The sequence below is a fragment of the Zea mays genome, chromosome 9 (genome assembly GCF_902167145.1).
Source record: "Zea mays cultivar B73 chromosome 9, Zm-B73-REFERENCE-NAM-5.0, whole genome shotgun sequence".
Lineage (NCBI taxonomy): Eukaryota > Viridiplantae > Streptophyta > Magnoliopsida > Poales > Poaceae > Zea > Zea mays.
The window spans coordinates 154,391,397-154,534,917 of record NC_050104.1 but is presented as its reverse complement, the minus strand read 5'-3'; the positions used below and the strand labels follow the sequence as shown (position 1 = coordinate 154,534,917).

The window sequence follows — 143,521 nt, the reverse complement described above, 5'->3', positions numbered from 1 at the left end:
AGCGCCTTAGAGAGCTTACACACGTGGTCGGGGTACCGTTCATCCTCGAAGCCAGGTGGTTGCTCCACGTACACCTCCTCCTTTATTGGCCCATTGAGGAAAGCGCTCTTCACATCGATTTGATACAACCTGAAAGAATGGTGAGCGGCATATGCTAGCAAGATACGAATGGACTCTAGCCTAGCCACAGGAGCAAAAGTCTCCTCGAAATACAAACCTGCGACTTGGGCATAACCTTTTGCCACAAGTCGAGCCTTGTTCCTCGTCACCACCCCGTGCTCGTCTTGTTTGTTGCGGAACACCCACTTGGTTCCCACAACATTTTGCTTCGGACGAGGCACCAGTGTCCAAACTTCATTTCTCTTGAAGTTGTTGAGCTCCTCCTGCATGGCCAACACCCAGTCCGGATCTAGCAAGGCCCCCTCTACCCTGAAAGGCTCAGTAGAAGAGACAAAGGAGTAATGCTCACAAAAATTAACTAATCGAGATCGAGTAGTTACTCCCTTGCTAATGTCACCCAGAATTTGGTCGACGGGATGATCCCTTTGGATCATCGCTCGAACTTGGGTTGAAGGTGCCGGTTCCACTTCTTCCTCCATCACATTATCATCTTGTGCTCCCCCTTGATCACACGTCTCCTGTTGATGAACCTGTTCATCGTCTTGAGTTGGGGGATGCACCATAGTTGAGGAAGAAGGGTGATCTCGTTCATCTTGTTCCTGTGGCCGTACTTCTCCAATCGCCATGGTTCGTATAGCGGCCGTCGGAACATCTTCTTCATCTACATCATCACAATCAAAAACTTGCTCTCTTGGAGAGCCATTAGTCTCATCAAATACAACGTCGCTAGAGACTTCAACCAAACCCGATGATTTGTTGAAGACTCTATACGCCTTTGTATTTGAGTCATAACCTAACAAAAACCCTTCTACTGCTTTGGGAGCAAACTTAGAATTTCTACCCTTCTTCACTAGAATGTAGCACTTGCTCCCAAATCCACGAAAGTAGGATACATTGGGTTTGTTACCGGTTAGTAGCTCATACGACGTCTTCTTGAGGAGGCGATGAAGGTAGACCCTGTTGATGGCATGGCAAGCCGTATTCACGGCTTCCGTCCAAAAGCACTCGGGGGTCTTGAATTCTCCTAGCATCGTCCTCGCCATGTCGATGAGCGTCCTGTTCTTTCTCTCTACCACACCATTTTGCTGTGGTGTGTAGGGAGCGGAGAACTCGTGCTTGATCCCTTCCTCCTCAAGGAACTCCTCCACTTGAAGATTCTTGAACTCGGACCCGTTGTCGCTCCTTATTTTCTTCACCTTGAGCTCAAACTCATTTTGAGCTCTCCTGAGGAAGCGCTTGAGGGTCCCTTGGGTTTCAGACTTATCCTGCAAAAAGAACACCCAAGTGAAGCGGGAAAAGTCATCAACAATAACTAGACCATACTTACTTCCTCCTATGCTCAGATAGGCGACGGGTCTGAAGAGGTCCATATGTAGCAGCTCCAGAGGTCTTGAAGTGGTCATCACATTCTTGCTGTGATGTGCTCCTCCCACTTGTTTACCTGCTTGACAAGCTGCACAAGGTCTATCCTTTTCGAATTGCACGTTAGTCAAACCTATCACGTGTTCTCCCTTTAGAAGCTTGTGAAGGTTCTTCATCCCCACATGTGCTAAGCGGCGATGCCACAGCCAGCCCATGCTAGTTTTAGCTATTAAGCATGCATCTAGACCAACCTCTTCTTTTGCAAAATCAACTAAATAAAGTTTGCCGTCTAATACACCCTTAAAAGCTAGTGAACCATCACTCCTTCTAAAGACAGACACATCTACATTTGTAAATAGACAGTTATACCCCATGTTGCATAATTGACTAACAGATAGCAAATTATATCCAAGAGACTCTACTAAAAACACATTAGAGATAGAGTGCTCATTAGGAATTGCAATTTTACCTAACCCTTTTACCTTGCCTTGATTCCCATCACCGAATATGATTGAATCTTGGGAATCCTTATTCTTGACGTAGGAGGTGAACATCTTCTTCTCCCCCGTCATATGGTTTGTGCATCCGCTATCAATAATCCAGCTTGAACCCCCGGATGCATAAACCTGCAAGGCAAATTTAGGCTTGGGACTTAGGTACCCAACTCATGTTGGGTCCTACAAGGTTAGTGCAAATATCCTTAGGGACCCAAATGCAAGTTTTGTCACCCTTGCATTTTGCCCCTAACTTCCTAGCAACTATCTTTCTATCCTTTCTATAAATTGCAAAGGAAGCATTCAAAGCATGATATATTGTAGAAGGCTCATTAACTTTCCTAGGAATATTAACAACATTTCTCCTAGGCATATAATGAACAACATTTCTCCTACCAACATTTTTATCATGCACATAGAAAGAACTAGAAGCAAACATGTCATGAGAATCAAAATCATCATAAGCATTGTAACTCCTATAAGCATTTCTAGTTTGTCTCTTATCCTGGTACATAAACACATGATTCTTTTGCACACTACTAGCCATAGGGGCCTTCCCTTTCTCCTTGGCGGGAATGGGAGCCTTATGGCTTGTTAAGTTCTTGGTTTCTCTTTTGAAACCAAGTCCATCCTTAATTGAGGGGTGTCTACCAACCGTGTAGGCATCCCTAGCAAATTTTAGTTTCTTAAAATCACTTTTGCTAGTCTCAAGTTGGGCATTAAGACTAGCTAATTCCTCAGTTAATTTAGAAATTGAATCTAAATGATCACTACAAGCATCAACATCGAAATCTTTACACCTAGTGCAAATCTCAACATGTTCTACACAAGAGTTGGATTTATTTGCTACTTCTAATTCAGCATTTAAATCATTGTTGACACCTTTCAAAGTAGAAATAGTTTCATGACAAGTAGATAGTTCAAAAGAAAGCATTTCATTTCTTTTAACTTCTAAAGCATAGGATTTTTGTGCCTCTACAACCTTATCATGTTCTTCATATAAAAGGTCCTCTTGTTTTTCTAATAGCCTATTCTTATCATTCAAGGCATCAATGAGTTCATTTATCTTATCTATCTTAGATCTATCTAAGCCCTTGAATAAGCATGAATAGTCTATGTCATCATCATCACTAGACTCATTATCACTAGAGGAAGCATAAGTGGAGTCTCGAGTACTCACCTTCTTCTCTCTTGCCATGAGACAAGTATGATGCTCATTGGGGAAGAGAGATGACTTGTTGAAGGCGGTGGCGGCGAGTCCTTCATTGTCGGAGTCGGAGGAGGAGCAATCCGAATCCCACTCCTTTCCGATATGTGCTTCGCCCTTGGCCTTCTTGTAATGCTTCTTCTTCTCCCTTTTGTCCCCTTTTTCCTGGTCACTTTCATTATTGGGACAGTTAGTAATGAAATGACCAATCTTACCACATTTGAAGCACGAGCGCTTCTCCTTTGTCTTGGTCTTGCTTGGCTGTCCCTTGCGACCTTTAAGCGCCGTCTTGAAGCGCTTAATGATGAGGGCCATCTCCTCATTATTTAGCCCGGCCGCCTCAACTTGCGCCACCTTGCTTGGTAGCGCCTCCTTGCTCCTTGTTGCCTTGAGAGCAATGGGTTGAGGCTCATGAATAGGACCGTTCAACGCGTCGTCCACGTATCTTGCCTCCTTAATCATCATTCGCCCGCTTACGAACTTTCCAAGAACTTCTTCGGGCGACATTTTGGTGTACCTGGGATTCTCACGAATATTATTCACCAAATGAGGATCAAGAACGGTAAAGGACCTTAGCATCAGGCGGACGACGTCGTGGTCCGTCCATCGCGTGCTTCCATAGCTCCTTATCTTGTTGACAAGGGTTTTGAGCCGGTTGTATGTTTGGGTTGGCTCCTCCCCCCTTATCATAGCGAATCTTCCAAGTTCGCCCTCCACCAACTCCATCTTGGTGAGCATGGTGACGTCGTTGCCCTCGTGAGAGATCTTGAGGGTGTCCCATATCTGCTTGGCATTGTCCAAGCCGCTCACCTTATTGTATTCTTCCCTGCACAAAGATGCTAAAAGAACAGTAGTAGCTTGTGCATTTCTATGGATTTGTTCATTTATAAGCATAGGACTATCTGAGCTATCAAATTTCATTCCATTCTCTACAATCTCCCATATGCTTGGATGAAGAGAGAATAAGTGACTACGCATTTTGTGACTCCAAAATCCGTAGTCCTCCCCATCGAAGTGTGGAGGTTTGCCAAGAGGAATGGAAAGCAAATGCGAATTCGAATTATGTGGAATACGAGAATAATCAAATGAAAAGTTCGAATTGACCGTCTTCCTGTAGTCGTTGTCGTCGTCCTTTAGGGAAGAGGAAGATTCGTCGCTGTCGTAGTAGACAATCTCCTTGATGCGCCTTGTCTTCTTCTTCTTCCCATCTTTTCGTCTATGACCCGAGCCCGAGTCGTTGGACTTGTCATCCTTTGGCTCGTTGACGAAGGACTCCTTCTCCTTATCGTTGATCACGATTCCCTTCCCCTTAGGATCCATCTCTTCGGGCGGTTAGTCCCTTTCTTGAAGAGAACGCCTCTGATACCAATTGAGAGCACCTAGAGGGGGGGGTGAATAGGTGATCCTGTAAAACTTTAACTTATAGCCACAAAAACTTGTTAAGTGTTAGCACAATTATTGCCAAGTGGCTAGAGAGGAGTCTCAACAAAACACAATACCACAAGAGATCAAACACAGAGATGACACAGTGGTTTATCCCGTGGTTCGGCCAAGACCAACGCTTGCCTACTCCACGTTGTGGCGTCCCAACGAACGAGGGTTGCAATCAACCCCTCTCAAGCGGTCCAAAGACCCACTTGAATACCACGGTGTTTTGCTTGCTTTTTCTCAATCCCGTTTGCGAGGAATCTCCACAACTTGGAGCCTCTCGCCCTTACAATTGAAGTTCACAAAGAAACACAGAGCAAGGGTGGAAATGAGCAACGCACACAAGACTTCAAAATATCAGAGCAACAACACGCACACAAGCAGCAACAAGAGCTCGCAACACAACTCAAAGAGTTCACAACTCCACAAGAGCTCTATATGCTATCACAATGAAATGAATGCGTGAGATCGATGTCTTGGTGCTTAGAAATGTTGTAGGAATGCTTGGTGTGTTCCTCCATGCGCCTAGGGGTCCCTTTTATAGCCCCAAGGCAGCTAGGAGCCGTTGAGAGCAAATCTGGAAGGCCATCCTTGCCTTCTGTCGTCGGGCGCACCGGACAGTCCGGTGCACACCGGACACTGTCCGGTGCCCGATTTCTTTCCTTAACCGGCGCAGCCGACCGTTGCCGACCGTTGCAGATCTGGCGCACCGGACAGTCCGGTGCACACCGGACAGTCCGGTGCCTTCTTCCGACCGTTGGCCAGACCACGTGTCGCGCGCAGATTCCGCGGCCGACCGTTGGCTCGGCCGACCGTTGGCTCACCGGACAGTCCGGTGCACACCGGACAGTCCGGTGAATTTTAGCCGTACGCCATCGGCAATTTCCCGAGAGCGGCCTCTTCGCCCGAGGCAGCCTGGCGCACCGGACACTGTCCGGTGCACCACCGGACAGTCCGGTGCCCCAGACCGAAACAGCTTGTTGGCTGTACACAGCCAACATTCTCCTTTTCTTCTTCTCTCTGTTTCTAACACTTAGACAAATATATTAGTACACAAAACCAATGTAATAAGGCTTAGAAACATACCTTTACTTGTGATTTGCACTTTGTTCATCCATGGGCATAGATTCACATTTAAGCACTTGTGTTGCCACTTAATCACCAAAATACTTAGAAATGGCCCAAAGGCACATTTCCCTTTCACCTCGCCCCGGCGAGCCCTCGCCCCTCCCCGCGCCCGCGCGCGCGCCGGCGAGTCGCCCGGCCGCGCCGCGCCCCGGCGGCCCTCCCCGCGCTCGCCCGGCTCGCCCAGCCCCGCCCCCGTCGCTCGGCCTCGGCCGGCCCTCGCCGTCCCCGGCCCCGGCTCGGCCGCCCCGCCCGCTCGGCCCGGCTCCCCGGCCGCCCCGGCGACCCGCACCGCCCCGTGCCCGGCCGCCCCCCGGCGAGCCGCGCTCGGCCCTGCCCCCGGCCGCCCTCTGGCGAGCCGTCCCGCCCCGCCTCGTGCTCGGCCGCCCCCGTGCCCCGGTTCGGCCGCCCCGTGCCCCGGCTCGGCCGCCCGTCCTCGCGCTCGGCCTCGTCTGGCCGTGTCCTCGCTCGCTCGCGCTCGCTTGTCCCGGCATGCTTGCCCGCCCACCCCGCCGTGCCTTGCTCGCGTCGTGTCGGCCCCTGCGTGGCCTTGAGCTTGGCCCAGCGTGCCTATGGCGCGCGGCTTTGAGCTCGGCTAGCACACGGCCCCGACGTGCGCACGGTTAGTTCGTGGCGTGTGCGTGCGACCTCGCGCGCGTAGTGCGCGTGCCTTGGCACGACCCATCGCGCCCCGTCTACCCCCCGTGTCCTATGCGCGCTAATCCCACGTTTATATTAATAAGATAGGAGTCTCAATTTGGAAATTGGTTACGTTAGTTAATTTGTATAGCCAATCGTCTATTTTATCCAATGTTAATCTACTAAAAGTGATCGCGTTTACATTAGTGCATGTAGCTAATCCTTTTGTTAGGACCAACTGGAACTAGAGCGCGTGACGTCTAGTCATTCGTTTGCCCGTAGTGCCCCTCGAGCATAAGCCTTAACCCCTGCGAGACCTTCCCTCGTTTCTTTCTAACCAAGGTAAATTCATCATCGTATGTGGTATTCTATGCATATTTGCTTTACTTGTTCTCTTGTATGGTGTACTGTTGGTTTCCTAATTTTAATGGATGGATGTATGTATGTTTACACCCGCTTAGAGAACGATCCGGTTGAAGAGCCCGAGGAACCCGCATGAGAAGCCCCTAAGCAGCAGTCGGTTGGTGGAGGCAAGTGTCCCTTGACCTATCTATGTCCTATTCATTCTTTAATTCACCTCCCGCTTTACATATTTATGCCTAAGGATTGACTAGCTTTGGTTATCCATGTCCTTGTTTACCTATTTGGGTTGGATTATTACTGTTTAGCTTTATGCTATTGCTTAAACTCTAATCAATGAACATGATGAGATTATCTATGATACGCTGTTTTCCCTTCTCTTATGATGATGTTATACTTGTGGTCATCAAGGGGGCTCGAGCGGTTTCTCGAGTGCCTCTCTGTAAGGACCTGTTCTATGGATGACCGCCCGGGAAAACAGTGCAACCATGAGGGTGGAATGGGATGCCCTTAGCTGAATAATTAGAGGATCCGGGGTGTAGTTCACTTAGCCGTCGTGCCGTCAATGGGGCTCGGTGTATGCGGCTCGCTCTGCCAAGTTTGGGTTCGCCCCTTGGGGAGGAGTGCGGTGCATTTAGGAAACCTAACGGGTGGCTACAGTCCCGGGGAATCTCTGTAAAGGCTACGTAGTGATGCCCTGCTGGGTCACCTTGGTAGTGATCAATGGAGAGTCATGATCTCCGGGCAGAATGGGAATCACGACTTGTGGGTAAAGTGCACAACCTCTGCAGAGTGTTTGAAAACTGATATATCAGCCGTGCTCGCGGTTATGAGCGGCCAAGGGAGCTCCAGTGATTAGTGGTACTTGATCAGAGATACTTTGGTACAGGTGGTTATGAGATCGATGATTCTGGTTATGACTATGGTGCTGGTAAGTGGTATTCTTTCCGTTTGGAAAGGGTACATCGGGTTAATAACTTGGGTTAATGCTAAAACTTGGCTTTCTACTAGTAAGTAATAATCTGACCAACTAAAAGCAACTGCTTGACTTATCCCCACATAAAGCTAGTCCACTACAGCCAAACAGGATACTTGCTGAGTATGTTGATGTGTACTCACCCTTGCTCTACACACCAAACCCCCCCCCATCCCCAGGTTGTCAGCATTGCAACCACTGCTCAGGAGAAGATGAAGCTGTGGAAGGAGACTTCCAGGAGTTCCAAGATTACGACGAGTTCTAGGTGTGGGTTAGCGGCAACCCCCAGTCGGCTGCCTGTGAAGGCCGCGGTTATCTACGTTTCTTTTCCGCACTTTGATTTATTGTAAGGACTATATGGACGTCTCAGACGTATGATGTAATCGACTATTTCCCCTATTAATACTATTTTGAGCACTGTGTGATGATGTCCATGTTATGTAACTGCTGTGTACGTGAATAACTGATCCTGGCACGTACATGGTTCGCATTCGGTTTGCCTTCTAAAATCGGGTGTGACAAATCTGCATGGCGGATAATCCTGTTGAGCATAGCCGCACTAAACACATAGCCATTCGGTATCACTTTTTGAGGGTGATAGTCGCCTAGAGGGGGGTGAATAGGGCGAAACAGAAATTCTCAAAAAATAATCACAACTACAAGCCGGGTTAGCGTTAGAAATATAAACGAGTCCGCGAGAGAGGGTGCAAAACAAATCGAAATCAAATAAAGAGTGTGACATACGGATTTGTTTTACCGAGGTTCGGTTCTCGCAAACCTACTCCCCGTTGAGGTGGTCACAAAGACCGGGTCTCTTTCAACCCTTTCCCTCTCTCAAACGGTCCCTCGGACCGAGTGAGCTTTTCTTCTCAATCACTTGGAACACAAAGTTCCCACAAGGACCACCACAAGATTGGTGTCTCTTGCCTCAATTACAAGTGAGTTTTATCGCAAGAAAGAATGAGAAAGAAAGCACGATTGCAAAAGCCAAGCGACAAGAGCGGCAAATAACACACGGATCTTTCTCTCTCTCAAGTCACTAATCACTAATGACCACTTGTCTCAACTTTGGAACTTGGAGAGATTGGAGGCTTTGAATGTGTCTTGGAATGGATTGCTAGCTCTTGTATTGAATGTTGAAGGTTGGAATGCTTGGGTGAAGTGAATGGAGGTGGTTGGGGTTGTATTTATAGCCACCAACCACTTCCTAGCCGTTGCTCCATTCTGCTGACCGCGGACGGTCCGCCCGCCTGGTCCGGACGGTCCGCGCCTGTAGATCAACGGCTGAAAACGCAACGGTCAGCAGTAACGGCTATATCAACGGCTATATTGCATTTAATGCGTCGTCAGATGTCAGATAAAGCCAGTCGCGGACGGTCCGGTCGTGCACCCCGGACGGTCCGCGAGGCCGCTATAATTCATTTTCCGAACCCGTCACCTTCGGGATTTTCGGTTTCTTACCTACCGGACGGTCCGCGCCTGAGGCCGGACGGTCCGCGCGAGGGCTCACACGGTCCTAGCTTTTCCTCCGGACAGTCCGTAGTGGAGACTTGTATTTTTGCATTGGTTTTGTCCGAAGGGTATCCTGGTGTCGCGGACGGTCCGCCGCAGGGGTCCGGACGGTCCGCGCTTGGCCTGTTTTTCCAAAAAGCTTCTTCTGTCCGGAATAATCTACGGTATTCCGGACAGTCGATTTAGTATAGTTATAGATGAACCTTTGGCACCTGTAGAACATATAATCTAGAGCAAACTAGTTAGTCCAGTTATTTGTGTTGGGCAATTCAACCACCAAAATCAATTAGGAAATAGGTGTAAGCCTAATTCCCTTTCAATCTCCCCCTTTTTGGTGATTGATGCCAACACAAACCAAAGCAAGTAGAAGTGCATAATTGAACTAGTTTACATAATGTCAGTGCAAAGGTTGCTTGGAATTGAGTCAATATAAATACCCATAAAGTGTGCATGGATTGTTTCTTTAATTTTAATATTTTGGACCACGCTTGCTCCTCATGTTTTGTTTTTGCAAACTCTTTTGTAAATCCTTTTCAAAGTTCTTTTGCAAATAGTCAAAGGTAAATGAATATGATTTTGCAAAGCATTTTTAAGATTTGAAATTTTCTCCCCCTGTTTCAAATGCTTTTCCTTTGACTAAACAAAAATCCCCCTAAATGAGATCCTCCTCTTAGTGTTTCAAGAGGGTTTTAATATATCATTTTTGAAATATTACTTTCTCCCCCTTTTGAACACAATAAGATACCAATTTGAAAATCTCCAATTTTAAAATTAGGTGGTGGTGTGGTCCTTTTGCTTTGGGCTCATACTTTCTCCCCCTTTGGCATGAATCGCCAAAAACGGAATCATTAGAGCCCTTTAAATACTCTCTCCCCCTTTGGTCATAAATAAATGAGTGAAGATTATACCAAAGATGGAGTCCTTTTGCTTGGTGCTCATGCTTTCTCTCCCCAAAAATGGAGAGTTGCTTGGAGTGACGGCGAAGGATGAGTTACGGAGTGGAAGCCTTTGTCTTTGCCGAAGACTCCAATTCCCTTTTAATACACCTATGACTTGGTTTGAAATAGACTTGAAAACACATTAGTCATAGCATATGAAGGAGACATGATCAAAGGTATATAGATGAGCTATGTGTGCAAATCAACAAAAAAAGTTCCTAGAATCAAGAATATTTAGCTCATGCCTAAGTTTGTTAAAAGTTTGTTCATCAAGAGGCTTGGTAAAGATATCGGCTAATTGATCTTTAGTATTAATGTATGAAATCTCGATATCTCCCTTTTGTTGGTGATCCCTAAGAAAATGATACCGAATGACTATGTGTTTAGTGCGACTATGCTCGACGGGATTATCCGCCACTCTCATTATCACATAGCAAAGGGACTTTGGTTAATTTGTAACTGTAGTCCCGCAGGGTTTGCCTCATCCAAAGCAATTGCGCGCAACAATGGCCTGCGGCAATGTACTCGGCTTCGGCGGTAGAAAGAGCGACCGAATTTTGCTTCTTTGAAGCCCAAGACACCAAGGACCTTCCCAAGAACTGGCAAGTCCCTGATGTGCTCTTTCTATTAATCTTACACCCCGCCCAATCGGCATCCGAATAACCAATCAAATCAAATGTGGATCCCCGAGGGTACCAAAGCCCAAACTTAGGAGTATAAACCAAATATCTCAAGATTCGTTTTACGGCCGTAAGGTGAGCTTCCTTAGGGTCGGCTTGGAATCTTGCACACATGCATACGGAAAGCATAATATCTGGTCGAGATGCACATAAGTAAAGTAAAGAACCTATCATCGACCGGTATACCTTTTGATCTACGGACTTACCTCCCGTGTCGAGGTCGAGATGCCCATTTGTTCCCATGGTGTCTTGATGGGCTTGGCATCCTTCATCCCAAACTTGTTTAGAATATCTTGAGTATACTTCGTTTGGCTTAGGAAGGTGCCCTCTTGGAGTTGCTTTACTTGAAATCCTAGGAAATATTTTAACTCCCCCATCATAGACATCTCGAATTTTTGTGTCATGATCCTACTAAATTCTTCACATGTAGACTCGTTAGTAGACCCAAATATGATATCATCAACATAAATTTGGCATACAAACAAGTCATTTTCAAGAGTTTTAGTGAATAAAGTAGGATCGGCCTTTCCGACTTTGAATCCATTAGTGATAAGGAAATCTCTAAGGCATTCATACCATGCTCTTGGGGCTTGCTTGAGCCCATAAAGCGCCTTAGAAAGTTTATACACATGGTTAGGATACTCACTATCTTCAAAGCCGGGAGGTTGCTCAACATAGATCTCTTCCTTGATTGGTCCATTGAGGAAGGCACTTTTCACGTCCATTTGATAAAGCTTAAAGCCATGGTAAGTAGCATAGGCCAATAATATGCGAATTGATTCAAGCCTAGCTATGGGTGCATAAGTTTCACCGAAATCCAAACCTTCGACTTGGGAGTATCCCTTGGCCACAAGTCGAGCTTTGTTCCTTGTCACCACACCATGCTCATCTTGCTTGTTGCGGAAGACCCATTTGGTTCCTACAACATTTTGATTAGGACGTGGAACCAAATGCCATACCTCATTCCGAGTGAAGTTGTTGAGCTCCTCTTGCATCGCCACCACCCAATCCGAATCTTGAAGTGCTTCCTCTATCCTGTGTGGCTCAATAGAGGAAACAAAAGAGTAATGCTCACAAAAATGTGCAACACGAGATCTAGTGCTTACTCCCTTATGAATGTCGCCGAGGATGGTGTCGACGGGGTGATCTCGTTGGATTCCTTGGTGGACTCTTGGGTGTGGTGGCCTTTGCTCTTCATCCTCCTTGTCTTGATCATTTGCATCTCCCCCTTGATCATTGTCGTCATCTTGAGGTGGCTCATTTGCTTGATCTTCTACTTCATCAACTTGAGCTTCATCCTCATTTTGAGTTGGTGGAGATGCTTGCGTGGAGGAGGATGGTTGATCTTGTGCATTTGGAGGCTCTTTGGATTCCTTAGGACACACATCCCCAATGGACATGTTCCTTAGCGCGATGCACGGAGCCTCTTCAATACCTATCTCATCAAGATCAACTTGCTCTACTTGAGAGCCGTTAGTCTCATCAAACACAACGTCACAAGAAACTTCAACTTGTCCAGTGGACTTGTTAAAGACTCTATATGCCCTTGTGTTTGAATCATATCATAGTAAAAAGCCTTCTGCAGTCTTAGGAGCAAATTTAGATTTTCTACCTCTTTTAACAAGAATAAAGCATTTGCTACCAAAGACTCTAAAATATGAAATGTTGGGCTTTTTACTGGTTAGGAGTTCATAGGATGTCTTCTTGAGGATTCGGTGTAGATACAACCGGTTGATGGCGTAGCAAGCGGTGTTGACTGCCTCGGCCCAAAACCGATCCGAAGTCTTGTACTCATCAAGCATGGTTCTTGCCATGTCCAATAGAGTTATATTCTTCCTCTCTACTACACCATTTTGTTGTGGCATGTAGGGAGAGGAGAACTCATGCTTGATGCCCTCCTCCTCAAGGAGGCCTTCAATTTGAGAGTTCTTGAACTCCGTCCCATTGTCGCTTCTAATTTTCTTGATCCTTAAATTGAATTCGTTTTGAGCTCGTCTTAAGAATCCCTTTAAGGTTTCTTGGGTTTGAGATTTTTCCTGCAAAAAGAATACCCAAGTGAAGCGAGAATAATCATCCACTATTACAAGACAATACTTACTCCCGCCGATGCTTATGTAAGCAATCGGGCCGAATAGATCCATGTGGAGTAGCTCAAGCGGCCTGTCGGTCGTCATGATGTTCTTGTGTGGATGAGGGGCACCAACTTGCTTTCCTGCTTGGCACGCGCTACAAACCCTGTCTTTCTCAAAATGAACATTGGTTAATCCTAAAATGTGCTCTCCCTTTAGAAGCTTGTGAAGATTCTTCATCCCAACATGGGCTAGTCGGCGGTGCCAGAGCCAACCCATGTTAGTCTTAGCAATTAAGCAAGTGTCGAGTTCAGCTCTATCAAAATCTACTAAGTATAGCTGACCCTCCAATACTCCCTTAAATGCTATTGAATCATCACTTCTTCTAAAGACAGTGACACCTATATCAGTGAAAAGACAGTTGTAGCCCATTTTGCATAACTGAGATACGGAAAGCAAATTGTAATCTAATGTATCAACAAGAAAAACATTGGAAATGGAATGGTCAGGTGATATAGCTATTTTACCCAAACCTTTGACCAAACCTTGATTTCCATCCCCGAATGTGATAGCTCGTTGGGGATCTTGGTTTTTCTCGTAGGAGGAGAACATCTTCTTCTCCCCTGTCATGTGGTTTGTGCACCCGCTATCGATGATCCAACTTGAGCCCTCGGATGCATAAACCTACAAAACAAGTTTAGTTCTTGACTTTAGGTACCCAAACGGTTTTGGGTCCTTTGGCATTAGAAACAAGAACTTTGGGAACCCAAACACAAGTTTTCGAGCTCTTGTGTTTGTCCCCAACATACTTGACAACGATCTTGCCGGATTTGTTAGTCAAAACATATGATGCATCAAAAGTTTTAAAAGAAATGTCATGCTCATTTGATGCACTAGGAGTTTTCTTCTTAGGCAACTTAGCACGAGTTGGTTGCCTAGAACTAGATGTCTCACTCTTATACATAAAAGCATGATTGGGGCCAGAGTGAGACTTCCTAGAATGAATTCTCCTAATTTTGTCCTCGAGATAACCAGCAGGATATAAAATGTAACCCTCGTTATCCTGAGGCATGGGAGCCTTGCCCTTAACAAAGTTGGACAGTTTCTTAGGAGGGGCATTAAGTTTGACATTGTCTCCCTTTTGGAAGCCAATGCCATCCTTGATGCCAGGGCGTCTCCCATTATAAAGCATGCTACGAGCAAATTTAAATTTTTCATTCTCTAAGTTATGCTCGGCAATTTTAGCATCTAATTTTGCTATGTGATCATTTTGTTGTTTAATTAAAGACATGTGATCATGAATAGCATTAATATCAACATCTCTACATCTAGTACAAATAGAAGTGTGCTCAATAGTAGATGTAGAGGGTTTGCAAGATTTTAATTCTACAACCTTAGCATGTAGCATATCATTTTTAGTTCTAAGGTCGGAAATAGTAGCATTGCAAACATCAAAATCTTTAGCCTTAGCAAGCAATTTTGCATTTTCATTTCTAAGGCTAGCAAGAGAAATGTTCAATTCATCAATCCTAGCAAGTAAATCATCATTATTATTTCTAGAATTGGTAATTGAAACATTACAAACATGAGAATCAACCTTAGCTAATAAATTAGCATTTTCATTTCTAAGGTTGTCTATTGTCTCATGGCAAGTGCTTAGCTCACTAGATAATTTTTTACATTTCTCAATTTCTAGAGCATAAGCATTTTTAACCTTAACATGTTTCTTATTTTCTTTAATTAGGAAGTCCTCTTGGGAATCCAAAAGGTCATCCTTTTCATGGATAGCACTAATTAATTCATTTAATTTTTTTTTTGTTCCATGTTAAGGTTGGCAAAAAGGGTACGCAAATTATCTTCCTCATCACTAGCATTATCATCACTAGAGGACTTATATCTAGTGGAGGATTTAGATTTAACCTTCTTCTTTTTGCCGTCCTTTGCCATGAGGCACTTGTGGCCGACGTTGGGGAAGAGGAGTCCCTTGGTGACGGCGATGTTGGCGGCGTCCTCGTCGGAGGAGGAGTCGGTGGAGCTCTCGTCGGAGTCCCATTCGCGGCACACGTGGGCATCGCTGCCCCTCTTCTTGTGGTACCTCTTCTTTTCTCTCCTCTTGCCCTTCTTGTCGTTATCCCTGTCACTGTCACTTAATAATGGACATTTAGCAATAAAGTGACCGGGCTTACCACACTTGTAGCAAACCTTCTTGGAACGGGATTTGTAATCCTTCCCCTTCCGTTGCTTGAGGATTTGGCGAAAACTTTTGATGATTAAAGCCATCTCCTCGTTGTCGAGCTTTGAAGCGTCGATTGGTTGTCTACTTGGTGTAGACTCCTCTTTCTTCTCCTCCGTCGCCTTGAAGGCCACCGGTTGTGCTTCGGACGTGGAGGGATCATCAAGCTCGCTGATCTTCTTTGAGCCCTTGATCATACATTCAAAGCTCACAAAATTCCCGATAACTTCCTCGGGGGTCATTAGTGTATATCTAGGATTACCACGAATTAATTGAACTTGAGTGGGGTTAAGGAAGATGAGTGATCTAAGGATAACCTTAACCACCTCGTGGTCATCCCATTTCTTGCTCCCGAGGTTGCGCACTTGGTTCACCAAGGTTTTGAGCCGGTTGTACATATCTTGTGGCTCCTCCCCTTGGTGAAGACGAAAGCGACCGAGCTCCCCCTCGATCGTTTCCCGCTTGGTGATCTTGGTGAGTTCATCACCTTCGTGTGCGGTCTTGAGTAGATCCCAAATCTCCTTTGCATTCTTCAACCCTTGCACCTTGTTATATTCCTCTCTACTTAGAGAGGCGAGGAGTATGGTTGTGGCTTGGGAGTTGAAGTGCTCGATTTGGGCTACTTCATCCTCATCATAGTTTTCATCCCCTACGGATGGTACCTGTGCACCAAACTCAACAACATCCCATATACTTTTATGGAGTGAGGTTAGATGAAATCGCATTAAATCACTCCACCTAGCATAGTCTTCACCATCAAAAGTTGGTGGTTTGCCTAATGGAACGGAAAGTAATGGAGTATGTCTAGATGTACGAGGATAGTGTAAGGGGATCTTACTAAACTTCTTGCGCTCTTGGCGCTTAGAAGTTATGGACGGCGCATCGGAGCCAGAGGTGGATGTTGATGAAGAATCGGTCTCGTAGTAGACCACTTTCCTCATCCTCTTTTTCTTGTCCCCACTCCATTGCGTCTTGTGGGAGGAAGACTTCTCCTTCTTCTCTTTGTGTGAAGAAGATTTCTTCTCCTTCCCTTTGGAGGAGTCCTTCTTCTTCTCCTTCCCTTTGGAGGAGTCTTTCTTCTCCTTCCTCTTGGTGCGGGACTCTTCCGATGAAGTGCTCTCGTGGCTTGTAGTGGGCTTTTCGCCGGTCTCCATCTCCTTCTTGGCGTGATCTCCCGACATCACTTCGAGCGGTTAGGCTCTTAATGAAGCACCGGGCTCTGATACCAATTGATAGTCGCCTAGAGGGGGGGGGGTGAATAGGGCGAAACTGAAATTCTCAAAAAATAATCACAACTACAAGCCGGGTTAGCGTTAGAAATATAAACGAGTCCGCGAGAGAGGGTGCAAAACAAATCGCAATCAAATAAAGAGTGTTACACACAGATTTGTTTTACCGAGGTTCGGTTCTCGCAAACCTACTCCCCGTTGAGGTGGTCACAAAGACCGGGTCTCTTTCAACCCTTTCCCTCTCTCAAACGGTCCCTCGGACCAAGTGAGCTTTTCTTCTCAATCACTTGGAACACAAAGTTCCCACAAGGACCACCACAAGATTGGTGTCTCTTGCCTCAATTACAAGTGAGTTTTATCGCAAGAAAGAATGAGAAAGAAAGCACGATTGCAAAAGCCAAGCGACAAGAGCGGCAAATAACACACGGATCTTTCTCTCTCTCTCAAGTCACTAATCACTAATGATCACTTGTCTCAACTTTGGAACTTGGAGAGATTGGAGGCTTTGAATGTGTCTTGGAATGAATTGCTAGCTCTTGTATTGAATGTTGAAGGTTGGAATGCTTGGGTGAAGTGAATGGAGGTGGTTGGGGTTGTATTTATAGCCACCAACCACTTCCTAGCCGTTGCTCCATTCTGCTGACCGCGGACGGTCCGCCCGCCTGGTCCGGACGGTCCGCGCCTGTAGATCAACGGCTGAAAACGCAACGGTCAGCAGCAACGGCTATATCAACGGCTATATTGCATTTAATGCGTCGTCAGATGTCAGATAAAGCCAGTCGCGGACGGTCCGGTCGTGCACCCCGGCGGTCCGCGAGGCCGCTATAATTCATTTTCCGAACCCGTCACCTTCGGGTTTTTCGGTTTCTTACCTACCGGACGGTCCGCGCCTGAGGGCGGACGGTCTGCGCGAGGGCTCGGACGGTCCTTGCTTTTCCTCCGGACAGTCCGTAGTGGAGACTTGTATTTTTGCATTGGTTCTGTCCGAAGGGTATCCTGGTGTCGCGGACGGTCCGCCGCAGGGGTCCGGACGGTCCGCGCTTGGCCTGTTTTTCCAAAAAGCTTCTTCTGTCCGGAATAATCTACGGTATTTCGGACAGTCGATTTAGTATAGTTATAGATGAACCTTTGGCACCTGTAGAACATATAATCTAGAGCAAACTAGTTAGTCCAGTTATTTGTGTTGGGCAATTCAACCACCAAAATCAATTAGGAAATAGGTGTAAGCCTAATTCCCTTTCAGAGGGATCACCAACAAAAGGGGGATATCAAGATTTCTTATATTAACACCAAAAAACAATTAGCCGATATCTTTACCAAGCCACTAGATGAGCAAACATTTACCAAACTTAGGCATGAGCTAAATATTCTTGATTCTAGAAATTTTGATTGATATTTTGCACACATAGCTTCTTTATATATCTTTGATCATATCTCTTTCATGTGCTATGACTAATGTCGTTTTCAAAAGCATTTCATGATAAGTCATAGATTGAAAGGGAATTGGAGTCTTCGGCGAAGACAAAGGCTTCCACTCCACTCCATCGAATTATTCATCCTTCGCCGTCGCTCCGCAACGCTCTCCAATTTGGTATAATCTTCACTCATATTTTATTTACCATAGGGGAAGAAAGTAGTTAAAAGGGCTTACATTTCACTCACAAGTATCCGTTTTTGGCGATTCATGCCAAAGGGGGAGAAAGTATTAGCCCAAAGCAAAAGGACCGCACCACCACAAATTTCAAAAATGTAGTTTTCAAATTTAGGTTAAGAAAAGATTTCTTCAATTGTGTATCTTATTTTTGATATAATTTAAAATTGGTATACCCTCTTGAAAATTAATATCTAAAACCCTCTTGAACACTAAGAGGAGGATTTCATTAAGGGGGAGTTTTGTCTAGTCAACGGAAAAGCATTTGAAATAGGGGGAGAAAATTTCAAATATTGAAAATGCTTCTCAAAATCTTATTCATATACCTTTGACTATTTGCAAAAGATTTTTGAAAAAGAATTTCCAAAACATTGCAAAACAAAACAAGTGGTGCAAGCGTGGTCCAAAATATTAAATTAGAAGAAAGCCATCCATGCATATCTAGTAGAAATAATTATTGGTTCCATTTCAAGCAACCTTTGCACTTATATTATGCAAACTAGTTCAATTCTGCACTTTTATATTTGCTTTAGTTTGTGTTGGCATCTATCACCAAAAAGGGGGAGATTGAAAGGGTGAAAGGGAAATGTGCCCTTGGGCCATTTCTAAGTATTTTGGTGATTGAGTGCCAACACAAAGTGCTTAAATGTGAATTTATGCCCATGGATGAACAAAGTGCAAATCACAAGTGAAGGTATGTTTCTAAGCCTTAGTACATTGGTTTTGTGTACTAATATACTTGTCTAAGTGTTAGAAACAGGAGAAAACGAGTCAGAGAAGAGTTGGCTGTGTACAGCCAAAAGGCTGTTTCGGTCTGGGGCACCGGACTGTCCGGTGGTGCACCGGACAGTGTCCGGTGCGCCAGGCTGACTCGGCGCGAAGTGGCCGCTCTCGGGAATTCGCCGACGGCGTACGGCTAAAATTCACCGGACTGTCCGGTGTGCACCGGACTGTCCGGTGAGCCAACGGTCGGCCGAGCCAACGGTCGGCCGCGGAATCTGCGCGCGACACGTGGCCTGGCCAACGGTCGGAAGGGGGCACCGGACTGTCCGGTGTGCACCGGACATGTCCGGTGCGCCTACGGCTCCCAGATCTGCAACGGTCGGCTGCGTCGTTTAAGAAAGGAAATCGGGCACCGGACAGTGTCCGGTGTGCACCGGACTGTCCGGTGCACCCGACGACAGAAGGCAAGGATGGCCTTCCAGATTTGTTCTCAACGGCTCCTAGCTGCCTTGGGGCTATAAAAGGGACCCCTAGGCGCATGGAGGTGAACACCAAGCATTCCTACAACATTCCTAAGCACCAAGACATCGATCTCGCGCATTCGTTTCATTGTGACAGCATATAGAGCTCTTGTGGAGTTGTGAACTCTTTGAGTTGTGTTGCGAGCTTTTGTTGCTACTTGTGTGCGTGTTGTTGCTCTGATCTTTTGAAGTCTTGTGTGCGTTGCTCATTCCCCCCTTGCTCTGTGTTTCTTTGTGAACTTCAATTGTAAGGGCGAGAGGCTCCAAGTTGTGGAGATTCCTCGCGAACGGGATTGAGAAAAAAGCAAGCAAAACACCGTGGTATTCAAGTGGGTCTTTGGACCGCTTGAGAGGGGTTGATTGCAACCCTCGTCCGTTGGGACGCCACAACGTGGAGTAGGCAAGCGTTGGTCTTGGCCGAACCACGGGATAATCCACTGTGTCATCTCTGTGATTGATCTCTTGTGGTATTGCGTTGTTGAGACTCCTTTATAGTCACTTGGCAATTATTGTGCTAACACTTAACAAGTTTTTGTGGATATAAGTTTAAGTTTCACAGGATCACCTATTCACCCCCCCCTAGGTGCTCTCAATTGGTATCAGAGTCGTTCTCTTCAAGAAAGGGACTAACCGCCCGAAGAGATGGATCCTAAGGGGAAGGGAATCGTGATCAACGATAAGGAGAAGGAGTCCTTCGTCAACGAGCCCAAAGATGACAAGCCTACCGACTCCGGCTCGGGACATAGACGAAAGGAAGGGAAGAAGAAGACAAGGCGCATCAAGGAGATCGTCTACTACGACGACAGCGACGAATCTTCCTCTTCCCAAAAGGACAACGACGACAACGACTATGACAAACAAAAGACGGTTAACTCAAACTTTTCTTTTGATTATTCGCGCATTCCGCATAGCTCAAATGCTCATTTGCTCCCCATTCCACTTGGTAAGCCTCCTCACTTTGATGGAGAGGACTACGGATTTTGGAGTCACAAAATGCGTACTCACCTATTTTCTCTCCATCCAAGAATTTGGGAGATTGTGGAAAGTGGAATGAAATTTGATAGCTCGGATAGCCCTTCGTTTATTAATGAACAGATCCATAAAAATGCACAAGCTACTACTGTGTTGCTAGCCTCTTTGTGCAGGGACGAGTATCACAAGGTGAGCGGCTTGGACAATGCCAAGCAGATTTGGGACACCCTCAAGATCTCTCATGAGGGGAATGATGTCACCTTACTCACCAAGATGGAGTTGGTGGAGGGCGAGCTCGGACGATTCGCGATGATAAGGGGCGAGGAGCCGACACAAACATACAACCGGCTCAAGATCCTTATCAACAAAATAAGGAGCTACGGAAGCACGCGATGGACGGATCACGACGTCGTCCGCCTAATGCTAAGGTCATTTACCGTTCTTGATCCTCACTTGGTGAACAATATTCGTGAAAATCCTAGGTACATCAAGATGTCGCCCGAAGAAATTCTTGGAAAATTTGTAAGCGGACGAATGATGATCAAGGAAGCGAGGTACGTGGACGACGCGTTGAATGGCCCAATCCATGAGCCTCAACCCATTGCTCTCAAGGCAACAAGGAGCAAGGAGGCGCTACCCAGCAAGGTGGCGCAAATTGAGGCGGCCGGTCTTAATGATGAAGAGATGGCCCTCATCATCAAAAGATTCAAGACGACACTAAAGGGTCGCAAGGGACGGCCAAGCAAGACTAAGACCAAGGGAAAGCGATCATGCTTCAAATGCGGTAAGCTTGGTCATTTTATTGCTAACTGTCCCGACAATGATAGTGACCAGGAACACGGGAGCAAGAGGGAAAAGAAGAAGCATTACAAGAAGGCCAAGGGCGAGGCACATATCGGAAAGGAGTGGGATTCGGATTGCTCCTCCTCCGACTCCGACAATGAAGGACTCGCCGCCACCGCCTTCAACAAGTCATCCCTCTTCCCCAACGAGCGTCACACTTGCCTCATGGCAAGGGAGAAGAAAGTAAGCACTCATGATACTAGTACTTATGCTTCTTCAAGTGAGGATGAGTCTAGTCTTGATGATGAGATAGATTACTCATGCTTATTCAAGGGATTAGATAGATCTAAAATTAATAAGATTAATGAGTTGATTGATGCTTTGAATGACAAGAATAGATTACTAGAAAAACAAGAGGATCTTTTATATGAGGAGCATGATAAATTTGTTAGTGCACAAAATTCTCTTGCTCTAGAAATTAAAAGGAATGAAATGCTCTCTAGTGAATTATCTACTTGTCATGAATCCATCTCTAAATTAAAAAGTGTTAATGATGATTTGAATGCTAAGTTAGAAATAGCTAGTAAATCAACATCTTGTGTAGAAATTGTTGAAACTTGCAATAGGTGTAAGGATTTTGACATTGATGCTTGTAGTGAACACCTAGTTTCAATTTCCAAACTTAATGATGAATTGGCTAGTCTTAATGCTCAACTTAAGACTAGCAAGAGTAATTTTGATAAGCTAAAATTTGCAAGGGATGCCTACACAATTGGTAGACACCCCTCAATTAAGGATGGACTTGGCTACAAGAAGGAAGCCAAGAACTTGACAAGCCATAAGGCTCCCATCTCCGCCAAGGAGAAAGGGAAGGCCCCTATGGCTAGTAGTGTGCAAAAGAACCATGCCTTTATGTACCATGATAGGAGATGTAACGCATATGATGCTTTTGATTCTCATGACATGTTTGCTTCTAGTTCTTCTTATGTGCATGATAGAAATGTTGGTAGGAGAAATGTTGTTCATAATATGCCTAGGAGAAATGTTGTTAATGATCCTAGGAAAGTAATGAATGAACCCTCTACAATTTATCATGCTTTAAATGCTTCCTTTGCTATTTGTAGAAAGGATAGGAAAATAGTTGCTAGGAAGTTAGGGGCAAAATGCAAGGGAGACAAAACTTGCATTTGGGTCCCTAAGGATATTTGCACTAACCTTGTAGGACCCAACATGAGTTGGGTACCTAAGACCCAAGCCTAAATTTGCCTTGCAGGTTTATGCATCCGGGGGTTCAAGCTGGATTATCGACAGCGGATGCACAAACCATATGACGGGGGAAAAGAAGATGTTCACCTCCTACATCAAGAATAAGGATTCCCAAGACTCAATTATATTCGGTGATGGGAATCAAGGCAAGGTAAAAGGGTTAGGTAAAATTGCAATTTCTAATGAGCACTCTATCTCCAATGTGTTTTTAGTAGAGTCTCTTGGATATAATTTGCTATCTGTTAGTCAATTATGCAACATGGGGTATAACTGTCTATTTACAAATGTAGATGTGTCTGTCTTTATAAGAAGTGATGGTTCACTAGCTTTTAAGGGCGTACTAGACGGCAAACTTTATTTAGTTGATTTTGCAAAAGAAGAGGCCGGTCTAGATGCATGCTTAATAGCTAAGACTAGCATGGGCTGGCTGTGGCATCGCCGCTTAGCACATGTGGGGATGAAGAACCTTCACAAGCTTCTAAAGGGAGAGCACGTGATAGGTTTGACTAACGTTCAATTCGAAAAAGATAGACCTTGTGCAGCTTGTCAAGCAGGTAAACAAGTGGGAGGAGCGCATCACAGCAAGAATGTGATGACCACTTCAAGACCCCTGGAGCTGCTGCATATGGATCTTTTCGGACCCGTCGCCTATCTGAGTATAGGAGGAAGTAAGTACGGTCTAGTTATTGTTGATGACTTTTCCCGCTTCACTTGGGTGTTCTTTTTGCAGGATAAGTCTGAAACCCAAGGGACCCTCAAGCGCTTCCTCAGGAGAGCTCAAAATGAGTTTGAGCTCAAGGTGAAGAAGATAAGGAGCGACAATGGGTCCGAGTTCAAGAACCTTCAAGTGGAGGAGTTCCTTGAGGAGGAAGGGATCAAGCACGAGTTCTCCGCTCCCTACACACCACAGCAAAATGGTGTGGTAGAGAGGAAGAACAGGACGCTAATCGATATTGCAAGGACGATGCTTGGAGAATTCAAGACCCCCGAGCGTTTTTGGTCGGAAACCGTGAACACGGCTTGCCATGCCATCAACAGGGTCTACCTTCACCGCCTCCTCAAGAAGACTTCGTATGAGCTGCTAACCGGTAACAAACCCAATGTATCTTACTTTCGTGTATTTGGGAGCAAATGCTACATTCTAGTGAAGAAAGGTAGAAATTCTAAGTTTGCCCCCAAAGCAGTAGAAGGGTTTTTATTAGGTTATGACTCAAATACAAAGGTGTATAGAGTCTTCAACAAATCATCGTGTTTGGTTGAAGTTTCTAGCGACGTTGTATTTGATGAGACTAATGGCTCTCCAAGAGAGCAAGTTGTTGATTGTGATGATGTAGATGAAGAAGATGTTCCAACGGCCGCGATACGAACCATGGCGATTGGAGACGTTCGGCCACGGGAACAAGATGAACGAGATCAACCTTCTTCCTCAACTATGGTGCATCCCCCAACTCAAGACGATGAACAGGTTCATCAACAGGAGGCGTGTGATCAAGGGGGAGCACAAGATGATCATGTGATGGAGGAAGAAGCGGAACCGGCACCTCCAACCCAAGTTCGAGCGATGATTCAAAGGGATCATCCCATCGACCAAATTCTGGGTGACATTAGCAAGGGAGTAACTACTCGGTCTCGATTAGTTAATTTTTGTGAAAATTACTCTTTTGTCTGTTCTATTGAGCCTTTCAGGGTAGAAGAGGCCTTGCTAGATCCGGACTGGGTGTTGGCCATGCAAGAGGAGCTCAACAACTTCAAGAGAAATGAAGTTTGGACGCTGGTGCCTCGTCCCAAGCAGAATGTTGTGGGAACCAAGTGGGTGTTCCGCAACAAACAAGACGAGCACGGAGTGGTGACAAGGAACAAGGCTCGACTTGTGGCAAAAGGTTATGCCCAAGTCGCAGGTTTGGACTTTGAGGAGACTTTTGCTCCTGTGGCTAGGCTAGAGTCAATTTGTATCTTGCTAGCATATGTCGCTCACCATTCTTTCAGGTTGTACCAAATGGATGTGAAGAGCGCTTTCCTCAACGGGCCAATCAAGGAGGAGGTGTACGTGGAGCAACCCCCTGGCTTCGAGGATGAACGGTACCCCGACCATGTGTGTAAGCTCTCTAAGGCGCTCTATGGACTTAAGCAAGCCCCAAGAGCATGGTATGAATGCCTCAGAGACTTTCTCATTGTTAATGCTTTCAAGGTTGGGAAAGCCGATCCAACTCTTTTTACAAAGACATGTGATGGTGATTTGTTTGTGTGCCAAATTTATGTCGATGACATAATATTTGGTTCTACTAACCAAAAGTCTTGTGAAGAGTTTAGCAGGGTGATGACGCAGAAATTCGAGATGTCGATGATGGGCGAGTTGAACTACTTCCTTGGGTTCCAAGTGAAGCAACTCAAGGACGGCACCTTCATCTCCCAAACGAAGTACACGCAAGATCTGCTGAAGCGGTTTGGGATGAAGGACGCCAAGCCCGCAAAGACTCCGATGGGAACCGACGGACACACCGACCTCAACAAAGGAGGTAAGTCCGTTGATCAAAAAGCATACCGGTCCATGATAGGTTCTTTGTTTTATTTATGTGCTAGTAGACCGGATATTATGCTTAGCGTATGCATGTGTGCTAGATTTCAATCTGATCCTAAGGAGTGTCACTTAGTGGCGGTGAAGCGAATTCTTAGATATTTGGTTGCTACGCCTTGCTTCGGGCTCTGGTATCCAAAGGGGTCTACCTTTGACTTGATTGGATATTCAGACTCCGACTATGCTGGATGTAAGGTCGATAGAAAGAGTACATCGGGGACGTGCCAATTCTTAGGAAGGTCCCTTGTGTCATGGAACTCTAAGAAACAAACCTCTGTTGCCCTATCCACCGCTGAGGCCGAGTATGTTGCAGCAGGACAGTGTTGCGCGCAACTACTTTGGATGAGGCAAACCCTCAGGGACTTTGGCTACAATCTGAGCAAAGTCCCACTCCTATGTGATAATGAGAGTGCTATCCGCATGGCGGAAAATCCTGTTGAGCACAGCCGCACAAAGCACATAGACATCCGGCATCACTTTTTGAGAGACCACCAGCAAAAGGGGGATATCGAAGTGTTTCATGTTAGCACCGAGAACCAGCTAGCCGATATCTTTACCAAGCCTCTAGATGAGAAGACCTTTTGCAGGCTGCGTAGTGAGCTAAATGTCTTAGATTCGCGGAACTTGGATTGAATTGTAGCACACATGTGTTTATGCCTTTGATCATGTTCATTCTGCATTTTGTTGCTTATTGTGGTGCTCAAGTTGTACAAACACTCCCTGGACCTCACAAGTCCGTTGCAAAGTGATGCACATGTTTAGGGGGAGATGTGTTACAACTTGACCCTTTGAGACTAACTATATGCTTGAGTTTGCTTGATTTAGTCTCAAAGGAGAATTGAAAGGGAAAAGGTGGACTTGGACCATGAAAGACTTCCACTGCACTCCGATGAGAGGGTAACTTATTCCAAGTCCATCTCATGAACTCTTATTGCCTTTGTATTCTTATTGAAGATTTTGGTGAGGCAATGGGGTTAAAGGGCCAAAGTTGATCCCGTTTTGGTGCTTGATGCCAAAGGGGGAGAAAATAAAGGCCAAAGCAATAAATGGATCAGCTACCACTTGAGAAATTTTGAAAATAGTGAAATAGAGCTTTTGGTTTGTCAAAACTCTAGCATTGTCTCTTTTGTCAAAAGTTGGCTTCTTGTGGGGAGAAGTAGTGATTATGGGAAAAAGGAGGAGTTTTTGAAATCTTTGATCAATCTCTTTTGGAATGACTCTCTTTATGCTTCAACATGTGTGTTTGACTTAGAGATAGAGATTTGAGTTTAATTTGCAAAAACAAACCAAGTGGTGGCAAAGGATGATCCATATATGCCAAATCGAATCAAAATGAATTTAAGTTCTATTTGAAGTGATTTTGCACTTGTTCTAGTTGCTTTATGTTGTGTTGGCATAAATCACCAAAAAGGGGGAGATTGAAAGGGAAATGTGCCCTTGGGCCATTTCTAAGTATTTTGGTGATTGAGTGCCAACACAAAGTGCTTAAATGTGAATTTATGCCCATGGATGAACAAAGTGCAAATCACAAGTGAAGGTATGTTTCTAAGCCTTAGTACATTGGTTTTGTGTACTAATATACTTGTCTAAGTGTTAGAAACAGGAGAAAACGAGTCAGAGAAGAGTTGGCTGTGTACAGCCAAAAGGCTGTTTCGGTCTGGGGCACCGGACTGTCCGGTGGTGCACCGGACAGTGTCCGGTGCGCCAGGCTGACTCGGCGCGAAGTGGCCGCTCTCGGGAATTCGCCGACGGCGTACGGCTAAAATTCACCGGACTGTCCGGTGTGCACCGGACTGTCCGGTGAGCCAACGGTCGGCCGAGCCAACGGTCGGCCGCGGAATCTGCGCGCGACACGTGGCCTGGCCAACGGTCGGAAGGGGGCACCGGACTGTCCGGTGTGCACCGGACATGTCCGGTGCGCCTACGGCTCCCAGATCTGCAACGGTCGGCTGCGTCGTTTAAGAAAGGAAATCGGGCACCGGACAGTGTCCGGTGTGCACCGGACTGTCCGGTGCACCCGACGACAGAAGGCAAGGATGGCCTTCCAGATTTGTTCTCAACGGCTCCTAGCTGCCTTGGGGCTATAAAAGGGACCCCTAGGCGCATGGAGGTGAACACCAAGCATTCCTACAACATTCCTAAGCACCAAGACATCGATCTCGCGCATTCGTTTCATTGTGACAGCATATAGAGCTCTTGTGGAGTTGTGAACTCATTGAGTTGTGTTGCGAGCTTTTGTTGCTACTTGTGTGCGTGTTGTTGCTCTGATCTTTTGAAGTCTTGTGTGCGTTGCTCATTCCCCCCTTGCTCTGTGTTTCTTTGTGAACTTCAATTGTAAGGGCGAGAGGCTCCAAGTTGTGGAGATTCCTCACGAACGGGATTGAGAAAAAAGCAAGCAAAACACCGTGGTATTCAAGTGGGTCTTTGGACCGCTTGAGAGGGGTTGATTGCAACCCTCGTCCGTTGGGACGCCACAACGTGGAGTAGGCAAGCGTTGGTCTTGGCCGAACCACGGGATAATCCACTGTGTCATCTCTGTGATTGATCTCTTGTGGTATTGCGTTGTTGAGACTCCTTTATAGTCACTTGGCAATTATTGTGCTAACACTTAACAAGTTTTTGTGGCTATAAGTTTAAGTTTCACAGGATCACCTATTCACCCCCCCCTCTAGGTGCTCTCAAAGGGAAATATGCTTACACCTTTTCCTAATTGATTTTGGTGGTTGAATTGCCCAACACAAATAATTGGACTAACTAGTTTGCTCTATATTATAAGTTTTACAGGTGCCAAACGTTCACAACAAACCAATAAAAAACCAAAAAAGGGTTCAAATAAAGAGAGCAAAAGACTACCGAAGTGTGCCCTGGTCTGGCGCACCGGACTGTCCGGTGCACCAGGGAATCCGACTCCAAACTTGCCACCTTCGGGATTTCTGGGAGCCACTCCGCTATAATTCACCGGACTGTCCGGTGTAGCATCGGACTGTCCGGTGTGCCAGCGGAGTAACGGCTACACAGCGCCAACGATCGTCTGCAATGGGCAGTTAATGTGCTACAATGCGCGCAGAAGTCAGAGCAGAGCCAGAAGGCGCACCGGACAGTGAACAGTGACTGTCCGGTGCACCACCGGAGTATCCAGTGGCCCAGCTGTCAGAAGCTCCAACGGTCAGAACCCAACGGCCGGGGTGACGTGGTTGGCGCACCGGACAGTGTCTGGTGCGCCATGTGACAGCAGCCTCCACCAACGGCTCCTTTGGTGGTTGGGGTTATAAATACCCCTAACCACCCACCATTCATTGCATCCAAGTTTTTAGCCTTCAAACCTCATACAAGAGTTATAGCATTCAATACAAGACACAAACAAAGAGATCAAATCCTCTCCCAAGTCCGGAATCACTCCAAACAAATTAGTGACTAGGGAGAGACATTTGTGTTCATTTGAGTTCTTGCGCTTGGATTGCTTTTCTTCTTCCTCTAATTCTTGTGCTCAATTCACTTGTAATCAAAACAAGAGACGTCGAGTTGTGGTGGTCCTTGTAGCAGACTTAGTGTCCCATTTGATTGAAGAGAAAGGCTCACTCGGTCTAAGTGACCGTTTGAGAGAGGGAAAGGGTTGAAAGAGACCCGGTTTTTGTGACCACCTCAACGGGGAGTAGGTTTGCAAGAACCGAACCTCGGTAAAACAAATCACTGTTTCATCCGCTCTTATTCGCTTGTGATTTGTTTTCGCCCTCTCTTTCGGACTCGTTTATATTTCTAACGCTAACCCCGGCTTGTAGTGTGTGCTTAAGTTTATAAATTTCAGATTTGCCTATTCACCCCCCTCTAGGCGACTTTCAGTAGGACATAGCTAAATGAGTATAGTTTGGTCAATATAATTATTTTGTCCAACGTCCAAAATGGCCTCACTTATTGACTAAATGATAGTGGAAAACAAATTATATGGGTATGAGTATTGTTTACACCAATGGTCTGATAGTGGCAACTATGTGAAACTATACACTAGCAAACATGTACGTGAACTGCATACACATACACATATATACCTTTTGATTTGTGTTTGCAATATTTGTACCTAAAGAAGAAAATCTCCTTGTGTGCTCTCTTCGCGGGTTTAAAATTAGCAGCTGAATACTAAGCATGTGAGTATGTGACATTGGTTGTACAATCAGTACAGACATAGGTCACCAGGCCAAATGCAATTTGTAAATCTAACCAAGGGGGCATATTTTTAGTGCTAGAGTGGACAAGGACATCCTTGACCAACCATTTTTATTGGTTCTATGGCTCAAATGCTAGATGTTTTTAACAGAAAGAAGCTAAGTGCCTAACTCCTCTTTGTGTCTGTCTGAATCAATAATTCATGACCAGATACCTGAAAAGAGATTGGCCTCAAACACTTTTTTCTCATCATTGTAAGGAAGAAATTGGTACCTTCACATAACTTGTCAGCAGATTATTTTATAAAAAATGTACAGTTAATTTAGTTCCCTAACTCCTCTTTGGGTCTGTCTGAATCATGAACTATATTTTTGTTGTATATAGAAAACTCGGTACATGCTGAGCACATTATTTGGATTCTTTTATATGTGTTATTGTTGTAAATGAGTATCCCATGATGCTAGAGGTCATGTCGTGACTTGCTTGTCTTATGCAAAGTTTTTTTAGATTATGTGTCCATCATCTGAGTAGAATAAAATAGGTGAATCTACTAGGATAGTTTCACTATGTTCTCCATGCTTCCATTTAGGGTGTGTTTGGTTGAGTAGTGCAGAAGAATAGAGTGACTCCATTCCTATTATTTGGATGTTTGGTTTCCAACAAAATAAGAGCGGAGCAACTTCTTAAGTCTCAATATAGAGATTTATCATAAATAGTTGTAATGCTCCACTCCACAAAAACGACTGGATGCAAGCGCTCTCCTAGACGCGAGCGCTCTCCTCCCTCTCCCCCCTCTATACTCATATGAATTTCCAACCAAACAAATAACAGTGGCTCAACTCTATTCTACTCTTCAACCAAATAAAATATAGAGCGACTGTGTTCTCGTAACCAAACGTAGAATAGAACGACTCTATTCTCAAAAACTAGAATGGAGCTCCTCTATTCTAGTTGACTATCTAACCAAATACACCTTTAGAAAATATAAATTACCTGATGATTATAACTCACTAGGATTATGACAATTTCAAAGAAGAAGAGCTGATCAATCTTGAAAGAATCTTCTAATAGAGTTCTCTATTCATGAGTGATTCTCAATTTTTTATATGGACTCGAGTAGTCAAAAAAACCTCATTATATTGGCTGGCAAAATTGTAACCTGGATTAGTCTTTTTAACTTAACTTTTTAGGTCTTTTTGGCTAAGATAAAGGTTGTGTGCCGTCGCATTTACCTAGTTATTATTCCGTTACGCTGCAGATGGGCCGAATCAGATGGCCCAACCATGCCTCGAAGCACACATATGGGCCACACCGCATCGTGTGCGTCCATCCACTTTTGAGTGCCTGCTGACCGCATGATCGAACCTGGAAACCCTCGAGTCGTATATAGGTAGTCCGCTGCCCCAAAGTGCTTTCTCCCGCAGAGCCGCCGACAACGCTCTCTACCGTCCGAGACCCCAAGCACCAGCGCGGCGGCGGGGGCGGCGGCGACCATGGCTGTCGGAAAGAACAAGAGGATCTCCAAGGGAAAGAAGGGTGGCAAGAAAAAGACGTTAGTTTGCTTGCCTGTTATATCCCAGTTCTTCAGATCTTGCTTGTGTCGATTGCTTTTTTTCTTTATCCGTTGCTGATGCGGTTCTGTGGTTGCGTTACATCATTTATGCAGCGTCGACCCTTTCTCTAAGAAGGATTGGTATGACATCAAGGCACCGTCGGTGTTCAGTGTGCGCAACATCGGGAAGACTCTCGTATCCAGGACACAGGGTACCAGGGTATGTTTTTCTTTAATTCTCGATGTTTTTTCGTACTGCCCCTACGTTCTGTGTTGAGAGATATATGCATGTCCATGTAGACCGCGCTAGCAAGGTTATTAAAACGATGAAACGCTCATGTGTGAGTTTTAACTTTTAAACGGTTTAAACAAAGTTTAAACGTAGTTTTAAACAACACAGGGAAATTTCAATATATCATAATTTCAGGCAAGTATATCAAGCCAAATACCAAACAACCAACAAAAGTTCACATAATAATATTATGCAAAATGACATGTCCACAACCACATTACCACAATAACACAAGTTCAACTAATAGCAAGTCGACAACTGCAAACAAAGTGGAATGAGATGTCTAATAGTCCACAATCACAAACACAGCACAAAAGCAACTAAAGTAGAATGCCATGTCCACAACCACAAGCACACAAGAGTTACTCCAAATCATCTAAACCAACATCATCCTTGTCTTGCTCATCACCACGGCCACCACTGTTGTTTGTTTCTTCGTCATCATCCATGTCAAGGTCGTCAAGCACAAAATTGTCATCGTCTTCATTCTCATCACCCTCATCAACACCATCTTCATCATCCTCAAGAATTGACACTTGAGTACCATGAGCTCTCCTAGGAAAGTAGCGGCCTTGAAGTTGTGTAGATGCACCAATGGCATGATCAACATGCTCCCATGTGAAAAGAGGGTCATCTCCAACAGCAGCAAGCGAGGAACAACGGGGCAGCGGGAGTGCGGGACAGCGAGCAACAGCAAGCGGACAGTGGGACAGTCCGGCGGGCGGACAGCGGGAGTGCGGGACAGGCCGCAGAGGCGGGGCTGGCGGTGGGCGGACAGGCGTAGCTGAGCGGCTGAGCACGGGGGAGGGAGGAGGCTGCACGGGGGAGGGAGAAGGCGGTGGCCTGGAGCGCGGCCGGGGGAGGGAGGAGGCTGCACGGGGGAGAAGGCGGCGGCGCCAACCCTATACCTGGGCGGCTGGGCGGGAATTCCTAATTGGGCTGGGCCAAATTCTAGCAGCAGGCAAATTAAACACTCAAAACTCGGCGTTTCACTCTATAACGCGTTTAAACGTCAAAACGCGACGTTTAAACGGCGTTAAACGACGTTTTACAAAGAATCGTAAAACGTTTTACCGTTTCACTTTCTACCAGCGTTTTATAGTTTAAACGACTTTTAAACGTCGATTTAACGTCGTTTTAATAAGCATGTGCGCTAGTCATGCGGTATATTACAAACACTCGTTCGCCCGTTTGTTTGTGGGGACCAGTATTCAGATTTCATTGCAAGAATTCGTAGGAGAGGTAATTAAGATTGTTCGGGTTTGCTTGAATGATAGTTTGTCAGTATTTGAGATCGCACCCTTGCGTGCTTATTCTAAGCTGTTCGTGAAGAGGTATCATTCAGTGCAATTCAACTAGAACGGCATAGTTAATCTGCTGCTTTACTGATAATTAAGAATTAGCCCCTGATTGTAATTCTTCTATATGCCAGCTTCTCAAACCCATAGTCAAAATAGAATTTTGTAATAGCTCACCTTATTAGTTTCTGGTGTCCCACTCCCATATGTTACCATCTGTAATGTGTTGATGTTTGCTGGCACCTATAATTTTTGCATTTTCTGTTGGAATGATTATTATTATTTTGTGCTTTTGCTTTCATATGGACAATAACGAATTGCTATTTATTTGAGCATCCCAATGGCAACTTGTCCTTGTTCATTTCAAGTTTCTAAATCTTTTTTGTGCACTATATCTTGATAAGTAATCAATGGTCTATCACTGAAGGCCACATGATCTTTTAATGGCATTGATATGATTAGTCTTATTAGGTGCCACTCTGTTTACAATGTTATTCAGAACTTAGATGCATTGCTTGCTGTCCTAATTTGCTGATTGCCATACTTTCTCTGGTTTTAGATTGCTTCTGAGGGTCTGAAGCACAGAGTCTTTGAGGTTTGCCTAGCTGATCTTCAGGGCGACGAGGATCAAGCTTACAGGAAAATCAGGCTCCGTGCTGAAGATGTGCAGGGCAGGAATGTGCTCACAAACTTTTGGGTAATGATCGGCATTATGTTGCTCACAGCTGTTGCCCTTTGTTGTTTTGTTTATCACTAACTTGTTTTCTATTACTAGGGCATGAATTTTACCACTGATAAACTCAGATCCCTAGTGAAGAAGTGGCAGACATTAATCGAAGCCCATGTTGATGTCAAGACAACCGACAACTACATGTTGCGTTTGTTCTGCATCGGCTTCACCAAGAGGCGCCCAAACCAAGTCAAGAGAACCTGCTATGCTCAGGCATCCCAGATCCGTCAGGTAACATTTATTTTCTTTCTACATATGGAGCAGTCATAAACTGTAGCAATTTCTCAAAACGTCAAACAGTCATCTGCTATGTTTGCCTGTTATCTTTATGCTTGCCATGTACTGTGTGCAGATCCGCCGTAAGATGGTTGAGATTATGATCAACCAGGCTTCTACATGTGACCTGAAAGAACTTGTTTCGAAGTTCATTCCAGAAGTTATTGGTAAGGAGATTGAGAAGTCTACCTCCAGCATCTTCCCACTTCAAAACGTCTTCATCCGCAAGGTGAAGATACTCAAGGCCCCCAAGTTCGATCTTGGGAAACTCATGGAGGTAATTGCTACATGCATGCAAATAGATTTTCCAGACTATCTCCCTGTTACTTTTTATCCTAAAACTTGTTGCTTCTCAGGTTCATGGCGACTACAAAGAGGATGTTGGTGTGAAGCTTGAGAGGCCTGTCGAGGGAGATGAGGCTGGGCAGGAGGTTGCTGCTGCCGAGTAGTTTGTTTGCTACTTCTGTATCTAGGCGAGTCTGGACATGAGGTTGCTTATGACGTGAACTTATAGAGTTGTCTTGGCTACGTGTTTTCATCTGGCCCTAAGATTTTGTCTTGAAACAAGTTTAAAATTAAGATTACTCGTGGCGATCTTCTGTGTTCGAGTACTGATGTACTAAGTTCCTTTGCATCCTCATTTTTGTTTGGTCATCGATAATTTACTTTCTCATTCATATGAGATGCTGTTCTCTGCTTATTTATTGTTAGCTGACACTGGCGATCCAGAATTGTTGACTTTAACACTAACAGTTAAACTAGAGTTTAAAAATTAACTAGGCGGCAATATTTTAGTTTAAAAATGAACTGTAGGCGGCAATATTCCAGATTGGAGGTAGTATGTATAAACAGAGGTAGTTGTATAGGATGGTAACGGATATTTCTACGTCGTGTTTTAGTTCTCAAAATCCGTCTCTGCGACGAAAAAAATTCTCTACGGGGATTTCTTCCACGGATGCTTGTGGGGATATTTCTATCTTATCCCTGTGGGGATAAATCCGTTTCGGATCCTCTATCCCCGCTTAAATTATAGTAGATCGTACTTCATTTGTTATTAATATAAAACATTGTCATTTATACATATTTTATATATTTTAGATGTAAAAATTATTATGTGTACATTAAAATGAACATATTTGTATAACCTGTGACCTATTGATAAGATAATTATTTATTTTTATCATTAAATAACATGAAAACATCGTCATATATAAGTTTAACAGGTCTTCATGGAGAACAAGGATGGAGAATGTTTCCCGATCCCTGTCCCCGTTGACCCGTCGGGAGAGAATTTTTCCTCGTTTTGCTGTTGTCCTCATTGTTACAAAAATTGAACAAAAAAATACAACTAAGGGTAAAAATGAGAAAGGTGGCCAAACTAATGGTATGAGTTTAAAATAGAGAAATTTTTCCATGAGGAATCGAGTGTCCATTGTCATATCTAAGTATGTAATAAGGATCTAGATGATAGATATTGGGGGCCTTGCTTTTCCGAAGATCTAAAAAATACGACTAATCATTTGTTTTTTAGCATAATATTGATTATTACAGGAGATTCTATTCATGATGGAAGTTCTTTCCTTCGTCGAAGGTCTTCAAGACAAAGGTATAACCCCAGAACGACAACAATGAGCGACAAAGCTATGATCAAAGAGTAATAGCTTCGGTTTAAAGCGATGATAAAGATCAAGCATAATGTTGAGCCGAAAAGGGAAAGACTAGTTAATCCCTATCAATTTAGGCTACGTTTATGAGCAAGTATTAAGATCATAAATGTATTGTCGGGGACCATAATTAGGGGTACCCTCAAGGCTCCTAATTCTCAGCTGGTAACCCCCATCAGCATAAAGCTGCAAAGGTCTGATGGGCGCGATTAAGTCAGGGATCAGTCCATTCGAGGGACTCGATCACGTCTCGCCCGAGCCTAGCCTCGGACAAGGGTAGCCGACCCCGGAGGATTTCCGTCTCGCCCGAGGCCCCCCTCCAGCGGCGAACATATTTCCGGCTCGCCCGAGGCCCTGCCGTCGCCAAGAAGCAACCCTGACTAAATCGCCGCACCGACCGACCAAATCGCAGGAGCATTTAATGCAAAGGTGACCTGACACCTTTATCCTGACGCGCGCGCCCCAGCCGGCAGAGCCGAAGTGACCGCCGTCACTTCGCCGCTCCACTGACCAACCTGACAGAAGGACAGCGCCGCCTGCGCCACTCCGACTGCGGTGCCACTTGACAGAGTGAGACTGACAGGCAGTCAGGCCCTCCCGAAGGCACCATAGGAAGCTCCGCCCGACCCAGGGCTCGGACTCGGGCTAAGTCCCGGAAGACGGCGAACTCCGCTCCGCCCGACCCAGGGCTCGGACTCGGGCTCAGCCCCGGAAGACGGCGAACTCCGCTCCGCCCGACCCAGGGCTCGGACTCGGGCTCAGCCCCGAAAGACGGCAAACTTCGCTCCGCCCGACCCAGGGCTCGGACTTGGGCTCAGCCCCAGAAGACGACGAACTCCGCTCCGCCCGACCCAGGGCTCGGACTTGGGCTCAGCCCTAGAAGACGACGAACACCGCCTCGCCCGACCCAGGGGCTCGGACTCGACCTCGGCCACGGAAGACAGACTCAACCTCGACTTCGGAGGAGCTTCCACATCGCCCAACCTAGGGCGCAGACCAGCCACGTTGACAGGAGGCGCCATCATCACCCTACCCCGAGCTGACTCGGGCCGCAGGGAACAAGACCGGCGTCCCATCTGGCTCGCTCCGCCAGATAGGCAATGATGGTGCCCCGCATACTCTGTGACGACGGCGGCTCTCAGTCCCTTTACGGAAGCAGGAGGACGTCAGCAAGGACTCAACCGCTCCGACAGCTGTCCCTCCGCCAGGCTCCGTCGCTCCTCCGACGGCCACGACATCACACCAGCTGGGTGCCAAAATCTCTCCGGCTGCCACAACGACATGTACTTAGGGCGCTAGCTCTCCTCCGCTAGACACGTAGCACTCTGCTACACCCCCTATTGTACACCTGGATCCTCTCCTTACGCCTATAAAAGGAAGGACCAGGGCCCTCTTAGAGAGGGTTGGCCGCGCGGGGATGAGGACGAGATAGGCGCTCGCTTGAAGCCGCTCGCTCCCTCTCCCGCGTGGACGCTTGTAACCCCCTACTGCAAGCGCACCCAACCTGGGCGCGGGACGAACACGAAGGCCGCGGGATTCCCACCTCTCTCACGCCGGTCTCCGGCCGCCTCGCTCTCCCCCCTTCGCGCTCGCCCTCGCGCTCGACCCATCTGGGCTGGGGCACGCGACGACATTCACTCGTCGGCCCAGGGACCCCCCGGTCTCGAAACGCCGACAGTTGGCGCGCCAGGTAGGGGCCTGCTGCGTGTTGACGAACAACTTCCCGTCAAGCTCCAGATGGGCAGTCTCCAGCAACCTCTCCAATCCGGGACGGTGCTCCGTTTCGGGAGTCTTGAGTTCATGTCCCTCGACGGCAGCTACGACATGATACTCCTTCCACCGCCGCGCAACAACGACAATGGCGGCCGACAGCCCGCCCGCCGGCGGCGGAATCGACGACGTCTTCCCCGTGTGGTGGAAGAACAACCTTCGATCTCATCCCACCCTCTTCCCCGCCGACGGAGGGGAAGGCAGGGCAACCAAGGCCAAGCAGGAGGCAGCGCCTCGTCGGCTGTCGAGCGAGTCGACAGCGCCGGCACCCCAACGGGGGGCGCACCGAGTATCGACTTCGCGCTTGAGACGAAGACGAGCGCCGTCTCCCCGCGACACGCCAATCCCGAGCAAGCGGACGACGCCAGCGCGCTCGCGAAAGGCTTGCTGGACGTCACCCTCATACCTGAGACGACGGTGCAGTCAGTCCCCGACGTGACTTTATCACCGCTCATCGACCAAGAGGTACCGACCGATTCCCATCCCGCGTCATTTGGATTCAGCCTCAACCCGCCTAGCGACCCCGCTTTGGCGGGCGCTCTCATAGAGGCGAGTCCAAACCCTCTGGGGTTTCGCATGCGGCCGCCTTGGGACCGGCTGACGGACGTCTCGACCTACGGGCCCTCTGGGTCCGAGGAAGACGACGAGCTCAGCATCTGCTGGGATTTCTCTGGACTTGGCAACCCCAGTGCCATGCGGGACTTCATGACCGCATGTGACTACTGCCTCTCCGACTGTTCCGACGGTAGCCGCAGCCTCGGCGACGAGGACTGCGGCCCAAGCCGCGAATGTTTCCACGTCGATCTAGGGGGTCCCTCCGAAGGCAATCATCTCGGCATGCCGAAGGACGGTGATCTCCCTAGGCCGGTGCCCCGCGTTGACATCCCACGGGAGCTAGCTGTGGTCCCCGTTCAGGCGGGGGGCCATGACCCACAGCTCGAGCAAATCTGCGGGGTGTAGGCCAGGCTCGACGAGGGAGCAGGAGCGCTTGAGCCGATCCGCCGGGACGTCGGGCAGGCATGGGCGGGCCAACCCCCGGCCGGAGAAATACGTCATCTGCCCCAGGGCTTCCAGCACCGCGTCGCCGACGACGTCAGGGTCAGGCCACCACCCGCATCTAGTGGGGTCGGCCAGAACCTGGCTGCAGCAGCGATGCTTCTCCGCGCGATGCCGGAGCCATCAACCACCGAGGGCCGGCGAATCTAGGGGGAGCTCAAGAATCTCCTGGAAGGCGCTGCGGTCCGACGGGCTGAGAGCTCTGCCTCCCGAAGGCAGGGGTACCCCTCGGAACCTCATGTCGCGACTTCCCGATTCATGCGGGAAGCCTCGGTCTACACCGGGCGCACGCGCAACACCGCGCCTGCGGCCCCGGGCCGCCTCGGCAACGAGCACCATCACCGCGACCGTCGGGCCCACCTCGACGAGAGGCTGCGCTGAGGCTACCACCCCAGGCGTGGGGGACGCTACGACAGCGGGGAGGATCGGAGTCCCTCGCCCGAACCACCCGGTCCGCAGGCCTTCAGCCGGGCCATCCGACGGGCACCGTTCCCGACCCGGTTCCGACCCCCGACTACTATCGCAAAGTACTCGGGGGAGACGAGACCGGAACTATGGCTCACGGACTACCGTCTGGCCTGCCAACTGGGTGGAACGGACGATGACAACCTCATCATCCGCAACCTCCCCCTGTTCCTCTCCGACACCGCTCGCGCCTGGTTGGAGCACCTGCCTCCGGGGCAGATCTCCAACTGGGACGACCTAGTCCAAGCTTTCAGCGGCAATTTCCAGGGCACGTACATGCGCCCCGGGAATTCCTGGGACCTCCGAAGCTGCCGGCAGCAGCCGGGAGAGTCTCTCCGGGACTACATCCGGCGATTCTCGAAGCAGCGCACCGAGCTGCCCAACATCACCGACTCGGATGTCATCGGCGCGTTCCTCGCCGGCACCACCTGCCGCGACCTGGTGAGCAAGCTAGGTCGCAAGACCCCCACCAGGGCGAGCGAGCTGATGGACATCGCCACCAAGTTCGCCTCCGGCCAGGAGGCGGTCGAGGCTATCTTCCGAAAGGACAAGCAGCCCCAGGGCCGCCCATCGGAAGATGCTCCCGAGGCGTCGACTCAGCGCGGCGCCAAGAAGAAAGGCAAGAAGAAGTCGCAAGCGAAACGCGGCGCCGCCGACGCGGACCTTGTCGCCGCCGCCGAGTACAAGAACCCTCGGAAACCCCCCGGAGGTGCCAACCTCTTCGACAAGATGCTCAAGGAGCCGTGCCCCTATTACCAGGGGCCCGTCAAGCACACCCTTGAGGAGTGCGTCATGCTTCGGCGCCACTTCCACAGGGCCGGGCCACCCGCGGAGGGTGGCAGGGCCCGCGACGACGACAAGAAGGAAGATCACCAAGCAGGAGAGTTCCCCGAGGTCCGTGATTGCTTCATGATCTACGGTGGGCAAGCGGCGAATGCCTCGGCTCGGCACCGCAAGCAAGAGCGCCGGGAGGTCTGCTCAGTGAAGGTGGCGGCGCCAGTCTACCTAGACTGGTCCAACAAGCCCATCACCTTCGACCAAGCCGACCACCCCGACCACGTGCCGAGCCCGGGGAAATACCCGCTCGTCGTCGACCCCGTCATCGGCGACGTCAGGCTCACCAAGGTCCTCATGGACGGAGGCAGCGGCCTCAACATCATCTATGCCGAGACCCTCGGGCTCCTGCGTGTCGATCTGTCCTCCGTCCGAGCAGGCGCTACGCCCTTCCATGGGATCATTCCCGGGAAGCGCGTCCAGCCCCTCGGACAACTTGACCTTCCCGTCTGCTTCGGAACACCCTCCAACTTCCAAAGGGAGACCCTGACGTTCGAGGTGGTCGGGTTCCGAGGAACCTACCACGCGGTACTGGGAAGACCATGCTACGCGAAGTTCATGGCCGTCCCCAACTACACCTACCTGAAGCTCAAGATGTCGGGCCCCAACGGGGTCATCACCGTCGACCCCACGTACAAACACGCGTTCGAATGCGACGTGGAGTGCGTGGAGTACGCCGAGGCCCTCGCCGAGTCCGAGGCCCTCGTCGCCGACCGGGAAAGCCTCTCTAAGGAGGTGCCAGACGTGAAGCGTCATGCCGGCAACTTCGAGCCAGTGGAGACGGTTAAGGCCGTCCCCCTCGACCCCAGCGGCGACGCCTCCAAGCAGATCTGGATCGGCTCCGGGCTCGATCCCAAATAGGAAGCAATGCTCGTCGACTTTCTCCGCGCGAACGCCGACGTCTTCGCGTGGAGTCCCTCGGACATGCCCGGCATACCGAGGGATGTCGCCGAGCACTCGCTGGACATTCGAGTCGGAGCCCGACCCGTCAAGCAGCCTCTGCGCCGATTCGACGAGGAGAAGTGCAGAGCCATAGGCGAGGAGATCCACAAGCTAATGGCAGCAGGGTTCATCAAAGAGGTATTCCATCCCGAATGGCTTGCCAACCCTGTGCTTGTGAGAAAGAAAGGGGGAAATGGCAGATGTGTGTAGACTACACTGGTCTCAACAAAGCATGTCCGAAGGTTCCCTACCCTCTGCCTCGCATTGATCAAATCGTGGATTCCACTGCTGGGTGCGAAACCCTGTCTTTCCTCGATGCCTACTCAGGGTATCATCAAATCAGGATGAAAGAGTCCGACCAGCTCGCGACTTCTTTCATCACACCCTTCGGCATGTACTGCTATGTCACCATGCCGTTCGGCTTGAGGAATGCGGGCGCGACGTACCAGCGGTGCATGAACCATGTGTTCGGCGAACACATTGGCCGCACGGTCGAGGCCTACGTCGATGACATCGTAGTCAAGACGAGGAAAGCTTCCGACCTCCTTTCTGACCTTGAAGTGACATTCCGATGTCTCAAGGCGAAAGACGTCAAGCTCAATCCCGAGAAGTGTGTCTTCGGGGTGCCCCGAGGCATGCTCTTGGGGTTCATCGTCTTCGAGCGGGGCATCGAAGCCAACCCGGAGAAGATTGCAGCCATCACCAGCATGGGGCCCATCAAGGACTTGAAAGGCGTACAGAGGGTCATGGGATGTCTCGCGGCTCTGAGCCGCTTCATCTCACGCCTCGGCAAAAGAGGTCTACCTCTGTACCGCCTCTTAAGGAAGGCCGAGTGCTTCACTTGGACCCCTGAGACCGAGGAAGCTCTCGGGAACCTGAAGGCGCTCCTCACAAAGGCGCCTATCTTGGTGCCTCCAGCTGCCGGAGAAGCCCTCTTGGTCTACGTCGCCGCGACCACTCAGGTGGTTAGCGCCGCGATTGTGGTCGAGAGGCAAGAAGAGGGGCATGCATTGCCCGTTCAGAGGCCAGTTTACTTCGTCAGCGAGGTACTGTCCGAAACCAAGATCCGCTACCCACAAGTTCAGAAGCTGCTGTATGCAGTGATCCTGACACGGCGGAAGTTGCGACACTACTTCGAGTCTCATCCGGTAACTGTGGTGTCATCCTTCCCCCTGGGAGAGATCATCCAGTGCCGAGAGGCCTCGGGTAGGATTGCAAAGTGGGCGGTGGAAATCATGGGCGAGACAATCTCGTTCGCCCCTCGGAGGGGCATCAAGTCCCAGGTCTTGGCGGACTTCGTGGCCGAATGGGTCGACACCCAGCTACCGACGGCTCCGATCCAACCGGAGCTCTGGACCATGTTTTTCGACGGGTCGTTGATAAAGACGGGAGCCAGCGCAGGCCTACTCTTCATCTCGCCCCTCGGGAAACACATACGCTATGTTCTATGCCTCCATTTCCCGGCGTCCAACAATGTGGTTGAGTATGAGGCTCTGGTCAACGGGTTGCGGATCGCCATCGAGCTAGGGGTCCGGCGCCTCGACGCCCGCGGTGACTCGCAGCTCGTCATCGACCAAGTCATGAAGAACTCCCACTGCCGCGACCCGAAGATGGAGGTCTACTGCGATGAGGTTCGGCGCTTGGAAGACAAGTTCTACGGGCTCGAGCTCAACCACATCGCTCGGCGCTTGAGAGCACCTAGAGGGGGGGTGAATAGGTGATCCTGTGAAACTTAAACTTATAGCCACAAAAACTTGTTAAGTGTTAGCACAATAATCGCCAAGTGGCTAGAGAGGAGTCTCAACAAAACATAATACCACAAGAGATCAAACACAGAGATGACACAGTGGTTTATCCCGTGGTTCGGCCAAGACCAACGCTTGCCTACTCCACGTTGTGGCGTCCCAACGGACGAGGGTTGCAATCAACCCCTCTCAAGCGGTCCAAAGACCAACTTGAATACCACGGTGTTTTGCTTTGCCTTTCAATATCCCGTTTGCGAGGAATCTCCACAACTTGGAGCCTCTCGCCCTTACACTTGAGATTCACAAAGAAATACGGAGTAAGGGAGGAACTAGCAACGCACACAAGACTCAAAATCAGAGCAACAGCACGCACACAAGTCGCAACAAGAGCTCGCAACACAACTCAATGAGTTCACAACTCAACAAGAGCTCTAGATGCTATCACAATGAACCAAATGCGCGAAATCGATGTCTTGGTGCTTAGGAATGTTGTAGGAATGCTTGTTGTTCTCCTCCATGCGCCTAGGGGTCCCTTTTATAGCCCCAAGGCAGCTAGGAGCCGTTGAGAGCAAATCTGGAAGTCTGATCTTGCCTTCTGTCGACTGGTGCACCGGACAGTCCGGTGCACACCGGACACTGTCCGGTGCCTGATTTCTTTCCTTAAACGGCGCAGCCGACCGTTGGCCGTCAGAGAGCCGTTGGCGCACCAGACATGTCCGGTGCACACCGGACATGTCCGGTGCACACCGGACAGTCCGGTGCCCCCTTCTAGTCTGTTGGCTCGGCCACGTGTCCCCCACAGATCGCGTGGCCGACCGTTGGCCCGGCCGACCGTTGGCTCACCGGACAGTTCGGTGCACACCGGACAGTCCGGTGAATTATAGTCGTACGTCGTCGGTAAATTCCCGAGAGTGGCCAGTTCGCCCGAGTCAGTTTTGCGCACCGAACACTGTCCGGTGCACCACCGGACAGTCCGGTGCTCCAGACCGAACACCCTTTTGGCTGTACACAGCCAACTTTTCTCTGACTCGATTTCTCCTGTTTCAAGCACTTAGACACAATACATTAGTCTTCAAAACAATGTACTAAGGCTTAGAAACATACCTTTACTCTTGATTTGCACTTTGTCCATCCATGGGTATAGATTCACATTTAAGCACTTGTGTTGGCACTCAATCACCAAAATACTTAGAAATGGCCCAAGGGCACATTTCCCTTTCAATCTCCCCCTTTTTGGTGATTTATGCCAACACAACATAAAGCAACTAGAACAAGTGCAATATCACTTCAAATAAAACTTAAATTTATTTTGATTCAATTTTGGCATATATGGATCATCCTTTGCCACCACTTGGTTTGTTTTTGCAAATCAAAACTCAAATTTCTATCTCTAAGTCAAACACACATGTTAAGTCATAAAGAGAGTCATTTCAGGAGTATTTGATTTAGGATTCCAAAAACTCCCCCTTTTTCCCATAATCAACATTTCTCCCCACAAGAAGCCAACTTTTGACAAGAGAGACAATAAAAGAGTTTTGACAAAACAAAAAACTCTATTCTACTATTTTCAAAATCTCTCAAGTGGTAGCTGATCCATTTATTACTTTGGCCTTTATTTTCTCCCCCTTTGGCATCAAGCACCAAAACGGGATCAATCTTGGCCCTTTAACCCCATTGCCTCACCAAAATCTTCAATTAAGAGCAAATAGGCAATAAGAGTTAAAAGATGAACTTGGAAAAGTTACTCTTTTCATCGGAGTGCAGTGGAAGTCTTGCATGATCCAAGTCCACCTTTTCCCTTTTAATTCTCCTTCGAGACTAAAACAAGCAAACTCAAGCATATGGTTAGTCTCAAAGGGTCAAGTTGTAACACATCTCCCCCTAAAACTGTGCATCACTTTGCAACAGACTTGTGAGGTCCAGGGAGTGTTTGTACAACTTGAGCACCATACTAAACAACAAAATGCAAAAAAGGAACATGATCAAAAGCATAAATACATGTATGCTACAATTCAATCCAAGTTCCACGAATCTAAGACATTTAGCTCACTACGTAGCCAGCAAAAGGTCTTCTCATCTAGAGGCTTGGTAAAGATATCGGCTAGCTGGTTCTCGGTGCTAACATGAAACACTTCGATATCTCCCTTTTGCTGGTGGTCTCTCAAAAAGTGATGCCGGATGTCAATGTGCTTTGTGCGGCTGTGTTCAACAGGATTTTCCGCCATGCGGATAGCACTCTCATTGTCACATAGGAGTGGGACTTTGCTCAGATTGTAGCCAAAGTCCCGAAGGGTTTGCCTCATCCAAAGTAGTTGCGCGCAACACTGCCCTGCGGCAACATACTCGGCCTCAGCGGTGGATAGGGCAACTGAGGTTTGTTTCTTAGAGTTCCACGACACCAGGGACCTTCCTAAGAATTGGCACGTCCCTGATGTACTCTTCCTATCGACCTTACATCCAGCATAGTCGGAATCTGAGTATCCAACCAAGTCAAAGGTAGACCCCTTTGGATACCAGAGCCCGAAGCAAGGCGTAGCAACCAAATATCTAAGAATTCGCTTCACCGCCACTAAGTGACACTCCTTAGGATCGGATTGAAATCTAGCACACATGCATACGCTAAGCATAATATACGGTCTACTAGCACATAAATAAAGTAAAGACCCTATCATTGACCGGTATGCTTTTTGATCAACGGACTTACCTCCTTTGTTGAGGTCGGTGTGTCCGTCGGTCCCCATCGGAGTCTTTGCGGGCTTGGCGTCCTTCATCCCAAACCGCTTCAGCAAGTCTTGCGTGTACTTTGTTTGGGAGATGAAGGTGCCGTCCTTGAGTTGCTTCACTTGAAACCCAAGGAAGTAGTTCAACTCGCCCATCATCGACATCTCGAATTTCTGCATCATAACCCTGCTAAACTCTTCACAAGACTTTTGGTTAGTAGAACCAAATATTATGTCATCGACATAAATTTGGCACACAAAAAGATCACTGCCGCAAGTCTTAGTAAAAAGAGTTGGATCGGCTTTCCCAACCTTGAAAGCATTAGCAATTAAGAAGTCTCTAAGGCATTCATACCATGCTCTTGGTGCTTGCTTAAGTCCATAGAGCGCCTTAGAGAGCTTACACACGTGGTCGGGGTACCGTTCATCCTCGAAGCCAGGGGGTTGCTCCACGTACACCTCCTCCTTGATTGGCCCATTGAGGAAAGCACTCTTCACATCCATTTGGTACAACCTGAAAGAATGGTGAGCGGCATATGCTAGCAAGATACGAATTGATTCTATCCTAGCCACAGGAGCAAACGTCTCCTCAAAGTCCAATCCTGCGACTTGGGCATAACCTTTTGCCACAAGTCGAGCCTTGTTCCTCGTCACCACCCCATGCTCGTCCTGTTTGTTGCGGAACACCCACTTGGTTCCCACAACATTTTGCTTGGGATGAGGCACCAGTGTCCAAACTTCATTGCGCTTGAAGTTGTCGAGTTCCTCCTGCATGGCCAATATCCAATCCGGATCTAGCAAGGCCTCCTCTACCCTGAAAGGCTCAATAGAAGAGACAAAGGAGTAATGCTCACAAAAATTAACTAATCGAGATCGAGTAGTTACTCCCTTGCTAATGTCACCCAAAATTTGGTCGACGGGATGATCCCTTTGAATCACCGCTCGAACTTGGGTTGGAGGTGCCGGTTGCGCTTCTTCCTCCATCACGTGATCATCTTGTGCTCCCCCTTGATCACACGCCTCCTTTTGATGAACCTGTTCATCGTCTTGAGTTGGGGGATGCACCGTTGTTGAGGAAGAAGGTTGATCTCGTTCATCTTGTTCCTGTGGCCGCACTTCTCCAATCGCCATGGTTCGTATAGCGGCCATCGGAACATCTTCTTCATCTACATCATCACAATCAACAACTTGCTCTCTTGGAGAGCCATTAGTCTCATCAAATACAACGTCGCTAGAGACTTCAACCAAACCCGATGATTTGTTGAAGACTCTATACGCCTTTGTATTTGAGTCATAACCTAACAAAAACCCTTCTACAGCTTTGGGAGCAAATTTAGAATTTCTACCCTTCTTCACTAGAATGTAGCACCTGCTCCCAAATACACGAAAGTAAGATACATTGGGTTTGTTACCGGTTAGTAGCTCATACGAAGTCTTCTTGAGGAGGCGATGAAGGTAGACCCTGTTGATGGCGTGGCAAGCCGTGTTCACGGCTTCCGACCAAAAACGCTCGGGGGTCTTGAATTCTCCAAGCATCGTCCTCGCCATATCGATTAGCGTCCTGTTCTTCCTCTCTACCACACCATTTTGCTGTGGTGTGTAGGGAGCGGAGAACTCGTGCTTGATCCCTTCCTCCTCAAGGAACTCCTCCACTTGAAGGTTCTTGAACTCGGACCCGTTGTCGCTCCTTATCTTCTTCACCTTGAGCCCAAACTCATTTTGAGCTCTCCTGAGGAAGCGCTTGAGGGTCCCTTGGGTTTCAGACTTATCCTGCAAAAGGAACACCCAAGTGAAGCGGGAAAAATCATCAACAATAACTAAACCATACTTACTTCCTCCTATGCTTAGATAGGCGACGGGTCCGAAGAGGTCCATATGTAGCAGCTCCAGGGGTCTTGATGTGGTCATCACATTCTTGCTGCGATGCGCTCCTCCCACCTATTTACCTGCCTGACAAGCTGCACAAGGTCTATCTTTTTCGAATTGTACGTTAGTCAAACCTATCACGTGTTCTCCCTTTAGAAGCTTGTGAAGATTTTTCATCCCCACATGTGCTAAGTGGCGATGCCACAGCCAGCCCATGCTAGTCTTAGCAATTAAGCATGCATCTAGACCGGCCTCTTCTTTTGCAAAATCAACTAAGTAAAGCTTGCCGTCTAATACACCCTTAAAGACTAGTGAACCATCACTTCTTCTAAAGACAGACACATCTACATTTGTAAAAAGACAATTATATCCCATATTGCATAGTTGACTAACAGATAGCAAATTGTAACCAAGAGACTCAACTAAAAACACATTGGAGATAGAGTGCTCATTAGAAATTGCAATTTTACCTAACCCTTTTACCTTGCCTTGATTCCCAGCACCGAATATAATTGAATCTTGGGAATCCTTATTCTTGACGTAGGAGGTGAACATCTTCTTTTCCCCCGTCATATGGTTTGTGCATCCGCTGTCGATAATCCAGCTTAAACCCCCGGATGCATAAACCTGCAAGGCAGATTTAGGCTTGGGTCTTAGGTACCCAACTGATGTTGGGTCCTACAAGGTTAGTGCAAATATCCTTAGGGACCCAAATGCAAGTTTTGTCTCCCTTGCATTTTGCCCCTAACTTCCTAGCAACTATTTTCCTATCCTTTCTACAAATAGCAAAGGAAGCATTTAAAGCATGATAAATTGTAGAGGGTTCATTCATTACTTTCCTAGGAACATTAACAACATTTCTCCTAGGCATATTATGAACAACATTTCTCCTACCAACATTTCTATCATGCACATAAGAAGAACTAGAAGCAAACATGTCATGAGAATCAAAAGCATCATATGCGTTACGTCTCCTATAAGCATTTCTAGATTGTCTCCTGTCATGGTACATAAAGGCATGGTTCTTTTGCACACTACTAGCCATAGGGGCCTTCCCTTTCTCCTTGGCGGAGATGGGAGCCTTATGGCTTGTCAAGTTCTTGGCTTCCTTCTTGTAGCCAAGTCCATCCTTAATTGAGGGGTGTCTACCAATTGTGTAGGCATCCCTTGCAAATTTTAGCTTATCAAAATTACCCTTGCTAGTCTTAAGTTGAGCATTAAGACTAGCCAATTCATCATTAAGTTTGGAAATTGAAACTAGGTGTTCACTACAAGCATCAATGTCAAAATCTTTACACCTATTGCAAGTTTCAACAATTTCTACACAAGATGTTGATTTACTAGCTATTTCTAACTTAGCATTCAAATCATCATTAACACCTTTTAATTTAGAGATGGATTCATGACAAGTAGATAATTCACTAGAGAGCATTTCATTCCTTTTAATTTCTAGAGCAAGAGAATTTTGTGCACTAACAAATTTATCATGCTCCTCATATAAAAGATCCTCTTGTTTTTCTAGTAATCTATTCTTGTCATTCAAAGCATCAATCAACTCATTAATCTTATTAATTTTAGATCTATCTAATCCCTTGAATAAGCATGAGTAATCTATCTCATCATCATCACTAGACTCATCCTCACTTGAAGAAGCATAAGTACTAGTATCATGAGTGCTTACTTTCTTCTCCCTTGCCATGAGGCAAGTGTGACGCTCGTTGGGGAAGAGGGATGACTTGTTGAAGGCGAGGGCGGCGAGTCCTTCATTGTCGGAGTCGAAGGAGGAGCAATCCGAATCCCACTCCTTTCCGATATGTGCCTCGCCCTTGGCCTTCTTGTAATGCTTCTTCTTCTCCCTTTTGTTCCCCTTTTCCTGGTCACTTTCATTATCGGGACAGTTAGCAATGAAATGACCAATCTTACCACATTTGAAGCACGAGCGCTTCTCCTTTGTCTTGGTCTTGCTTGGCTGTCCCTTGCGACCTTTAAGCGCCGTCTTGAAGCGCTTAATGATGAGGGCCATCTCCTCATTATTTAGCCCGGCCGCCTCAACTTGTGCCACCTTGCTCGGTAGCGCCTCCTTGCTCCTCGTTGCCTTGAGAGCAATGGGTTGAGGCTCATGAATAGGGCCATTCAACGCGTCGTCCACGTACCTCGCTTCCTTGATCATCATTCGTCCGCTTACAAATTTTCCAAGAATTTCTTCGGGCGACATCTTGATGTACCTAGGATTTTCACGAATATTGTTCACCAAGTGAGGATCAAGAACGGTAAATGACCTTAGCATTAGGCGGACGACGTCGTGATCCGTCCATCGCGTGCTTCCGTAGCTCCTTATTTTGTTGATAAGGGTCTTGAGCCGGTTGTATGTTTGAGTTGGCTCCTCGCCCCTTATCATTGCGAATCGTCCAAGCTCGCCCTCCACCAACTCCATCTTGGTGAGCAAGGTGACATCATTCCCCTCATGAGAGATCTTGAGGGTGTCCCAGATCTGCTTGGCATTGTCCAAGCCGCTCACCTTATGGTACTCGTCCCTGCACAAAGAGGCTAGCAACACAGTAGTAGCTTGTGCATTTTTATGAATTTGTTCATTAATAAACATGGGACTATCCGTACTATCAAAGTGCATTCCACTTTCTACAATCTCCCATATGCTAGGATGGAGAGAGAACAAGTGACTACGCATTTTGTGACTCCAAAATCCGTAGTCCTCTCCATCAAAATGAGGAGGTTTACCAAGTGGAATAGATAATAAATGAGCATTAGTACTTTGAGGAATACGAGAGTAATCAAAAGAAAAGTTCGAATTGACCGGTTTCTTTCTCTCGTATTCGTTGTAGTCGTCGTCCTTTTGGGAGGAAGTAGACTCATCGCTGTCGTAGTAGACGATCTCCTTGATGCGTCTTGTCTTCTTCTTCTTCCCATCTTTGCGTTTGTGGCCCGAGCCCGAGTCGTTGGACTTGTCATCCCTTGGCTCGTTGACGAAGGACTCCTTCTCCTTGTCGTTGATCACGATTCCCTTCCCTTTAGGATCCATCTCTTCGGGCGGTTAGTCCCTTTGTGAAGAGAACGGCTCCGATACCAATTGAGAGCACCTAGAGGGGGGGTGAATAGGTGATCCTGTGAAACTTAAACTTATAGCCACAAAAACTTGTTAAGTGTTAGCACAATAATCGCCAAGTGGCTAGAGAGGAGTCTCAACAAAACATAATACCACAAGAGATCAAACACAGAGATGACACAGTGGTTTATCCCGTGGTTCGGCCAAGACCAACGCTTGCCTACTCCACGTTGTGGCGTCCCAACGGACGAGGGTTGCAATCAACCCCTCTCAAGCGGTCCAAAGACCAACTTGAATACCACGGTGTTTTGCTTTGCCTTTCAATATCCCGTTTGCGAGGAATCTCCACAACTTGGAGCCTCTCGCCCTTACACTTGAGATTCACAAAGAAATACGGAGTAAGGGAGGAACTAGCAACACACACAAGACTCAAAATCAGAGCAACAGCACGCACACAAGTCGCAACAAGAGCTCGCAACACAACTCAATGAGTTCACAACTCAACAAGAGCTCTAGATGCTATCACAATGAACCAAATGCGCGAAATCGATGTCTTGGTGCTTAGGAATGTTGTAGGAATGCTTGTTGTTCTCCTCCATGTGCCTAGGGGTCCCTTTTATAGCCCCAAGGCAGCTAGGAGCCGTTGAGAGCAAATCTGGAAGGCTGATCTTGCCTTCTGTCGACTGGTGCACCGGACAGTCCGGTGCCTGATTTCTTTCCTTAAACGGCGCAGCCGACCGTTGGCCGTCAGAGAGCCGTTGGCGCACCGGACATGTCCGGTGCACACCGGACATGTCCGGTGCACACCGGACAGTCCGGTGCCCCCTTCTAGTCCGTTGGCTCGGCCACGTGTCCCCCGCAGATCGCGCGGCCGACCGTTGGCTCACCGGACAGTCCGGTGCACACCGGACAGTCCGGTGAATTATAGCCGTACGTCGCCGGTAAATTCCCGAGAGCGGCCAGTTCGCCCGAGTCAGTCTGGCGCACCGGACACTGTCCGGTGCACCACCGGACAGTCCGGTGCTCCAGACCGAACAACCTTTTGGCTGTACATAGCCAACTTTTCTCTGACTTGATTTCTCCTGTTTCAAGCACTTAGACACAATACATTAGTCTTCAAAACAATGTACTAAGGCTTAGAAACATACCTTTACTCTTGATTTGCACTTTGTCCATCCATGGGTATAGATTCACATTTAAGCACTTGTGTTGGCACTCAATCACCAAAATATTTAGAAATGGCCCAAGGGCACATTTCCCTTTCAGCGCTACAACGAGACTGCAGACGAGCTGGCTAAAAGCCTTGGGGCGAACAACGGTTCTGAGAGCACCTAGAGGGGGGGTGAATAGGTGATCTTGTAAAATTCAACTTATAGCCACAAAAACTTGTTAAGCGTTAGCACAGTTAATGCCAAGTGGCTAGAGCGAAGATCTTGCACAATATGATAATCACAAGAAGTTCAACACAGAGAAGACACAGTGATTTATCCCGTGGTTCGGCCAAGTACAAAACTTGCCTACTCCACGTTGTGGCGTCCCAACGGACGAGAGTTGCACTCAACTCCTCTCAAGTGATCCAATGATCAACTTGAATACCACAGTGTTATGCTTTTCCTTTCTTATCTCGTTCGCGAGGAATCTCCACAACTTGGAGTCTCTCACCCTTACACTTGAAGTTCACAAAGAAGCACGAAGTAAGGGAGAGAAGCAACACACACAAATCCACAGCAAAATGCGCACACACACGGCCAAGAATCGAGCTCGAAAGACTATCTCAAAGTTCTCACTAGAACGGAGCTCGAATCACTGAGAATGACAAACGAATGCGCAAAGACTGAGTGTGGATGATCAAGAATGCTCTAAGGTTGCTTGAGTATCTTCTCCATGCGCCTAGGGGTCCCTTTTATAGCCCTAAGGCAGCTAGGAGCCGTTGAGAGCAAATCTGGAAGGCCATCCTTGCCTTCTGTCGTCGGGTGCACCGGACAGTCCGGTGCACACCGGACACTGTCCGGTGCCCGATTTATTTCCTTAAACAGCGCAGCCGACCGTTGCCGACCGTTGCAGATCTGGCGCACCGGACAGTCCGGTGCACACCGGACAGTCCGGTGCCTCCTTCCGACCGTTGGCCAGACCACGTGTTGCACGCAGATTCCGCGGCCGACCGTTGGCTCACCGGACAGTCCGGTGCACACCGGACAGTCTGGTGAATTTTAGCCGTACGTCGTCGGCAAATTCCCGAGAGCGGTGTCTTCAGGTCGAGGCAGCCTGGTGCACCGGACACTGTCCGGTGCACCACCGGACAGTCCGGTGCCCCAGACCGAAACAGCCTGTTGGCTGTACACAGCCAACATTCTCCTTTTCTTCTTCTCTCTGTTTCTAACACTTAGACAAATACATTAGTACACAAAACCAATGTACTAAGGCTTAGAAACATACCTTTACTTGTGTTTTGCACTTTGTTCATCCATGGGCATAGATTCACATTTAAGCACTTGTGTTGGCACTCAATCACCAAAATACTTAGAAATGGCCCAAAGGCACATTTCCCTTTCAATCTCCCCCTTTTTGGTGATTTATGCCAACACAACATAAAGCAACTAGAACAAGTTCAAAATCACTTCAAATAGAACTCAAATCTATTTTGATTCATTTTTGGCATATATGGATCATCCTTTGCCACCACTTGGTTTGTTTTTGCAAATCAAACTCAAATCTCTATCTCTAAGTCAAACACACATGTTGAAACATAAAGAGAGTCATTCCAAAAGAGATTTATCAAGGATTTCAAAAACTCCCCCTTTTTCCCATAATCACTACTTCTCCCCACAAGAAGCCAACTTTTGACAAAAGAGATAATGAAAGAGTTTTGACAAATCAAAAACAAAGAGTTTTGACAAATCAAAAACTCTACTCTACTATTTTCAAATCTCTCAAGTGGTGACAAATCAAAAACAAAGAGTTTTGACAAATCAAAAACTCTACTCTACTATTTTCAAATCTCTCAAGTGGTAGCTGATCCATTTTTCACTTTGGCCTTTATTTTCTCCCCCTTTGGCATCAAGCACCAAAACGGGATCAATTTTGGCCCAATAACCCCATTGCCTCACCAAAATCTTCAATTAAGAGCAAATGGCAATACGAGTTCATGAGATGAACTTGGAATAAGTTACCCTCTCATCGGAGTGCAGTGGAAGTCTTTCATGGTCCAAGTCCACCTTTTCCCTTTCAATTCTCCTTCGAGACTAAATCAAGCAAACTCAAGCATATGGTTAGTCTCAAAGGGTCAAGTTGTAACACATCTCCCCCTTAATATGTGCATCACTTTGCAACGGACTTGTGAGGTCCAGAGAGTGTTTGTACAACTTGAGCACCACAATAAGCAACAAAATGCAGAATGAACATGATCAAAGGCATAAACACATGTATGCTACAATTCAATCCAAGTTCCGCGAATCTAAGACATTTAGCTCACTACGCAGCCTGCAAAAGGTCTTCTCATCTAGAGGCTTGGTAAAGATATCGGCTAGCTGGTTCTCGGTGCTAACATGAAACACTTCGATATCCCCCTTTTGCTGGTGGTCTCTCAAAAAGTGATGCCGGATGTCTATGTGCTTTGTGCGGCTGTGCTCAACAGGATTTTCCGCCATGCGGATAACACTCTCATTATCACATAGGAGTGGGACTTTGCTCAGATTGTAGCCAAGGTCCCGGAGGGTTTGCCTCATCCAAAGTAGTTGCGCGCAACACTGTCCTGCGGCAACGTACTCGGCCTCAGCGGTGGATAGGGCAACGGAGGTTTGTTTCTTAGATTTCCACGACACCAGGGACCTTCCTAAGAATTGGCACGTCCCCGATGTACTCTTCCTATCGACCTTACATCCAGCATAGTCGGAGTCTGAATATCCAATCAAGTCAAAGGTAGACCCCTTTGGATACCAGAGCCCGAAGCAAGGCGTAGCAACTAAATATCTAAGAATTCGCTTCACCGCCACTAAGTGACACTCCTTAGGATCGGATTGAAATCTTGCACACATGCATACACTAAGCATAATATCCGGTCTACTAGCACATAAGTAAAGTAATGACCCTATCATTGACCGGTATGCCTTTTGATCAACGGACTTACCTCCTTTGTTGAGGTCAGTGTGTCCGTCGGTCCCCATCGGAGTCTTTGCGGGCTTGGCATCCTTCATCCCAAACCGCTTCAGCAAGTCTTGCGTGTACTTCGTTTGAGAGATGAAGGTCCCGTCCTTGAGTTGCTTCACTTGGAACCCAAGGAAGTAGTTCAACTCGCCCATCATCGACATCTCGAATTTCTGTGTCATCACCCTGCTAAACTCTTCACAAGACTTTTGGTTAGTAGAACCAAATATTATGTCATCGACATAAATTTGGCACACAAACAAATCACCATCACATGTCTTTGTAAACAGAGTTGGATCGGCTTTCCCAACCTTGAAAGCATTAACAATTAGAAAGTCTCTAAGGCATTCATACCATGCTCTTGGGGCTTGCTTAAGTCCATAGAGCGCCTTAGAGAGCTTACACACGTGGTCGGGATACCGTTCATCCTCGAAGCCAGGGGGTTGCTCCACGTACACCTCCTCCTTTATTGGCCCATTGAGGAAAGCGCTCTTCACATCCATTTGGTACAACCTGAAAGAATGGTGAGCGGCATATGCTAGCAAGATATGAATGGACTCTAGTCTAGCCACAGGAGCAAAAGTCTCCTCAAAGTCCAAACCTGCGACTTGGGCATAACCTTTTGCCACAAGTCGAGCCTTGTTCCTTGTCACCACCCCGTGCTCGTCCTGTTTGTTGCGGAACACCCACTTGGTTCCCACAATATTTTGCTTGGGACGAGGCACCAGTGTCCAAACTTCATTCCTTTTGAAGTTGTTGAGCTCCTCTTGCATGGCCAACACCCAGTCCGGATCTAGCAAGGCCTCTTCTACCCTGAAAGGCTCAATAGAAGAGACAAAGGAGTAATGTTCACAAAAATTAACTAATCGAGACCGAGTAGTTACTCCCTTGCTAATGTCACCAAGAATTTGATCGACGAGATGATCCCTTTGAATCATCGCTCGAACTTGGGTTGGAGGTGCTGGTTGCGCTTCTTCCTCTATCACATGATCATCTTGTGCTCCCCCTTGATCACACGCCTCCTGTTGATGAACCTGTTCATCTTCTTGAGTTGGGGGATGCACCATTGTTGAGGAAGAAGGTTGATCTCGTTCATCTTGTTCCTGTGGCCGTACTTCTCCAATCGCCATGGTTCGTATAGCGGCCGTCGGAACATCTTCTTCATCTACATCATCACAATCAAGAACTTGCTCTCTTGGAGAGCCATTAGTCTCATCAAATACAACGTCGCTAGAGACTTCAACCAAACCCGATGATTTGTTGAAGACTCTATACGCCTTTGTATTTGAGTCATAACCTAATAAAAACCCTTCTACAGCTTTGGGAGCAAACTTAGAATTTCTACCTTTCTTCACTAGAATGTAGCATTTGCTCCCAAATACACGAAAGTAGGATACATTGGGTTTGTTACCGGTTAGTAGCTCATACGACGTCTTCTTGAGGAGGCGATGAAGGTAGACCCTGTTGATGGCGTGGCAAGCCGTGTTCACAGCTTCCGTCCAAAAGCACTCGGGGGTCTTGAACTCTCCTAGCATCGTCCTCGCCATATCAATGAGCGTCCTGTTCTTCCTCTCTACTACACCATTTTGCTGTGGTGTGTAGGGAGCGGAGAACTCGTGCTTGATCCCTTCCTCTTCAAGGAACTCCTCCACTTGAAGATTCTTGATCTCGGACCCGTTGTCGCTCCTTATCTTCTTCACCTTGAGCTCAAACTCATTTTGAGCTCTCCTGAGGAAGCGCTTGAGGGTCCCTTGGGTTTCAGACTTATCCTGCAAAAAGAACACCCAAGTGAAGCGGGAAAGGTCATCAACAATAACTAGACCATACTTACTTCCTCCTATGCTCAGATAGGCGACGGGTCCGAAGAGGTCCATATGTAGCAGCTCCAGAGGTCTTGAAGTGGTCATCACATTCTTGCTGTGATGTGCTCCTCCCACTTGCTTACCTGCTTGACAAGCTGCACAAGGTCTATCCTTTTCGAATTGCACGTTAGTCAAACCTATCACGTGTTCTCCCTTTAGAAGCTTGTGAAGGTTCTTCATCCCCACATGTGCTAAGCGGCGATGCCACAGCCAGCCCATGCTAGTCTTAGCTATTAAGCATGCATCTAGACCGGCTTCTTCTTTTGCAAAATCAACTAAATAAAGTTTGCCGTCTAATACACCCTTAAAAGCTAGTGAACCATCACTTCTTCTAAAGACAGACACATCTACATTTGTAAATAGACAGTTATACCCCATGTTGCATAATTGACTAACAGATAGCAAATTATATCCAAGAGACTCTACTAAAAACACATTAGAGATAGAGTGCTCATTAGAAATTGCAATTTTACCTAACCCTTTTACCTTGCCTTGATTCCCATCACCGAATACAATTGAATCTTGGGAATCCTTATTCTTGACGTAGGAGGAGAACATCTTCTTCTCCCCCGTCATATGGTTTGTGCATCCGCTATCAATAATCCAGCTTGATCCCCCGGATGCATAAACCTGCAAGGCAAATTTAGGCTTGGGACTTAGGTACCCAACTCATGTTGGGTCCTACAAGGTTAGCACAAATATCCTTAGGGACCCAAATGCAAGTTTTGTCTCCCTTGCATTTTGCCCCTAACTTCCTAGCAACTATTTTCTTGTCCTTTCTACAAATAGCAAAGGAAGCATTTAAAGCATGATATATTGTAGAAGGTTCATTAACTCTTCTAGGAACATTTCTCCTAGGCATATTGTGAACAACATTTCTCCTACCAACATTTTTATCATGCACATAGAAAGAACTAGAAGCAAACATGTCATGAGAATCAAAATCATCATAAGCATTGTAACTCCTATAAGCATTTCTAGTTTGTCTCTTATCATGGTACATAAACGCATGATTCTTTTGCACACTACTAGCCATAGGGGCCTTCCCTTTCTCCTTGGCGGGAATGGGAGCCTTATGGCTTGTTAAGTTCTTGGCTTCTCTTTTGAAGCCAAGTCCATCCTTAATTGAGGGGTGTCTACCAACCGTGTAGGCATCCCTAGCAAATTTTAGTTTCTCAAAATCACTTTTGTTAGTCTCAAGTTGGGCATTAAGACTAGCTAATTCATCATTCAATTTTGAAATAGAAACTAAGTGTTCACTACAAGCATTAATATCTACATCTTTACACCTAGTGCAAATTTCAACATGTTGAACACAAGAGTTGGATTTATTTGCTTCTACTAGTTTAGCATTTAAATCATTGTTAACACCTTTTAAAGTAGAAATGGTTTCATGACAAGTGGATAGTTCAAAAGAAAGCATTTCATTTCTTTTAACTTCTAGAGCATGAGATCTTTGAGCTTCTACAAATTTATCATGCTCTTCATACAATAAATCCTCTTGTTTCTCTAAGAGTTTATCCTTCTCATTCAATGCATCAATCAATTCATTGATTTTATCAATCTTATTTCTATCTAATCCCTTGAACAAACTAGAGTAATCTATTTCATCATCACTAGACTCATCATCACTGGAAGAATCATAAGTGACATTGTTTTGATTACATACCTTTTTCTCCCTTGCCATAAGGCATGTGTGACGCTCGTTGGGGAAGAGGGATGACTTATTGAAGGCAGTGGCGGCGAGTCCTTCATTGTCGGAGTCGGAGGAGGAGCAATCCGAATCCCACTCCTTTCCGATATGTGCCTCGCCCTTGGCCTTCTTGTAATGCTTCTTCTTTTCCCTCTTGTCCCCTTTTTCCTGGTCACTTTCATTATCGGGACAGTTAGCAATGAAATGACCAATCTTACCACATTTGAAGCATGAGCGCTTCTCCTTTGTCTTGGTCTTGCTTGGCTGTCCCTTGCGACCTTTAAGCTGTCTTGAAGCGCTTAATGATGAGGGCCATCTCCTCATTATTTAGCCCGGCCGCCTCAACTTGCGCCACCTTGCTTGGTAGCGCCTCCTTGCTCCTTGTGGCCTTGAGAGCAATGGGTTGAGCCTCATGAATAGGACCGTTCAACGCGTCGTCCACGTATCTTGCCTCCTTAATCATCATTCGCCCGCTTACGAACTTCCCAAGAACTTCTTCGGGCGACATTTTGGTGTACCTGGAATTCTCACGAATATTATTCACCAAATGAGGATCAAGAACGGTAAAGGACCTTAGCATTAGGCGGACGACGTCGTGGTCCGTCCATCGCGTGCTTCCATAGCTCCTTATCTTGTTGACAAGGGTTTTGAGCCGGTTGTATGTTTGGGTTGGCTCCTCCCCCCTTATCATAGCGAATCTCCCAAGTTCGCCCTCCACCAACTCCATCTTGGTGAGCATGGTGACGTCGTTGCCCTCGTGAGAGATCTTGAGGGTGTCCCATATCTGCTTGGCATTGTCCAAGCCGCTCATCTTATTGTATTCTTCCCTGCACAAAGATGCTAAGAGAACAGTAGTAGCTTGTGCATTTCTATGGATTTGTTCATTTATAAGCATAGGACTATCCGAGCTATCAAATTTCATTCCATTCTCTACAATCTCCCATATGCTTGGATGAAGAGAGAATAAGTGACTACACATTTTGTGACTCCAAAATCCGTAGTCCTCCCCATCAAAGTGTGGAGGTTTGCCAAGAGGAATGGAAAGCAAATGCGAATTCGAATTATGTGGAATACGAGAATAATCAAATGAAAAGTTCGAATTGACCGTCTTCCTGTAGTCGTTGTCGTCGTCCTTTTGGGAAGAGGAAGATTCGTCGCTGTCGTCGTTGTAGACAATCTCCTTGATGCGCCTTGTCTTCTTCTTCTTCCCTTCCTTCCGTCTATGGCCCGAGCCGGAGTCGGTAGGCTTGTCATCTTTGGGCTCGTTGACGAAGGACTCCTTCTCCTTATCATTGATCACGATTCCCTTCCCCTTAGGATCCATCTCTTCGGGCGGTTAGTCCCTTTCTTGAAGAGAACGGCTCTGATACCAATTGAGAGCACCTAGAGGGGGGGTGAATAGGTGATCCTGTAAAATTCAACTTATAGCCACAAAAACTTGTTAAGCGTTAGCACAGCTAATGCCAAGTGGCTAGAGCGAAGATCTTGCACAATATGATAATCACAAGAAGTTCAACACAGAGAAGACACAGTGATTTATCCCGTGGTTCGGCCAAGTACAAAACTTGCCTACTCCACGTTGTGGCGTCCCAACGGACGAGAGTTGCACTCAACTCCTCTCAAGTGATCCAATGATCAACTTGAATACCACAGTGTTATGCTTTTCCTTTCTTATCTCGTTCGCGAGGAATCTCCATAACTTGGAGTCTCTCACCCTTACACTTGAAGTTCACAAAGAAGCACGGAGTAAGGGAGAGAAGCAACACACACAAATCCACAGCAAAATGCGCACACACACGGCCAAGAATCGAGCTCGAAAGACTATCTCAAAGTTCTCACTAGAACGGAGCTCGAATCACTGAGAATGACAAACGAATGCGCAAAGACTGAGTGTGGATGATCAAGAATGCTCTAAGGTTGCTTGAGTATCTTCTCCATGCGCCTAGGGGTCCCTTTTATAGCCCTAAGGCAGCTAGGAGCCGTTGAGAGCAAATCTGGAAGGCCATCCTTGCCTTCTGTCGTCGGGTGCACCGGACAGTCCGGTGCACACCGGACACTGTTCGATGCCCGATTTATTTCCTTAAACAGCGCAGCCGACCGTTGCCGACCGTTGCAGATCTGGCGCACCGGACATTCCGGTGCACACCAGACAGTCCGGTGCCTCCTTCCGACCGTTGGCCAGACCACGTGTTGCGCGCAGATTCCGCGGCCGACCGTTGGCTCGGCCGACCGTTGGCTCACCGGACAGTCCGGTGCACACCGGACAGTCCGGTGAATTTTAGCCGTACGCCGTCGGCAAATTCCCGAGAGCGGCGTCTTCAGGTCGAGGCAGCCTGGTGAACCAGACACTGTCCGGTGCACCACCGGACAGTCCGGTGCCCCAGACCGAAACAGCCTGTTGGCTGTACACAGCCAACATTCTCCTTTTCTTCTTCTCTCTGTTTCTAACACTTAGACAAATACATTAGTACACAAAACCAATGTACTAAGGCTTAGAAACATACCTTTACTTGTGTTTTGCACTTTGTTCATCCATGGGCATAGATTCACATTTAAGCACTTGTGTTGGCACTCAATCACCAAAATACTTAGAAATGGCCCAAAGGCACATTTCCCTTTCAGGTTCCCCCAGACGTCTTCTCCCGGGATCTGCATCAACCCTCCGTCAAGATCGACAACACGCCCGAGCCTGAGGCGCCCTCGACCCAGTCCGAGGTACCCTCGGCCCAGCCCGAGGTATCCTCGGCACAGCCCGAGGCACCCTCAGCTCGGCCCGAGGCGCCCTCGGTTCAGCCCGAGGTACCCTCGGCCCCCGAGGGTGAGGCACTGCGCGTCGAGGAGGAGCGAAGCGGGGTCACGCCTGATCGAAACTGGCAGACCCCGTACCTGCAATATCTCCACCAAGGAGAGCTACCCCTCGACCGAGCCGAGGCTCGGCGGGTGGCGCGGCGCGCCAAGTCGTTCGTCTTGCTGGGCGATGAGAAGGAGCTCTACCACCGCAGCCCCTCTGGCATCCTCCAGCGATGCATCTCCGTCGCCGAAGGTCAGGAACTCATGCGAGAGATACACTCAGGGGCTTGCGTCCATCACGCAGCGCCTCGAGCCCTTGTCGGGAATGCTTTCCGACAAGGCTTCTACTGGCCGACGGCGGTGGCCGACGCCACTAGAATTGTCCGCACCTGCGAAGGGTGTCAATTCTACGCGAGGCAGACCCACCTGCTCGCTCAGGCTCTGCAGACGATACCCATCGCCTGGCCTTTCGCCGTGTGGGGTCTGGATCTCGTCGGCCCCTTGCAGAAGGCACCCGGGGGCTACACGCACCTGCTGGTCGCCATCGACAAATTCTCCAAGTGGATCGAGGTCCGACCTCTGAACAGCATCAGGTCCGAGTAGGCGGTGGCGTTCTTCACCAACATCATCCATCGCTTCGGGGTCCCGAACTCCATCATCACCAACAACGGCACCCAGTTCACCGGCAGAAAGTTCTTGGACTTCTGCGAGGATCACCACATCCGGGTGGACTAGGCCGCCGTGGCTCATCCCATGTAAAATGGGCAAGTAGAGCGTGCCAACGGCATGATTCTACAAGGGCTCAAGCCTCGGATCTACAACGACCTCAACAAGTTCGGCAAGCGATGGATGAAGGAACTCCCCTCGGTGGTCTGGAGCCTGAGGACGACGCCGAGCCGAGCCACGGGCTTCACGCCGTTCTTCCTAGTCTACGGGGCCGAGGCCGTCTTGCCCACAGACCTGGAATACGGCTCCCCGAGGACGAGGGCCTATAGCGATCAAAGCAACCAAGCTAGCCGAGAAGACTCGCTGGACCAGCTGGAGGAGGCTCGGGACAAGGCCTTACTACACTCGGCGCGGTACCAGCAGTCCCTGCGACGCTACCACGCTCGAGGGGTCCAGTCCCGAGACCTCCAGGTGGGCGACCTGGTGCTTCGGCTGCGACAAGACACCCGAGGGAGGCACAAGCTCACGCCCCCCTGGGAGGGACCGTTCGTCATCGCCAAAGTTCTGAAGCCCGGAACGTACAAGCTGGCCAACAGTCAAGGCGAGGTCTACGACAACGCTTGGAACATCCAACAACTACGTCGCTTCTACCCTTAAGGTGTTTTCAAGTTGTTCGTATACCTCGCTCCCACGCAAGTCTTAGTCGTCAAGGAAGGGTCAGCCTCGCCTCGGCAGAGCCCAACCCTCCCTCGGGGGCTAAAAAGGGGGGAACCCCTCTGCGTCAAGATTGGGGAACCTCTCTGCGTCCAAAATTTTCAATCAAAAAGGCTTTTGCGTTCCCCCGGCTATGTCAGAAGCAGGACCCTAAGGAGCGAACGTGGGTGCATGTAAGTGGCAAGGCCGACTGAGCCAAGGGACTCCTATGCCTCCGGGTTAGGGACACCTCACTCGTCACCCGCCACGAAAAGTGACACCTACTTGGGGAAGCCACCCTGTTACTAACAGGCGAAGCCGGACACGCAAAATAAAAGGGAAAGGAGTACGACTTCATGCAATGGTAACAAAGTGTTTAGGCCTCAGCGGCCGCAGAAAGACACACGTGCATCCAACAGAAACTGTTCCAACAGAGTTAGGCGTCGCCTTGGGAAGGAGCCGCGCCTTCAGCTCTGTCCCCACCTTCGGCAAAGTCCATCCCGGCTTCCGGCGACGACGCAGGTGGGAGGATCTCCGCCTCAAAGGTGGTCGCCAGCACTGCGCTCGGACCCGCGGCGGCCGCATCGAGCCTCTGGACATCTGCCAGGGCGGCTTCATCTTCGTCGGGAAGGCAATACCCCTCCGCTAACCCGCTCCAGGTCCACAACATAGTGGGAAGCGAGCACGGCGAAGGCCCGCCTGACGCTGTGGTGTAGCGCCTCGCGGAGTCTGCCGCGCACATGATCGCCCAAGACTTGAAGGCGACTTTGAGGGGAGCTTCCTGAGGGGACATCGCCGGAGCCAAGGACCCGGTAAACGTCCGAGACGGCCTCGGACATGGCCGCGTGGTCGGCCTCCCTCTGCTCGGCCGCCCCGGCAAGCGCCTTGGCGGACTCATCAAGGGTGGACTCGAGCTCTGCGAACAGCCAGAAGAAAGATCTCAAACACAAGCAGAGGAAACAAGCAGGAACGAAAACCAAGGATGGCCAAGGCGTACCTCCGGCTCGGGCACGCTGCTCCGAGGCTGCGACCTGGGCTACGGCTAAGTCGGCTGCAAGGGTTTCGGCCCGGCTTTCGGCCTCGGCAGCCCGGCCCCGAGATTGGTCCCGCTCCTTGACGACCCGGTCGAACTCCGACTGCTGTCGTTGCGCTTCTGCGCGCGCCGCGGCCGCCTCCGCGCGCGCCGCTGCCGCCTCGGCTCTCAGATCGGTGCAGAGCAACTGAAGGTCCGCTACCTCGGCACCCTGCTGAGAGAGGCGCGCAGTAGCCCCGGCGAGCGAGGTCCTCAGGGATCGCAGCGAGCCCCAGACGTCGACCTCGCGGCGGATGAACGACGACTTGGCGGCGCTCCGATCCATCAGATCCTGAGGGAAGGAAGCAGGGCGTCACGAAAGACGCCTTGGTCACAAAAGAGAAAAGGTATGCCTGAAACCGCTACCTGGAGGATTTTGGGGACGTCCCTGCAGAAAACCTCCAGCGACGACCGGAGCGACCCCACCATTGCTTCGGCACACTCGCGGAGCTCGTCCCAGGACTGGTCCTCCCGTTCATCGTCGAGAACGAAGACGGGATTCGAGGCCTCACGGGTCCGGAACCGGAGCAACTGACGCTGGCCCTCGGAGCTCCGCCGCACAGCGACGAGGCTGCCGCCCGGCGGGACGGATCGCGTCTCCACGCCCCCCTCTTCCGAGGCACCAAGCGCCGACGCCTCAGCCGTCTCAACGTCAGCAGCGACCGGTCGCTCCCCGACTGGGGCGGCGGCGACTTCAGTAGCGACAGGCGCCGGCACGGCCGGCACGTCCGGTGGGCACGGGGCCACGTCCACGTCAGTCGCCTCCCCTATCACAATGGCCGCCTCAGCAGAAGAGCCAGCCTCGGGAACCCGCTCCACGGCGACTGATGCCGCCTGAGCCCCCTGCTGTGGAGCACCTTGCGAGAAGGTCAGCTGAACGGCAAGGCCCGGAGCGGCGCTGACCGCGCAAGCCGGCGCCGTCTTAAGGGCCTTCCGGGGTGCCAGGTCGGTCAGGCCATGGCTTCGCTTGCTGAGGGAAAAAGAAAAATCACGGCCGGGACATATGAATGAAAAGCCAGGACGAAGACATTCCAAGGTACTTACCCGCTCCGGGCCAGGATCAACCGCGCCTGGGGGGAGGTCTCTTGGACCTCGACCCCCGGAACCGCCGCCGAGGTCCGCCTCACCGGCAGCTTCGGCACCACCCTTGCTTTGGGCGCCCTGGACGCCCGGGGGGCGGACTGCCCAGGCACTGCCACGGCGACCTAAGGGTCGCTCCCCTGCGCTGCCGGCGCGGGCGGCGGCTCTTGGGGAGCAGACGCCCCGGCCTGGCTCCCCGGGGTCGCCTCAGCTCCTCCAGCCGAGGGGTCAAGTGCCCTCTCGGATTGCCCCCGCCCCTCGGGCCGGGACCCCGGCGTCCCGACTCCGGGGACTGACGGCATCAGCCCGCTCGGGGGCTGGCTTGACGGCTCCTGGCCAAACCCCAAGCCGGGGCTGAGGCCAAGGCGGGTAGCCATGTCGTCCTCCTCGTCATCATCTTCATCATCGTCGCCGTCGTCGGGCGTTTCCGGCGACGGCTCCCTCGGGAGCCCCTCCCTCTCCTGCCGGCGACGAAGCTTTTCCAAGGCGTCTCGAGCCCGCCTCCGCTCGCGGGCTCGGACCTTCTCGCGTCCTTCTTTTTCTTCTTCTCCTCCGCGGCGACCCGTCGCGCTGCTCGGTCCACCGCATCCTGCGGGACCCGTGGCAGGGAAGGCTTGTGCCACCCCACCTCCTGAAGAAGGGGGAAAACCCCAATCGTAAGAACCAGGAGCAACCCGATGCAAGAGAAAGGAAGAAGCGGACACTCACCAGAGTCACACACCCTTGGTCTGGGCGCATCAAAAGCTGGGAGAAGGCGCTGGGGTCCGGTTTGCCCAACGCGATGGACACCCGCCCGTGGAGGACATCGAAGGGAAGAGGATCAGAGGACATCCGCGAGCCCTCCAAGTCAGCCTCCGGCGTCATCTCCCAAAGCGACAGCCGTCGCTCCGCCAAGGGAAGCACCCTCCGACGGTGGATGGCGGCAATCACTCCCGCAGCGGTGAGTCCCCCTTTCCGCAACGCCTCCAAGGCCTTGAGAAGGGGTTCGAGGTTCTTTTGTCTTTCGTGCGGGGTCCCGTGGCGCCAAGCATCGGCGGTGGTGGTGACTACTCGCTGGGAGAACGGCGGGAGCAACTCGCCGTCATTCCGGAGGTAGAACCACCGGCGCTGCCACCCCTTGTTCGAGGACGCGAGGATGGCAGGAATATACAGCGACGCCCCGCGACTGCCTCAGCAGGACGGTGCAGCCACCGGCCCGCACCGCTGCGCGGACCTTCCTCTCCCCCGTCGGTGAGGCAAAAAGCTCCGCGAAAAAGAGATGGGTCCACAAATCCCAATGGGGGGCGATCCCCAAGTACCCCTCGCACACCGCTACGAAGATGGCGGCTTGCGAGATGGAGTTGGGGCTGAGGTTATGCAACTCCACCCCGTAGTGGTGCAGGATCGCCCGCATGAAGCGGCTCGCCGACACACCAAATCCCCGCTCGTGGAAGGAGACGAAGCTCACGATGTACCCCGGTGGTGGGGACGGAGCGGCTCCGCCCACGGGGGGAATCCATTCCGGTCGCTGCTCATCGGTGAGAGGGCGGAGTAAACCCTCGCCAACAAGATCCTCCAGATCACTCGCCATCACCATGGAAAAAGGCCATGGGTCGCGCGGCGAGATGATGGTCACCCGGTCAGCCATCACCAAGCGAAAGGGGTGGCGGCGCAAGGGGCAGGGAGGGCGGCTTCCTCTTCTCTGGCTAAGTCTCTCGGGTTGCGAAAACCTAAGAGGGAGGCAGGAAGCGGAGCAAAGAACCGTCACCAGACCCTCTCCCGAATATATAAAGACCAAGGCGAGACCGGTTCAAACGTTCCGCCCGGACCGGACGCGGGATTCAAAAACGCAAAGCGAAACAGCCGTTCCCCGAACGGCTCGCGCACGCGCAACGGCCGCCCCGTGAACCACTCGCCCCGTCGCATTAACTCCGCGGTAGGACAGGCGGCGCCTCTGGCAGGAGAAGCAAGCGACACTTCGCCTTCGCCATAATAACCGCATCAAAAAAGGTACGCCGTGTCGTTCGATTTCGTATCCTTTTCCTTTTTTCCTCTTTCTCTCTCTTGCAATAGGGACCGGGAAAGGGGGATACCCCGAAAAGGATCCTTCCCCGGGAAGGAACCAGGCTCCGAGCCTCCCTACTGATCAGAGGTTCGAAGGCTGGCCCCCCGGAAGGGTTCAACAGCCGCCTCAGATCGCGTGGGCCCTACACTCACTACTGGTTAGAGGTTCGAAGGCCGGCCCCTCGGAAGGGTTCCACGGCCGCCTCAGGCTACTCGGGCTCCGCGCCCATTACTGATCAGGGGTTCGAAGGCTGGCCCCCGAAGGGTTCACAGCCGCCTCAGACGCCGAGCGAGGGATGACCATGGGTACGTTCGATACATAACCAAGGCTCGGGCTGCGCTCCCGAGGTACCCTAGGACATTTCCGAGACCAGCGGGAACGATCTTGTAACGGAATCCCATCAGAGGGAGGCATCGAGCCCTCGGACCCCGTCGCCAGGGGACCGGGTCCGGCAGATCACCCGCAGGTACTTTTGGGCGTGCCTCTGGGCCCCTAGCCGACCCCTAACAAACGGGGCACGGACGTCCACTCGGATTACCCGCTTGCAGCTCACCGGAGACACCATGTTCGGCGCCCATCGAGGGCAACATGGCGCTTTCCCCCCCTCCTCCTTGCGGAAAGGCGACGCAGGGGCGTATGTAAAAAAGCCGAGTCTGTCCCTGATCGCCCTCTCGCCCTGTGCAGAGGCTCGGGGCTGCTCTCGCAAACCCGGCTCCGGCCGAACCGTTGACAGCGTCAACATACCAGCCCGAGAACTTGGGACCCGACCGTACACCCGGGCTACGGCCAGCTCGCATGAGGGAACAACCAGACCAGCCGAAGCATTACGCAAGGCATTAAGACCTCGAAGGAGTGAAACCACTCCTCCGAGGCCTCGGGGGCTACACCCGGCGGGTGCGCTCGCGCGCACCCACCGGAACAAAACGCAACCGAGAAAGGCTGGTCCCCTTGCAAAAAAGTGCGACGAAAGCCTCCAAGCGAGTGCTAACACTCCCTTCGAGGCTCGGGGGCTACTGTCGGGGACCATAATTAGGGGTACCCTCAAGGCTCCTAATTCTCAGCTGGTAACCCCCATCAGCATAAAGCTGCAAAGGCCTGATGGGCGCGATTAAGTCAGGGATCAGTCCATTCGAGGGACTCGATCACGCCTCGCCCGAGCCTAGCCTCGGACAAGGGCAGCCGACCCCGGAGGATTTCTGTCTCGCCCGAGGCCCCCCTCCAGCGGCGAACATATTTCCGACTCGCCCGAGGCCCTGCCGTCGCCAAGAAGCAACCCTGACTAAATCGCCGCACCGACCGACCAAATCGCAGGAGCATTTAATGCAAAGGTGACCTGACACCTTTATCCTGACGCGCGCCCCCCAGCCGGCAGAGCCGAAGTGACCGTCGTCACTTCGCCGCTCCACTGACCGGCCTGACAGAAGGACAGCGCCGCCTGCGCCACTCCGACTGCGGTGCCACTTGACAGAGTGAGTCTGACAGGCAGTCAGGCCCTGCCGAAGGCACCATAGGAAGCTCCGCTCCGCCCGACCCAGGGCTCGGACTCGGGCTAAGTCCCGAAAGACGGTGAACTCCGCTCCGCCCGACCCAGGGCTCGGACTCGGGCTAAGTCCCGGAAGACGGCGAACTCCGCTCCGCCCGACCCAGGGCTCGGACTCGGGCTAAGTCCCGGAAGACGGCGAACTCCGCTCCGCCCGACCCAGGGCTCGGACTCGGGCTCAGCCCCAGAAGACGGCGAACTCCGCTCCGCCCGACCCAGGGCTCGGACACGGGCTAAGTCCCGGAAGACGGCGAACTCCGCTCCGCCCGACCCAGGGCTCAGACTCGGGCTCAGCCCCGGAAGACGGCGAACTTCGCTCCGCCCGACCCAGGGCTCGGACTTGGGCTCAGCCCCAGAAGACGACGAACTCCGCTCCGCCCGACCCAGGGCTCAGACTTGGGCTCAGCCCTAGAAGACGACGAACACCGCCTCGCCCGACCCAGGGGCTCGGACTCGACCTCGGCCACGGAAGACAGACTCGACCTCGACTTCGGAGGAGCTTCCGCATCGCCCAACCTAGGGCGCAGACCAGCCACGTCGACAGGAGGCGCCATCATCACCCTACCCCGAGCTGACTCGGGCCGCAGGGAACAAGACCGGCGTCCCATATGGCTCGCTCCGCTAGATAGGCAATGATGGCGCCCCGCATACTCTGTGACGACGGCGGCTCTCAGTCCCCTTACGGAAGCAGGAGGACGTCAGCAAGGACTCAACCGCTCCGACAGCTGTCCCTCCGTCAGGCTCCGTCGCTCCTCCGACGGCCACGACATCACACTAGCTGGGTGCCAAAATCTCTCCGGCTGCCACAACGGCATGTACTTAGGGCGTTAGCTCTCCTCCGCTAGACACGTAGCACTCTGCTACACCCCCCATTGTACACCTGGATCCTCTCCTTACGCCTATAAAAGGAAGGACCAGGGCCCTCTTAGAGAGGGTTGGCCGCGCGGGGACGAGGACGAGATAGGCGCTCGCTTGAAGCCGCTCGCTCCCTCTCCCGCGTGGACGCTTGTAACTCCCTACTGCAAGCGCACCCGACCTGGGCGCGGGACGAACACGAAGGCCGCGAGATTCCCACCTCTCTCACGCCGGTCTCCGGCCGCCTCGCTCTCCCCCCTTCTCGCTCGACCCATCTGGGCTGGGGCACGCGGCGACATTCACTCGTCGGCCCAGGGACCCCCCGGTCTCGAAACGCCGACATGTATTTTTACCCAGTTGTGTATCGTGCTTATAAATAGGTGAACAGTACAACCGTACTGTTTACGCTGTATTGTAATCATTCTCTCGCGACAACACCTTCGAGCAAGCCGGAGATATCAATGTAACATGAATCTTGTTCATATGTTTATCATGAAATGAATAATTGAATTTATATATGAATGAATAATGTTTATCATATGTGCACGAATTGCTATTCTCGTGAATGATGAAGGTGTGTCCTTCAAAACCTTTGTCCGAGAACCATTGTATCCGAAAGGAGATAATGTTTCGATAGACGAATGTCCCTAATCTCTAACAATTGTGTTGTCTTGTTTTTTATTCACAGTACTTGAGAACAAGTGACCAACAATGGAGTTTATATATGGACATCTATGATAGTGGACAATGCTAGTTCATGTCTCGTTGATGAAGCTGGCAGAGTTCTGGAATCACGATTGAGGATTCTATCCGTTCGTAGTAACAAAGCCTCAAAACCTGAATTTAATTTTATCACATTTTTTTTGAAAATGATCGCATTTATTTTCCAAATTCTTGTTCATGTGCCAACTTTACAATATAACTATAATGATAGAAATAGAATGGAATGGCAATGCAATTCTCTATGAATTTGATTTGAGGTCCAATTTAGTTCATCCATTGCAATCTTGGTATCCAAAAGGAGCTCAACCTAATAATTTATCTCCAGTAAAATAGTGCTGGTTCTAAGATATGGGATATAGTATTAATGATCACCAATAGTGCTTTTCAAAAATATAATATCCTCGGTAGATGACTAATAATCTCATTGAATACATATCCCTCGTCCCTTTTTAATAAGAAAATTTTGGTTCTACTTTTTGAATGCGACTACTAAAAGCACATGCTATAGAATAGGGGAAAGGGGACATGGTATACCCTTAGTGGTAGTCAATTAGTTTAAATTGAACCATTACTTCCATTGTTTATCTATTTTATAGGAAATGTATATGATGTTCTGTAGCCAATACTTTAACTGTACACATTTGAAGTGTTATTGCTTTGTATCTACAACAGTTTCAATGCTCATTGTGGTTTGAAACCTTTGTTTGATAAGTCTGAATTGATGTACAGAAGGCAGAAAAGATCTAAAAGGATGGATTAAAAGAAAATCTATCTATAACTGTAGGAAACAATGGAGGTGCTTATCCACATATATCGAGACGAGTGAAGGACGATTGGGCCTCAAGATCGAGCCATCGTCTTCATTGTCGTCTAGCAAAAATGTCCTGCTCAACTTCACAAGAGCTGGTCGTAGTCTCCTTGTGTCTATCGGCACTTCGAACAAGTACCTGGATTTTTTTGAATAAATCTAGGATTCTTGGTACTCGGTACTTTCTGCTATGCCAAATCCTCTACAATGATATATGAGTAATGATGAGTACCAAGTAACAATTGTGTGACACTCGTAATGCCACTAATTTGAAACTATCATTGTTGGAGCTCATATTTCGGATGTGGATGGGCCTCTTACCATTCTTTCTTCAAGTGCCTGGTGTAATGATGTAGTGTATCGTATCAATATATAATGACATTTACTGCCTAGCCTAATATTTACCACTGACTACGGCAGCAGCCAACCACTGATGCAACAAATTATTGTAGCAGTGACTAACTGCACTGTAGATGAAGCTAGCAGAAGCGAGCACATAACAATTTATGGGCCATTTGTACACTGTGAGTTATTCATATCATCAACTCCTTTTTCCTTATGGATTTGTGAATATGAATGTTTTGGATGAAGATAATTATGTTATGTGCCCCTAGAAATGTCACAATGTTGTAAAAGGTGAACTAGAGTAGAGAGAGAATATATTATTCCAGATTAACAACCTTTCATGTCCACCTCGAGATAAAAATGGTGTGGCTACCTGGAGATAAATATCAAGACCATATGACTGCATGTGGAGTTTAGCTTGTTGTTTAGACAATGCAATTTAGTCCTTCCAAACATAATTGACATGCTTCTCTCTATCATTTTGTTGCTTAGTTGCTTGGGAAGACACGACCCAGTCTCAGATTTTGGATTTTGGAATGGGCTCCTTTGGGATGGACTGGAACCAGCATGCCTCCGTGTCCTAGGATTGGGAGAATTTGTCTTATGTTTCTTTTGGACCTCAGGTTTTTTGTTTTTAGTATCATGGCAAAATAATGTTTTTTTACTCATTCTCTCCATTTTAGTGCTTTTATAATCAAAGAAAGAACTATGCATAATTTGATCTGCATGTGAACCCCTTAAAAACTCATTTTACATACATAACAATCTGAGATGTAGTATCGTTAGGATTAATTAACAACACATAACCATATATATATTATTGTTGCACTTTTTTAATCTCATTGCATAATTGTTATTATTGAAAGCCGATTCCAAATTCGAGTGAACTCCGTATTGCCACCGCAGCCCGTAGTGTTCCTGAACTCACTTTCTCTGCACCGTCCGTTACGCTGCAGATGGGCCGAATCAAATGGGCCAACCATGCCTCGAAGCACACATATGGGCCACACCGCATCGTGTGCGTCCATCCGCTCTTGCGTGCCTGCTGACCGCATGATCGAACCTGGAAACCCTCGAATCGTATATAGTAGTCCGCTCTGCCTCCGAAGTGCTTTCTCCCGCAGAGCAGCCGACAACTCTCTACCGTCCGAGACCCCAAGCACCAGCGCGGCGGCGGCGGCGGCGGCGACCATGGCTGTCGGGAAGAACAAGAGGATCTCCAAGGGAAAGAAGGGTGGCAAGAAAAAGACGTTAGTTTGCTTGCCTGTTATATCCCAGTTCTTCAGATCTAGCTTGGGTCGATTGCTTTCTTTCTTTATCCGTTGCTGATGCTGTTGTGTGGTTGCGATACTTCTTTTATGCAGCGTCGACCCTTTCTCTAAGAAGGATTGGTATGACATCAAGGCACCGTCGGTGTTCAGTGTGCGCAACATCGGGAAGACTCTCGTATCCAGGACACAGGGTACCAGGGTATGTTTTTTTTTGACTATCGATATTTTTTCGTACTGCCCCTACATTGTGTGTTGTGAACTTGCGCATATATGCATGTGTATGTAGACCGCGCTAGTCATGCGGTATATTAGATACGCTCGTTCGCGCGTTTGTTTGTGGGGACTATTCAGGTTTCATTGCAAGAATTCGTAGGAGAGGTAACAGGTAATTAAGTTTGTTCGGATTTGCTTGATAGATAGTTTGTCAGTATTTGAGATCGCAGCCTTGCGTGCTTATTCTAAGCTGTTCCTGAAGAGGTATCATTCAGTGCAATGCAACTAGAACCGCACCTATCATTTTTGCACTTTCTGTTGGAACGATTATTATTATTCAATCCTTTTGCTTTTATATGGACAATAACGAATCGCCATTTACTTGAGCACCCGAATGGCAACTTGTCCTTGTTCATCAATGATCTATCACTGAAGGTCACATGATCTTTTAATGGCATGGATATGATTAGTCTTATTAGGTGCCGCTTTGTTTGCAATGTTATTCAGAACGTAGATGCACTGCTTACTGTCCTGATTTTTCGATTGACGTACTTTCTCTGGTTTTAGATTGCTTCTGAGGGTCTGAAGCACAGAGTCTTTGAGGTTTGCCTAGCTGATCTTCAGGGCGACGAGGATCAAGCTTACAGGAAAATCAGGCTCCGTGCTGAAGATGTGCAGGGCAGGAATGTGCTCACAAACTTTTGGGTAATGATCGGCATTCTTTTGCTAGCAGCTGTTGCCCTTTGTTGTGTTGTTTATCACTAATTTGTTTTCTATTACTAGGGTATGAATTTTACCACTGATAAATTGAGGTCCCTAGTGAAGAAGTGGCAGACATTAATCGAAGCCCATGTTGATGTCAAGACAACCGACAACTACATGTTGCGTTTGTTCTGCATCGGCTTCACCAAGAGGCGCCCAAACCAGGTCAAGAGAACCTGCTATGCTCAGGCATCCCAGATCCGTCAGGTAACGTTTCTGTTCTTTCCACATATGCAGCAGTCGTAAAACTGTAGCAATTTCTCAAAACGTCAAACAGTCACCTGCTATATTTGCCTGTTATCTTTATACTTGCCATGTATTGTGCGCAGATCCGCCGTAAGATGGTTGAGATTATGATCAACCAGGCTTCTACATGTGACCTGAAAGAACTTGTTTCGAAGTTCATTCCAGAAGTTATTGGTAAGGAGATTGAGAAGTCTACCTCCAGCATCTTCCCACTTCAAAACGTCTTCATCCGCAAGGTGAAGATACTCAAGGCCCCCAAGTTCGATCTTGGGAAGCTCATGGAGGTAATTGCTACATGCATGCAAATAGATTTACCAGACTATCTCCCTGTTACTTGTTATCCTAAAACTTGTTGCTTATCAGGTTCACGGCGACTACAAAGAGGATGTTGGTGTGAAGCTTGAGAGGCCTGTCGAGGGAGATGAGGCTGGGCAGGAGGTTGCTGCTGCCGAGTAGTTTGTTTGCTAGTTCTATATCTAGGCGAGTCTGGACATGAGGTTGCTTATGACGTGAACTTATAGAGTTGTCTTGGCTATGTGTTTTCGTCTAGCCCTAAGATTTTGTCTTGAAACAAGTTTAAAATTAAGATTATTTGTAACAAGTGTTTAGGATTACTCGTGGTGATATTCTGTGTTCGATTACTGCTGTACTAAGTTCCATCATCCTCATTTTTGTTTGGTCATCGATAATTTACTTTCTCATTCGTATGAGATGTTCTCTGCTTATTTGTTGTTAGCTGACACTGTCAGTTAAACTAGTGCCCCCATTCTTTTTTATTTATCATGATTTAGTTTAAAAATGAACTAGGACTCCCTCTCGTGTATTATTAGTTGTTGTTTTGGATAAGATTTGACTAAAACTTATAAACTCTTGACTACAAATAATTATTTTATTATTTAGTTTTGAAACCTAATGATTATATGTTCTTATTTATTTTAACATGTACTTTTATAAAAGTGTAATTGTATTAAGAGTTTATTTGTATTTTAACATTTAACAAAAAAATATTGGTTAACGTTATATTTTGGAGAAATATAGGGGCCCATTGAGAAGAAATATGTTATAGTTGACACTGAAGTGAGGCGAAGCACCAGGCTTCGTGAGAAATCAGGAGGCTTTATGAAGTCTGGACACTTGCATAGTGCCTACTTTTGCACTACCCCTCCCATAAACCCCAGAAACATCAAAAGGCTTGGCGCGGAGCTCTGCATGGTTGACAAAGAGATTGCTCCCCCCCCCCCCCCCCCCCCCCGAAGCTCTAGCAGCAACTAAGAAACAGCTGGAGGTGATCCAACGTCCTTGCAAAGCTAACTCCAACACTAGGGGCAAGAGAGAGAAAAAGAAAGATGACAAGAAGAAAGGACCCAAGAGCCAGACAGAAAGTAGAGCATGATTGCTCTACTCTGCTATGTTTGCTTATTGCAACGATATTTTATTTTGGGGTTTCTTATTTTGTCTCCTATAAAGTTATTGCAACGGTATTTCATTTTGGGGTTTCTTATTTTGTCTCACATGAATAGATACAATACAAGTCTAGTGGGGCCTCACAAGCAGCCGAACATTTTAGATTGTGTATTTTTACTTTTGGATAATCATAGAACTGATAGGTTGCACATTGGCTTTATCTTCAATGATCGTTGGTTAATTTTATTTTGGACTTATGCACTCGTTTGCATGGATTGGTTGCTTTGGAGGGTTACACATCACTATATTATATACATGACAATACTTCGTCGCTCCCTAATTTTTTGGCTTTATCTGTTAAGTGCATGGACCGCTCTAATTTTAAGGTGTTCAGTTGATTCCCTTTGGCATAATTGGCATTATGTATGCACCATGGCACATGGCATTCCGAACGCACACTCCGTGTTTGTTACTGGTCTTATGAATCACAATCTTTATACATACGATGAACAAACAAGGAGAATGGAAGATACTGGTCCATAATAGTTGGGAGATCAATGCATCAGAAAAATGAAATTCCCTGCATAACAGAATTGCATAATCTAAATGTGACATAATATGGCTCCAAGAAACAAAAAGAGAATCTTTTGATGAACCATACATTAGAATTTTCTGCCCTCGACCTTATGATGGTTTTTGTTATAACTCTTAGTTGGTTCATCTGGTGGCTTGATTACTATTTGGCAAGGTGCCAAGTTTTATGGAGAAAGGATTTTCCACAATGAGCATGCACATATGGTGAGATTTAAATACAAAATAATAAACCAAGAATGGTTCCTCGTAAACATTTAGCGCCTTCCACCCCCGACTCAAAAAATTGAGTTTCTGCAATGGTTCTCTAACTTTAGTGCTAACCCTGTTCAACCTATAATTTTTATGGGAGATTTCAATCTTATTTGCAGCTTGGACAACAGAAACAAGCCTGGAGGAAGTACAACATTGATGCTTGAATTTAATAGTGCAATAAGTCAACTTGGCATTCTGGAAATTGCTTTAAGAGGGCAATTATACACTTGGTCGAACAAACAAACAACAACCACTCTTGGAGAAACTAAACTGGTGCTTTGTGACACAAGAATGGATCTCGCACTTCCTAGGTACAGAGGCTCATACACTCGTAAGAGACGTGTCACACCACGTGCCCTGTCTGGTTGAAATAAAGATATGCATTCCAAAACCTAACATCTTTAGATTCAAAAATTACTGGTTGATGCATGATAACTTCCTTTCAGTTTTTCAAGACACCTGGACCCAACCATTATATCAACTGGACCCAGTCAGGAGACTAATGGCCAAGTTTAAAAGGGCAAGGAAGGCATTGTCTAAATGGCATAAACAACTTTCCAAACTAGCCAATACCATTGAAAATAACAAGCTTATTATTCAATTCATGGACTTGATTGAAGAGACGAGGGATCTAACCATCCAAGAGTGCAACCTTAGAGATATTCTCACACACCAACTTCAAAACATGCTAGAACAACAGAAGGTATATTGGAAACAAAGGTGTAAAATGAAATGGTCCCAAAGTGGAGATGCTAGTACAATTTTTTTTCATACCACTGCCTCTATGAGACAAAATCATAACTTCATTGCTACAATACAAGATGACACATGACATATGATATCTTATCATGAGGCCAAAGCCAATGTATTGTTTGAGGCTTACAGAAGTATACTTGGCACTTCGGGGGATTCTGAAATGGTTTTTGACCATGATACGATATTACAAAATACACAAGATTTGAGTATTTTGGAGTCACCATTCATGGAAGACGAAATTAACTCAGTAATTACAAGCCTCCCTAATGGCAAAACACCGGGTCTGGATGGCTTCAATACATATTTTCTAAAAAAATGTTGACCGATTATCACTTAGTATTTTTATGATCTTTGTACAAGCTTTCATGCTGAAAATGTTTGTATGCAAAGTATCAATGGGTCACACATTACCTTGATACCGAAGAAAACTTCCCCCTCACAGTCAGTGACTAGAGGCCAATCTCTCTACTTAACACAAGCATCAAACTAGTGACAAAGCTTCTTGCTAGTAGGCTTCAGAATGTCATCACCAAACTAATCCACAGAAACTAATATGGGTTCATCAGGGGGCGCACCATATAGGACTGTCTTGCTTGAGCCTCTAAATATATTTATATGTGCAGAAAATCTCAAAGGCAAATGGTTATTCTTAAACTTGACTTTGAAAATCATTTGATAAAATAGAGCATAATGCCATAACGGATATTCTTCGTCATAAAGGCTTCAGAACAAAATGGTTGAAGTGGATAGATATGATCACGAGCTCAGGGACATCATTTGTCATGTTGAACTAAGTTCCAGGGAAAACGTTTCATTCCAAGAGAGGAGTTCGTCAAGGAGACCCTCTCTCACCGCTACCGTTTGTCCTTGCAGCTGACCTCCTTAATTCCATACTCAATAAAGCAAAAGACGTTGGTATCATCAAGCTCCCCTTAATACAACTTATCATTGAGCTCCCCTCGAATACAACTTCAGGGCATGACCTCTCGATTATACAATATGCTGATGACACAATTTTGGTTATGGAGGCTTGTCCTAGACAACTTTTCTTCCTCAAGGCTCTAATGAACTCATTTGTTGACTCCACAGGACTCCATGTCAATTATCAAAAATCAAACATAAACCCTATCAACGTGTCAAATGAAAGAATGGAGCTACTAGCTAAAACCTTCAACTGCAAAATTGGTACCTACCCTTTCACATATCTAGGGCTTCCAATGGGAACTACAAAACTAAGGATTGACACATTCTTACCTCTGGTTCAGAAAATTGAAATAACGCCCATCAGCATCTTTCTTCCTCTCGCAAGCTGGCACGCTACAGATGGTAAATGCGGCCTTCACCTTGAAAGTCGCCTAGAGGGGGGTGAATAGGCAAATCTGAAATTTATAAACTTTAAGCACAACTACAAGCCAAGGTCAGTGTTAGAAATAAAGTCAAGTCCGAAAGAGAGGGTGAAAACAAATCAACCAAAGAAATAGATCGGATGACACGATGATTTGTTTTACCGAGGTTCGGTTCTTGCAAACCTACTCTCCGTTGAGGTGGTCACAAAGACCGGATCTCTTTCAACCCTTCCCCTCTCTCAAACGGTCACCTAGACAGAGTGATCTTTTCTCCTTAATCAACGAGTCGCTTAGACCCCTCACAAGGACCACCACAACTTAGTGTACCTTGCGTTGATTACAAGTTGCTTGAGAACAAGAATGGAGGAAGAAAAAAAGCGATCCAAGCGACAAGAACTCAAATGAACACAAAAATCTCTCTCTCACTAGCCACTAAATGTTTGGAGTGAATTTGGACTTGGAGAGGATTTGATCTCTTGATTTGTGTCTTGGAGTGAAGTCTAGAGCTCTTGTATTTGAATGCAATGGCTGAAAACTTGGATACCTTGAAGTGTGGTGGTTGGGGGGGTATTTATAGCCCCAACCACCAAAATGGCCGTTGGGGAGGCTGTCTGTCGATGGGCGCACCAGACAGTCCGGTGCGCCACCAGACACTGTCCGGTGTGCCAGCCACGTCACCCAATCGTTAGGGTTCTGACGGTTTCGACCGTTGGAGCTCTGACAGATTAGGGCACCGGACAGTCCGGTGCCGCACCGGACATCACTGTTCAGTGTCCGGTGTGCCTTCTGGCGCTGATCTGACTCTGCGCGCGCTGTCCGCGCACTGTTCACGTTCACTGTTCACTTTTGCAGACGACCGTTGGCGCAATAGCCGTTGCTTCGCATGGCACACCGGACAGTCCGGTGCTACACCGAACAGTTCGGTGCTACACGTGACAGTCCGGTGCTACACCTGACAGTCCGGTGAATTATAGCGGAGTGGCTCTCAGAAACCCGAAGCTGAGTAGTTCATAGTTGATCTCCCTGGTGCACCGGACACTGTCTGGTGGCACACCGGACAGTCCGGTGCGCCATGCCGCCATACCAGGGCAGTCTTCGGTTGGTTTTGCTCCTTTCTTTTTGAACCCTATCTTGGACCTTTTTATTGGTTTGTGTTGAACCTTTTGCACATGTAGAACTTATAATCTAGAGCAAACTAGTTAGTCCAATTATTTGTGTTGGACAATTCGACCACCAAAATCATTTAGGAAAAGGTTTGATCCTATTTCCCTTTCACACCTCCCTACCAACATTTTATTTATGTACACTCAAGATACACAACTCTGTCGTGAAGCAAATTGACAAATACAAAAAACATTGCCTATGGAGAGGTGATGATATTAATGCCACACGACCTCCTCAGGCAGCCTGGCATCTAGCATGCAGACCGAAATAGAAAGGGGGCCTGTGATTCTAGATCTCAAGAAACACAATGAAGAATTACTGATGAAAATGCTATACAAATTCTACAACAAACAAGATATATCACGAGTGCATGTGATATGGGACAATAGGTACAAAAATGGTTCACTGCCCTCAGAAGGTAGTAAAGGATCGTTCTGGTGGAGAGATATATTGAAAAACTTGCCAGCGTTCTTAGAAATAGCCAAAGTCAAAACATGCAACGGAACCACAACTCATCTTTGGCAAGAAAAATGGGGCGACATTCTGATTTGTGATAAATTCCTAGAGTTTTTTCCTATATAGTGAACAAGGATACAACTCTAAGACAAGCAAAATTGACACCCATGATTTAGGATTTGTTCCATCTACCTCTATCTGCCCCTGCTTACTTGCAAATGCTTTCATTGGTCACAATGCATCATAACATGGAACTGACGGACACATCAGACAAATGGAGATGCGCCAACATTGCAGATAAGTACTCTTCCCGTAAGATCTATGAAATCAAACATAAAGTCCCAGAAGCGCCATATACCTTTGCTCTGATCTGGAAAGCAAAATGCCAGCCTAAAAATATTCTTTTGGCTACTCTGCACTACAAACAAAACACCAAATCAGTGCTCAAGAGAAGAGAGATGGAATTAGACTCCTACACATGTGACAATTGCATACGACAGAAAGAAGAAACATGGAGTCATTTGTTTCTAAAGTGTAGCTTCACAAAGAGATGCTAGGAAATTGTCGGGATCACACTAACATGATCTTTGAACCCACACATTGCAATCCGGGATATGAGAAGGAAACTAGTATAACTTTGGGCCATGGAGACAATTATCACAATGATGTGGTGCATTTAGAAATGTAGAAATGGTTCAATCTTCGAAAACACCTCTCCGACCACCCACTGGTGCAAAATCAGCTTCGTTCAAGAGTTGAACCTTAATATCTATAAGATAAGATGCGGGAAACGATAACTGACAATGTTAGACAATGCATATAGTCATTGTAATATGACAAAATATAATCTGTAAAAACATATATAGAAAAGTAATGAAAGGAATACTGTAGGAGCCCCTACAGTAGGAAACTTTATCAAATAAAACTTTACAATAGAACTAGAATGATAGAAATAGAATGGGATGACAATGCAATTCTCTATGAATGTGATTTGAGGTCCAATTCAGTTCATCCATTGCAATCGTGATATTCAAAAAGAGCTCAACCTAATGATTTATCTCCTGTAAAATAGTATTGGTTCTAAAATATTGGATATAGTATTAATGATCACCATTAGTGCTTTTCAAAAATATAATCTCCTCCAGTAGATGACTAATAATCTCCTTGAATACATGAAACACATATACCATGTATCGTTTCCTCTCCTTTTCTCGTGGCCTTCTCCCGTGCTCCCGACCGCCGATGCTCTTATCCGTCATTGTTCTACGCATGTTCGACGCTTGTGCCTCCATCTATGTTTGCGAGATGGCGTCGACACGGACACTCACAGACTCACCTGACGACGCAATGAAATAGTAGGTGATGTCATATCATCCTGTGTCCAATCGATACTATTCCACGTGATTGGTTCATGGGCTACCCGCAGCTAGGCTCGCGCGCAGCAGGCTGGCTGGATACGGTAACTTTGGGTGTACAAGCGGATGCAAATAAATAACCTTAAAATAACTTATTCCTGTTGATTGGATGCCTGTATTCGGACGCGTAGGCTCGGGTGGCCCTGGCTGATCTGATACGGCATTTTTCTACGTACGAGTATCCGCTCATACAGCCTGCGTCTCCTTTGTGCGGGTAACCAAACAGGAGCTGAGACAAAGTCAATGCATACGGTGGTAAAGATGAGATGGTGCGGGTAACCAAACATACGGATTTTGAATTCACTCGTACACCTCGCGTCTCACACGTGTAAGTAACCAAATACATTCTTAGACAAAGTTAACGCAGTGATGATTAAGGATGTGATTATACAGATCCGAGTGAACTCCGTCACCGTAGCCCGTAGTGTTCCTGAACTCACTTTCTCTGCACCGTCCGTTACGCTGCAGATGGGCCGAATCAGATGGGCCAACCATGCCTCGAAGCACACATATGGGCCACACCGCATCGTGTGCGTCCATCCGCTCTTGGGTGCCTGCTGACCGCATGATCGAACCTGGAAACCCTCGAGTCGTATATAGGTAGTCCGCTCTGCCTCGAAGTGCCTTCTCCCGCAGAGCCGCCGACAACTCTCTCTACCGTCCGATACCCCAAGCACCAGCGCGGCGGCGGCGACCATGGCTGTCGGAAAGAACAAGAGGATCTCCAAGGGAAAGAAGGGTGGCAAGAAAAAGACGTTAGTTTGCTTGCCTGTTATATCCCAGTTCTTCAGATCTTACTTGGGTCGATTGCTTTCTTTCTTTATCCGTTGCTGATGCGGTTGCGTGGTTGCGTTACTTCTTTTATGCAGCGTCGACCCTTTCTCTAAGAAGGATTGGTATGACATCAAGGCACCGTCGGTGTTCAGTGTGCGCAACATCGGGAAGACTCTCGTATCCAGGACACAGGGTACCAGGGTATGTTTTTCTTTGATTATCGATGTTTTTCCGTACTGCCCCTACATTCTGTGTTGTGAACTTGCGCATATATGCATGTATATGTAGACCGCGCTAGTCATGCGGTATATTAGATACGCTCGTTCGCGCGTTTGTTTGTGGGGACTACTATTCAGGTTTCATTGCAAGAATTCGTAGGGGAGGTAATTAATATTGTTCGGGTTTGATTGATAGATAGTTTGTCAGTATTTGAGATCATACCCTTGCGTGCTTATTCTAAGCTGTTCGTAGGTATCATTAAGTGCAATGCAACTAGAACGGCATAGTGAATCTGCTGCTTTACTGATAATTAAGAATTAGCCTCTGATTGTATTTCTTCTAAACGCCAGCTGCTCAAACCCATAGTCAAAATAGAATTTTGTAATAGCTCACCTTAGTTTCTGATGTCCCACTCCCATCTGTTACTATCTGTAATGTGTTTATGTTTGTTGGCACCTATCATTTTTGCACTTTCTGTTGGAATGATTATTATTAGTTTGTGCTTTTGCTTTCATATGTACAATAACGAATTGCCATTTATTTGAGCACCCCAATGGCAACTTGTCCTTGTTCATTTCAAGTTTCAAATCTTTTTTCGTGCACTATATCTTGATAAGTAATCAATGATCTGTCACTGAAGGCCACATGATCTTATAATGACATGGATATGATTAGTCTTATTAGGTGCCACTCTGTTTGCAATGTTATTCAGAACGTAGATGCACTGCTTGCTGTCCTAATTTACTGATTGACGTACTTTATCTGGTTTTAGATTGCTTCTGAGGGTCTGAAGCACAGAGTCTTTGAGGTTTGCCTAGCTGATCTTCAGGGCGACGAGGATCAAGCTTACAGGAAAATCAGGCTCCGTGCTGAAGATGTGCAGGGCAGGAATGTGCTCACAAACTTTTGGGTAATAATCGGCATTCTTTTGCTAACAGCTGTTGCCCTTTGTTGTGGTGTTTATCACTAACTTGTTTTCTATTTCTAGGGTATGAATTTTACCACTGATAAACTGAGATCCCTAGTGAAGAAGTGGCAGACATTAATCGAAGCCCATGTTGATGTCAAGACAACCGACAACTACATGTTGCGTTTGTTCTGCATCGGCTTCACGAAGAGGCGCCCAAACCAGGTCAAGAGAACCTGCTATGCTCAGGCATCCCAGATCCGTCAGGTAACGTTTCTTTTCTTTCCACATATGCAGCAGTCATAAAACTGTAGCAATTTCTCAAAACGTCAAACAGTCACCTTCTATGTTTGCCTGTTATCTTTATACTTGCCATGTATTGTGCGCAGATCCGCCGTAAGATGGTTGAGATTATGATCAACCAGGCTTCTACATGTGACCTGAAAGAACTTGTTTCGAAGTTCATTCCAGAAGTTATTGGTAAGGAGATTGAGAAGTCTACCTCCAGCATCTTCCCACTTCAAAACGTCTTCATCCGCAAGGTGAAGATACTCAAGGCCCCCAAGTTCGATCTTGGGAAGCTCATGGAGGTAATTGTTCATGCATGCAAATAGATTTTCCAGACTATCTCCCTGTTACTTGTTAGCCTAAAACTTGTTGCTTCTCAGGTTCATGGCGACTACAAAGAGGATGTTGGTGTGAAGCTTGAGAGGCCTGTCGAGGGAGATGAGGCTGTGCAGGAGGTTGCTGCTGCCGAGTAGTTTGTTTGCTACTTCTATATCTAGGCTGAGTCTGGACATGAGGTTGCTTATGACGTGAACTTAGAGTTGTCTACTTGTTTTCATCCGCCCCTAAGATTTTGTCTGGAAACAAGTTTAAAATTAAGATTATTCTCAACAAGTGTTTAAGATTACTCGTGGTGATCTTCTGAGTTCGAGTACTGCTGTACTAAGTTCCTTGCATCCTCATTTTTGTTTGGCCATCGATATTTTACGTTCTCGTTCTGTGCTCTGTTTATTTATTGTTAGCTGACACTGGTCATCCAGAATTGTAAACTTTTAACACTATCAGTTAAAACTAGTACTACCTCCATTTTTTATTCATCATGTTTTAGTTTAAAATTGAACTAGTAATCGATAATATTTGTCAACGGAGTTAGTATGTATTATGGACCTTGTTGATAGAGTTTATATATGGACATCGGTGATAGTGTGCATTGCTAGTTCACGTGTCGTTGATGACCCTGGCAGAGTTCAGGGATCAGGATTGATGATTCCATCCGATCGTAGTAACAGCCTCAAATCCTCAATTTGATTTCATCTCATTTAATTTTGAAAAAGATCGCATTTATTTTCTAAATTAGTGTTCATGTGCCATCTTTACAATAGAACTAGAATGGAATGGGATGACAATGCAATTCTCTATGGATTTGATTTGAGGTCCAATTCAGTTCATCCATTGCAATTCTGATATCCAAAAGAGTTAAACTTAATAATTTATCTCGAGTAAAATAGTATTGGTTCTAAAATATTGGATATATTATTAATGACCATCAATAGTGCTTTTCAAAAATATAATCTCCTCGAGTAGATGACTAATAATCTCCTTGAATATATGAAACACATATATGAGGTATCATTTTTTTCCCTTTCCTTTTCTCTCGGCCTTCTCCCGTGCTCCCGGGTGCCGACGCTCCTATCCGTCGTTGGTCTACACGTGTTCGACGCACATGCCTCCATACTAGTGTTTAGCGCGCGCCTGGGCGCGCGTCACCATATATAGCTTAACGATTTTGTGAGTACCCAGATATGTAAAACAAATTTAAACATGATATGAGTATACAATATGTATGCAAGAAACCAAAATATAAGTAGATAATATTGTTTTCCCCTAATAGTTGATACCAGTTGTAGAGTGAAATTAGACTACAATATATACTAAGTAGTATTCAAGCATCATACATCAACACTTAGCAACAATGTGCTTCTAGGTGTTAAGTAAATATGTACAGATCCACAAATAGTCTAACAGTAGGTTCATATATATATATATATATATATATATATATATATATATATATATATATATATATATATATATATATATATATATATATATATATATATATATATATAGAGAGAGAGAGAGAGAGGGAAGTATTCATGGTCCAAAAGTGATGATGCTATTGATAGGGTTCATATCTATAGGGAAGCATTCATTGTCCAAAAGTGATAGTGCTCTTGATAGGTGCGCAATAATTAAATACCTGTATACAAAGGAGGAAAAAGCATTAGAGTTGTACTAATGTTGCTGCGTAAAAGGGTAAGTGGAATACATTATGTTGACTGTGTATAAATATATTTGCGATATATGAATAAGTTTTGCACATGGTGTTATACCTTCATGAAGTTGATTATGATCTAGGAGCTCTTCTCTTTGGGGTCTGTAAGATCTGGTATTCCTTTGCTACTGTGGCCATGTTTCATTCTATATAATATCATGAATGTTGTATTAGCGTGGAAAATAAGATCTAGCATTTAAAAGAATGATGTTGTTGCTACTGTTATTATGTCCAACTATTTTTTAATACATACCTTTTCGGTGGCGACGATAACTCTTCATTGCTGAGTTCACTTATGCGCTGGGCATCACCCTGTGATTAAGTGCATAAATTTTATGAATGTACTTTCATATAACAAAGTGGAAACTCATTTTGTCCTGGTTTATTTATTCTGTGGGTATTGATTGTATTAATTTATATCTGGTATTAAAATGTAATGGATATGTAACTTTGTAAGTGTATGGAAAGTAAGTATTTAGTAGTACTAAAGGTACCTCTATGTCATGTGACATATCTGAATATATTAGAACACGTCGTGCCTGTTGAATAGACTTCATCAAGTTGTATGCATGAAAGAATGATACGTTTATAATAGATTTTACATGGCAAGAAAAATAAGAAGTTTTGTACCTCGTTTCTTTCGTTGCTACAGGTAGATAGTTTCGCCATTGATGTTGCTGGAGAGTCTTGTGTGGTTGTAAGGCTAGGTATTTCATCCTGTGTATCCAACTCTTGCTGAGGATGGCTAGGCATGTTAGATGGTATTAAGGCCTGTCTTCCATGGTTTGTTAAAATAGACAGAATAGAGAATACTCTATTTGTGACTGAGTAGGCTGACATATTGATGGTAACTGCAAGGGTAAATTTCAGACACACAATAGCGGCTAGGGCTGCTGGGGGACCCTGAGAAGTTGCAACTGCTGTAACAAGGTTGTCACAAGGTTTTCCTACTATTTTTCTGGCTATGCTATCAAAACAAAAGAACTCTGCCTCACATGTCCCATCAGTAGCAATGAAGCTGAGCTTGTATCTGTCAATTCAAATTATGAGTATTTCAAAGCAGCATTTAAGTTTGTAGTAAAGATAAGACTTTATTAAGATGGAATAAATGGTAGTAAATCAGGTGTGTGTGTTAAGATTTACCTAAAGTTAATATCTGTGCAGCCACATGATGTGCAGTGATATCCAGTTGAAGTTTGAGATGAAGATTTGTGGCACCTTGAGCAAGATGGGTACCACCATTTGCTATTTTGCACAATGCGTGAGATAGTAACAGTGCATCTGTAGCCTTCTGGCTGCAATATAAAAGAGAGAAAAAATGTACCAAGTTAGATAAGCATATTGTCGATGTATTAAATAAGTGAAACATATGAGGATTTAGTTGTAAATACGGGAAACATGTCTGGATCTATGTTGAGCAGCTCTTCAACAGTCTTTTGTTCCAAATTTGGTGGTTGAGAAAGCAGAATTTCTTCTTCGGCTGCTGTGGGTTGTATTAGCTGGAGGTCATTGTTTTGCAACCTTCAAATGATGTCACAATTGTTATCAGTATGAACAATATTTTTATTTTTAAAAAATAAAGACAATAGGATGTCTTGTAACCCGCTTTAGAAAAAAGAGGATAGCATGTATAATTTTTTTAACTGAAAGAGTGTCTAAGTAATACAACCAGTCATAACATTACTTTAAAAATATTTTTTTGTATACACTGATTATAGGCAGCGATGATTTTTTCTATTGCACTGTCTTTGTTTTTTTATAGAGAAAAAAAATGAAACTGTGGGTTAGTTTTAGTTAAAAAATAATTGTAAGCATTGAATATTGTCTGAAAAGGGAGACCAAACTGGTTTGAATGTAATATATAAAGAGGTAATGATAAAAAAATGTTTATCTACAATTTCAGTTTAAATATTAGTACTGGTAGTGTAGTAGATTGTAGCTTATTAAACTATTAGACAAATGTGGGCATAAAATTAAAGAGAATCAGATTTATGTTGCTTAAAGAGAACTAGATTAAAGAGAACCAGTTAAATGTGGGCATATAGATTAAAGAGAACCAGATTAAATAGAATCATTCGCACGTATTGAAGGAAGTGTATCCAAAATTTATTTTGTTTACCTGTTGTAGTAGGTCTGTGCCTCAGGAATTACAGGATTGAAGTACCATGAACTTGCTGCAGTACTGCTTAGGTATGGTTGACCTACATTACATGTAGAATATGTGTTATCATACATATTGAAACAAATAATCCAATTGTTCTTTTCAAAAGTTTGGATCACAACCTTTGAATCGTTTAGCAAGAAATCCAACGAGCAGTATGACAATAGGCTGTTTGTTGCTTTGATTGTAAACATCACTGATAGAAAAGCTTGATGCTTGATTTCCCCAGAGAGTAATTTTCAGAGACATGTCACTGAAGAAATAAGAACAATATAGCTAGCTAGTATGAATACACAATCTGATATAAGGATTAGTGGTGCAAAGATTTCATAGTGCTTGTCACACATTCTATGTGGCAAGATTGCAGTAGTAATACATAAAGGAGAATTTTGTACCTTGTATTTTTGATGAAGATGTCTCTGATGATGGTTGAGTTGTTATAGCCAACTGGATGTGGAGGATTAATTTGTGTCAACATTCCAAGGACATCTACATTATTGGATAAGTAAATTATTTACTTGTAAACGATGTGTATATCCTTGTAACCTAAGTGAGTGTATTTTAATTTATCAAAATGTTTCTTACCAATCAAGTAAGTTCTATTGTCAATGCTATCTTCTATATTTTCAAAGCATGTGAGCTTGTAGATATATCTGGGAAACACTTGTGGTGGATCTTTGACAACTTTGGCTTGAGTGTACAGAGTGAATTGTATCATGAAGTTGTTGTCAACAGGTTTAAAATAGTTTCTGGAAGGCGTGACACGAAAGCGTTTGAGCTCATATACTTTTTCAATTTCTATTATTGAGCCTTTGTCAACTGCCAGGGCGGCTGCAATCTCAGCGTGGATGGGCGTACCCTGTCATCATATAGTAAGATAATAAGAATAGATGACATGAAATTGCATACATTGAAGAGATAGCTTAGATGTACAGAGAAATTTATTAAATTATTTAGTGTATATATTACATTGAAGAGATAGCTTAGATGACAGATATTATCGAAACGTCGCTACAAATGTTTTTAAGATGCTTGAAGGCATTCTTTGACATTGTGACTGGAACAGAAGGTTCCTTTGCCTGAATTTGAGTAACTGCAGGTTCCAAGATTACGTTCAAATGCTTGCTATGGTTTGGCAAGAGCTCTAGCAGAATCTTATGAGCTCATTTACAACGCAGCGATGGATCGAAATAACAATTATCCTGACCCAAGGTTGTTGGTTAAGCACTCTCCTGGGCAGATAAGAACTATACTAGAAATCTGAGGTCTTTGCGCTATGCATTGATACTACGTTAAGTAGAGGTGTTTCATGCACGAAACATTGCCATGTAAATTTCTGACTACAAGATGTGGGCTCAATTGATTACAGAAATATTGAATAAGTGGTGACTCTTTTTCTGAACTGATGTATCCATAGCTAATGTCTCACTATCTGCTCTATCCCTTTTTACTTCACATACCAAGTTAATGTTTACTTCGCTGCTGTAATTTCGAGGTACAGCTTGGGCGATTAATTGATACCAGTGGTATACAAAGCAACTATGAAAAGCATGTTAGAATAGCTTGGCTATAAAATGTGATTTTCCGAGTATATGCACTCGTCAGCTAGTATTAGTATATGTGCAAATGGCTTGTATAATGTTATTAATTTTGGAAACATTTAGTGTAGTACCTGCTCGTCAGCTAGAACCAAATTAATGTGTTGCAGAGGACCATCATTTGTTGCGCCTCGGAATTCCCATTTTCTGATCACTCGCACTCTTATGACAACATTGGTAGATTGAGGATGTAATTCTGCCACAGGTGTGAATAACATTGTTACTTGGTATATCTGCACATAGAGAAGTAGAACTGCTTAGCAAGTCATTGACAATGTACAGTGATAGATACAATTTGGCATTGCATAAAGCGGATAACAAGATTGATAATGTATGTGGTACAAGGCATACCTATCATATATATAATGGTCTGTATATACATATATATATATATGTATGTACATATATAACATTAGGAACACGTCTTGCTATTGATCGGAGCTTTGCTCAGCAATACGTGTGAAAACCTCTTTGTATACTATGTTTCGGGTCTTAGAACTGCATTTGCCTGAGTCATCTTCAATAAGGATTGAAAGACCTTTTTTAGATGTAACTCTTGATATGGCAACATAAAGTTGTCCATGTGTGAAAACAGGTTTTTTCAAGTATACACCAACATTTGAAAGTGTTTGCCCTTGACTTTTGTTAATTGTCATTGCATAGCATACCTTTATAGGGTATTGGCGTCTTTGAAGAACGAATGGCCATTTTGTATTCTTCAGTGTTAATGATATACGGGGAATAAGCACATTTTTTGACCTGTGAATACCTGTCATAATTTGACCTTCAATCACTTTGTCACACAAGGAAGTTATGAGCAATCTTGTACCATTGCATAGACCTTCTGATTGGTTCAAATTTCTGAGAAGCATGACTGGTGTACCTTTTTTGAGAATTATTCGATGCTGTGGAAAGCTGTTCCCATTCAATGTATTTAAAAATTCAACAGGATATAAAAGATCATATGATTCATGAGTATTGGGTGCTTTGATTATCTTGTCACAACTTAGATACTCTTTTGCGTCTTCAGGGTTAAGAGAGACAATGTACTCATTTATCGAGTCAACTGTATCATTTGTTGGAGTTAATATGGCACGACTTTTTAAATACTCAAGTCTCATATAATTTTCATTGATTTTTTCATAAATAGTATGAACTATACAAGCGATTTTGTCACCTTCAGGCATTAGGAGCAAGTCTTGTGGAATTTCTATCCATGTTGGCTCATCTTCACCTTCTTGTGATGTAGCGTCTATTTTGCCTTCCCCAACATCGAGCATCCACTTGCTAAATTGTGATAGTTCTTGTCGTTCTTCTTGTGACAACGATGGCATTAGAAGTCTCATATTCTGTGTAAGATGCAGGATGTGCACATGAGACCAAAGAGAAGAATTGATTATTGCTGAATTAACAATTTGTGAGCGGGTGCCTCCTTCAATCACAGGCAATGTTTGTCTGAGATCACCACCTAGAACAACAACCTTTCCACCAAAGGGTAAGTTCTTAGCCATAGGTGACGAAGATGCCAAGATATCACGGAAGGACCTGTCTAGAGCTTCAAAAGCAAATCTATGTGTCATTAGCGCTTCATCCCATATTATTAATGATGCAACCTGAACTAACTCAGAAAGCATCGTGCCACATTTGATGTCACATACTGTTGTTTCTTCTAATTCACATGGAATTTTAAAACGAGAGTGTGCGGTTCGTCCTCCTGGTAGAAGTAAAGAGGCCACACAAGATGATGCTACAGATAGAACTATTTGTTTGCGACTACGTAGGAATGTTATGATGGAATTCCATAAATATGTTTTCCCTGTACCACCATAACCCGACACGAAATAAAAGCCTGCTTTGTTTGCCAAAACAGTTTCTGTAATAGTCTTGAATGCATGCAATTGGTCATTATTTAATCTTGATGTCAACATTTCGGATTCAGTTTGCATAATAGAAATGTCATATGATAGTTCATCATCAATAAAGCGATTTGAATTCACTAAACAAGGTGAGTCAGATCTAGTTGGTAAATTGAAATCCTGTATTCGACTTCCTCTTCTGCTGAATAATGTAGTGAGTTCTTCTATCAGCTGATTTTTTAGGGCCTCATCACTCATTTGATAGGCTGGATGATTTAGTATTTGTCTCGTGTTATACTGAATATCATCAGCCAGTAACGTCCAGACTTTTTCAAAGAAAGTAAATTCATCACCTACCTCACAAAAAAGAAGCATTGTGACAAATAGATCACGGAGTTGACTGGACGTCGCCCACGAAGCGGCCTCATCAAAGGCATTATACCACTCTTGGTCATCCTCAAGAAGCCCATGAGCTCTACACGTCTCTTTGAAGCTAGGGTATAAAACATTATTGTATGTTCGCAATGATTCAAAATTCTGGGCTCCTTTTGCAACCATTAAAAGCATTCTAAGATAATATCTTTCCCCCGCAGATGGGTGTACAAAGTGTATGCGACCTATGTTACCTTGTCTATGTCTTTGTTCCCATGATCTTTTTTTTTCGTCCCACCTCCACTCGGATGGAAAATCAGGGTAAGTTAGAGACCTAGCATCTTCATGTAATTGGTTAGCGACAAACCACTCTGTTAGCATTGTTCGGCGTACGAATTCTTGTGACAAGACTTGTGACATATTGGCGCTGACATGATATGTAATGTAATTCTCATTAGGCAAATGAACTGGCAATCTAGTAACAGGAGGAAAGTGCCGATGGATGGATTTCGTAACCAAGAATTCTCCAACATGAATCATATGGGCATATGAATCTAGCATCTAAGTATTCTTTGACCTCATTCCTTGTGTTTGTTTCCTCGTCAATAGGAGTGTCTTGACCATCTAAAACTCGTTGTAGGTATAGTTTGCTCCGGTCCGGACCTTTTGTCACGTACTTGAACAGATATTTGATGAATATGCTTTTGTTACACCATTCTACATTGATGTGTGCTTGATATTTCTTGAGCAATGTCAAGTTATATGGAACAATCCATCTGTTATCTAGTTTGATGTTAGACTTCATAACAAATCTATTATTGTTTGATCTTTTGTAGACCGCAAATCCATTTGTATCAACCACAGTTTCATTTTGAAATTTTTTTGGATAGTGTTTTGAACATTGACTTTTTTTCATGCAAGGTGAGCTCTGATTGTAAGATCCACATGGCCCGTGAACCATATGCTCCGCAATCAAAGTGTATCCTAAGGGATCAATGGCTGGATCTGGTATCTCAGCAGTGATAAAAGAGTCTATAAATTCAGTAGTTGGTTGTGCAGTACTGGTGGAAACCCAGAAAATAATATGTGCATGGGGCAATCCACGTTTCTGGAACTCCACCGTGTACAAAACTGCATCGGGCAAAGAATAAGTTGAGTTGAAAAAGGATAAAATTTTAATAATTAAGGTGGCGAGTGCACTACAGTAACAACATATTAGTAGGGAAGGTAAGCAAACAATATTTTTCCATTGTGATCCTACAAATATCTATGAAAAACCTGTTGTCAATGTTTTGTAAGCCCATTATTTATTCTCCCATAGGAAGAAGAGGGTATGTATCTTTAATTAATTTAAACAATAAAACTGTGGACAGGCAATATAAGCAATAATTTGACCAAAAAAACATGTTTTTAGTTACTAATTGTGTGTAATAGCATATCTCTCTTGTTGTAAAAGGAATTTATGATGTTATATATAAAATGGCCATTACATTGCAATTGACAAAATATAGTATAAATTATGCAATAGCAATTCCAGCCAAAGAAAAATAAAATGCCATAAGAACCAACGAAGCAAAGAGAAAGATGTCAACAAATGTGTTCCAGAAAGCTAATCACAAAAACTTGTAAAAGAGATGTGCGAATGAGCAGCATGGACGGTATTATGCAAACAGTTATGTCTGAATCTCAATTGGAAAAACACAATGCTACAGGAACGAGCCTTTTTAAAACATATTGTAGATATTAAACCAATGTTTATAGTTCGATCAATGATTCAGTTGATGAGCAGTATGATTAATATTAGTTGATAAACAAAATGTCAAAGGAGTCAACATAAACATAAGATATAGAACAGAAGCCAGTACTCATAGTATGATCAATAACGTACCATCCAAAATTTTACAAATGGAATTGTTATTAGTAGGTAGTGTTTGTGTACAAATATGTGAAAAAAAAGAAGTAAAGGAGATTAAATAAACTTTTTAGTCATGAAAACATGGCAGAACGATATCCGCACCTGCTTTGCATGGACCAAATATATTACCGGATTTTATGTCTTGTAACAACTCCTCCAACTTCATATGGAATATTCTTACAGCAATATCGGGTGCATCTGAAGTTTTTTGGCCAGAGTGATAAAAACTTTCAACAATTTCAGGCCATTTTGCATTACATGTGAATGTTACGAAAAAATCTGGTGGTCCATGGACTCTACATATGGCTATGCTATCATGATAATTTTGAATCATATATCGTCTTCCACCGATATGTGAAGCCGGAAGTACAATTGTTTTTCCCATTTCATCGCCATTTATGCAACCTTTGCTAACAGCATCTGATATACCCTGCAAGTTTTCTATTCGCAATCTATCCTGATTGTGCAAAATGTATGTAAGTCTATTCTCATCAATGCAGGCACGAGCATCAACCTTAGCTTGGTTTGACAATGTCCCATAGGACAGAAATGGATTTGGTTGGCCAGACTTGTAATGAAATTGATAGCAATAGTAGTCTTGCATGGTCATATGTGTTCTTGAATTTGTTTTTCTGGTGTCTAGACCACTATACAGAACACCAACTTGGAATCCACGTTCTCCATATGGGAATAAAAGTGGATATTGAAGGGCCATATATGCTGGATGCAATGATGAAATGCGCTTCAATTCCGAATTCCTTGTCTCTATGATAATGTCTCGTTTAAAGGTATCAAGTGAGAAGTCACCAATAACAAGCATGGCTAAATCATCAGTTGTTGGCATATTGTATTGCACGGGATCTCCCTCTCTAGCTCCAACAATTCTGATGATGAATTCTTCGTTTGTGTGTTCATTAAGTCTTTCTCTAGCAAGTCTAAATTTTTTAGCAAAGGGATTGTGCTCATCTAACATCTTTAGCAATTCATGAACAATTTCTGGTCGAATAGGAGAAGCAGGAGCATCAGTACTAGATAGCGATTGTATTCGATTGTTAACCTCATGTGTTGTATCATACACGTAAAGCTGAAGAAACTTCGGGGGCTCATTAGTCATAGGTAGCAATGATCCTATTCGATGGTGGACCTGACCACATACTTTAAAAATGGGTGGACCGTGGCCATCATTCATTGATCTATCAATATGAGCACCCATGGATGTAAATGCAAACAAGCAGTTGTATTGCCTAATATTTTGCATGAAGGCCTTAGATATCGAATCTCCATCAAATCGTGCTAACGATAGTAATGGCTCAGGTCTAGGGCTATAAGGAGGAAGACAGACTTTGCCATTTTTACAACAATTGTTGTAGATGATGGCGCGGGATCCAACTGATGATCCTATTCTTTCATTATACCAGAAAAGAGCAGAGCAGTGACTACACTGGTATGATGGTGCTCCATAGTAGGATCGAGAATGATATGAAGCTGCATTTTGGCGCGCAAGTTAGGAAAGATAGTGGAATATGAATAGAAAATAATGATATTATTTTTTTTCTTTTGGTCTCCTACTTTTCACAAATTATGAAAGACAGCGAACTATACCTAGTAATGTAAATATTTAACGGATTAAATGTACAAACGGTCGTACCTTTGAGTGTTTTAACAAATTCTGGGTCAAAGTGACCACATTGCAATGCTGGAGTCTGTTGAGCAGATATGGCAGTACCTAATACAATTTACCCCCTTTATTATCACTAGATAGTCATGGAAACCCTATTTAAAAATTATCTGTTGATGATGCTACCTGCGGATAATAACCTTCGTTCATTTAATAAATGCCTACGTATACGGCGAGCTTCGCCAGGAGATATAGCTGATGGGGCACAAAATGCATTACTATGATCTGTTACATTTAATGTGCCATGAGCATATCATAATCTGTACAGTGGAAGGGGAAACAATTTGTGGAAGAGTAATAAGACACTTACTCCTTTTTTTCTGCTATTTGGATTAATATGCTCCATTTTGGATACCACGTTGTAAATATGGTTGTAAAATTTTTATCGTAGCAGCATACGCTGCCTATGATATGACTCTGCAGTTTACTAAGACTATGTAAATTAACTATATGATTTATACGTATAATCAGATGTCCATATAGGATTGCGGTAGATGAATCATAAGATAGTCTTGTACACAAGATTGAATGTGCATTGGGCATATTAAAAAAACTAGAATGATATCTCTTATTTTTAAAAGTGTTGTGCGCTTAGGATTAAAAAATGTGGTATTGAAACGGTTTGAAATAAAGCAGTGTTTATTTATGATTAGGCGAAGATACTTACTTCGCTTCTTGTACGTTATTCATGTATGTTATTCATACTAGACAATCGATATAGACAATCTATATGTGTGTATATATCCAGATATCTTTGTATATACGAAAACATAGTGGCACTAATCTCTTATGTTATTTTTAGGGGGGAAATCCGAGACATACATTCTGTATGTGTGTACATATAATTGTATATTTATGCTTCTATTTATGTATATCCATGGTTATCTAATTTAGTTGTGTACTTTACAGTTAGTGTATTAACTAATATGGCCACTGCTTAACAAATGTTCTTTGAAAAAAATTCCTTTAATTTAATGAACCGAGTACACCAAACAATCAGGCCACTGCTTAACATATGAAATAAGATAGAAAATCCATTTGCAATATTGTAGACAATCGAATTAGTAGGGAAGACATTTCTACTATATGAATGCAGAAGAACCATCATTCTCATATGTAACAAATTGATTTGTACGCAAATTTGTAGGGAAGGAAAATGCAATTACCTCCTTGGATAGATGGTGGGTGGATGATAATTCTTGCGCGAACCGGTATCACCAAGAAAGGACAAGATTCCTGATAAAAACAATTGGCAAGTACAATGTTAAACCCATCTGTAAAACATAATGATAACACTCATATTCTTTTAATGTAAACATAATGCTTATACTCCAATTATATTGACAAATTTCCTATATTACAAAGCAGGTAAGAAACGAGCAAGCTATTTCGAAGCAGGGGCTGTAGGAAGACGTGCTTCCGCATCTGAAAATTGCACTACATAAGAAAGGGATTAAACTCTAAACTGTAAATCCCCATATAAAAAAAATTAAGCTATAAAAAAGGGGTTTCTGGAATGATGAAACCCAAAAGATGATCAAGGCCATTTGTACATATAGGGGAAAAAAATCAAAGAAACAATTTAGAGCGCTGGTATAAACCTAGAACCCAATGTTGATTCCCTTGAACTGACATAAACAAACAGCTAATTTAAGTGGTTGCGAAGCAGAGGAAACACACAAGCACAAGGAGATAAAGCTTTTTTTTCTGTGAGTACAGGCGAAATTAGCTCATGGTAGTACCACATTTAGTATCAAAGACAATATAAGTGCAGCATTTAGGAGCAACCATTTGTTTGTCGACACATAAAAGACGTTTATGAATCAAATCGATAAAAGCATTGGTGCATAGGGGAAGGCAGCATGAACACTACATGTGCAGTTAAGCAATAATTTGTTTTTATCCTATTTTAGGTTCAGCTAAAAGCTTTTATATATGTTACAACAGATAATGAACACTACATGGATGTAGTGCAAGACATTCTCATCTGTCACTTGCACGGTTGGGTGGGACTTGAGGCTGACAGTCGCTTTGCTGACCTAAAATCACTGAGCTGAAACCTCCAAAGGGTAATAAGAAAGGATGATTTGTGTGTGACTCATGGGCAATACAACAAACATCAGGGCATGACAAGGCGCCACCAGCCTAAATCATGTCCCCCATGTTCAGCAACCAATATTAGAATATTGGTTCATCTGTCAAATGAAGGCATTTAAACATGTTCGTGGCTCTCTGTTTGAACTGATATAAAAAAACAAGAATAAACACAGGATCCCCCATGTTTGAACTGATCAAGAATCTAAACCCAACAGCATGCTGTAGACATACTCATGTGTGCCTTTCAGGAGAGGAGCCTACTTTTTACCCCTTGCTGGAAAAGACTGACGGCCACAATTGAACATATAATTAGCAGACAGGGTTAATGATTAGCAGATAGAGTTAGAGACCTACAAATTGATTTAGAATAAATAAGACCCCTTGCTGGAAAAAAACTGACAACCACAATTGAACATATAATTAGCAGACATGATTAATGATTACCAGACAGAGCTAGAGACCTACAAATTGATTTAGAATAAATAAGAGTTAATAAGTTCCAGTTGGAGTTTCCTATGAACCCAACGCTTGTATAGAGGCTGACAATGAAGTCATTTTTTTATAGCTCAACACCGTAGAAGGCAGGAGTACCATCTGGCAGCTCAGCGAGGAGGGAACCCATATTACAGAACGACGGGTTCAGTTTCATCGCCGGTATCACCTGGCAGCTCAGCGAGCGCAAGGAGGATCAGCGACCATCAGTGACATGCGCCCGCACTGGAACTCCGTCCGGCAAAGGTGAGCGGCGACCGGAGCAGAAGAATCGGAGTTCACAGCTAGGAAACGTCGTGCAGAACGGCGCACCATCCTAGCTATGGTTTTAGGGGCGAGGTAAGGGTAGATTTCAAGAGGATTTCTATGAATACGATTCGCTGTCACACATCCGCCAGTACAAACATGAAGCTGAGCAAAGATCTAGCAGGCAGAGGATACAAACCCTAGAACCAAGAACGCAGCCAAAAGCTGAAAGGCGTAATGACGCTGAACCGTATAAAAAAAATCCAGCGCGGTTGCAATGGCGGAGGGAGCGAGGTCGGAACAAACCTGTAGCGCTCGGCGTGAAGAGGAAGCGGCGACGGAGTAGGCGACGACGCCGAGGAGAAGCTCCACGCGGGGTCAAAGCGAGCTGACGCGAGGGAGAGTGACCCAGAAGCATCCAGAGGCATAGAGAGATGGGGTTTTTTACAAGAAAATCCAAGAGACTGTATGACGCTTGATTATGAATCTAACGGCCTGAAAAATTTGCGCCGACGTGGACACCGTAGCGTGGCTCGTTTCTTACCTGCTTTGTAATATAGGAAATATGTTTCGACGCACGTGCCACCATATATGTTTGTGAGACAGTGTCGACGCGGACACTCATCCGAGGTCGTTGCTCTACACGTGTTCGCGGACACTCACCCGAGGACGGTGCTGGGCTGGGGCAAGAGGAAGGCTGTTGAAGCAATGAAATTGCCCCAGCTCTACTAAGAGCAACCTTAATAATATACTCTATAGCAGATTTTGTAATATTGTTAAGTTACATATAACCAACTAAATGAGCAATCCACTTTTTCTCTCTTTCCTTTTCTCCTTTTCTACGTTTCTTGCCGCCCACCTACCACCTTATTGGTCTAAAAGGAGAAAAGATTGAAACTCAGTAGCCTTGGCCATCACACGTCACCTTTTCCCTTCTTAATTTATACAAAAATAAGATAAAATTGTACAAAGTAGAAGTTCAAACACCTACCACCTTATTGGTCTAAAAGGAGAAAAGATTGAAACTCAGTAGCCTTGGCCATCACACGTCACCTTTTCCCTTCTTAATTTATACAAAAATAAGATAAAATTGTACACAAGTAGAAGTTCAAACACCTACCACCTTATTGGTCTAAAAGGAGAAAAGATTGAAACTCAGTAGCCTTGGCCATCACACGTCACCTTTTCCCTTCTTAATTTATACAAAAATAAGATAAAATTGTACACAAGTAGAAGTTCAAACCTTAGTCATCGTCCATTGACTCATACACTTACACCTACTTAACCAATAGAACATGCATATTTTTATTTTATTCGTAGTATATTCCACAATGCAACTAAAAGCAATTTTTCCGTCTCATCTCTCGCGATTATAGATGTCCAAACAGACCGGGCTTGCCGGGCGGCCCGAAACCCGGCACGGCACGTAGTGAACCGGGCCCGTGCCGGCCCGGCCCGGTCACCGGTCCGTGCCGAGGCCGAAGGCGTGGTACGACGGGCTAGGCCCGACACGACCCGATTTTTTTTCTATTTTTTCATATAAATACATATATTATACTTAAATATAGAGTATAAAACATAAGAAACATGTGTTTTTGTTGGTTATGTGGGTGTAAATAAATGTTTAGAGCTAATAAATATGATTTAAACCCTAAAAAATACATACTTTTAGGATATTTTTATCATTTAAACGTCATATATTGTTATGGACCCGTTAGGCCGGTCGGACCGTGGGCCGGCCCAGCATCATTATTAACCTTGCGGGCCGTGCTTGGGCCTCGCTTGGGGCTCGTGGGCTGACACGGCACGACACGCTAGCTAATCCGGGCCAGACCGGCACGGTCCTAATCCGTGCCGAGCCAGCACGGTCCTAATCCGTGCCGAGCCGGCACGGCCCGCCCATTTGGACATCTATACTCGCGATATATGCATTTCACAATTTGAAACAATTACAATCATTTTTGATATTTAACTGCACTTGCTTTTCACCAACGTTCATTTACTGCATCAACAACGTCATTAAAGTTTGTTTAATTCAAACTAAACAATGTGAAACAAATCGCACAGCTCAAATGACAAGTATGGAACAAAGAAGGCAGACTCCTGTAGGACAATCCACCAACATATTGCCAAACCGGGTTAACAGAATTATAAACACAAAATCCCTGATCAATACCTCTTGCGTAATTTACAGCTCCAATGCTATGCGACATGCAAAAAAGAGGAAGACTGGAGTGCGCTTTAAGAGCTAGTGCAGATTTAAGTTCAATTCTTCTTTTTCGAGTGCTTCACCAGCCATTCAATGACAGAATCAATGTTGGTAGAGTTCTTGCAAGATGTCATGAAACATGCCACTTCTCGGTCAGTGATTGTCTTTAGGCCCCTGCAATACCATTCACCAGGCAGTAGATGAGTAAAATGTATCGAACTGGTATTTCTAGGAAAAAAATATCCTAACAGAGTGTAGTAGATTAGCATGTTCTTACATTAGTTCTGTGAAGGTTTGCTTGGGGAAAGCTTCAGGTTTGTCAATTTTATTGCCAATGACTAGTAACGGAATCCCGGTCAAAGATGGCTTGCTCAAGAGGTCATGGAGTTCCCCCTTTGCAATGGCCATGTTTTCTCGATCTGCCGCGTCAACAACATACCTGCAGAAACAAAACAATTTAAACATCTGACACTAGAAGTTCTCATTCCTTATTGATTTTCTATCAGCTACGACCTTCAGATTAAGAAAATCATGCAGCAAGTTTCAATGCAGCTAGGTTTAAAATAAAAAACCTGTGGAAGTAAATCAGAATAAAAAAACTGTACAGCCGGCACAACTTCCAGCTCATTGTTTCAGAAAAAATAACAGAAACGCAGAAACAGGTAAAAATGATTCATCATTACCTACATAAAAGAAAAAATGTAAAGAATTGAAAGAAATAAACAGTGCACCACCACCATGATACACGAAAAGGCAAAATAAAAAAGGTCAACAAATAAACAAGATCATCAGTATTTATATATTGCAACGGCAAATTAACAGAGCATAAAAATATGATCAACACATGACATAACTAAGATACAAATTGGCATAAAGAAAGATAACTCTTATCTTGACCACAAAGACAACTAAAATATAACCAAATGGGAGAGAAGTAGGCTATGAGAACCTTAAAGATAGCGCTTAGAAAAGTTGGATAGTTGAGAAATAATTTGTACATAAATTGATAAATCGTACTATAGCATGATCTGAACAGCCGTACCAAAATAATAGACATGTATGCAAGAAACCTCAACTAAGCATGACAGCTGGTGAGCATTAGTGCTATTCTTACTGAAAATGGAAGGTTAGGAATGGAATACATACACAATTGCAGAAACCGCACGGCAGTATCTCTCCCACATGCTGCGGAATCTTGGTTGGCCTCCAAGATCCCACAACTTTATCGTCACATTTCCTTTCGTAACTTTTCTCATATTGAATCCTACAGTAGGGATCATATCCTCACTAAAGCCTCCAGTCTGCAAAAATACATGTTTACCAAGGATAAATATATTTCATCAAACATCCAGTATATGAGTGGTACCAAAAGAATGCCTAATACTTACAGCAATAGAGTTCACAAGTGACGTTTTCCCAGCATTTTGGAGCCCTATCAAGGAAAGCTCCATCTCTTGCTTGAAGAAGAGGCTGCAGATGTAAAAAAGTACAAACAGTTATTCAAGCAGACAAGGTCCTTTGAATCGAAATGAACGGTAGATTATATCAGTTCATCCATTTACAAGTGCACATATGTCAAAGTAATGCTTAGCCACCCAACAAGTGCATGTGCAAGACATTCTTATAAGTATAAATCTAGAAATGCTCAGCCACCCAGCAACTTCTGTATTTTTATGCATCAAGTCCAAAGCCAACCTGGATGGTAGGTAGAGGTGAAATAAATCTAGTTTATACTGGTACCTATACTATATGTCAATGATTGAAGTATAACGAATAACTACCAGCACCAGGTTAATCCTGTAGTACCGCCAAGAACTTAATAGCGCTAATCGATTCTTTTGCACAATATGGAATCCAAACCAGCAAACTGTAGGAAAAAAAAGACGCTTGGCAGCAATTCAGTATAATAAGACAAAGCTTAGAATAAACGAACCCATTTATCCTTTCGGGAAAAAGTGATATTCACGAATTTCATATGGAATTCCATTTATCCAACTTAAGTTTACTGATGGAACCACATGAACCCAATCCTTTCCTTCCCCTAAGAGGATCACGCTGTAATAATCACATTAGGTACATGCCAGAAGCGTTCCACCAGCAAGCTACAAATTCACCACGTCCGTAACTATCTTAACCAATCTTGAAAAAAACCAGGAAAAAAAACTATCAGATCTCCTACCCGCCGATCCCCGGACGACCACACCCCGGCGGCGCAATGCGCAGCAGATCAATCCCACGGCCACGAGACAGGACGAAACAGCCCAAGTGAAGAGCATCGTACCTGCGGAGCCAGTTAAGAAAAGCCTCCCAGAACCCCATGGCGCCGGGTCCTTGTCGGCTCCGGGGAGCTGCGCGGTCCGGAGGCCGGCGGCGAAGAAGGCGGAGGGGATCGTGCGGGGCGGCGACGGGTTGAAGGGCGCAGGGGGGTTCGGTGGAGGCCTCCTGTCACCCGCGTTTACTTTATTTGGAGGCGGAGGGCGACGCGGCGTGGATGGGGCGGGGGACGAGGGAGTGACAGGGAGGCGAGGGCGCCGCGACCGCGAGCGAGCAGCGGCGATGGGTTGAGGCGAGGGAAGGCAAGGGTATTATTGGCGTCCGGTCCGCCAATCATACGCGCTCGCCTGGCCGCTGCTGATAGGGCGTCCAGCCACGAGTGCCGTTCCGCTCTGGTGTCCGGTCCCGTCGCCAACGGGATTTCAGTTGTTAGCTCGACTGGTCATAGCTCCTTCTGTTGAGCGAGAAAGAGCTCGCCCGTTTTCACGGGGTTAGTTTTTTACTTTATATTTTTTATAAATATTTTAAAACAAAATATTAAATGCAACCTTAACCTAATTTTATTTAAAAAACTAATCAATGCCTGAGTCTAGTCCTCTTGTTACTCCTAGCCACGCCTCTCACCGCTTTCCACGTACCTCCTAAACTTTAGTTATTTTTAATCGATTGATTAAAATAGGTCTTTCAAATAAAATTTTTGGGACTAAACCGCGTGATTGGTTCTCCGATGCGTCCATGCAGTTGCATTCGCGGAGTATTAAAACACATTTTATTTGGCTGTCACGTCCACGCATGCAGTCTCGGTGGATACAAAAAGTATAGCTAAGCCAGGCTCGGGCGAGATACTCCTGTCGAGCGTCCTCGCGCGTGTACGCGTAGACCATGCAGGCCCAAGACCCAAGTTAAGGAACGTAAAACGAGACACTTTTAGGTTGTTTTTACTATATCTTTTAATTAAAAATTTTAATCACCAAATTGATGTCATATTTATGTCTGTGAGATATTTGTAAACAAATTAAACTAGATCACTCATGCTATATAATATTTAAAGATTTATTATGTATCCTTCTCTAATACACATTTCAGTACAACCAACCAAACAAAGTCTATATCTAATCCGCACAAGCTTATACAAGCAACCAAACAAAAGAACATGTATGAACTCACCATGTTTATACCAATATTAGCTAGGCTCATGCGAGTCTGTCTCAACTTATACGAGAACCAAACACACAGAAATTTTAGTCTCTAAAGTTTGGAAGTGTGACTAAAGTAACCAAATGCTCCCTTGTTTTAGCTATAAGTTGATGATTTTGGTTTGAATCTTGGTAGATACTCTCAAAGTCTCAACCTTCTTTCTGCTCCTCTTCCTGTTCACCGGGACAAGTTATTATTCTGCTTCTTTCCTTGTTTTATATCTGATTTGCCTATTAGATTAGCTACCTATGATTTATATTTAAAACTTGTGTTTAGGGTGTATCCTTGATTTGTGTGTGTATATCTAGTTGCATGTGCTATATATTTAGGTTAGCATGCTAGAAAGAAGTTTAGTTGATATATTTAGGTTTAGGTTTTATTTAGTTAGTTAGATTAGTTTATATTCAGTTAGTTAGTTTATATTATATTTGATTAATGTGTGTAGGTTATATTAACCTAGTTAGTTTAGATTATATTTGGTTAGTTATATTAATTATCTAGTTCAGATTATATTTAGTTAGCATGCGTATGTTATATTTAGTCATAATGAATCCAAAGATTCAATGTAGTTTTCTGAAATGTTTTTGTAGCCGGATAGTTTAGTCTATTCGATTCATAGAGGAAGAGTTAAACAAGATAAATAGTTCGAGAATATGTATTATGAAGTGGAATGTTTGAGATCGTGCCTAGATCTAGTGATTTTGTTTAGCGGGTTGTGGAAAAGTTTGATGATGATTTCACATTGAATGGGAGGTTTGATTATGGGAAGAGTAGGGGACACTATGTGTTGATGTCCTTGTGTAACTAGAGTCATTGTTTGCATTACAAAATGGCAATGTAAGGAACAAATGTGATATTGCTTGAGGTAGTGGTAAAGAATGAGCACAATAAGAAGGATATGTCGTCCTTTAATGGCGTTGGTACCTGGTGGTCAATATCAAGGCACCACTAGGCAACATTGTTTTGTGTAGTTAGTTGATGCAGGAGCTGATTCAGTATGATTCTGATGGAAGTCAGTGAATTTGTGCAATATTTACAAGTCACTGTGAACAAGAACTTGGATGTGCCTTCATTTGAGTGGTGAGTGGGAGCAACAGGAGGAGGACAAGATTGGTGATGATACCGCTCATCCAGAATACTCAAATTGGGACGAGGAGGATCATGTTCAAAAAACGAATGGTGATGAAGAAGCTACCTCAAAAGATGAATGTAACTAACTATGACCTACGACCAATTAACGAGAGAAGAGTCAGAGATGTGCTTGCTTCTCCTGTATAGGAGGCCACTGAATACAGTTCATGGGAGATGTTGAACGAGGACGATAATACATGCCCTAGAGCCTTACGCGGCCACTAAGATGATGCAACTAACGTCAGTCAATGTGCATGTTCGTATCTGACATGTATCCATATTAGAGGTGCATTAATACAACCCAAAAGCTCGCTCTAAGATAAGAGAACTGTAACAAAACTCAATTCATATCTCGCCAGATCTAGGCCAGTTGGGAACTAGATATAGATGGTTGGTGGCCTTCTGATGCAAAAGTGAAAGGGAAATAGGCTTTAAACCTTTTCCTAAATGATTTTGGTGGTTGAATGTCCAACACAAATAATTGGACTAACTAGTTTGCTCTAGATTGCATGTTCTACAGGTGTCAAAGATTCAACAAAAACCAATAGAAAGAACAAGACAGGGTTCAAAACAGAGGAGCAAAAAGAAACCGAAGTGCTCCCTGGTCTGGCACACCAGACTGTCCGGTGTGGCACCGGACAGTGTCCGGTGCACCAGGGAGGATTGCCTTCGAACTCTTCACCTTCGGGTTTCTCAGGCGCAGCCCACTATAATTCACCGGACTGTCCGGTGCACCACCGGACAGTGTCCGGTGCTCCAGAGTGAAGCGGCTCTGGACTGGCCAGCTTCGGGAAAATGGAAGGCCGCTCCGCTAAAATTCACCGGACTGTCCGGTGTGCACCGGACTGTCCGGTGTGCACCGGACTGTCCGGTGCGCCAGCGGAGCAACGACTACCTCGCGCCAACGGTCGACTCTGACAGTGAACAGTGCGCAACAGTACACGCGGCAGAAGTCAGAGCAGAGGATCAGAGGGGCACCGGACTGTCCGGTGTGCACCGGACTGTCCGGTGTGCACCGGACTGTCCGGTGCCACATGAGGACAAAGCCTCCAACGGTCGACCAGCTCCAACCCCAACGGATAGGATGACGTGGCTGGCGCACCGGACACTGTCCGGTGTGCACCGGACTGTCCGGTGCGCCCATCGCCAGCAGCCTTCTCCAACGGCTACATTTTGGTTGGTGGCTATAAATACCACCCCAACCGGCCACTTCAAGGTGTGGGAGTTCAAGCAACAATCCAAGTCATCTAGTTGACATACTCAAGCTCTCCCAACCACATATATTCATTGATACATCCTATACACAAGATCTAGCCCACTACAACCAATACAAGTGCCACAAAAGAGAGAGCAAGCAATTGAGAGCTACTCAATTGAGTTTAGCCCTAGTGCCTTGTGAGATCCATTGAGAGATAGTGTGAGCTTCATCTTTGTGTTCATTTGCGCGTGGAGTTTTGACTCCCATTCGAACTTCCTCCAAAGTGTTGGAGGCTTGTAAAAGCCAGCAAGAGACACCAAAGAGTGTGGTGGTCCTTGCGGGATCGAGAGTGATCCTTGAGAAGAAGAAGAGCTCACCGATCCTTGTGTGATCGGTGGAGAGAGGGAAAGGGTTGAAAAAGACCCGTCCTTAAGTGGACTCCTCAACGGGGACTAGGCCTTCGAGGGCCGAACCTCGGTAAAACAAATCACCCATGTCATCTGTGTTTATTGCTTGTGATTTGTTTGTTTTTCCTTCTCTAAGTTTTCTTGCGCTATTCTTTGTCAATATCATTTGGTGTTGCTTCAAGTTAAATTCTCATTCAGTAAAGCAACACTTCGCAAGAAAGAAACTTGACTTATTGCTCTTCTCATCTAAGCCTTCTCGCTTTACTATCCATATATCTAGTAGTTGTATTGATTATCAATTCCGCATTATTTCAAAGCAACTTTCTTTACAAGCAAAGGACTTAGCTTTTATACTCCGATAATTGTTTATCTTGTTCTAACTATTAATCAAGGGATCTAGTTGGGGGATAAAGTTTTAATTTTCAGGTTTCGCCTATCCACCCCCCTCTAGGCGACTTTCAATTGGTATCAGAGCTAGGCACTTCTTCTTGAGTCTAACAACTCGAAGTGATGGCTCGTAGAAGATCCCAAAAGAACAAGAAGACTCCTCTATCGAACACAACTCAAAATGAGGTAACTCTTGAAGTATTATTTGATGATTGTTCTAATTATGACTCATGGTCCTCTAGTGTGATAAATGCTTTTAGAACCATAGATCCACGATTAGAACAAATTATAGACAAGAGTATTTTTTCCTCTAATTCAATGGAAAAATTAATTCCGAGGAGGATCAAAGATGTTATCAATTAAACTATCTAGCTTTTGACATCTTAACTAACTCTCTTAGTAAAGAAGATTATCGTGCCTTCATATCAAATTATGACGAATCAATCCATGATGCGCATGATATTTGGACTAGAATTAGAAGCAAATTTGATGAGTCCTATTATGATAGTCCATTTTGTGCTTCTACTTCCTTTGGTACTTGTGATACTAACCCTTACAAGGAGGAAGAGGAAAATGAACGATGGAGACCAAACGATGAATCCACCTCTCCAAAAGGTTTGTCTTTCCATTTTGATTCCCACATGTGTTGTGTGGCTAATGAAAATGATAGCGGAAGCACAAATGAGGATGAGGAGGAAGAAAGGAGCTTTGTGCAACTCTACGCTCGCCTAAGCCAAGAAGATAAGGCGGTCATGCTCAAACTTCTAGAAAGAGCGAGAGAGCAAAGCGAAGCTCGTCAAAGGCTAGAAGATATTCTCTCCATGAAAATGCTACACTTTGACGAGTTGACTAAAGAACATGAGGAGCTAAAGTGCTCTCATGTTGATTTGGTCCAAAGGTATGAAACTATTTCAATTGAGCAAGATAATGCTTTACATTGTATCGCTCAATTAGTAAATAGGAATACCTTGCTTAAGGACCAAGTAGAAAAGCTAAAAATTGAAAATCTAGCTTTTCAACAAAAATATGATATGCTTCTATGTTCTCATGAAAATCTTAGAGATGATCATATCATATTAAACATTGCTCATGAGGTTGTAATAGAAAACTTAAAATCCCAACAACCTCACTCATGCACATGTATTCAAATAGAAACTATATTACCATGTGCTAATGCTTGTTGTCCGTCGACAAGCAAATCTTCCTTTGAGCTAGAATTTGCAGGAACAAATGATGATACCTATCAAAAGCTTAAAGAAGAAAATGAGAGGCTAAAGATGAGCTTGACACAACTTAAAGGGAAGTGCATTGCTCGACCTTCTCAAGATAACCGTGATCACATGGTGAAGAAGCTTAAGACGGGAACAACCGTGGCATGCACTACATCCCTTGAAGAAAATGTCAAGGACTTGAGGATTGCCAAGAGGAAGAAACAAAAGATGAAATTCAATACCTCCTCCAAAAGCCTCAACCTCGCCTCCACAAAAGGAAACATCCAAGGTAATGATCAAGCCACACTTCACACTAAGATAAATAAGAAGTGCAGTGAATGCTTTGAAGAGGGACACTTGATTAGGTCATGTCCCTACATTAAAAATGGCTTGATTATTGACAAGGATGACAGACCTTGTTTTAAATGCTCAAAGAAGGGACACTTAGTTAAATCCTGTCCCTATTTAAAACAAAAAGGCAATGATGTTAGAAAAGAAAGTTTTTACTAACCATGTAGCAAGCAACAAACAAGGAAAGAAGAAATCTTCAAAACTTGGAAAACGCTTATGCTACACATGCCGGAAGAAGGGACATCAATGCAAATATTGTCCCATTGGTAAAAATCCCACTCCTAACTTGTCATTTGATTCATATATAACTAGACAACCCAAGATTGTAACTTGTGCTAGAAAGGTAACGAGTTTACCAAGCGCTAGCACAAGTTGTATTGATTACTATCCATATATCTAGTAGTTGTATTGATTATCAATTCCGCATTATTTCAAAGCAACTTTCTTCACAAGCAAAGGACTTAGCTTTTATACTCCGATAATTGTTTATCTTGTTCTAACTACTAATCAAGGGATCTAGTTGGGGGATAAAGTTTTAATTTTCAGGTTTCGCCTATCCACCCCCCCTCTAGGCGACTTTCAAAAAGCATGGACAACAAATACGTAGTGGATGGCTGTTATTCGAGGCATTTGGTTCATTAGCTCATCTGTTTCTTGTAACTTGATCGAAATTAACCACCTCTCGTGCATGACGTAAGACAATTCAACTCATGCATGACTCATGCATGCTGCATCATGAATCCCTGCATGGCCTCTATTTGATAATTGTTGAGGCATGTTTTCTTCTCTGTCAGATTATTGTGCAATAGTCAGAGACATCTCTATGGTCCTATCTGTCCATGAATTGTGTGTTTAATGTATGTCTATAAGAGAAAATAAAAAGGTATAGGTTCAATGGAAGATGCTGTGGATCTTTAAAACCGTCAATCATACCGTGTGTTTATATGGAGTCAATGTATTGAGTTATAAGTCATCAGGGCTGTTACACCACATATAGATCGTGAGAAGCCACCAAGTCCAATACAACAGGAAGCCGTACACATATAGTAATACCCCGTTAGCTGGAGGAGAACGAGCTACAGAGAGTCCTATAAAAATAGGGATCAAGTTTTTTTTCAACTCATATCTTTCTCGGTTTTTTAGCTAAAATAAAGTGTAATATTTATTCTTATCAATTTAATATCTGGTCTATAGACAATATGCTCACTTTAATATTAAATTCATTTATTATTGGTATTTTTGGGAGAATCCATATGACTGGTTTACTTCGCTTAACTATTGATTGCATTATGGATACGACCTCGACTTCTCAACCAATATCATGAAATACGATTGTGTACCGTCGCAACACATGGATATTATCCTAGTATTTACATATTTATGTGTTCGGTTATACTAAAAATCTGTAAAAGACCGCTAGGGCACCTTCGATATACAGCTTGCTTGCCACATCAAGCACGGCGACCACCTGCCAGAGAGAGAGAAGATCATCTCCATCCTTCATCGTCATCGACCCCGTAACCCAACCGAAGGCACGCTGCCCGGGCACAGGCCAGGTGTTCGGGGCTTCGGGCGCCCCTCCACTCCATTCTCAACACGCCCCCACGCCGTACCCACCACAATGTGACGGGCGACCTTTCCAGAGCGACGCCGCTGCTCGCTGTTAGCCAAGGAAGCCAGACACCCGGCCATACCAATTACCAAAACCACTCATCAGGTCGCGTTGCCAGCCGCACAAACCAAGACAGACCCCCCTAATCTCTCTGGCATCGCGGCTCGTGCTAAGCTAATCGAGGCGCCCCCAACCACCTCTGGCCAAGATCTCGATAAGGACTAGCCCATGGTGAGCTGCGCCGATTTTTTAATACCTGCTAGCTTCTGAGATTGTTTTGTTGTTATTCTACAGCTAGCTGGTAGCAGAACAGGTACTTACCTGACGGAACTGGGTTTTGTTTTGTTTAGCTTAGCCTTTCATTTGTCCTCTTCGCTTCTCTGGATCAACCTGCCAATGGTGAGCACCGCTGTCTCTCCCTCTTCTCTTCTTCGCCTCCTCATTTTTCTTTTCCTGCGAAGCGTGCGCGGTTCTTGCTGAACTATCCGGCCTCCTTACGAATCTATGGCCGCCGATCATGATGAGCTGTTTTACCGGACTCTTGATACAGTTCTCCATTTCTGTCGCTTCATTTTTGGCCGTGGCCAGGGAGCGGGTAGCAGGCCGTGATTAGCTGCTACAATTCAGTTAGTTTGCCTCTTTCCTTTAGTAGTCCGCTGATTTGACTGTAGACGACGAATCTGGGTTAGTTCTAATGTTGGTGAGAAACCCATTTCTTTCCGGAGAAATTTCAGGGCCCCATTCATGCTGCTCCACTCCAATCGCATCTTTCTTGATTCGGCGCGCCAATCAGCCTCTTCTTTTCATAAATTCCAACCGCTGTTTCTTTCCGTTCTAGCTTGTGCAGTTTTCAGCTTAACTCCTCCACTTTTGCTGCAGCGCGTATCGGTTGGAGTAGATAAGCGGCGCCATGGGTATGAGGAGCAGGCACCCAAAGGCGTTGGGTTTCCGCTGCCACCCGGCAAGCCACCGGTCCCTAACTCTGGCACTATGGAGCCTAGCGGCATTGGTCGTCGTTGTGAATTTCCATCTTCTCATCGTTCATAAGGAGGACGATGAGAGTATGAGCACACACGAGATCCGCCGATCGATTATGAGGGAGCTGGAGGTGGTGGAGGAGGAGAAGTTCCGGCTAGCTCCTCCCCGGAGCCGGAGGAATCCCCGGGCTGTGCGCCGCAAGGGAGAGAAGAAGAAGCCTACAATAGTGGATGAGTTCCTGGATGAGTCTTCGGCTGTGCATGACATGTTCTTCCCAGAACTGAATACGGCTGTAGATCCAATCAATGGTGCAAATGGCAGCAAGTACTTCTACTACCCAGGCAGAATTTGGTTGGACACTGACGGAAAACCAATTCAAGCTCATGGAGGAGGTGTCCTCTATGATAAGAGGACCACCACCTATTTCTTCTACGGGGAGAATAAGGATGGCAAAACCTACAGAGCTCATAGGAAGGGAGCAGACAGGGTGAGTTGTACTTTCTGATGCTATCAACACCCATTTTGCCATTTGTGATCTAGGACAAATGATATCTGGCTGTAGAAGCATTCAACTCAATTGTTTCACCTAATGTGAATGATCAATGTAAAAATCAAGAGGTACTAGCTAGTTAACGTAGACGAATCTGATGGTGTCAGGTTTATATTTTGGGGGCATGAATACTGTATACGCAATATAAGGTTGAATGTCCTGTAAGAGAATTTCACACTTTATTTTTAGACTTCTGGTAGATAGGGCATGTATAAATCAAATTGATTTTAGTTGCTTTAGTATGCATTGCACGTTACCAGAGCATTATCATGTAGACACAATATGTGTGCTGGAGAAGAATGATGGGAAATGATCAACTTACCCCATTTCAGAACTTCCGTGTAGGAATTTCAGTTTGTTTCATCATTATCCCAAACTAACGTAGTCTTGGTCCAAGATTTAGTAACCATATCATTGGAGAGATTTTCCGTTTCTTTCTCTTTAGATAAACCAACCCGAAGATAGCATAGTTAGAAACTCTTATGTGTAACTCCTTAAAAACTAATATGCACACCACTTAAAAAACTATTATGTACAACACCTTAAAAAACTAATATGCACACCACTTAAAAAACTATTATGTACAACACCTTAAAAAACTAATATGCTGAAGAAGGTTTAATTTTGCTAAATTTGACCAAGCATTTCAGTGTGTATGTAGTTGTGTGTGCTAATGCATACATCTAATTTTCCTGACCTTTTAGATTCTGTTGGTGAGGTCAAATTGCTAGGGTGCATGTTGGAAGTTATGGTCTATTGGTAAGGTAAGAAAATTGACTGGGCTGTTTTAAGGCGGGTAACTTGGTGTGTAGAGATGAAAAGCTAGTAATATTTTTGTCTGTTTATTATTCATGAGTTTGAGCTCCAACATTTTCTTTGTGTACAAACTAGCATTTTTTTGCGCAGAATCAGAGCAATGAAATATCATTAGATTTGGGTTTGAGTTTGCAAAATACTAAATCAAGAATCCGGTTACAGGCTTTTGTCATGCAAGTACCAACCTATAGGTTTTATCCGCAAAGTCAGAAGGTTAAATCATGATTAGAGAGAACTTTGGCCATTTCAGATGTCAAGGGCGTTAAGCCCTCGAGCAGCTGGACCGCGGCTACGTAACTCGTATCCGCCGTCCGTCTTCTCTGGCGAGGTATTCCTCCGCCGTAGGCTTAGAGAGTACAGGGAGATGGGAGATTAAGGTGATATATTTCTTATTCCCTTCATTGCCTCATGGTTCCATATAAATAGGCCACTGGCCCGACCAACTAGGTAACTTCTAATTTAGGAAATGACTTATTTGGAAACCCTAATTTAGGAAATGACTTATTTGGAAACCAACTCCCCTACAATTAAGGCCTATCAATTTGGCCACTAATCTAGCCACTTTCCTTGGACGGACCTTCCTTGGTTGAGCTGCTGCTACTTTCCTCTTTGGACGAACCTTCCTTAGGTGAGCTGCTGTTGGCGCCTCCCTTAAACGCCCTAGCCTCAGCCCTCCTGGCGTTGCAGGCCCGCGTGTAGGTGCGGCCCCACATGACATCTCTCCCCCCCTCGAGGTCCAGCTCGTCCTCGAGCTGAAAATCTGGGTAGGTGGCGCGAAACTTGTCGAGGTCCTCTCAGGTCGCCGAAGTTTCTGGTTCGCCCCGCCACTGGACCAGCACCTGTTGAACACCCCGTGCCAGGCGAGCGCGTTCCACCCGAGCTGGCTCTGGAACAATCGCCCCATGATGGATGTCGGGTAGGGGCGGTGGGGCGGACGGAGGTGCCCCTACAAACTTCTTCAGGGTGCCCACGTGGAAGATGTCATGAATGCGGGCCTGTGGTGGTAGCTCCAGGCGAACGACGACGTTGTTGATGGGCTCGATGACGCGGTATGGCCCTAGGAAGCGGGGCTTCAGTTTGCCCGATGTCTGTTGTGGCAGTGAGGACGGAGCTCGCTGGCGAAGTCGAAGGAGCGCCCAGTCGCCGACTGCATATGTCACTGGTCGGTGTTGCTTGTCGTAGTGGCGTTTCTGCACCGCCTGTGCCTGCTCGAGGCGATAACGCACATCGGCGAGGAATGCCTCGCGTTCCTCCATGTTGCGTGCGACCGCATCCACCCTTGTTTCACCAGGCTCATAAGAGCGGATGGAGGGCGGGTCACGACCATACACCACCCGGAATGGCGTCTCCCGGAGCGAGGACTGGTATGCCGTGTTGTACACGTATTCGGCCCACGGCAGCCAGCGAAGCCATTGTCGAGGACGGTCGCCTGTGAAACAGAGTAGGTACATAATGATGACGCGGTTGGCCGCCTCCGTCTGGCCGTCTGACTGTGGGTGGAAGGCGGACGACATGTGCAGCTTAGTGCCCATGAGTCGCATGAGCTCACGCCAGAACGTCGAGGTGAACACCGGGTCGCGGTCGGACACCATGGATTGCGGCACGCCATGGAGGCGTACAATGTCGGCGAAGAAGGCCTGCGCCACCGACTCGGCGGTGTATGGGTGGCCGAGGGCGATGAAGTGGCAATACTTGCTGAAGCGGTCGACGACGGAGAGAATCACCGACTTCCCGTTGACACGGGGCAGTGCTTCAATGAAGTCGAGGCCGATGTATGCCCAAACGGCGGTGGGAATCGGTAGTGGCATGAGGAGACCTGCCAGGTGAAGATGCTCCGACTTGTACCGCTGACAAGTGGGACATGCCCGTACGAAGTCCTGCACCACACTCTGCATGTTGGGAAAATGGAAGTCACGACGAAGGCGGTGTAGTGTGCGCTGGACGCCCTCATGTCCATCATTATGGACAGCCGCCACAATCTCCTGCAGAAGTGGCGAGGCCGGTGGGATGTACAGGCGCCTGTCGTAGAGAACCATGTCGTCGGCCACCGCCCATGGATCAGTGCGTGTGCCTGCCCTGACTTCGTCGTGGATGGCAGCCAGAGCGGGCTCAGTAGCCTGGGCGTGTCGGAGGCGGCTGATGAAGTCGAAGCGGGGAGCTGAGATTGCCTGGAGAGTCCCCGTGCCGTCCTCATCAGTGTCGCGGCGCGAGAGCGCGTCGGCCACCGTGTTCGTTGCTCCTGACTTGTACTCAACGGAGAAGTCGAACCCGAGGAGCTTGCCCACCCAATGATGTTGCGGAATGGTCGCCAGGCGCTGATCGAGGAGGTACTTGAGGCTGTAGTGGTCTGTCTTGACGACGAAGCGTCGCCCCCACAGGTACGGCCTCCAATGCTGTATGGCAAGCACAAGCCCGATGAGTTCGCGCTCATAGGCCGCTAGGGAGCGATGGCGGGGCGCCACCGGTCGGCTGAAGAAGGCGATCGAATGAGCCTCCTGTATGAGCACCGCCCTGAAACCATAGGTGGACGCGTCGCACTCCACGACGAAGGGCTTGGTGAAGTCCAGTAATGTCAACACCGGTGTTGTCGTCACTGCCCTTTTGAGGGCACTGAAAACGGCGGTTGCCTCGTCGGACCACACGAACCCCTCTTTCTTCAGGAGTGCCGTGAGGGGTGCTGCAATGGCGCCGTAGTTGTGGACGAACTTGCGATAGTAGCCTGCCAAACCGAGGAAGCCACGCACGGCTCGCGCCGAACGAGGTTGGGGCCAGTCGTGGATGGCCTGGACCTTCGCGGGGTCCATAGCGATGCTAGCCGCTGAAATGACGTGGCCGAGGTAGGCGACGGAGTCAACACCAAAGGAGCACTTGGACCTCTTGACAAAGAGTCGGTGCTGGCGCAGGGTGTTGAGGACGACGCGGAGGTGCCGGAGGTGGTCCGCCCATGAGGTGCTGTATATCAAGATGTCGTCAAAGAAGACAAGCACAAACCGGCGGAGGTAGGTACGCAGGACGTCATTCATCAAAGCCTGGAATGTGGCTGGGGCGTTGCACAGCCCGAACGACATCACCAGGAACTCGTAGAGGCCGTCATGGGTGCTGAACGTCGTTTTATGGACGTCCTCCTGCCGCATCCGCACTTGGTGATACCCCGACCGCAGGTCCATTGGTGAAGAGGCGTGCGCCATGGAGCTCGTCGACGACCGAAATCGGAAACACGTCTTTGACAGTGAGCGCGTTCAACGCGCGGTAGTCGACGCAGAAGCGCCACGACCCATCCAGCTTCTTGACGAGGATGACCGGGGAAGAGAACGCTGAGTCACTGCGGCGGACGATGCCCTGGTCGATCATGGCGGCGCACTGCCGCTCAAGTTCGTCCTTGTGCGCCGCAGGGTACCTGTACGGTCGCACCGCCACCGGGGAGGAGCCTGGCTTGAGGACTATGTGGTGCTCGCGGCCCCGTGCTGGAGGTAGTCCGATCGGCTCGGTGAATACATCGGCGAAGGCGTGTAGCAGCCCGTCGATGAGGGTGTCGTCGGTTGTGGCGGCTAGGAGAGTCGGCGCGGATGGAGGTGCCCCATCGCGCCAGCAGACGTCCCGCCCCTCCCACTGGAATGCCATGGTTCGGGCGGTGAAGTCCCATACAATGGGCCCGAGCGTGGCCATCCAGTGCGTGCCGAGGACGACGTCGTACCCGGCTAAGGGCATTACGAAGAGATCGACGTCGAATACCATGTCGCCCACGTCGACCGGAGCTTGGCGAAGAACGCCCGGGCAGACCACGCGCTCCTCATTGGCCACCGTTGCCGTGAGTCGAGGCCACGGCTCGATGGTCAGCCCGGAGCGTCGCGCAACCGCTTCCCCGATGAAGCTGTGTGTTGAGCCCGTGTCGATGAGCGCGACGAAAGTAGCGGCGCCGACAATCACCTGCAGTTGTATCGTATTGCCGACGAGGACCCCTGCGACGGCGTGAAGGGAGAACACCGGTGTCTCCGTGTCGGGGTCATCCCCCGTGGCGGACTCGTCGGCGGTGTCCAACTCGACGCCGTTGATGTAGAAGATCCGCGTACAGACGCTGTTGTGCCCCCGTGTGTAGCGCTCGCTGCAGTTAAGGGTGGTAATGGATTGTGATCCATATGGTTCTTCACAAAATGTCAAGGCCCTAAATAAATTATAGTTCAAAAATGACTAGAAATAAAGCCCGATCCTAATCCGACTTGATCCTTAAATCTTATAGTGCAAAATTTACAGCCCATTGTCAGCCCTAGCTGCAGTTGAAGCAGAGGCCCTGCCGACGACGCTCCTCTTGCTCCTGCATGGATAGGCGTTTGCGCCCATCTGCCATGACCGCGGGCGTGGCTGCCTTCTTAGCCGGCGCGCAGGCAGAGCTAGTCGTGGTGCAGGGGTCGGTAGCAGGCCACGGGGCGCGCCCTTGGGAGGCGACAGTGTATATTGTTCCCGAAGCTCCAGCTGGCGCGCCAGGCTCATGGCAGCCGCTAAGGACTGCGGGTTGTGTACCTGGACGTCAAGGCTGAGCGGGGGACAAAGACCCCCCGTGAATAGTTGGACCCGTTGTGCCTCGTCGAGGGGTCCTGCACGTGGAAGGAGCGCCTGGAAGCGGTCCTGATAGTCCGCGACAGACCCCGTGCGGCAGCAATCAGCCAGCTCGAAGAGAGGCGCGGCGCGGAGAGGAGGACCGTAGCGCAGATTGAGCAACTCCTTGAACCGGCGCCACGATGGAGTACCCTCGTCCGTCTGGACCTGGATATACCACATCTGTGCCCCGTGCTCCAAGTTGTAGGATGCCATCCAGACCTTCTCCTCCTCCATGATGCGCTGCTGATGGAAATAGGATTCGCAGCGGTTGATGGAGATGAGAGGATCAGTTTTACCATCGTACCGGGGAAAGTCCAGCTTTTGGAACCTCGGTGGCCGGTCCCCATGGTGCTCTCCGTAGCCGATCTTGTGGCCTGAGGCGGACGTGCGGTCGGCTGTGAGGCTGGCGATGGCCTGGGCGTTGGCTGCGACGGACGCCTGCAGTGACTTGAGAGCCTCAGCAAAGGCCTTGAAGTCGTTGGAATCGCCCATGGCTGGAATGCAAGACGCCACAGAGGACGTCGGTGAGGTTGGTGCTGCGGCTGGAGGTGGTGGTGAGGTGGTGGCGGCTGGTGTAGTGGTGGACTGGGAAGAGGATCGCCGGGATCGTGATACCAGGTTGTCAAGGGCGTTAAGCCCTCGAGCAGCTGGACCGCGGATACGTAACTCGTATCCGCCGTCCGTCTTCTCCGGGCTCTGGCGAGGTATTCCTCCGCCGTAGTCTTAGAGAGTACAGGGAGATGGGAGATTAAGGTGATATATTTCTTATTCCCTTCATTGCCTCATGGTTCCATATAAATAGGCCACTGGCCCGACCAACTAGGTAACTTATGACTTATTTGGAAACCCTAATTTAGGAAATGACTAATTTGGAAACCAACTCCCCTACAATTAAGGCCTATCAATTTGGCCACTAATCTAGCCACTTTCCTTGGACGAACCTTCCTTGGTTGAGCTGCTGCTACTTTCCTCTTTGGACGAACCTTCCTTAGGTGAGCTGCGGTTGGCGCCTGCCTTAAACGCCCTAGCCTCAGCCCTCCTGGCGTCGCAGGCCCGTGTGTAGGTGCGGCCCCACATGACATCAGATTAGAAGGAAAAGGCACTAAGGCAAACAAGCACATGCACATACACCCGAATAGATACACACAGTAAGGACTGATATATGTGGGGTGCATTGTCCCGGTGACCTCAGTTCTTTCATACCCAGTAGACATTCACACCAATGATGGTGTATTGGGAGATGCATTGTCCTGTGTGATCACAGTTCTTTAATTGATTAAATTGAAAGTGACTGATTGTGTAACTGCGTTATGGTGCTGCCAACAACCAGAAAATGCTTTCTTGTTCTGTTTATAAAAATAGATTCTTGTGGACAGCCAAAAAAAAAAAACTCTTTGGTGGCTATGAATTGGAGGCATTTCTAGTTAAGGATTCTCCGGCTAGACTTCAACCTGATTGTTCTGATATAAAGAATACAAACATTGGGCAGATGATGGAACCGTCATAGTTTACTAGATTTTCCAGAAACACAGATAGTGAGAACATATGTTGCTGCTGACAAACTGAACTGTGATTTCACCAGCAGAACTTTGTAGGCGCTACTTCGGTACTTAAAAGCGATGTTTGTTTTGTTCACCTTCACATTATCTAGTGTCTTTCTCATTTCTAACCACTAACTTCGGCAAACCATTTCCCAGGTTGACATCATTGGAGTAAGTTGCTATTCTTCGAAGGACCTGTGGACATGGAAAAACGAAGGGCTTGTCCTCCGTGGCGAGGAGAAGAATGTAACACATGATCTTCACAAATCCAATGTCCTGGAGAGACCCAAGGTGATATACAATGATCGGACTGGCAAGTATGTGATGTGGATGCACGTAGATGATGCTAACTACACCAAAGCTTCAGTTGGTGTGGCCATCAGTGACTCTCCGACAGGCCCATTCACTTACCTCTACAGCAAGCGTCCGCATGACTGTGAGAGTAGAGACATGACCATCTTCAAGGATGATGATGGGAAGGCCTACCTGATATACTCTTCCGAGGACAACAGCGAGCTCCACATTGGCCCGCTAACCGATGACTACCTTGACGTCACTGATGCCATGCGAAGGCTTCTCATCGCGCAGCATCGAGAAGCTCCTGCGCTCTTCAAGCATGAAGGCACCTACTATATGGTGACCTCTGGCTGTACAAGCTGGGCTCCAAATACTGCGCTGGCCCACGCAGCGACATCAGTGATGGGACCTTGGGAGACACTGGGGAACCCCTGTGTGGGAGGGAATGAGGTCTTCAGATCAACGACATTCTTCTCCCAGAGCACATTTGTCTTGCCAGTTCCAGGGCTGCCGGGCTCATTCATCTTCATGGCTGATCGGTGGAACCCGTCTGATCTTAGAGATTCGCGGTATGTTTGGCTGCCTCTGACGATCGGGGGAGTCCCTGATGAAGCCGCAGACTACAGCTTCATGTTCCCTCTCTGGTCCCGGGTGTCCATTTACTGGCACAGACGGTGGCGTCTCCCTGAGGAGTGGAGGGATTATTGAAACTCTGAAGTTTCTTTTTTTTTCATAAGAATCGAAGGTCTTATACGCTGTTACATTGATAGATACCAAAGTAAAGTATTGACATTTGACACGTTGGTCTACATTGTATAGGTCAGATGTAGATGCAGGGTTCGTAAATGTTTAGTTTTTTGAGTTTGCACTCAAATCAAATAAAACTATTGTGGCCTTTTGGGCGAGGTAGTTTCTAGAATAATCTGTCTGCATTGGTCTTTTCATTTGATCTATACCCTCCGTCCTCGAATAAATCAGTTCCTAAAATCCGTGCAAGTCAAATTTAATCTATGCAAGCTAAACTTTTATAACTCTCATAGATCTTGTGTTTAAAATTCTAGCCACTAGATAGTAATACTGTCGGTACCCTAAATCAAGGGTACCCTCTTCTACAGCATGAAGACGTCGCACCAATGCGACGTCTCCAGGCCACGCGGAGGACGGCGCCTGACCCCACCGCATGGACAGGCCAAAGGGCGCCACGTGGTAGGAAAAGACAACACATCCCAGTATGAATCGTGGGGTTCGGACCTTCACAGAAGGACACCGGACCCCTATACATATAAGTTCGAAGCCTCCGAGTAAGGTTCGAACCTTAGCAAGGTCCCGGGACGAGGAGGACCCTGGCGTGAGTAGGGGTCCGGTGCTGACACGTGTCCAGGCCTTGCCCTTCACTTCCTGCTCAGGCGGAGACTCGCTGCTTGTGGCCCATGACATAAGCCATCGGACCGAGCCTGACGTAAAGCCGTGCAGCCCCGACATTTATTGAGGAGAGGACGTGAAAGTGCATTCATCCCTTTTGTGAGTTTTGGTGATTTGGATAACAACACATTTAAAGGTCTAACGAGTTTGCTAAGTGTTGAACAGGAAATTCAGTATGATGAACATACTTGAATAGTGTATAATGATCAGTGAACGAAGGTTCAACACGAGGTTAAATAACCAATGACACAATGCAAATAGATATTATATGATCTCTATATTGGTTTGAATATATATGGACAAGACCTGAGAAATCACTACATACATATGATCAGAACAGATGATGAAGTGATTAAGAGGATTGGTCAAGCCAAAGTAAATAAGATATGAGGAATCGTGAATTGGCTTGACCATATTACTATCAGTCCATATATGCTTCTATGAGAATCAAACTAGAGCTTGATTAATCTTAACAATTATATCTAAAAGACATTCAAGCAAGGTTCACAATATTGAAGAAATGATTCTCTCATTGGATGCTCAAAATGATGTGACTCAAGAATGGCTTGATAGGGTGAAGATAGCAAGGAAAGGGCTTTGAGGAACTAAGCGAAGGTGAAGGTCAAGCGACGGCTTGTAGACCGAGGTACCATGGCTAAGGTGAAGAAGAGAGTACTTGCACTAAGTCAATGAACTAATCAGCTATGAAGAGTTATAACATGTTGATGCATCAGTACAGTGACTTGAAGCCATGATTTGAACTCACATATGGTGATATGGTACAAGTCACATGGTTTGATTTATGTTTCCTTTAAAAGGTGAGACAAAGATGTTTGTGATCCTTATGAAGCAACGCCATGGAGAAATCACACATGAGACACCAATGACTCAAGGAGTTTACTTAATTATATTTTATTTAACTTGAGTATAGGAATCGTCGTACTATAAAGGGGGATCCAAAAAGAAGGTTGTTGTTTGCCAAAGCTCAAACCTCTCTATTCAAAAGCTATTTTTGAAAAGCAAAAATCTCTTTAACGTTCTATGGTTGACCGTGGTTAGGGTTGAGAAACCTAGAGTGTTCTTGCTGAAAAGCAGCTGAACTTCTTGAAAGGGAAATGTGCCCTTGGGCCATTTCTAAGTATTTTGGTGATTGAGTGCCAACACAAGTGCTTAAATGTGAATTCATGCTTATGGATGGACAAAGTGCAAAACAAGAGCAAATGTATGTTTCTAAGTCTTAGTACATTGGTTTTGTGTACTAATATACTTGTCTAAGTATTAGAAACAGAAAGAAGAAGAAAAGAGAAGAGTTGGCTGTGTACAGCCAAAAGGCTGTTTCGGTCTGGGCACCGGGCTGTCCGGTGGTGCACCGGACAGTGTCCGGTGCGCCAGGCTGCCTCGAGCGAAGTGGCCGCTCTCGGGAATTCGCCGACGGCGTACGGCTAAAATTCACCGGACTGTCCGGTGTGCACCGGACTGTCCGGTGAGCCAACGGTCGGCCGCGGAATCTGCGCGCGACACGTGGCCGGGCCAACGGTAGGAAGGGGGCACCGGACTGTCCGGTGTGCACCGGACATGTCCGGTGCGCCAACGGCTCCCAGATCTGCAACGGTCGACTGCGCCATTTTAGGAAGGAAATCGGGCACCGGACACTGTCCGGTGTGCACCGGACTGTCCGGTGCACCAGACGATAGAAGGCAAGAATGGCCTTCCAGATTTGCTCTCAACGGCTCCTAGCTGCCTTGGGGCTATAAAAGGGACCCCTAGGCACATGGAGGAGGAGACTAAGCAACCTTAGAGCATTCTTGATCATCCACACTCAGTCTTTGCGCATTCGTTTGTCATTCTCAGTGATTCGAGCTCCGTTCTAGTGAGAACCTTGAGATAGTCTTTTGAGCTCGATTCTTGGCTGTGTGTGTGCGCATTTTGCTGTGGATTTGTGTGTGTTGCTTCCCTTCCTTACTCCGTGATTCTTTGTGAACATCAAAAGTGTAAGGGCGAGAGGCTCCAAGTTGTGGAGATTCCTCGCGAACGAGATAAGAAAAGAAAAGCATAACACTGTGGTATTCAAGTTGATCATTGGATCACTTGAGAGGAGTTGAGTGCAACTCTCGTCCGTTGGGACGCCACAACGTGGAGTAGGCAAGTTTTGTACTTGGCCGAACCACGGGATAAACCACTGTGTCTTCTCTGTGTTGAACTCCTTGTGGTTATCGTATTGTGCAAGATCTTCTCTCTAGCCACTTGGCATTAACTGTGCTAACGTTTAACCAAGTTTTGTGGCTTAAGTTTTAAAGTTTTACAGGATCACCTATTCACCCCCCCTCTAGGTGCTCTCAATTGGTATCAGAGCCGTTCTCTTCACAAAGGGACTAACCGCCCGAAGAGATGGATCCTAAAGGGAAGGGAATCGTGATCAACGACAAGGAGAAGGAGTCCTTCGTCAACGAGCCAAGGGATGACAAGTCCAACGACTCAGGCTCGGGCCACAGACACAAAGATGGGAAGAAGAAGAGGACAAGACGCATCAAGGAGATCGTCTACTACGACAGCGATGAGTCTACTTCCTCCCAAAAGGACGACGACCGCAACGACTACGAGAAAAAGAAACCGGTCAATTCGAACTTTTCTTTTGACTACTCTCGTATTCCGCATAGTTCAAGTTCACATTTGCTCTCCATTCCACTCGGCAAGCCCCCACACTTTGATGGAGAGGACTACGGATTTTGGAGCCACAAAATGCGTAGTCACCTATTCTCTCTCCATCCTAGTATATGGGAGATTGTAGAAAGTGGAATGCACTTTGATAGTTCCGATAGTCCCATGTTCATTAATGAGCAAATACATAAGAATGCACAAGCTACTACTGTTCTTCTAGCTTCTTTGTGCAGGGATGAATACAACAAAGTGAGCGGCTTGGATAACGCCAAGCAAATATGGAACACCCTCAAGATCTCTCATGAGGGGAACGACGTCACCTTGCTCACCAAGATGGAGTTGGTGGAGGGCGAGCTTGGACGGTTCGCAATGATAAGGGGCGAGGAGCCAACTCAAACATACAACCGGCTCAAGACCCTTATCAACAAAATAAGGAGCTATGGAAGCACGCGATGGACGGACCACGACGTCGTCCGACTGATGCTAAGGTCCTTTACCGTTCTTGATCCTCATTTGGTGAATAATATTCGTGAGAATCTCAGGTACACCAAAATGTCGCCCGAAGAAGTCCTTGGAAAATTCGTAAGTGGGCGAATGATGATCAAGGAGGCAAGGTACGTGGACGACGCCTTGAATGGACCGATCAACGAGCCGCAACCTCTTGCTCTCAAAGCAACAAGAAGCAAGGAGGCGCTACCTAACAAGGTGGCACAAATTGAGGCGGCCAGACTTAATGATGAAGAGATGGCTCTCATCATCAAGAGATTCAAGACGGCGCTCAAGGGTCGCAAGGGACAGCCAAGCAAGACCAAAGCCAAAGGGAAGCGCTCATGCTTCAAATGCGGTAAGATTGGTCATTTTATTGCTAACTGTCCCGATAATGAAAGTGACCAGGAACTCGGGAGCAAGAGGGAAAAGGAGAAACATTACAAGAAGGCCAAGGGCGAGGCACATATCGGAAAGGAGTGGGATTCGGATTGCTCCTCCTCCGACTCCGACAATGAAGGACTCGCCGCCACCGCCTTCAACAAGTCGTCCCTCTTCCCCAACGAGCATCACACATGCCTCATGGCGAAGGAGAAGAAGGTATGTACTCGAGAAAGTACCACTTATTCTTCTAGTGATGATGATTCTAGTGACGACAATGAAATAGACTATTCTAGTTTATTTAAAGGTCTAGATAGAATTAAAATTGGCAAAATTAATGAGTTAATTGATGCCTTGAATGAAAAGGATAGGCTTTTAGAAAAGCAAGAGGATTTGTTATATGATGAACATGATAAATTTGTAGAAACACAAAAATCTCATGCTTTAGAAGTTAAAAGAAACGAAATGCTTTCTTGTGAATTATCTTCTTGCCATGAGACAATTTCTAGCTTAAGGAGCATTAATGATGACTTGAATGCTAAGATTGCTAGTAAATCTAACTCTTGCGTAGAGAATGTTATAACTTGCACTAGGTGTAAAGATATTAACATTGATGCTTATAGTGAACACCTAGCTTGCATTTCTAAATTAAATGAAGAGGTGGCTAGTCTTAATACCCAACTTGAGACTAGCAAAAGTGATTTTGAGAAACTAAAATTTGCTAGGGATGCCTACACGGTTGGTAGACACCCCTCAATTAAGGATGGACTTGGCTTCAAGAGGGAAGCCAAGAACTTAACAAGCCATAAGGCTCCCATCTCCGCCAAGGAGAAAGGGAAGGCCCCTATGGCTAAAAGTACTAAAAGGAACCATGCTTTTATGTATCATGATAGGAGACAAACTAGAAATGCTTATAGGAGTTATAATGCTTATGATGACTTTAACTCTCATGCCATGGTTACTTCTAGTTCTTCCTATATGCATGGTAGAAATATGTCTAGGAGAAATGCTTTTCATCATGTGCCTAGAAAGAATTTTATTCATGCTTCTAGGAAAGTAGTGAATGAACCTTCTACAATTTATTGTGCTTTAAATGCTTCCTTTGCTATTTGTAGAAAGGATAGGAAAATAGTTGCTAGGAAGTTAGGGGCAAAATGCAAGGGAGACAAAACTTGCATTTGGGTCCCTAAGGATATTTGCACTAACCTTGTAGGACCCAACATGAGTTGGGTACCTAAGACCCAAGCCTAAATTTGCTTTGCAGGTTTATGCATCCGGGGGTTCAAGCTGGATTATCGACAGCGGATGCACAAACCATATGACGGGGGAGAAGAAGATGTTCACCTCCTACGTCAAGAATAAGGATTCCCAAGATTCAATTATATTCGGTGATGGGAATCAAGGCAAGGTAAAAGGGTTAGGTAAAATTGCAATTTCTAATGAGCACTCTATCTCAAATGTGTTTTTAGTTGAGTCTCTTGGTTACAATTTGCTATCTGTTAGTCAACTATGCAATATGGGATATAATTGCCTTTTTACAAATGTAGATGTGTCTGTCTTTAAAAGAAGTGATGGTTCACTAGCCTTTAAGGGTGTATTAGACGGCAAGCTTTACTTAGTTGATTTTGCAAAAGAAGAGGTCGGTCTAGATGCATGCTTAATTGCTAAGACTAGCATGGGCTGGCTGTGGCATCGCCGCTTAGCACATGTGGGGATGAAGAACCTTCACAAGCTTCTAAAGGGAGAACACGTGATAGGTTTGACTAATGTGCATTTCGAAAAAGATAGACCTTGTGCAGCTTGTCAGGCAGGTAAACAGGTGGGAGGAGCGCATCACAGCAAGAATGTGATGACCACTTCAAGACCCCTGGAGCTACTACATATGGACCTCTTCGGACCCATCGCCTATCTAAGCATAGGAGGAAGTAAGTATGGTTTAGTTATTGTTGATGACTTTTCCCGCTTCACTTGGGTGTTCTTTTTGCAGGATAAGTCTGAAACCCAAGGGACCCTCAAGCGCTTCCTAAGGAGAGCTCAAAATGAGTTTGAGCTCAAAGTGAAGAAGATAAGGAGCGACAACGGGTCAGAATTCAAGAACCTTCAAGTGGAGGAATACCTTGAGGAGGAAGGGATCAAGCACGAGTTCTCCGCTCCCTACACACCACAGCAAAATGGTGTGGTAGAGAGGAAGAACAGGACGCTAATCGATATGGCGAGGACGATGCTTGGAGAATTCAAGACCTCCGAGCGTTTTTGGTCGGAAGCTGTAAACACGGCTTGCCACGCCATCAACAGGGTCTACCTTCACCGCCTCCTCAAGAAGACTTCATATGAGCTTCTAACCGGTAACAAACCCAATGTATCGTATTTTCGTGTTTTTGGGAGTAAATGCTACATTCTAGTGAAGAAGGGTAGGAATTCCAAATTTGCTCCCAAAGCCGTAGAAGGGTTTTTCTTAGGTTATGATTCAAATACAAAGGCGTATAGGGTCTTCAACAAATCATCGGGTTTGGTTGAAGTCTCTAGCGACGTTGTATTTGATGAGACTAATGGCTCTCCAAGAGAGCAAGTTGTTGATTGTGATGATGTAGATGAAGAAGATGTTCCGACGGCCGCTATACGAACCATGGCGATTGGAGAAGTGCGGCCACAGGAACAAGATGAACGAGATCAACTTTCTTCCTCAACAACGGTGCATTCCCCAACTCAAGACGATGAACAGGTTCATCAACAGGAGGCGTGTGATCAAGGGGGAGCACAAGATAATCATGTGATGGAGAAGGAAACGCATCCGGCACCTCCAATCCAAGTTCGAGCAGTGATTCAAAGGGATCATCCCGTCGACCAAATTTTGGGTGACATAAGCAAGGGAGTAACTACTCGATCTCGATTAGTTAATTTTTGTGAGCATTACTCCTTTGTCTCTTCTATTGAGCCTTTCAGGGTAGAGGAGGCCTTGCTAGATCCGGATTGGGTATTGGCCATGCAGGAGGAACTCAACAACTTCAAGCGCAATGAAGTTTGGACACTGGTGCCTCGCCCCAAGCAAAATGTTGTGGGAACCAAGTGGGTGTTCCGCAACAAACAGGACGAGCACGGGGTGGTGACGAGAAACAAGGCTCGACTTGTGGCAAAAGGTTATGCCCAAGTCGCAGGTTTGGACTTTGAGGAGACTTTTGCTCCTGTGGCTAGGCTAGAATCAATTCGTATCTTGCTAGCATATGCCGCTCACCATTCTTTCAGGTTGTACCAAATGGATGTGAAGAGCGCTTTCCTCAATGGGCCGATCAAGGAGGAGGTATACGTGGAGCAACCCCCTGGCTTCGAGGATGAACGGTACCCCGACCACGTGTGTAAGCTCTCTAAGGCGCTCTATGGACTTAAGCAAGCCCCAAGAGCATGGTATGAATGCCTTAGAGACTTTCTAATTGTTAATGCTTTCAAGGTTGGGAAAGCCGATCCAACTCTCTTTACTAAGACATGTGATGGTGATTTGTTTGTGTGCCAAATTTATGTCGATGACATAATATTTGGTTCTACTAACCAAAAGTCTTGTGAAGAGTTTAGCAGGGTGATGACGCAGAAATTCGAGATGTCAATGATGGGCGAGTTGAACTATTTCCTTGGGTTCCAAGTGAAGCAACTCAAGGACGGCACCTTCATCTCCCAAACGAAGTACACGCAAGATCTGCTAAAGCGATTTGGGTTAAAGGACGCCAAGCCCGCAAAAACTCCGATGGGGACCGACGGACACACCGACCTCAACAAAGGAGGTAAGTCCGTTGATCAAAAAGCATACCGGTCAATGATAGGGTCTTTACTTTATTTATGTGCTAGTAGACCGGATATTATGCTTAGCGTATGCATGTGTGCTAGATTTCAATCCGATCCTAAGGAGTGTCACTTAGTGGCGGTGAAGCGAATTCTTAGATATTTGGTTGCTACGCCTTGCTTCGGGCTCTGGTATCCAAAGGGGTCTACCTTTGACTTGGTTGGATACTCAGATTCCGACTATGCTGGATGTAAGGTCGATAGGAAGAGTACATCAGGGACGTGCCAATTCTTAGGAAGGTCCCTGGTATCGTGGAACTCTAAGAAACAAACCTCCGTCGCCCTATCCACCGCTGAGGTCGAGTATGTTGCCGCAGGACAGTGTTGCGCGCAACTACTTTGGATGAGGCAAACCCTCTAGGACTTTGGCTACAATCTGAGCAAAGTCCCACTCCTATGTGACAATGAGAGTGCTATCCGCATGGCGGAAAATCCTGTTGAACACAGCCGCACAAAGCACATTGACATCCGGCATCACTTTTTGAGAGACCACCAGCAAAAGGGAGATATCGAAGTGTTTCATGTTAGCACCGAGAACCAGCTAGCCGATATCTTTACCAAGCCTCTAGATGAGAAGACCTTTTGCAAGTTGCGTAGTGAGCTAAATGTCTTAGATTCGCGGAACTTGGATTGAATTGTAGCATACCTGTGTTTATGCCTTTGATCATGTTCTTTCTGCATATTGTTGCTTATTGTGGTGCTCAAGTTGTACAAACACTCCCTGGACCTCACAAGTCCGTTGCAAAGTGATGCACATTTTTAGGGGGAGTTGTGTTACAACTTGACCCTTTGAGACTAACCATGTGCTTGAGTTTGCTTATTTTAGTCTCAAAGGAGGTTTGAAAGGGAAAAGGTGGACTTGGACCATGAAAGACTTCCACTGCACTCCGATGAGAGGGTAACTTATTCCAAGTTCATCTCATGTACTCTTATTGCCTTTGTATTCTTATTGAAGATTTTGGTGAGGCAATGGGGTTCTAAGGCCAAGATTGATCCTGTTTTGGTGCTTGATGCCAAAGGGGGAGAAAATAAAGGCCAAAGAAATAAATGGATCAGCTACCACTTGAGAGATTTTGAAAACAGTAGAATAGAGCTTTTGGTTTGTCAAATCTCTTTTGTTGTCTCTCGTGTCAAAAGTTGGTTTCTTGTGGGGAGAAATAATGATTATGGGAAAAAGGGGGAGTTTTTGAAAACTTTAATCAATCTCTTTTGGAATGACTCTCTTTATGCTTCAACATGTGTGTTTGACTTAGAGATAGAGATTTGAGTTTGATTTGCAAAAACAAACCAAGTGGTGGCAAAGGATGATCCATATATGCCAAAATTGAATCAAAATAAATTTGAGTTTTATTTGAAGTGATATTGCACTTGTTCTAGTTGCTTTATGTTGTGTTGGCATAAATCACCAAAAAGGGGAGATTGAAAGGGAAATGTTCCCTTGGGCCATTTCTAAGTATTTTGGTGATTGAGTGCCAACACAAGTGCTTAAATGTGAATTCATGCTTATGGATGGACAAAGTGCAAAACAAGAGCAAAGGTATGTTTCTAAGTCTTAGTACATTGGTTTTGTGTACTAATATACTTGTCTAAGTATTAGAAACAGAAAGAAGAAGAAAAGAGAAGAGTTGGCTGTGTATAGCCAAAAGGCTGTTTCGGTCTGGGGCACCGGACTGTCCGGTGGTGCACCGGACAGTGTCCGGTGCGCCAGGCTGCCTCGAGCGAAGTGGCCGCTCTCGGGAATTCGCCGACGGCGTACGGCTAAAATTCACCGGACTGTCCGGTGTGCACCGGACTGTCCGGTGAGCCAACGGTCGGCCGGGCCAACGGTCGGCCGCGGAATCTGCGCGCGACACGTGGCCGGGCCAACGGTCGGAAGGGGGCACCGGAGTGTCCGGTGTGCACCGGACATGTCCGGTGCGCCAACGGCTCCCAGATCTGCAATGGTCGACTGCGCCATTTTAGGAAGGAAATCGAGCACCGGACACTGTCCGGTGTGCACCGGACTGTCCGGTGCACCAGACGACAGAAGGCAAGAATGGCCTTCCAGATTTGCTCTCAACGGCTCCTAGCTGCCTTGGGGCTATAAAAGGGACCCCTAGGCGCATGGAGGAGGAGACTAAGCAACCTTAGAGCATTCTTGATCATCCACACTCAGTCTTTGCGCATTCGTTTGTCATTCTCAGTGATTCGAGCTCCGTTCTAGTGAGAACCTTGAGATAGTCTTTTGAGCTCGATTCTTGGCTGTGTGTGTGCGCATTTTGCTGTGGATTTGTGTGTGTTGCTTCCCTTCCTTACTCCGTGATTCTTTGTGAACATCAAAAGTGTAAGGGCGAGAGGCTCCAAGTTGTGGAGATTCCTCGCGAACGAGATAAGAAAAGAAAAGCATAACACTGTGGTATTCAAGTTGATCATTGGATCACTTGAGAGGAGTTGAGTGCAACTCTCGTCCGTTGGGACGCCACAACGTGGAGTAGGCAAGTTTTGTACTTGGCCGAACCACGGGATAAACCACTGTGTCTTCTCTGTGTTGAACTCCTTATGGTTATCGTATTGTGCAAGATCTTCTCTCTAGCCACTTGGCATTAACTGTGCTAACGTTTAACCAAGTTTTGTGGCTTAAGTTTTTAAGTTTTACAGGATCACCTATTCACCCCCCTCTAGGTGCTCTCACTTCTTCAACTCCAGCTGAGCTTTCCAGCTGAACTTGACTTCAGCTGAGTTGAGCTTCTTCAGCTGCAACTGAGCTTTTCAGCTGAGCTGAACTTCAGCTGAGTTGAGCTTTCTCAACTTTAGCTGAGCTCAACTTCAGCTGTGAACCTCTTTGACCATACACCAGCTGAACTTGCCTCCGAGCAGTTGAGCTGGGGTTTTCTCTCCTAAACTCACTGGTCAAGACCGGTTGAACTGGTCCTGAGGGGCAGTTCAGCTGGTCTCTGACCCCTCTGACCTCTGATCTGCAGTCTGCCAGTCAGACTGGCAAACAGGTCGCCAGGATATGTCAGGGGCGGTTCAACCGCCCCCCCTGGGCGGTTCAACCGGTGTTGGTCAACTTTGACCAGTCTGCGGTCAGTCTGCGCGTCAGTCTGCCAGTCAGACTGGCAGACAGGCTGCCAGGCCTGCCAGGGGCGGTTCAACCGCCCTAGGGGGCGGTTCAACCGGTCTCAGGTAGAAAAATCTGCCCAACGGCTAGTTTTGAGCTCCACCTATATATACTACCTCCTACCTCTCTCTCCAAAGCAGTGAGCACGATTTGAACTCCATTTCTAACCCAAGAAACACCTCCCTCTCCCTCACACACATCTCTTGCCTCTCCCATTTCAAATCTTTGGAGAGGAATCTTTGAGTGAGCATGAGAGCTGCGGTTTTTGTGCTCCATCTCTAAATCTCTCTTGCTCTTCTTCATTTGAGCTTTGGTACTACATCGAGTTCTTTGTGGATTCATTACTCTTGGAGCTTCTAGCTCCTAGACGACTAGGTGTCTCTTGTGAGTCTCCAAATCTTGTGGAAGACCACAAGAAAGTTTGTATTACCCGCTCGTTTGAGCAAAGATTAGTGTGTGAGCTTGACCTTTGTGGTCGGCAAAGGGAGGATTAGGGTTGAAAGAGACCCGACTCTTTGTGGGCGCCTCAACGAGGAAGTAGGGCACCTTGGTGGTGTGACCGAACCTCAGGATAAATCTTGTGTCTCTTGTGTTCTTGTTCATTGTGCTTATATGTGTTCTTCGTTCTCTCACCATTCTGTGAAAGATTTGTTTATATCTTTTTGGTGTGTGGATTTTGAGAACTGCCCTTCTCAGATCTACTACTTTGTACCCTGTGGATCATTTAGAACATCTCATTTCCAAAGTTAACTGGGTGAATTTCGAGATCAATTCAGTTTTACCCAGTTTGCTTCTAGTTTTTGTTGAAAAGTTTTAACTTGCCTATTCACCCCCCTCTAGGCAACTTTCAATTGGTATCAGAACCTAATCCTCGTTCTAACGCTTAACCGCGTGAGGAAAAGATCATGTTGGGGGGACTAAGAAACGAAAGTGCTTCTAAGCTTGAAAAGGTTGAGGTTGCCTCGACTTTATCTTTTGGTGCAGATGTTGATCCTAGGGCAATAGATCTTGCCATGAAAATCGCCGAAAGGATGTTCCTCAAAATGAAGGAAGATGAGGCGAAGAACAAGATTGAAGAAGAAGAAAATGATCGATGGAGACCAAACGACGAATCCACCTCTTCACAAGGTTCGTCTTTCAAATCCACTTCTCATATGTGCTTTATTGCTAATGGGAGTGACAGTGAAAGCGAAAGTGAGGATGAGGAGGAGCAAGAAAGTAATAGTGAAGATGAGGATGATCTTCAACAATTCTTCGCTCAGCTAAGCAAGAAACATCGGATGAGCTTGCTTAAACTCATGAAAAGAGCGGAAGAACAAAAAGAAATGCTTCATAAGCAAGAAGACTTCCTCATCAGAAAAATTGAAGACTTAGAGAAGTTGACCAAAGAGCATGAGAAGCTAAAGTGCTCTCATGATGATTTGGTCCAAAGGTATGAAGACATTTCAATTGAGCAAATTAAAGTTGTTAATCATTCATCATATATTGCTCAATTAGAAAATAAAAATGCTATGTTCAAGAACACGATAGAAAGGCTAAATATTGAAAATCTAGCTTTGCAAGAAAAACATGATATGCTTGTGTGCTCTCATAATAAATTTATGGATTCACATATCATGTTAGAAATGGCTCATGAGGTTGTGTTAACTAATTTGAAATCATACCAACCTCACATGTGCACATGTGTTGAAATTGAAACTATATTACCATGTGCTAACAAATGTTGCTCTCAAGAAAGCCAATCTTCCATTGAGCTAGACATTTCAGGAATTAGTGATATTTCTATCACACAAGAAAATAAAGAGCTCAAGGAAGAAGTTGGAATACTAAGAAGGAGCTTAACTCGTTTGAAGGGAAAGTGTCATGCTCAACCTTCTCAAGATAACCATGATAATGTGGTGAAAAAGCTTGAGAAGGGGACAACCGTAGCATGCACAAAACCCCTTCAAAAGAATACCAAGCTTTCCAAGAAGGGCATGAGCAAAATCCATGGTGAGAAAATTAATGCTCATATGATTTGCTCTAACAATGTACCTATGTGCTTCAACAAAGAAAGATCAAAGAGAAGCGATAGGAGATGCTATGGATGCAAGGAGAAGGGCCATGAAATTGATTCATGCCCCCACATGAAGAATCAAGACCTTGCACGATCAAGAAAGATGACCATAAAAAAGGATGAAAGCAAAAGGCAAATGCATTGCAAGGACAAGCATCGCATTTGCTACAATTGCCGTGAAAAAGGTCATCTATTCAAGGTTTGTCCAAAGGGTAAAACTCCTAAGCCTAACTTGTCAATACATTCAAATATGCTTAGGAGACCCAAATTTGACTCTTGTGCTAGAAAGGTGATGAGTTCACCACATTCTAGGACCAAGGCTATTTGGGTGCCTAAGTCCTTATTGGCTAACCTTGATGGACCTATCATGAGATGGGTACCAAAATGTACTTAATAAGTTTTGCAGGTACCCAGAGATGATATAAAGCTTTGGGGTGCTTGAGCGGTTTAACTCAATTCTTATCTCAAGCTATCAATCTTACATTGTCTATCATTTAAGATTGACCCAAAGATGAATTGAGTTGTTATATCACTAACTTCATATTCTTCTCTAGCAAGAACTTGTGTTGTAGGGAATAAGGATTAACCTTTGTAGGAATCAAGCAAAAGGCCTACAACCAAGTGATATCCAAAGGATGGTAACAATTAACTCTTAAGTGCACATTGCTTTTAATTGGTATATTCCTTTGTGTTTTTTGTAGCCACATAGGAAAAATGAAGCACTTGAGAATGAACTTAAAAGATTTTACCTTCTTTGGAAAGGATCTAATTATATGGTAGATTGCAACTTCATATTTTTATATTGTGACAATCTACATGCTCTAAATTGATTGTATGTATCTTGTGGCATATTTCAAGTTATTCATCATATTATTGCCATAACCTAGACATAAAGAGTATTATCCCATGTTCTAAAATGAATAGAGTGCTAAGTAAGAAATTCAAATTCTTAAAGCACTTACCAAAAGGGAAATTCTCTATATGACTATAGTTGTGAGACTAATGTTTTTGTCTAAGTGATTTATGTAGTTTCACAACATGAGAATGTGTTTCTCAAATGGAGTGTGCCATTCAATCTATGCGTACATTTTAAAATTTGAAATGAGGTTTATTGTGAAAAAATTATTTTAAAATTCATTCCAAGCTCAACTGGTTTGACCAGCTGAACTTTCTAGTTCAGCTGGGGAGACCAGCTAAACTTCTGAGTTGAACTTTAGCTCGGCTGGTATTCACCAGGAAACCCCCTGGCTGAAACTGGTTGAACCGGTGTCCAGGACCGGTTGAACCGGTCTGGTGCAGTCTAAGCCGCTGGCGCCCGTCAGTCTGACCGTTTGACTGACCGCGTCAGCCCCCTTTTTCAGACGCCTTTTCAGACTGCGCTAGTACCTTTTTCAGGCGTCAGGTCACCTTTTGCAGCACTTTTTCAGTCATTTTTTTGTCGCGTCAGGTCACCTTTTCAGAAACCTGTACAGTACCTTTTCAGCTTTATTTTTGCAGACTTTTACTGTTTCATTTGGTATGTGACCAATAATTGTTCCTTTCAAGTGGCATTCTTTCAATTGGTAATAATCTATTTTATGAAGAAAAAAATGTCAATATGAAAGTTAAATTCTTTTTGGCTTAAATTTGTAAATTGGTGCATAATATTAATTCACTCATCCATGTGCATTAATTTAAAAGGAATTTAATTTATGCCTTTATGTCTCATAAATGATGGTTTGTTTGCCATTCATATATAGATATCATCATTCATTAAATACTTCCTTGGACTACTAATACCTCTTCTCAAAGTGTTTTATCAACTAGTTTTAAAAGGAAAAGGAGATAACAAAAAAAGGAAGTCTCCACAAATGATGAAAAGAAGAATACTAAGGTAACACCACCACAGATAGTAAGATCTATCAAATTGGTATAACAAATGGTACGTTCTATATGGTGGTAAGTATTCTTAGGCATAAGTTAATTCATTGCAAATTTATCATGCCTTGAACAATATATGTAATGTACTCCTCATGAGTCTCTTAACTGAATTGAAAGTGCATGTGGTAAGTCATTCAAATACTTGATGCACATATCTAGTGGGAGAACATTATATATCTTGTGTCGTAGAGAATAAGTTTCCCTTGAGTAAGTTATACTAAGACAATCCAAAATGGTAAATTTGTATCTCATTCATATGGATTGTAATCTTTGTTTTCTAAATAGCTACTCTTGATGCAGTTTAAAATTTCCTTATCGTTAAATCTAAAAGTGCATATGAATTCTTTTTGTTGATATTCATCACATACATATGCACTAACATGGATATGATTTTAAACTGTAAAAGGTACAATTAGTGATCCATACTCTCTAAACTTTGGAAACCTACAAATTGATATCTCAGGAATCTACTTCAATCGGTATCCATATGCTTCACTAGGATTGGATCACTATGTTGTAAATTCCATGTATAACTTGTCTTTATGATATGAATGCTTGTGCGACTAACCTTGATAAGCTAGGTGCACCCAAAGTCAAGGTAGGTTCATCATCAAGAAGGCAACACAACGATGTATTAATAAAAGGAGAAAAGGCTCCTACTCTTAACTCTAGTTTTTGTGCCTGTTTGTTTCGGCTTTTCGCAGCTTCTGGCCACCAAAAGCTGCTGCGGACTGCCAAACACTCAGCTTTTCAGCCAGCTTCTATAAAATTCGTTTGGGTAAAAAACATTCAAAATCAACATAAACATATAATCGGTTGAGTCGTTGCAATAGTAATAATCCGTCACTTTATAGATTCTGAGACCCATGGACAACTTTACCTTTCTCCGCATGTAATCCTAATGATACTCAGATTCTCTATTAGCCAGATTTTTCCCACAGCTAGATTCTCGAAAAAGCTGGTCAGAAAAAAAGCTGAACCAAACAAGCACTTTATCTACGTGATTAAATATTGACTTGAAACCATGTAAGATGGTTGTCAAGTATATGTGGGTGCCTACACAAAGAGAAAGGCCACAATAAAGATTGTGTGGGTACTCAAGGCTCTTACTACTAATCTCAAAGGACCCAATTCAAATTGGGTACCAAGATATGAGGCTTAAACTTGTTTTGCAGGATCACTCCTTCAATGGATCAAGTTGGGTGCTCGATAATGAATGTATAAATCATCTTTGGAGATAGTAGCAAGGGTGGTAACAACTGAATCTCAAGTGCAAATTATTTTCAAATCTTATCTCTTTTGTGACTTGTGTAGCCACTAAGGGAAAAGAAGCACTTGAGGATATACATCAGTTGTTGATTATGAAATAAAGGTCTAATTGGAAGTTGAATGAATATTATCATATGGTGAACAATCCAAAATTATGTGACGTATTCTCTATCTAGTTAATTTGGATTTGATTCTTCTATATTAGACACACACAATAATATGGATTAAGTCATCCCTCTAGGCTTCATTGAATAACCATGCATATTATCCATGTCATTCAAAATATATTGTGCATGAGGGTTCAAGGAAATTTAGTCCATATTATGAGGTTTCTCTATTTTAGCAACTCGCTTGCCTCCCACATATAAAAGGGTTGCTAAATAAGAAACTAGTGCTTGTGCTACTAATGCCATCTCTTATGTTGAGTTTATCCATAGAAAATCTATGTTAAGAGATGGTGCGTGTTTTACATTGGATAAACCACAAGCTTAAAGGATACTATTCAACTAAAGTAAGATGAAGTTGATAAGAGGCCAAGGTATGAAAACTTCCTCTCCTTCAGTTGTTTTAGTATTCTATCCTTAGTGGGATGTACCATATTATAGGTTAAATTCCTTGCAATGTAAAATGTTCAATAGTGCATATAACTTTGACATTAACTATATGTGTGCACTAATTTAAAGGAATTTAGTCTATCCTTTTCGGTTTCAATAATGATGATTCATTTGCCATCCACATATAAGGATCATCATTTGTGAAACCCTCCCTTGTGTTTCTAATGCTCTCTTTTCTAAGTGTTTCAATAAGGTCCTTCCAAGTGCTTTCAAGATGGATTCAAAATCCACGGACATAAGAGTCTTGGTTGTTTCAATCATTGAGTTTCAATGAGTCTCATATCAAGTATGATTGAACCAAGCCAAGATCAATGAAGTTCAAGATCGCCTGGTTGGATGAAATCCTAAAGAGAAAAGAGATCACCGTGATTCAAGAAGGGAGTTATATTTTTTTGTCAACCAAATAATGAAGATGTAGTGACATATTTATATGATATCCTTCATTATGAGGTTTTGAGGTTCATATTAGCATGCTTTACCCTTCAGGATTTCAATTGATATACTTTCAATTCTTAAACTTTCAATTGGTTTAATTTTCATCATCTATGTAAAGCATGTTATGTTAAACCAAGATATAGTGCAAACATCTCCTTTAACCTCGTATTGTTGATGTGCATAAGTGTACTTTGTGTACTCTTGCATGCACAAATTGAGGGAGAGTTTAGCCTATATCTTGTGAGACTAATGAATTCTTTCAAGTTCATGTTGTGTAGTCTCACACCTTGGAGAACATCAAATGAGGATGAATGGTTCCATAGAAATGAAGAATTTCTCTTGATTGTTTGAAGAGGATAAGTTTCTCTTTGAAATGTCAAGCCTATCAAAAGCTAAGATGGAAATTCATGATTATGATGGAGACCATGTGGCGTAGAACAAAGGTGTGTCACTCCATGAACTATTGTATTACAATTGTGTATCTAGGCTCTTACATGCTAGTGTGTGCATGTATATGCAATTCCTTCAATTGGTACAATTTCACATTTTTGTACTTTATTTGTACCAAGGTTCAAATTGTAGGACTTAATCCCCTAGCCTCACAAGTCGAAGTGCATAAGTTAAACAAGTATTCATCACTTGTATGCACACATTTAGGGGGAGAATGGTCTATAATTTGAATCTTTGAGACTAACTTCATTTCCAAGTCTCTTATGTGTGTAGTCTCAAATTAGAAAGGAATCTTCGGGCAAAGACAATCACTTCCACTGCAAATTTTGATGGGTATCAAAGATTCTTTGCTCGAATAAATGTATCTTTTATACATTTCATAAGAGAATGAGTTTCTCTTTTATATGCTACTCCAACGTCATCTAAAATTGGTAAATATGTATCACATCCTTTTGGATTGCAAATGTCTGAAGTAGCATAGCTTATAAATTCTCCTGTCTAGAACCTAATTGATTAAATAGTGCACATGTTTCTTATGTTGCATGATTATGTTCAATTGATACTCCTTTTATGCCAATGGTACTTTAAGTTGCAAATAAGTACTCTCAACAGATATCAATTGAATTCATATATATATGTGTGCACTAAAAATTGAGGAGAACTTAGTGTAATATGCTATTAGTGATCTGCTTATCTATCAAATTATATCAATTGTTGTTTTTCGATTGATATTTTTCATACATGATCACTAGTTGCATAATCCATACTTGTGCAATTTTCATGTTTCCTCTTGTTGTGATAAGAAAATGCTAGGTGACATCTAGACGCTAGGTATCAAGTTTCACCTTCAATCTAGTAGAACAATCTTCATTTGATATCTTGGACATAAGTCACAACTATGCCAACAAGAAGCTTGCTAAAGAATTCTAAATCCAACACAAGTCTGGAAACCCCTTGAAAAGGTAAACGCAAAGGTACATCACTTATGACACTTATCCATTACCTTTGTGCCATCTAAGGACCCTTTTCATAATAGTGTGTTCCCATCTTGCTTAATCATAATTTCTACCCTTTATATTCTTTGTATCCTTTTTGGAGATTTATGACAAAGGGGGAGAAATTTTGCATTAAAGCTTACCTTTAGTCTTATGTAACTAAGTGTTAGAAGACTTTAAAAAGGGGAGAAATAATTAACAAAATGGGAATCATAAGAAAAACATAAGATGTAGAAAATTGATGAGTGCATACTATGTCATGAGCATCACGTTTATTTTATGACACACTGCACCTCATGAATAGTATGATATAAGTTGTCTCCATACTTTGACCCAAATATGTGCTTTTGGCATTTGAGTACAAAAGTGTTATTTTCTGAAATGCACATATTTAGGGGGAGGAAACTATATCATAGGATTCAAAATCTTATTTATCAAATCTTATGTAAGCTTTAAATGTGTTGTCATCAATCACCAAAAAGGGGGAGATTGAAAGTGCATTCATCCCTTTTGTGAGTTTTGGTGATTTGGATAACAACACATTTAAAGGTCTAACGAGTTTGCTAAGTGTTGAACAGGAAATTCAGTATGATGAACATACTTGAATAGTGTATAATGATCAGTGAACGAAGGTTCAATACGAGGTTAAATAACCAATGAGACAATGCAAATGGATATTATATGATCTCTATATTGGTTTGAATATATATGGACAAGACCTGAGAAATCACTACATACATATGATCAGAACAGATGACGAAGTGATTAAGAGGATTGGTCAAGCCAAAGTAAATAAGATATGAGGAATCGTGAATTGGCTTGACCATATTACTATCAGTCCATATATGCTTCTATGAGAATCAAACTAGAGCTTGATTAATCTTAACAATTATATCTAAAAGACATTCAAGCAAGGTTCACAATATTGAAGAAATGATTCTCTCATTGGATGCTCAAAATGATGTGACTCAAGAATGGCTTGATAGGGTGAAGATAGCAAGGAAAGGGCTTCGAGGAACTAAGCGAAGGTGAAGGTCAAGCGACGGCTTGTAGACCGAGGTACCATGGCTAAGGTGAAGAAGAGAGTACTTGCACTAAGTCAATGAACTAATCAGCTATGAAGAGTTATAACATGTTGATGCATCAGTATAGTGACTTGAAGCCATGATTTGAACTCACATATGGTGATATGGTACAAGTCACATGGTTTGATTTATGTTTCCTTCAAAAGGTGAGACAAAGATGTTTGTGATCCTTATGAAGCAACGCCATGGAGAAATCACACATGAGACACCAATGACTCAAGGAGTTTACTTAATTATATTTTATTTAACTTGAGTATAGGAATCGTCGTACTATAAAGGGGGATCCAAAAAGAAGGTTGGTGTTTGCCAAAGCTCAAACCTCTCTATTCAAAAGCTATTTTTGAAAAGCAAAAATCTCTTTAACGTTCTATGGTTGACCGTGGTTAGGGTTGAGAAACCTAGAGTGTTCTTGCTGAAAAGCAGCTGAACTTCTTCAACTGCAGCTGAGCTTTCCAGCTGAACTTGACTTCAGCTGAGTTGAGCTTCTTCAGCTGCAACTGAGCTTTTCAGCTGAGCTGAACTTCAGGTGAGTTGAGCTTTCTCAACTTTAGCTGAACTCAACTTCAGCTGTGAACCTCTTTGACCATACACCAGCTGAACTTGCCTCCGAGCAGTTGAGCTGGGGTTTTCTCTCCTAAACTCACTGGTCAAGACCGGTTGAACTGGTCCTGAGGGGCAGTTCAGCTGGTCTCTGACCCCTCTGACCTCTGATCTGCAGTCTGCCAGTCAGACTGGCAAACAGGTCGCCAGGATATGTCAGGGGCGGTTCAACCGCCCCCCTGGGCGGTTCAACCGGTGTTGGTCAACTTTGACCAGTCTGCGGTCAGTCTGCGCGGCAGTCTGCCAGTCAGACTGGCAGACAGGCTGCCAGGCCTGCCAGGGGCGGTTCAACCGCCCTAGGGGGCGGTTCAACCGGTCTCAGGCAGAAAAATCTGCCCAACGACTAGTTTTGAGCTCCACCTATATATACTACCTCCTACCTCTCTCCCCAAAGCAGTGAGCACGATTTGAACTCCATTTCTAACCCAAGAAACACCTCCCTCTCCCTCACACACATCTCTTGCCTCTCCCATTTCAAATCTTTGGAGAGGAATCTTTGAGTGAGCTTGAGAGCTGCGGTTTTTGTGCTCCATCTCTAAATCTCTCTTGCTCTTCTTCATTTGAGCTTTGGTACTACATCGAGTTCTTTGTGGATTCATTACTCTTGGAGCTTCTAGCTCCTAGACGACTAGGTGTCTCTTGTGAGTCTCCAAATCTTGTGGAAGACCACAAGAAAGTTTGTATTACCCGCTCGTTTGAGCAAAGATTAGTGTGTGAGCTTGACCTTTGTGGTCGGCAAAGGGAGGATTAGGGTTGAAAGGGACCCGGCTCTTTGTGGGCGCCTCAACAAGGAAGTAGGGCACCTTGGTGGTGTGACCGAACCTCGGGATAAATCTTGTGTCTCTTGTGTTCTTGTTCATTGTGCTTATACGTGTTCTTCGTTCTCTCACCATTCTGTGAAAGATTTGTTTATATCTTTTTGGTGTGTGGATTTTGAGAACTGCCCTTCTCAGATCTACTACTTTGTACCCTGTGGATCATTTAGAACATCTCATTTCCAAAGTTAACTGGGTGAATTTTGAGATCAATTCAGTTTTACCCAGTTTGCTTCTAGTTTTTGTTGAAAATGTTTTAACTTGCCTATTCACCCCCCCCCCCTCTAGGCAACTTTCAGGACACGCCGCCTACCACTGCGCTGACGGGCGACGTGCCCTCTAAGCATTTAATGCGTCTCGTCCCATCCGCTGGGAGGCGGCGTCAAGGTCATCCAGCAGGCGACGCGCCTGCTAGGTCTGCTGGCGAATAGTGCGCCCGTGCCAAACAGCGCACTGTGTTTTCCCTTCTACAAGAAGCTTCCCCTGCACGCCAAAGATACACAGATCTTGGACGACAGGACACAAGGGGATTGCCCCGACAACAAATATTTATAGTCCCAAGTGTTATATTCTCTATGTCCCTAGGCCCACATGTCGGGGCTCAGTGCCTTTGTGCATGCCCCCCTTCAGCTATAAAAGGGGAGACATGCGACGTTACAAGACAGACGCAAGCTCAGACTCACAATACATTACACAGTGGAGTAGGGTGTTACGCCCCGGTGGCCCAAACCATTCTAAACCCTCGTGTGATCTCGTATGTTCATCCACCAACCTCGTAACAAGCAAGATGCTTAGGCCTCTCGTCATTTTAGGAATTATGGCGGGTGCAATCCGTCACCCGGCTGGAGAGATTTACTCTCCAACAAATACCTTTAGGAGAAGCCATTAAGACGATATAGCCCCTGTTTGTTTGGGATTTTTCCAGCTTCTGGCCACCAAAAGCTGCTGCAGATCACCAAACGCCCCAGCTTTTCAGCCAGTTTCTATAAGAATCGTTTTAATAAAAACCGTCCAAAATCAACATGAACACAAAATCGGTCGAATCATCATGATAGTAGGAATATGTTGCTTTCTAGATCCTGAACCCTTTGGACCACTTCAACTTCCTTCGTACGTAATCCACACAATACTCAGATTCTTCCTACGGCCAGATTCTCTCCATAGCCAGATTCTCAAAAAAGCTGGTCAGAAAAAGCTGAACCAAACAGGCCCATAGCTCGACTCCGATATGGCGAGGGCCTGGTATGAGACATACCAGATCTCACTAGAGGTGTATGGAAGAGAAGGCTATGATGGTTCTCTGTACACGGTATGAAAGGGAGTCGCAAACATAGGTTTGTTATGCCCCTCGATCAGGCGGTCAGGCCGCAATGGATGAGTATGGTTCGTAAGGGATCGAGCCCAATGAGAGCAACCCTAACATTTTTTTCGAACTTTTTTAACTGTTTAATTTCTTAACTTACAATTTAATGTTGTTTTATGATACTGAACTCAATTATTAAAGTATACCTTTCTATCTTAAATTAGAGAACTTATTCTTATGAGAGATAATTGCATTTTTTTGATTTCTTAATTCAAAATCAGACGCTCCATTGCTCCATTAAACTCATACTGACTACGTGTTATCTAAACACGTTGGTGAAAACATTTTAGTAAGTGGATTCGTAAGCATTTGCTTTGTGTTTATATGCTCAAGTTTAATTGTTTGATTCTTGACTTTCTTCTTTATAACATAATACATAAAGTCAATATGCTTGGTAGCAATAATTGATTTGTTGTAATAGAAGTAACATTCTGCTGTAGTCAGAAATTTTGATATACTATCCACCATTTTTAACCAGGTGTTCAATAATGTTATCATCAGTATCAGATTTAAACGAGTAAGGAGGTGTTTGGTTCCCACTTCCTAAACTTCAGTTAATAAAATTTAGTCACTAAATTAACAAACGGTATGACTAAATGAGGCCTCCCAAATAAAAATTCTAGAGAATAAAGTTTTAGTCTCTAAAATTTAGGAGAGTAGTCCATCATCTTCTCACCCCTCACTTTCTTGTTTGGTTTGTGTAATAGATTGAGTTGATTCATCACCATTTCATATCTCATAGGGTCATAATTAGTAATAATATGAGGAATGAGTTATTGCACTAATGAGGTGTTTGATTTGAAGAATCACTCTATCCAAAATAAGATGGTGCATCATGACATTTCTCAATTTTGGTGGGATGATCTCATTCCCCCTATTAATACCGACTAACTAACTATGAAAAATGAAGTGACGATGGATCAACCTAACAAACCAAACAAAAATAGTAAGGAGTGAGAAGATAATGGACTAACTCATTTATCAAACCAAACATCCTATAAATTTGTAGAATTGACTAATGATGCACCACCTTATCTTGAATGGATTGGTTCTTCAAACAAACACTCTATACTAAACACCCACTAAAGTTAGATAACATGTCATCCGGAACTGTACGTGTTACGCAAGCATTCATGTTGCTACAGACTGCCCTGAAGCTCAGGTTTATCCGTTTATCTTTCTGTCCTTTTATGCCAAATGCCAACATCTCAACATACACGATGTTCTCCCTCTCTTTGTTCCTTCAATAGTACAATCGTCAGTATCAGATTTAGCAGGCACGTGTTGTGGGGGATAGATATCCCCCGGGTCCACTAAAGAGTAAAAGACCTCACGAAAGGCCCAAGGGCCCAATAAATCATAAGGTCATTCTTTCGTGGGCCTGGGGAGAGACAACCAGCAGGGCAGATCGACATGAGGCAGGATTGATGTAAACCTGGACGACCCACAACGTCGAGCGAATGACCACAACAGAGATCCGACTTTCCCGCGCTGGGGCCCCCATGCAACGGAGCCATGCGAGGATAAGTCGGCAGGATTACACGGAGATAAACTCAAGAAGTTCACTATCTTTTAGCTACTCGTTGTTATCATATCCACATGTATTGCCCCACGGTCGAGTATATAAGGCCTAGGGGGCACCCCTTCAGAACGATCGACCCTATTACTTAGCCACCCACGTCAGCTCTCTGTATTCTCAATCCAGAGAGCTCTCTTGTAACCACATCCACCAAGCATACTCACCAGGACGTAGGGCGTTACGCATCTCTAAGCGGCCCGAACCTGTAAACCTTGTCCACTGTTCCTCGTGCAATCGGCACGAACCATTTTGCTACAGTTGTCGACACCGTCCTACTCCTAAAAACACCTTGAGGGGCAACCCCGGGTGTGCGGTCGGACCCAAAACATCGACAGCTGGCGCGCCAGGTAGGGGGTGTGTCGACGATCCAAGCTAGCTCAATGGTCGTCACCTTCCACAGCAAGATCACCCTGCGTCCCGGATCCGTATTCTGCTTCGGAACAATCTCATCCGTAGCGGATGAAGAGGGAACTCTACACCGCATTGCGGATCTGCCGGAAAAGAAGTCTCCTCCAACAAACTCCGAAAATGCCGGAGAAGCGCAACCTCTAGCTCTCCGGAAAAAGATCGTCTCCGAAAAGTCGGGGGCCGAGGGCTTGCTGACTCGGAGAACTCCACTGTCTACTTCTCCGACAAAAGAATGGACACAAATCGCGAGGAAGAAAGAGACCAAGGGGAAGCAAGTTGTTCTTTCTGTTCCTCCGCCCTCCAAGGAGAATGGAAAGAAGATCGCCACGACAGCAGCACCATTCTACCCCGACGTCCTCTTCATCAGGAGAGTGGAGTCACCTACCGTCTCCGACGACGAGCCGACTGCACCCGGAGAAGAACCGCCTCAACGAGAATCCCGCCGACGGAGAAACCGGCGCAGGAACGTTCGACGACATCACGCGGCCGGAGAACGGGATCCGGAGCAACCTGTCTCGCGAGACGAGGTCTCGGAGATAGGAGAAACTCCGGAAGAGCGCGTCTTCAGAGAACGAAGGAACTCCCGACGACGTGATCGCCGCCGGGCTCAGGAACAAGCCGAGCAGGATGCAAGGCAACGTCGGGAGAATCCATTCTTTGGGCACAACCCGAACCCCGACTTTGCCCGAGCCATGAACACGCCGAGCGAAGTCGGAGGAGTATTGGCTCGGATAGCTGATGGACTCCCTAGGACTCCCGACGCCGAGGGCTACCGACGACTGTTCACCCAGGCAGCCAACCATCTTCTACCGCTTGCTCACCCGCCGAACGATCTACGACATGCCATCAACAGTCGCCGAGACGCGCGAAGCTCCATCAATGCTTCGCGCGAACGGCGGCATGAAAACGAGATCCGCCGCCGGGAGGAGTACGACAGGGATCATGGTATCCCAGCTTAGAGCCAGGCCACCAAAACTGAGTCGGCAACGGCCTCAACTGGCGGTACCACCCGGGGACGGTCGAGGAACCACCACCACTACTCCCCTCCCCGGGACAGGCATCATCCCCGACGACAGGAGGACACCTGCGGAGTGTCTGCCCTTACTCCGCGCCTTAGGGCCATCCAATGGCCTCCCAACTTCAAGGTATCCAATG

General features: G+C 45.6%; 6 protein-coding genes, 1 long non-coding RNA gene and 1 pseudogene across 11 annotated transcripts; 4 read left to right on the top strand and 4 right to left on the bottom strand.

Moving 5' to 3' along the window:
• Positions 1 to 30,401: 30,401 nt before the first annotated feature.
• On the top strand, positions 30,402 to 33,777 carry LOC103639467 (40S ribosomal protein S3a). Its single transcript, NM_001324232.1, has 6 exons — positions 30,402 to 30,576; positions 30,691 to 30,796; positions 32,726 to 32,863; positions 32,942 to 33,127; positions 33,249 to 33,449; positions 33,529 to 33,777. Exons 1-6 carry the CDS (start codon positions 30,518 to 30,520, stop codon positions 33,619 to 33,621), a joined length of 783 nt encoding a protein of 260 aa, NP_001311161.1. The 5' UTR covers positions 30,402 to 30,517; the 3' UTR covers positions 33,622 to 33,777.
• A 36,960-nt stretch (positions 33,778 to 70,737) lies between these two features.
• Positions 70,738 to 72,807, top strand: LOC100273118 (40S ribosomal protein S3a-like). Its single transcript, NM_001147566.1, has 6 exons — positions 70,738 to 70,859; positions 70,974 to 71,079; positions 71,661 to 71,798; positions 71,877 to 72,062; positions 72,185 to 72,385; positions 72,465 to 72,807. Exons 1-6 carry the CDS (start codon positions 70,801 to 70,803, stop codon positions 72,555 to 72,557), a joined length of 783 nt encoding a protein of 260 aa, NP_001141038.1. The 5' UTR covers positions 70,738 to 70,800; the 3' UTR covers positions 72,558 to 72,807.
• A 7,303-nt stretch (positions 72,808 to 80,110) lies between these two features.
• On the top strand, positions 80,111 to 82,380 carry LOC100286214 (40S ribosomal protein S3a). The gene is made up of 6 exons (NM_001159102.2): positions 80,111 to 80,243; positions 80,358 to 80,463; positions 81,254 to 81,391; positions 81,470 to 81,655; positions 81,778 to 81,978; positions 82,057 to 82,380. Exons 1-6 carry the CDS (start codon positions 80,185 to 80,187, stop codon positions 82,147 to 82,149), a joined length of 783 nt encoding a protein of 260 aa, NP_001152574.1. The 5' UTR covers positions 80,111 to 80,184; the 3' UTR covers positions 82,150 to 82,380.
• A 994-nt stretch (positions 82,381 to 83,374) lies between these two features.
• Positions 83,375 to 84,544, bottom strand: LOC109942276 (uncharacterized). Its single transcript, XM_020544158.1, has 4 exons — positions 84,360 to 84,544; positions 83,983 to 84,041; positions 83,595 to 83,654; positions 83,375 to 83,435 (listed from the first exon to the last, which is right to left on the bottom strand). Exons 1-4 carry the CDS (start codon positions 84,480 to 84,482, stop codon positions 83,375 to 83,377), a joined length of 303 nt encoding a protein of 100 aa, XP_020399747.1. The 5' UTR covers positions 84,483 to 84,544.
• A 147-nt stretch (positions 84,545 to 84,691) lies between these two features.
• LOC103639466 (uncharacterized) lies at positions 84,692 to 85,921 on the bottom strand. Its single transcript, XR_559470.2, has 4 exons — positions 85,849 to 85,921; positions 85,121 to 85,250; positions 84,873 to 85,024; positions 84,692 to 84,759 (listed from the first exon to the last, which is right to left on the bottom strand). It is a non-coding gene; the product is annotated as an uncharacterized lncRNA (long non-coding RNA).
• Positions 85,922 to 98,251: 12,330 nt separating this feature from the next.
• On the bottom strand, positions 98,252 to 100,762 carry LOC100191622 (uncharacterized). Its single transcript, NM_001137051.1, has 5 exons — positions 100,635 to 100,762; positions 99,742 to 99,823; positions 99,500 to 99,654; positions 98,631 to 98,792; positions 98,252 to 98,527 (listed from the first exon to the last, which is right to left on the bottom strand). The coding sequence occupies exons 1-5, from the start codon at positions 100,670 to 100,672 to the stop codon at positions 98,410 to 98,412; spliced, it is 555 nt and encodes a 184-aa protein (NP_001130523.1). The 5' UTR covers positions 100,673 to 100,762; the 3' UTR covers positions 98,252 to 98,409.
• A 7,265-nt stretch (positions 100,763 to 108,027) lies between these two features.
• LOC103639465 (Arabinanase/levansucrase/invertase) lies at positions 108,028 to 117,841 on the top strand. Of its 5 annotated transcripts, none has more exons than XM_008662213.4 (4): positions 108,049 to 108,352; positions 108,472 to 108,520; positions 109,001 to 109,586; positions 116,759 to 117,841. In XM_008662213.4, the coding sequence occupies exons 3-4, from the start codon at positions 109,032 to 109,034 to the stop codon at positions 117,605 to 117,607; spliced, it is 1,404 nt and encodes a 467-aa protein (XP_008660435.1). In that variant the 5' UTR covers positions 108,049 to 108,352; positions 108,472 to 108,520; positions 109,001 to 109,031; the 3' UTR covers positions 117,608 to 117,841. The 5 variants fall into 5 exon arrangements, with proteins under 5 accessions (XP_008660436.1, XP_008660435.1, XP_008660437.1 ...); XM_008662215.4 differs by having other exon boundaries at positions 108,052 to 108,352; positions 108,477 to 108,520; XM_008662214.4 differs by lacking the exon at positions 108,472 to 108,520 and having other exon boundaries at positions 108,028 to 108,352.
• Positions 114,715 to 115,786, bottom strand: LOC109942210 (uncharacterized; annotated as a pseudogene).
• Positions 117,842 to 143,521: the final 25,680 nt, after the last annotated feature.

Coding starts and splice junctions, on each gene's coding strand:
- LOC103639467 (NM_001324232.1), top strand. CDS start 30,518: ATGGCTGTCGGAAAGAACAAGAGGATCTCCAAGGGAAAGAAGGGTGGC. Junction 30,577..30,690: donor AAGGGTGGCAAGAAAAAGAC/GTTAGTTTGCTT, acceptor TCATTTATGCAG/CGTCGACCCTTTCTCTAAGA. Junction 30,797..32,725: donor CCAGGACACAGGGTACCAGG/GTATGTTTTTCT, acceptor CTCTGGTTTTAG/ATTGCTTCTGAGGGTCTGAA.
- LOC100273118 (NM_001147566.1), top strand. CDS start 70,801: ATGGCTGTCGGGAAGAACAAGAGGATCTCCAAGGGAAAGAAGGGTGGC. Junction 70,860..70,973: donor AAGGGTGGCAAGAAAAAGAC/GTTAGTTTGCTT, acceptor TCTTTTATGCAG/CGTCGACCCTTTCTCTAAGA. Junction 71,799..71,876: donor ATGTGCTCACAAACTTTTGG/GTAATGATCGGC, acceptor TTCTATTACTAG/GGTATGAATTTTACCACTGA.
- LOC100286214 (NM_001159102.2), top strand. CDS start 80,185: ATGGCTGTCGGAAAGAACAAGAGGATCTCCAAGGGAAAGAAGGGTGGC. Junction 80,244..80,357: donor AAGGGTGGCAAGAAAAAGAC/GTTAGTTTGCTT, acceptor TCTTTTATGCAG/CGTCGACCCTTTCTCTAAGA. Junction 81,979..82,056: donor ATCTTGGGAAGCTCATGGAG/GTAATTGTTCAT, acceptor GTTGCTTCTCAG/GTTCATGGCGACTACAAAGA.
- LOC109942276 (XM_020544158.1), bottom strand. CDS start 84,482: ATGCCTAGCCATCCTCAGCAAGAGTTGGATACACAGGATGAAATACCT. Junction 84,042..84,359: donor GTAGCAACGAAAGAAACGAG/GTACAAAACTTC, acceptor ACTTAATCACAG/GGTGATGCCCAGCGCATAAG. Junction 83,436..83,594: donor TTGGACAATGAATGCTTCCC/TATAGATATGAA, acceptor TATATATATATA/TATATATATGAACCTACTGT.
- LOC100191622 (NM_001137051.1), bottom strand. CDS start 100,672: ATGGGGTTCTGGGAGGCTTTTCTTAACTGGCTCCGCAG. Junction 99,824..100,634: donor TTTCTTAACTGGCTCCGCAG/GTACGATGCTCT, acceptor TTACATCTGCAG/CCTCTTCTTCAAGCAAGAGA. Junction 98,793..99,499: donor CGTGCGGTTTCTGCAATTGT/GTATGTATTCCA, acceptor TTGTTTCTGCAG/GTATGTTGTTGACGCGGCAG.
- LOC103639465 (XM_008662214.4), top strand. CDS start 109,032: ATGGGTATGAGGAGCAGGCACCCAAAGGCGTTGGGTTTCCGCTGCCAC. Junction 109,587..116,758: donor ATAGGAAGGGAGCAGACAGG/GTGAGTTGTACT, acceptor ACCATTTCCCAG/GTTGACATCATTGGAGTAAG.